A 144,179-nucleotide genomic window follows, 5' to 3' on the forward strand; every position below is an offset into this window, starting at 1 on the left:
GTTAGATCCCTCACAGATGGTGAAAAGCTTCAAAGTTGTAGTCTACAAACCCATGACAAAAGTACTGGGCCCTCTACAAACTCATACCTAGGCGTGAGTTAAAGTGGGCCAGAATGATCAGGAAAGGTGTTCTGGCACCTTCAGCTAAAGAGCAATTCAATCTGATAGGCAGGTTTAATACATTCTGTCAAATGAATTAATTTTTCATGTTCTTCCTGCTGACAGTTTGGAGATGCTTGCTCAGTAATAAGAAAGTAATGACATCCCATGGCCTGCTTAGACCTTCAACACATCCTTTTTCCTTCTCATCCCTGTGATGCGCTCAAGGTGCAGATGTAAAGTGGTCCTTCAGCATCTAGCTAGCGCTGCAGAAGAGGGGCAAGCATAAATGGAGAACCATTTTTTAAGTGGCGGGTAAATTCATAGAGGAAAAAAAAAACCTGCTATTGTGTGACACAGAGATGGAAAAAAGAGAGCACAGGAGAGGATAATGAGAGATTATGTTCAAAGGTAAGGACCAGAGGTGGGAAGTAACGAAGTACAAATACTTCGTTACTGTACTTAAGTACATTTTTCAGGTATCTGTACTTTACTTGAGTATTTATTTTTCTGAGTACTTTTTACTTTTACTCCCTACATTTTTACACAAGTATCTGTACTTTCTACTTCTTACATTTTCAAACAGACTCGTTACTTTAGGTTTAACACGTCTGAGAAAAGTCTGCATTTCCGTCAAACGATCTAAATGGAGGAATAATAACATAAAAGAGACAATCGTACTGGCGTATCCTCCATCACCGGACTTATCACGTACACAGGGATTAAATACACAAACCCATTTAATTAATGTATCATTTATAGCGCTATAATCAGGAGTTACAGCGGGCCGGACCGAGTCCGTAAGTTGCGCTCGCGGGACATGAACAGCTTAGCTAGCGCTACTGAAGAGGAGCGAGCATAAAGGGAGTAACGTGTGGCAGGTAAATGCAACGTTTCTAAATGCTCAACAAATATCTGCAAAGACACAAAGTGTGTGCAGTTTGTCACACAGTGTGTCTGCTAGCTAAAAGAAGAGCTGCTGTATTTCAGGGAGAACAAAGAGAGAGAAGTTCACTCAGAGATGGAGAAAGAGGACAGGAGAGGAAGAAGAGAGGCTAGAATTAAAGGGAAGGACTGCAAAACAAGTATGCTGACTTTGTGTTATTCAACGATTGTATGAAAATACTGCAGTTTAGTACCTAATACCTTTTATATTATTACAATAATATACAATATAATGAGGTTCAGTTAGCTTACAGAAAAATAGCAGGTAGAAACGTCCTCCAATAAGCTACTTTTACTTTCTTACTTTGAGTACATTTCAGAGCCTGTACTTTTTTACTTTTACTTAAGTAAAGAAGTTGAACCAGTACTTCAACTTTTACCAAAGTATTTTTTAACACAAGTACTTGTACTTCTACTTAAGTATAGAATGTCAGTACTTTTGCCACCTCTGGTAAGGACTGCTCAGCTATTCCTGCACCTGCTAAATCCCACGTTAACCCCTGACAATAGAGAGAATGAGAATTATGACATGCTTTGAGTATTCTCATTTATTTGCTAGCTTTATATCTTTTACATTTCAGAAACCTGATTTACCACTAAATGATAAATTGGTAGTAAATGGATTGGTTCTCATAAAAAGCTTTTCTACTCTACCTGAACATTCATCTGTTCACCCCCATTCACACAAACACTTTCTTCTACACCTAAGTGCTTTCTATCGAACATTCACACTCCAGTGAACACATCAGAGAACAACTTGCGGTTCAGCATCTTGCCCAAGGATACACTGGTATGCAGACGTTAGTAGATGTTTTTGCTGGTAAAAACAATGAAACAATACTTATTCATTTTTAGTAACTGTTTAATAATTGGTTTCTAAGCAATCTCCAAACATTATCTGGAGCGTTATTGTAACGTTGAAAGTGTAGCTGATAAACTGTAAATGGTTAATAAACACTGTGCATCCATAACCATTTTCATAAAGTCCTAAATAAAGTTGGACACTTAGCAGGCAGGTGGAGTGCTGTGAATCATAAACTGTGGACCTGGAAACCATGGCTTGTGTTACATTCACTTTTACTGGGTTAGGTTTAGCCCCCAGTATTACTTGTAAGGCTTAAGAGAAGAAAATAGCCTAGAGTGAGACCATTGTCATTTTTACTGGTGTGACATGTGCATCAGGGGACGCCTTGTGTTTACAGTATCTTGAGACACCTATGGCTTTGGAAAAATCTGGGCAATGAGGGCAACCTCACTGATCAGAAACATTTATTATAAAACAACAGTAACATTTGGTAATCATTAACAAATATAAGAAATACTGTAAAAATCTGTTCTGATGTCTTATTGTCTCTTATCAGCTCTAAATAATAGATAATACAAAATATTGCTTTAAAAATCATAAATAATAGAAATATAAACATAAATTGCAACATAATGGATAAAATACAAGACATTAATTATCAGTTTTCAATTGATTAGTGATGGGCATTATAAAGCATCACTAATTTAGCTACTGATGCACTACAAATCCCACTGCTAGAATTGCTTGTCTCTTTGTTATGATTGTGCATTATTTCTCAGTGCATGTGCAGTGAGCAGTGAAGATGAAAAGCTTTAATATCACAGCTGTATTATAACCGTCTGTAACAGAGAAATAATATATTCAGAGGAAAACATTGAGAAACATTTTTAAGGTGGCTGTGTGGGATTAACAGGCAGTGTACCAAGTGGTCGAGTGAAATGTTAATTTGTTTCTTGAATAATTTCCCCCATAGTCAGCTGCTACTCATAACCTCTGTTGTCCTCAGGGTGTGTCTTCCATCCCTATGGACACACACACACACACACACACACACACACACACACACACACACACACACACACACACACACACACACACACAAATTCCAGGCTCCATAAAACTCAGAGCCACGCCCCGCCTTTGTTTCAGCATTTGGCTTCAACTCCTGTCTTCTGATGTGACCCCCGCTGAGGTCATCACATAAATGCCAAGCAGGTTGACCCCTCCTTCTCCACACACACACACACACACACACACACACACACACACACACACACACACACACACACACACACACACACACACACTCCCCCCCGGTACACACCCATACCAATTGCAAGGTGACCTGGCCACATGCACATCAGACAAACTTTCACCCACGCACATCTGACTGTGAGCCAGCCCCATACATCGAGAGAGGTGAAGAAATGGTGGAGAGAGAAAGGAAGAAAAAGACAAGAAGAGGAATTGAGCTGTTTCAAAAAATAAAAAGAACTAAAAAATCCAGGAAACTGCACTGAGACCAGGATTAGTATTCACTTTGGTTAACCTTTAGCTCCTTTTAAGATTGTAATGAGGAAAGATAAGTTCAGCAGTGAGTCCGAAACAGCTGAAAGCAAAATCTAGATCAAAACCAAGAAGTGATCTCCTCTACCTGAGGACTTTCATTATATAATCTTCAGCCTTTTAAACACCATTCTCACTTTGTAATGCTTTCTCTACTATTTAATCTCTTTATAGTGATTTTGCTGTCCTCTGTAAAAGAGAGAAAGTAACATGGAGCATTGAGCATTATGATTCGGATCTATATTATGGTCTCAGTGTGGAAAGTATTTGGTTAGACTGGATTTAGGATACAATCAGGGGGGAGTCTGCTGAAATGCTAAATGAAGCTTTCTGGGAGTTCTGGGAGTTGCTCTGGTCTGCGGTTGGGTTTGGGGGGTGGGGTGGGGGGGGATTGTGTGGATGCAAAATCTATAATGAACATATGTGTGTGTTACTGCAGGGCTCAGGTGTTTGTGTGTGTAGAAAGGGAGGTGACTGGGGATAAACTGAGGTTGCCACTAGCATAATAAGGGCAGAAGTGTATGAGTGTGTGTGTTTTAATATGACCGGTCACTGTGTAATGAGCCAAGTAGGCTATATTGGTTTCAGCTTGCGCTGAAGTCCCTGTGGCAGCAGATGTTGCGTTACACAGCAACACAGCAGCAACAAAAGCTCATTAATCAATGTCTGTAAGGTGTGTGTGTGTGTGTGTGTGTTCTTGTTCTGCAGGATTGTTTTGCATTTATGCATTTTTTTTCTATACACCTCCTCAGTGTGCATGTGTGTATATGTTCTTATTTGCAAGCACAGCCACTTGTGGGTATGATTTGATTCCATAGTGAACTAAAGAATGTAAGTGTGAAGCAGTGTGCGAACTCCCCTGAGTGTCTGTGTGCCTCTTGGGACAGGATAGGATCCTCACAGTAGTCTAATTCAAAGCATAGTCGGGGGTCTATTACAGTATGTGACACTGACATCACAAAACAGCAGTAACAGCTATCACTACCCATTGATTCTGCTCACACACTACACACATATACACTTTCACATCATTCCTCATTTCACATCAAGCAAGCACACATCATCTTCAAAGCTGGGTGAAGGCCCTTTCTCTGGACCTTCAATTATGTGAGCTTTTTTATCAGGTCAGAGAGTGTTTAGTGCCCACACACACATTACACACACCACCTCACCGATGACTCAGACCCACACTGCCTGGACCCACCTACTACCTACACTCTACTTACTCCACAGCAGTGAATGGACATAACAATCATAACCATCCCCCACCCCTCTTCTTTATCTCCCACTCTTACTTTCTGCCTCTTCTTTTCACTTTTTTCTCTTTCCGTCCCAACTGAATGGCACATTTCCAGCTTCATCCACAGTTCTACTAACCGCATAGAATGTATATAAAAGATGGACACAGCCCATTGGTTAGTGAAGTCCCGTTGTGACTGAACTTTTTCAGCATTGTGGTTGTGGTGTTTTGAAATGAGACATGCAAGAGGTGGAACTGACTGAGAAACCGAAGGATACTAACATGGTAGTGACTTTCCGATCACAAGGTGGTCCCGGCCTAAAATATTCCCTACTTTATCAGCCTTTTCAATACTAATTTACAAAATGAAGATCAGGTTTTTTTTTCAATAAGCATTTGCTGAGGTCATTGATCAAGTCAACCAGATTCCCTAAAGACTTCCTTAAAACAGGAGTTTTTTTTTTTTTTTAAATGGCCCTGTGACAGGCTGGCGACCTGTACGGGGTGTACCCTGCCTCTCTCCCTATGACAGCTGGGATAGTCTCCAAGAGTTTGAAAGTGTTTCAGTAATCAAAATTTTGAGTGCACAGGAAGTCACATTTTGTTTTAAGATGTTGTATGTGTGCATCTGTTAGTTATGTTTTATTTTGTTAATAGTTCCTCTTGTGTCTGATTATCTGATTTTGTTCACCTGTGTCTTGTTCCCCAGCTGTTTTCACTCTCCCCTGATTGCCCTTTGTGTCTTCAGTCTTCCCTTTGTCCTTGTTGTGATGTCTGTTGTGCTCCCCATGTGTTCAGTTTGTTTGCTCTTCACTGGATTGTGCATTTTGAACTGTTCACTAACCACCATTAAAGGTGTGTTTTTGGTTTAATCCTGCCTGCCGTGTCTGCTTTTGCTTGCTTATTAAAACAGCAAAAAAGTAGCATGTGTGGGTAAGCCAAAAAACACAATATGTAATATTTTTCCAGGCATCTCTATTTTGAAGTTGACTGCATTAAGTCAAAGTAAATTAATCAAATACAAAGGGTGAAAGATAACATTGGTTTTTATATTTTGGGGGCTTGTTGTTCTGGACCTGGGTTTTTGTGTTGTCTTTGTTGTGTTTTGGTTTGAATTTGGTTCTGCTGTGCTTCTAGTTTACCTGTCCCTGACATTACACTTACCTGCCACTTTATTAGGTACATATTCAATCCAAATATCTAATCACATGGTAGCAACTCAATACATTTAGGCATGTAGACGTGGTTAAGATCACCTGCTGAGGTTCAAACTGAGCATCAGAATGGAGAAGAGAGGTGAACGCTGGTTGCTAGTTTTCATGTCTCTGTTATTCTTCTTTTGTTGCTGGCTGTTTTACTTTGAAGTTTAATGTCCTCATGTGTCTCATTCTAGTTTGATTGTCTTGCTGTTGTTAGTTTTACCTGTGTGATATTCGCTCATGTCTCTCATTCCCTGTTTTTATTTACAGTCCTGTGTCACCCTTTGTCCCTTCTCAGACTCTGTTTGCACTGCCTAAGCTGTTTTTTTTGCACCTTTCTCAACATTTTTTGTATTTTTATGGACTTTGTTATTCTTTAGAGTTTTGCAAGAGCCAAATAAACAATTTAATTTTTGTTACATTGTCTGTGTCAGTGGGTCCTCTTGGGTCGTCTCTCCAGCTGATTTCTGACTCTTGCTGCAGTACATCTGATCTTTAAATATCTTGGTCCTTGCAAATGCAATAAAAGGATTAATTGCTATCTAAGCACTGGGCAGACTATGCCTGAGTTGTTTTTTTTAGTAGCCATGTTGACTGCAGACTGATGCAGAAATAGAATTTTTTTGGTAGGACAAAACCCAGAAGAGCTTAGTCTGGACTCAAACCAAGACATTCAGAAATGTGGCAGCTTAGGGAGGTAACACTGCTAGTTTCATCGTGTCACATAATAGTATCACTAGAGATATCCAAGAGACCCAGGTGCCAACAAACACCTAAATCCTGCTGTGTGTTACCTTCATGGCTGATGCACATCACCCTCCACACCTGCTGTTCTCCAAACCCCCACTGTACACTCTTACACTGTGGCTGAAGCCTGAATGAACTTGCGCCCAGAGTAAATTACGCAGTCTCCAATCATCAGACACTCTGCACAACAGTGCACAAAGCAGACACTGCTTTCAGTCAACCAGTGTATCGGTTAAGCCTGTCGAATTTAGACCCAGTTAACTTGTGCACATGGGACAAGCAGCTTATTGGCTTGTCCTGACTGGCAGACCATTAGCGGCGACACTGGAGGGGAGTTACATAACACTACGTCACAGAGCTGGATGTGGCCTTTCTCTCAGCATCACAGCTGGGACACCAGTGTTTTTGGAGCCGCCGCATTTAGAGACATAATTCTTGTGTTATGGCAGTGTTCAGTCTGTGGACAAGTTAATCTGGAATTAAGATTGATGCTGTCCTCAAGGAACCTCTGTGAGCTTTGAGGGGGAAATGCAGCTGAACTCAGTTAGACCTGAGAAAAGCTGGTAAAGACAGGGTCATCAAATATTTAAGATTATTCCATGTTCGTTGCACTATTTTCACATTTCAAGCCCAAATCCAAACACTTTGCAGAGAACGCACTCACTCACTTTCATAAATAAGTTACACACATGCAGAGTTGTAGATTGGAAATGGTTAAAAGGGCATAAATTATTCCTGCTTCCTGAACGTATGGCGGTGGCTGTGTGAGTGTCTCCTCGAAGCCTTCAGAAAGTGATGACTGTGAATTAGCAAAGCAGCAGAGAGAAGCAGCAACACCTGCTCACGGTCATGATTCATGCCCGAAACAATCCTTTTAGACAAGGATGAAACTAGGACTGGATGCTGCCTCATATGGCTGCTGCACACCAGTCACCACAGTACATTAAAATTGGAGAATATGCATGTGTGCATGCGTATGTGGGCCCGTTGCTGCATCTCTGATCACGCTTGTGTGACTGCCAGCTCTACCTGTGTGACAAAATTACACGGGGAGGAAATTTATAATTGCCTTGTTGCTCCGGCTTCAGCCTCTTGAGTCTCACGGTAGACGGAGATTGGTGGGTGTGGGAGTGGGAATGGAGAGGAAGGGGGTTACATTCAAGTGCACGGTCGTGAGCAGGCCAAATTTAGATTGGCAGCCAACTGCTGACTTTCCTACAATGTCAGCACTTTGTGTGCTCAGAGCAGACACATGCAGAGAAATAAAGAACAGCGAGCAATGAGGTGGCGTAAGGAAGGTCCATGCGGGCAAAGCAGTTTTTAAAGAAAAAAACCCCATCAAACACTCTCATTAAATTGCTCTTCAAAGGAGAAAATAAAATTGACAGTCCACTAATTTTATACATAAAAATAAGATGATTGATAGTTAGCCTCTGGAAAACAGTTGTATAATGTCTGAAAACATTGCACAGTTCTCTTCTATCTTGGATTTAACAGATTGGGTGGCATGATGTTTCAAAAACTAATGCTAGAGTCACACTATGCAAAACAGTGGCTGTAGGCTACAACAGTCTGCTATCAGTCTGGAATTGAATGGGGTCAAGTTGGCAATTACATGCAATCTTTTTGTGATATTAAGGCAATTAACAGTGATAAATTAGCAAATATTGCAAATCTGTTGCCATCCACATATACAGAAATTCACACTAAACAGAAATTCACCATAAATACTTAATTCAGTCATGTAAAAACCTCATAGATTTGAAAATGAAATTTGGAAATTCTTTCACAAATGGTGACATAGTTGCTGCAGGATGGCCGTTTAATGACTGATTGTGACCACTGATTGTTTGGAGACAGGTTGCCTCCCACTAGGCTTCCTGTGCAATCACCCAGAGGTGGAGGGTTTTCCACGCTCCACCTCTGGATGACCACAACTACTTGCAATCAGTTGCCTGAAGTGAAAAAATTCAATCACCAAGCAAACCACTGATATTTACTGGTTGCAAGAAGGTTGCTGTTCTACATTTACAGTACAATCTACTCTATAGTGCCAAATGTGTTCACTCGTCTGCCTTCACATGCATATGAACTTGAGTGACGTCCCATTCTTAATCCATAGGGTTTAATATGATATCGGCCCACCCTTTGCAGCTATAACAGCTTCGACTCTTCTGGGAAGGCTTTCCACAAGGTTTAGGAGTGTTTATGGGAATTTTTGACCATTTTTCCAGAAGTATGTTTGTGAGGTCAGACACTGATGTTGGATGAGAAGGTCTGGCTCACAGTCTCCGCTCTAATTATTGTTCTGCCAGCTTGAGGTCAGGACTCTGTGCAGGCCAGTCAAGTTCTTCCACACCAAACTCACTCATCCATGTCTTTATGGTCCTTGCTTTGTGCACTGTTGTGCAGTCATGTTGGAACAGGAAGGGGCCATCCCCAAACTGTTCCCACAAAGTTGGGAGCATGAAATTATCCAAAATGTCTTGGTATGCTGAAGCATTAAGAGTTCCTTTCACTGGAACTAAGAGGCTGAGCCCAACTCCCGAAAAACAACCCCACACAATAATCCCCCCTCCACCAAACTTTATACTTGGCACAATGCGGTCAGACAAGTACCGTTCTCCTGGCAGCCACCAAACCCAGACTGATCCATCAGATTGCAGAAGGAGAAATGTGATCCATCACTCCAGAGAACACATCTCCACTGCTCTAGAGTCCAGTGGCAGCAAGCTTTACACCACTGCATCCAACGCTTTACATTGAGCTTGGTGATGTAAGGCTTGGATGCAGCTGCTCAGCCATGGAAACCCATTCCGTGAAGCTCTCTACACGCTGTTCTTGAGCTAAATTGAAGGCCACATAAAGTTTGGAGGTCTGCAACGATTGACTCTTCAGAAAGTTGGTGACCTCTGTGCACTATGCACCTTAGCATGTGCTGACCCTGCTCTGCTATTTTACATGGCCTACCTCTTCATGGCTGAGTTGCAGTCATTTCCAATCACTTCCACATTGTTATAATACTACTAACAATTGACTGTGGAATATTTAGTTGTGATGAAATTTCAAGACTGGACGTGTTGCACAGGTGGCATCCTATCACGGTACCACGCTGGAATTCACTGAGCTCCTGAGAGCGACCCATTCTTTCACAAATGTTTGTAGAAGCAGTCTGCATGGCTAGGTGCTTGGTTTATACACCTGTGGCCATGGAAGAGATTGGAACCCCTGAATTCAATGATTTGGAAGGGTGAGTGAATACTTTTGGCAATATAGTGTATGAGCTGGATTTTGAGAAATATAGTCTCTAGCATTTTTGGAGTCTGGCACATAGGAGCTAAAAGTCAGAATATTGGTCTTTGCTGTTTTATCGTGGTCTACAAGGACTAAAGGTCACTCTTTTGAGTGATGCAGTAATTTGGATCTAAATACAAAAATCTCAAAAATGTCTGGATTCATTTGAACTTGAATGTGAGGATGGAACCAATCATAATGTCTATAGCACCAAAAGCATGTTAAAGCTTTCTCTTGTTCTATAAACATCTTTTAATCTTCTTGATAAATTGACAGGAAGTTATTTGCAGGCAGTCATGGATTTGTTATCCATGGACTTTCATCGAGTACCATCATCACTCTCTTTACTGCTTATTCACAGCATGCTCGTGGTTTGGATGGTGCCTATCCCTGCTTACTTTGGGGAATTGTCACATGGCAGCATGGCAAAAAAACTGCTACTTTGTAAAGGTAAACCTGGCAAACATTACCTGCTTAAAGTAACTGTACTAACATCGTCATTGTGACCATGCTAATATGACTTTAGCTTTTAGCTCAAAAATCACAGTGCAGCCTCAAAGAGCTACTGCATGGCTGAATATTCTTCTAATTTCTCCCTTGTGAGTCTTTCAGCGTTATGAAAAGAGAAACTAAATCTCTGGTATGCCCCTGTAGGGCCTGAGTTGAGAGGAAAACTAGAAAAAGCTCCACACAACCAGCACATAAAAGTAAATTACAAAGACCAAAGCTAGTCTGGTAAAAAACAAAAGATAGGACCCTGAGGCAACAGCAAAAATGTTGTGAAGTGTTTGTACGATAATATATTCATCCTTATAATAATTTTCATACAGTATCTTTGACTTAAACTGGGTTCATGTGTGAGTTTGCAGGGAATATGGACTAATCCCTTCCCAAAGACTGAACAGCTTTGCATTAAATTTTTCAGACCTTCTCCCTTCATCTTACTTTCCCTTTAACCCACTTTCTCCCTCCTCATGCCTTCACACAATGAAAAGCCTGAGCAGAGCCATGGTAAGTGTGTCTTCAGCTTTTCTTATCCATGTCCATAAGCTTATTTAAGACAATAAATCCCCCCCCAGGTTTGTAGGTTTTAATGCTCCTGATAGAATAAAGAGTATGAAGACCTTGTGTTAAATACAGGTGATTTTCCAGGGATGTTCCTTTTGTTTGTGTTTTTTATGCCTTATTCATATCAGCCTCGCTGCCTTCTTTAGAGTCAAGACTACTGTAATCCTTTCTCACGCACGCTCACAACCTCACACACAGGCACAAAAGGGCTTTACACAAATATCTTATTATAAATATTCATGACTCAGAAACAAAAAAAAGTATTCCAAGCCAGCGTCCTTTATTAAAAGCGATCCTTTAATCTGACACCGCCGGCTGCTGCAGCTCCATCTTTGATCTGTCGGCCTCTGTTTCTTATCAAAATGTAAAAATCCTTCAATGAAATATCAGAAGAGTCAACTGTCTCTGCTGGGTGATGAAAGCAGCAACTGGAAATAGCTTTGACCCGTGTCGATTATTCCCAGAAAGTCCCAACAACCGTGCGGTCACGATGGCGTGGCTGGATGCAGAAGTCTATGTAAAGACTTGCCAGTGGTTCTTTATTTAGACACAGAGGTCATCCTTTACAGCGTGTTGTTCACCTGAGAGGAATAGAGTGGGATGAAAATGGATTAGGCAGTGATGTCATGAATTGCAGGAAAATGTTTGATAGACATCACTGAGCTTCCCGGAATAAGAAAGCTACTCTAACTGGGCGAAGGTGTGTCTGGGCCATGGCGTCAGTCTGGTTCGTAGAAAAGTAGGCTAATCTTTACTGAATAAATGAAACCCCATTTACCTCATCGCAGCATTAGACTCACTGGCATTGCTGGCGCTAGCCTCAGTGGGGGAGTTGTGCTAATTGTAACAAGCAGCACGCCAGTGTTGTTGTTGTGAAAATGAGATTTCAAAGCAATGATAGACAACCCTCCAGAGAGAAATAACGAGCATGTGCGCTGCTTCCCAGCAGCCTGCTTCACATTCACTTCCTTCCCTTTTCACATTAGCAGGCGCCATACTGCTCCAGAATAGATGAAGGTTAGTGTTTTACACTGGGGCACCCCATTCTGAGCTCTTAAACAGCGCAAAAGCAGATTTTTCTCTTACCTTCAGGCTAAAGCTGATGTAATTTACTTTCATGTAACATCGACATGTCAGCAGCGCGAGCAGAGGAACCCTTCAAATCCAGGTATCGTGTGCAGTCACACAATAATAAAGACTCGTTTTTTATTAAAGGCTCATATCTTTTATCCGAAACTGGCAAGTAATCTACAGTATGTGACACTGTAGTGAGATACAGATATTAAACTTATATGAAATGGGAACGCATTAGTCATGGGTGTCAAATGCACCGAGGGCCACTGAGGGAAGTGAAAATTACATACATACATGTAAACATACAGCCCTTTCACATACAAGTTAGTCCACAAAAAGTTTCTTAGCTCTTATAACATTAGTTAGCAAAGTAGTTAATTCTGATTCTTTAAGAAGGCTACCATAATGTCAGTTCATAACAACCATAAACAGGAAACACAAAGGATGCAGCCAGTGTGACATCACCCGTTGGTTTGGGATGGCCTGTGGGGAAGCCTTGAGGAATGAAGTTTCGCTGGTGTTTTAAACCTGATGTGATGAATGAAAGTGGATCTGACTGTAACCGCACACTCATCGACTACCCGGCGTACCCTGGATTATCCGTCTTTCTGACTCTTAGAATGACTGCAATTTACAAAATGGACTTAATGTTCTATTCAGTGTGACTGAGATTATAAAGTCATTTGGGAAGTGTTTACTGAGGTCAGGGCCAAGGACTGTTTTTCCAGCCGATTTCTATAGGACCCAAATTTTATTTGAAACCACAGGCATTATCCATGATAACCTGTTTCACACCTCAGCAGCTTAACCTGCTGTTTATTCTCTGCTGACTAAAATTAAAAAGCAGGTTTTAAATGAGTTCAGACTAAATGTACATTTAATTATAAACTGCAAATATTTTAGAACCAGTTTTGAAAAACACAATATATTATACACACCAAACATAATGTTTATTTGACTGATTGTGAATGAGAGCCCAAGAGGAGATAGTTTTAATGTTACAAACTGATACAGGTGCCGTTTACACGAAGCCGTTTTCACTGGAAACGGTGTCGTTTTGATGCGTTTCAGCCTTTCGTTTACACGATGGCATTTCAGAAACGATCCGCGTTTACACGAGGACATGTGAAACGATGAAAACGATGTAGTTCCCATGCCAGGCCACAAGTTGGCGTTGGTTTTCTCTTTGCAGTTTGTTTACGCAAGACGCGCATGCGTGGAGTGACACAGTAGGTAGTGCGGCAAATTGTTCATTACTTACAAAACGGCCAATGTGAGAGGTTTTGTGTGGACAGATGATGAGGTTGGATCGCTGCTGCACACAACGCTGAATTACAAAACGGTAAAAACACAGGAAAAGCATAAGAAGCACTCGTGAATCCGCGAGTACTGTTTATCAGTTTGCGCGTGCGCGAAAAACTGGCCGTCGCAACCATAGTGCGCATGTGCGAGTCGAGCGTTTTCAAATCACCCCGGTTTCAAGTGTTTACACGAAAACGCAAGCCGGTGCGTTTCTGAAACGCTCCACTCTGGACCCCGTTTCTGAAACACATCGTTTTCACTCTGTTGTCGTGTAAACAGAAGGGCGAAACGCATCAAAACGACACCGTTGTCGTGTAAACGCAAGGCCGAAACGCATCAAAACGACACCGTTTCAAAATGAAAACGGTCTCGTGTAAACGGCACCACAGACATCTAGTTGCACATGAGCATGGTGTGATGGTCCATGCCATCACTGCAATGGACCAGCTGCTGCATTTCTCTATGCGAGCCAGTTATTGGACACTGTGAGTTTGTGAATCATTTCACTTGCATACAATGAATCACACACACACACACACACACACACACACACACACACACACACACACACACACACACACGGCTTCGATTAGTTGGGTCAGCCTTTTCTTTGACTACGGATTCTTCATGATTAGTTAGTGCATGTGTGTGAACATGAAAATGGGTGCTGCACCACCTTTGCCAGTGTGTTGGTGGGCTCATTTGCATACTGACTGACGAACTCGTATGTACATGCCTGCTATATGTGTTAATTAATCTGTATTCACCAGTCACACTCTACACACACACACACACACACACACACACACACACACACACACACACACACACACACACACACCATTCCCCTATTTTCCACCACATGAGCATATGCATATAGGACGTCTGTGCGATGATGCATGCACGAGAGAGAGAGAGAGGCACAGATTGCATTCAGTGAAGTCAGTCTGTGTGGCGCATACACAGATGACGAAGAAGAGGTTCATAATAATAAGAGTGTCATCTTGCCTTCTGCTCTGTTTGAGTGTCACAATGTGAGGTCAGACTGACACATACACACTCACACTCAGTCAGTGTAATGGTCACTCACAGCAGTTCACCTCCTTAAGCTTATGTAAGCACCTGGGTGCTATAGTCGGCATTAACAAGAATAGCCCTAATAAGTGGCTTACACACACACACACACACACACACACACACACACACCACACACACACACACACACACACACACACAGATCTTTGAATGAGGCTAATCTTCTTTTTCCCATGATGGATTCATTAATGGAGTGTTTTTAGGAAGCGAGATCTTATTTTCTCTAAGTCAGGCAATGTTCTGTGACTTTATCTCCCTAAATGGACGGAGTAAAACTCTATGATGGGGTTAATTGGGTTTTCCCTTACAAAACAGAGAACAAACAATCCAACCTCATTAATAATTCCATAATCTAGCTGCTTGTGGCCAGTCATGGAAAGGTTAAAGTGACCTGTCTGTGCTCTGGAACAGTCCTGCCCTGGGCGGCTCTTATGTAATGGATTTTATTCAGCCTGATGAGTCGCTGGTGATTCTCCCCTTATTTGGCAACAGCTGAGGATGACACAGCAGAAAAAAAAAAAAAGAAGAAGAAGAAGAAAAGAAAAAAAAATTACATTTTCATGTCATCTATCGCTATTTTAAGGTTAAATCCTTACTTGGTTCAAAAGAGGCATGTTTTCCATAGCAGAAAGGCGGTTTAGTTTTCTTATCTGTTTATAGCTTGTTAATCTGTTCTGCTTTGCAGGGCCGGGGAGTAAATGGAAGACTCTGTTGTTGGCTGTGATGTTCTCCTGCTGACAAAATCTGTCCACAAACAAGCAATAGTTCCATTTGTTGTAGTTACAGCTACGGTAGGTGCCTCCAGGAACACAAAGGGAAGGCAATACTTACCACACTTCAGTAGATGATCATCTTTTTCTTTTTAAATCATGCATAGTTGGTGCAGGCTTCATTATGTAGGTTTTGGTGAGTGTACAGCTCTGTGGCACACTTGAAAGGTCAGGGAGGATGTAGGAATCTGAGGTGGAGCCACATGCTTTTTGGTAAATTACTATCATCACTAACTGTTCAACACAAGAGTTGGTGATATGATTTCATGTATCTCCTACTTTGTGGAGGTCCTTTTGCCTTCCTGAAGATGCACACGCACTGCACAGGACTTGATGTTCCAAGATAAGCAAACCTGACCACAGCTGTAGGCTTTTTATTCTTTTACAAAGATGATAGGCTCAGGTAGGGTTTCCCAGGACCAAGTTGGCCATCCCAGCTGTTGTAGGGTGAGAGGTGAGATACAGGCCTGAGTTGATCTAATTTGTGTTATTTTTAGGCGTAAGTTGCTGCAAACTAGGGATAAAGAGTCTAAGTAAGACTAAGTAGCGGAATAACCAGTGCGTTTCCAGATAACACCGTGTGAGACAGAGAAAATGTCCAAGAGTTCTTGCTCTTCCCTGATGATGGCTGTCATTATGGAGTTTGCACAATGTATCAATGGAAACCTGTATTTGGCCATGATTCTCCATAGGCCTTCCATGCTAACTGTGTCAGATGCTTTTGTTAGTTCAACAAATGCAAACATATTGATAAGCATTCCATTCTTGGCATTTCTCCTGTAGCTGCCAGGCAATATATTCCATATCAGTGATTTCAGATCTCAGCAGATGTTGCTGAACTGACTGTCAGAGGAAAAGTGGAAAATTTTCCACTAGGAAAACATGTGCATTCAGGAAAAGTGATGTTTCTGAGCATTGTGGACCGTAGCCCTGCTGCATGGCATCATCAGCACTTAATGCTGTCAGTGTAGGACTGAAATTCTTCCATCAGGTTTGCTTAATCAAAAGTTTTTCATAAAGGGGTGCTCAGACCTCCGCATCATTCTCATCAATATAACTTTAATGTTTGCATTTGGGAACAGTGTGTTATTCAAGATTTGTAGAATGCAGCATGTTCCTTGAGAGAAGTTCAGTTAGACTCAGCGTCTGTATACCCAAAGATACCAAAGAGATTTTGACAAACAGTTTGTATTTTACGCTGCACAACTTTCCTCATATTTACGATAGGGTTACTTTAATCTGCGCAGCCTTTTCCTTTGTCTTTATGGTAGTCAGTGTATGTACACAGGAAACACACAGACCAATCATGCGCGACCAGTGTCGGCGCCATAGTATATGAACTAGACGGGCAACTAACTTTGATGGGGGGGCATTTGGCTCAAGTTACTTTGCTATTCCATAAAAAATAAATAAAATGAAAAAATAAAAACAATAATAAAAAGGAACATACTGTCACTTATGTGCAATTCTGCTTGCACTCATGAGCAAGACCTGTTAAATTTGCATTTTAAAGAGGCCTGAAAGAGTCAGTCCTCTGAATATTAAACCTATACACCCGGTCACTTTACAGGATACACAACAAAGTTAAGGATAAACAAGGTACTTTAAACCACATCACGAAACTGTATGCATAATTACAACCATTCACAGATAGTACACTCATAGAAATGTAGCCAAAGTTATAGACGTGTGTAAATATCCATCTTTGCTTGCAGAGGCTACAGGAGACATACAGGAGAGGCATTATCTCAAGGTGCAACAGTGATGATCAATGAACTCACCACACCCTAGGAGAGTGGACTGAAAGCGCAGAATATCTTTGACACATTTCTATTTGCTTTACAATTTTTGAGTGAGGCCATGCTTTAAAACTACACTATATGGACAAAAGTACTGGGCCACCCACAGATTCCACCTACAGGAGCTGCACAGCCATGGAAAGTCATGCCATGAAGCTCCCGGCACACAGTTTTTTGTGCTGATGTTAACGCCAGAGGATGTTTAGACTTCTGCAGTTAGTGAGTCAACACTTTCACGCGCTACGTACCTCAGCACTCAGCAACAGAGCTACTATTACACAGCCTATATATGATCTGGCACTTTGTGGCTGAGCTGCTGTGTTTCCTAAACACTTCCACTTTGCAAAAAATACCACTTAACAGTTGATGGTGGAATATGTAGGAAGGAATAAACTTCATGAACTGACTTGTTGCAACAGTGGGATCCTGTTACAGTAACCCGTTTGAATTCAGAATGACCCATTCTTTCACAAATGTTTGCAAAGGCAGACTGCATGCCTAGGTGCTTGATTTTGTACACCTGTGACTGAAAACACCTGAATTTAAAGATTAGCAGATCATACTTCTATCCATAGTATAAAGTAGCTGTGTAAGCTGATGAATGACCTCTCTTTAGTGCCAAAGAAAAAAGAGGAGCACTTCCCAAAGTCTGACCTTCTTAGGCACGTCCATTCCAAACTCGATGTCCTCCTCAGTTGTACTGAGTAGATTTGTGTTGCAGAACCGCAAAACTACTGTTAACCAAATAATTAACTTGAGCTTGAGCTGCAGTAACTTTTTCATTACTTAATTTAACATACAGCTGAAGAAGAGTATCAGAAGAATTCAGCTGAGAGGGGCACAGTGACCACTTTATTTGAAGACAACTTTTTCAAAAGCTCCTTTTTTTTTTTGAATGTCATCCTTATTTTATTATTTCGAAATGAGAAAATAACACATATTTATTTTATTATTAGAGAACCCCCCAGTTCATTGCAAAAATTATTAATACATTTTATCTTAAGGCTAACTGGGAGGCTTGATCCAAAGATTTTAGACATAATGAGATGAATCCAACATTCAGCACCACACGTGGCCTTTTTTTCCCTGACAGTGTGCTAGTTGCTCATCCTTATACTGACCTGATTCATCAAGTGCCAGTGGTGTGAGAGTGGATGCATCCACATCAAAGTTTTCATGTAGAGCGATAGTTGGAATATCAGGTTGTTCGAACTCAGAGCATGTTTTTAGCAGGAGAAGGTCGCTGCTGTCATATTTTTTAGTGCCTCTGACTGGGTCATTGCCATAGAATTGAACTAAAAGAGGATCAGCAGTTTCTCAGGATTTGCTGTGCCAGCAATAATGTCTTCCATGTCAGCATAAATCTTAGTGTTGATTTTGGCTCAGTTGGTCATGGTAGGGCCTTTTTCTTCAATGGGCCTACACACAGCTAGAGACTGGCATGTTGCCAGAGAGCATGGAATATCAATGAAATTTAGCAACTTGCAGCAATCGTAAGTGAAATAACTATATTCCAGCTTTGTCCACACCTGAAGAACCTGCCAGTTTCACTCAGAAAAGGTATATCAAGTAGCTTTATCCATATTTGATCTTGGAATCTCTTCGCCATCAGGAGTAGTGTGTCTTTCACATGTTTTCCTCTGGATGTGTCGATCAGTAGTTGAACAGTCCCAGTCCCAATGGCGAATGGCATCACTTTGGGACCCTGACAGCTGTGATAAGAAGGGAGGCACCTTCTTGAACACTCTCCTCACTATATACTGTAGGTAAGCAGTGTGACCCTGTATTGTTCACACCTGCATAATTTGGTTTTTGCTTCCTGTGGCTGCAAAGAAATATTTCATCGCAGCAAATTTGCTGATTATCCTCCAGACACTCCTCTCCATCTGTGAAGGCAAATGGAACATTGTACTGAGATTTGTGACAAACACAACAGCAATGTGTTTTGATACTCCTGTTGTGCAGTGAAAATTTGTTTTCTTATTGCGGCGTGTCAGCAGCCAAATTCATATCCTAGCAGATAGAGCCCAGGTCTCAGGGGAGCAAAGCAACTCATCTAAAAAGGTTGCTTGGAGAATTAATGCATTCAGACTTTGTGTTTGCATTACATTTGTCCAAAAATTATTTAGAAATAATTAATCCCATTAAGTTCTTGTTGCATTCAAATCAAATGATAAAAAACAGAAGAAGAGTGTGAACTCTGGCCCGTGTTCTTTTTTTCACCTTCATTCACATTTACATTTTCCATTCTTTCCTGAGGAGTTAATTGTCTTTGTTTTTATGAGCAATACTGAGCGTACAATAGTCCTGACATCTTGACAGTGCTGAGGTATGCAGAAGGAAAAGGTTAAGATATTGGGGTTGGGGGGTGGGTTGTGTTGGGGGATGTGGTAACCCTGCTGAATATGAAATGCTATAAAATTACCATGCTTCACATGTCTTGAATTAGCATACATCAGATCAAACAGCCTCAGACTCCTCAGTGATTATGCATCCAGGCACATGTTCAGTTTCAACCCTATTTTACTCCCTATTATCATATCATTATCATAGCATCTCTCCTTGGCTGCTGTGCAGTCGATTTAGTCTACACTGCACTCAGGGGAGTGGTAGACATGGTTTAACCCGGCAGTCTGTCTGCCCGTCCATCCATTTAGACTTCAGCTTCAGTTCACTATTGCAGAAACTGTCATGGCTCTAAACTCTGAATCACCTTTTATTTTGTGCCATTTTGACCTTGGAGATTCACAACTGCTCTCCTCACATAACTGAGAGGACGCACACGCATGTTACAGGCACAGATCTCTACAGGCACAACAAGCTGAGAGTCCTGCTTTTGTGTACAAATGGTTCTCTCATTTGCAAGCATTTATTAAAGAAATGGGGGCACTTGCACTAATGTGTGCAAACAGACTATTTGACGTGCAGATCGTTTCTAGGACACTGTGTGTAAAATCTGCACAACAACGAAAGCCTGGGTTAAATGTGCAAAGAAAATTGCTCCAAAATGAAAAACATTTTGCGGTTAACAACTTTAACAAACTGAAAGCTGTGACTGAGTGGCATCTCAGAATGAACTTGCTTCTTTCGGCAAATCAAAAAAAAAAAAAAAAAAAAAAAAAAAAAAAAAAAAGGGAAGTTGTGAATTATTTCTGAATTATACTGGTGGGAGGAAATGCTTGTGCCGTCCTTGACAGTCAAAAGCCTCTCAGTCTGTTAGATTAAGGCCACGGCATCTATACCTACTTTGATGCACAGCATTAATATAAGTGAACAAAGAGAGTCTGAAAGCACACCCTTGGAGGAGAAGAAAAGAATGGTTTAATAAAAGGACAGACAGGGGGAGGAAATGGCGGGCTGGTGAGAGCCGTGTTCCTTGGAGACGGTGATTAACATTTGATTGGTTGTCATACGGTTAACTCCTTCTGTGCTGTCAAGAGTCCTGGGAGGAATTAAAGTCGCTAATTGTTTAGAAAATAAGAAAAGAATGTACGGGTTAAAAAAAAAGAGGTAGAAAGTGGGGGAAGGAGGAGAGAGAGCATGACAAGAAATACCAGTCAGGTATTTTAACTCTTAGCAGGCTTTATGGAGTGCTGCCACCTCACATCCAGTCCTCATTGTCCCTGATTACACTACATGATGCGAGACCTGTGCTGGGTTGTAGGGGAGAGAGTAGAAAGCTAGAGAAAGGGAAGCAATCTGAGGCAACAAAGAGAAAACTAAAAGACACAGGACAGGAAAGGCAGGGACCGGGAACAGGGTGACATGGAACAACACAGTAGAGGACCAGTTATATAACAGATCTGGGACAATCTGACACAAGGAGATCCTCTGTTAGCACAGATACATATTTTGTTTACATAGTTCCAACAAAACAAACAAACAAAAACAAAAAAAAACAATACTGGGGAAAGCTGACACCACAGGATTGAAGGCTGGTAGTTATTTTTCTTATCTTAATATATGTTTTAACAGAAAGAGCTGCACTGTGGTGGCAAACTAAACCAAACTCACAAGACAACCAGAGTAACCAAGAGTAGTGAGCTAGAACTAAAAACAGTGGCGAACTCAGGGAGATTCAGGGAACAGACACAGACTATAAATATGCACCAGGGAGAGATGTGTAATAACAATAATTCAGTAATAAAAAGTAAATTGGTAGGGAAAGAATAAATTATTAATGTAGAACAAAGCAGGGAAGTAAATACACAGTAAACCACATGAGGAACTAACCTTAAAAATAAAACAAGTAAACTGAAAGCGTGAATCCCCCCAAATCCAGGAATAACCAGGAAATTAAGGGAAATACCAAAAATGAATAATGAAAGCAAACAATCACAACAAAGATGGGAATTTTGTGTTTTCCAGGTTAAAAAAAGGCTTTGGTTTCTGTGGGTAGCTTTCACTTCATAACAACTTTACAGGGGGTCCACAGTGGGCTGTGACTGCTTTGACATAAGCAGCTGTAGCTAGGCCTCACCTCTGATAACAGGTAACTGGACCTTGATCGTTGTTGTGCTGTTGGTGCCTTTTAATGCATTTAAAAAAAAAAAAAGGAATTTGTATGGACTTGCTGAACGCTTTGACAGTCAGTCCAAGACATTTGTGCTCCAGCGGCAGGTGAAATTCTAGTATTTTATTACTCTGTTAAGCTTTGTGTGCTTCTGGAATGTGTTTCTGTGCTGTATATGCACACCATCTATGCATTCAACTTGCTAAGCAATCATGCTTAAGCTGATAGTACTTAAATAAGGTCACTTCTGTCTCCAAAAAAACAACATGGCAAAAAGCTACCAATGAGACCAGAAACTAGTGGGTGACATCATGGTGGCTGTTTGTATCTTTTGGGTCTATGGTCTTTTCTACTGATCATTAAAATAGAGTTTAATGGTTATCTTCAAACCAGGAGAGAATTTGTCCAGAAAATATTTCTCAAAATGTTGTATTCCAGTCTCATCTCATAGGGAATACATAAGGTCATGTTAAAGTGTTCACAGGACTTTATGCAGTCCAGTGAAAAACTAAATAAAACCCATGATTCAGTCACTTGTAGAAGCACCTTTTGCGACAATAACTTGAAGTTTTCAGTATGGCTTTATCAGTCTCTCACGTCATTGTGGAGGAATTTTGGCCCACTCTTCTTTACAATATGGCTTTAATTCATTGAGGTTTACGGGCACAGCGTTATGCACAGTTCTCACCACAGGCATTCAGTCAAGTTGAGGTCTGGACTTTGACCGGACCACTGCAGTTCCTTGATTCTTTTCTTTTTCAGCCATTGTGTGGTGGATTTGCTGCTGTGCTATCAATCATTGGCCTGTTGCATGGCCCAATTTAGGCCAAGCTTTAGCTGTCAGAGAGATTTGACAGTTCAGAGTTTATAGCTGACTCAGTGACTGCAAGGTGCCCAGATCCTGTGGCTGCAAAACAAGCCCAAATCATCATCATCCCTCCACCGCTGTGTTGGACTGCTGAGATGTTGGAGCTGGTATGCTGTGTTTGGTTTTTGTCAAATGTGGTACTGTGCATGATGGCCAAACATCTCCACTTTGGTCTTGTCTGTTTAAAGTCTGTTCCAGAAGTCTTGCGGTTACTTACTACACACCTGAATGCTCCAGACCTTCAAATTACCAAACTGTCTGCTTTTCTGATCAAATTATTCAAGTGCTTTTGATTATCAGCACTTGGCAACCACTTAATTTCTTAATTCCTATGAAAGCAGTGAAGTTATATTATTATAGTCCTGTGAAAACTTTTTTCACATTACACTACACAGCAGTCCACTCATAATGGTAATTTTCCCTCACCATGCAAGCCTTATTATGCACCTGCTGCACCTGAAGATAACAAAACTGCTGCTGTGAGATGGCTCATCACCACATCTGTTGTAATTCTTTTTGTCAGATGAAGCCAAGGTCAGATTCCCTTCTGTGAGTCTCCTACCACTGCTCTCTCTAAATCAATGGCACCTGTATGGCCCACTGTTAGAGTGTATGAACAAGTGAAGGCATGAAATGAGGAAAAAAGCTGCTCACTGGAGTGACTGACAGATGACTGGCAGGGTGTGTTAGAGGGAATGGGAAGCAAAGAGAGTCAGTAAGGCGATTTGAGGCCAACACCTTTATGTCCTCCAGCAAGGGTATTCTAATAAAGCAAAGCAGGCAACGTATGGTACATTTCACAGAAAACATGGCAAGAATACATGCAGCCGTGTCAGAATAAATCATCATTCATAAGAGACTGTATTCTTATAATTGTTTACTAAAAAAAATGCTATCTGTCCCTGAACAGAATGATTGCTTCTTCTGTCAGCAGTGTACATTATTAGATGCATGTCATTTATCATCCTGTTGTGACAATGGACTGAGAGGGAGTCAAAGTAGTGGAGCAGCGTATGAGTAAAAGAGTAATACTGGATATATTATTCATTTGATACGAAGTGAATATTTCATGACCTGCGTGGAGAAACTGTGCCGAGATTATTTCAGAGTCTGGGTCAAAACTCGGTGTAAATCAGCCGACTCTGAACCAACAAATCACATCTGCCAGCGTGTTCACTGTGTTACTGTAAATCTCATCTGTACAGACATTTTGGGGAATACCAATACACTCCTACTCATCACTGTAACAGAATAGAAGCTCCTATCCAGCAGGATTCACAGCGCTAGTGAATAAAATATACCTCATATTGGCATTTTATGATGTTGTGCTGATTTTGTTGCTGGTGAATCCGAGTATCTTGTCTCACTCTGGCCCTGGTAACAAACGCTGTCTCCACAGCACATCAGAAGTAGATGCACCGATTTGTTGTACTCTCTGTAACAGCGTGATTCATCGTCTCTGTTTGCCCACACCAAGGACCTTCAGGTCCAACAGAACAGACTGTGCTGCTTTTAAATAAAGCATTAATGCTGTCTCAATACTTTTTTCAAACGCCAAGCCAGCCAAAGCAACACCATCCCATTATTTGTTTCCATTTCTTCTTGCTGCTGCAGGATGTCTTGAACACCAGACTTCTGCATTCTTTTGAATATTCTTTAAGGTTGTGATGAAAGGAAAGGTTAATGAAAGATTCCTATCAGCTGAGGCTATTGACATTCCTGATAACCTCTGGGATAAGCCCGTAGTGATTTGGCAAAGCTGGAATGAAAGTGAAAATGTTCCATTTAGCAATAAAATGCGTTGGCTGCAGATGCCTGTGCAGCCTCGGTGCATTGTTTTTGGCTGAGTCAAAATGACGTGATGGGATTGAAGACGATAAAAGATTTATTTACCTCTGAAGGCCGGACCTCTCTGCCTGCAGTCTTCACCATTTGTGAGGGTGACTAAGAGTCAGCGTGCATCCTTTTCTACAGTAACATCAGGACTACAGTACAGAGTCACACTGAAGCATGGGCCAACACTCAAATAATATGATTTCATCTCAGCTTGTTTTACCTGTGGCTCCTGCAAGGATGATTCTGTCTCTGTCTCTGCTAGCTTCCATGGCAACTCTGAACAGTCTGCTTCAGGAGAAGCTAATGAGCACCACACACAGCAGAGGAGGACAAACGTGCAAGAGTGATGCCAACCCTTCTGTTTCCAGGTGGATGAGAAACAGCCAAAATAGTTTCAGGGAGAGGTAAACAGGGTGTTGAGGGTTAAACTGAAAAAGAAAAGAGTCAAAGGAAGCAGCAAAGGGAAGCAAACCAAACTTATCGAGTCAAACTTTCATGGCTGTGTAAAACAATGATGGCATTTGAGCTTTTGATTCATGTTTATGGGCATGAATTAGGCTTTTCCAATGTACATGGACTCTGAAGATGGCTGGCACACAGTAATAAAATAGTCAAAACAAAACAAAAAAATCTGCTTCTGTCTTATTTGTATAGTTAGATTGCATTTCATTTTCTTAGGTGTAGGTACCAAAACTCATATCCATGAACACAAAGATGATAGTTCAGCTCATTACACCATAAAAATGTAGCAGTGACAAACAGTTTTGGTTTTTAAAGAACAGCATAGAAAAAAAAAAAAATCTGGAGATCACCTAAACATGTTTTGGTCTTCCCCTAAAGGAAAATCACCGGGAATAATAGAAATATTTTTTCTTTTAAGTGGGATTTCATCTGCTCAAGCACGTAATGCACTTCTGCTTTTCAAATGACCTAAAACAACAGAAAAATTCTCAGATTTGTGTTAAAAATGGTAACACAGAGTCATTGTCTGAAGTATATGTAGAACAATCTTTTCTACAAGCTTAGTCACCTGAACCCAGAAACAGGAAAAACCCTGCAATGGTCACAAAACCCCTCCTTTGAACCAGAACATATTTTACATTCAAGCTCTTGCCAAATAAGGGAAAGTTAACTGCATTCCATTTTATACCAGAGTTTTGGTGCACTGTTAGTAATGTGTTATACATCAGCCTGTAACCAGCTGGTCTGCCTGAGCTGAAGAGAGGAGCAACCCTGGGGATGGCCATGGAGTATACTGCAGAAACTAGGAGCATGGCACAACACAACCAGTGTCCTAGAAAAGTTTTGAATGTTCCAGATAAAAAAAGAAACCAAACCAAAAGAAACCAAAAGAAACCAAAACAAAAAGCAATAACTTGGTGTTCAGAGGAAGAATTAAAACCTAAAAATGAAAGCAATCAAGTGACATAGACAAATTCTCAGTAGTTTTTTCTTGTTTAAATGAGGCAGATGCATGCATTGACAGTGTTTGTGTAATTATTCTTACTGCTAGAAGAGTACACAAAGGCTTAAAGCTCTATAATTATCATTGTGTCTCTTTTTCATTTCTTCTGCACAAAAACTGGTGTAAAAACATCAACTTTCAATATAATAGGAAGTTGGAGACTATTAGGGACTGTTTCTTGGAAGTAAATGTCTACGAGAACCCTGTTTCTAAACTATAGGCTTCAGGGTCGAGCTTCATATTCACCTGACAAAAAAGTGGTATTGATTTTCTCATCTAACACTGAATGAGAACATTTGAAAGACTGAATCCCAGTATGAATGCTCACCAGATAAAATAAGGAGAGTGAAAATTTACAGCAGGTGGCCTTATTATGTTTCCCCACTTCAGATTTTGTGCAGAATAAACTGAAACACAAGGTATTAATTAGTGAGATTGAGAGGTGCCAGTCTGAGGATTTTGTTACCTTGGGTCAGAGTCAGGTTTCCCTACCTCCATTCAATCTATGCTTATCTATCTATACACACACTGCTCAAATAAATTAAAGGAACACTTTGAAAACACATCAGATCCCAATAGGGAAAAAAAAAATCATGCTCATATCTACAGTACACTGACATGAACTGGATAATGTATTAGGAATGAAAGGATGCCACATCGTTTGATGAAAATTATCAACCTACAGAGGGCTGAATTCAAAGACACCCTGAAAATCAAAGGGAAAAACTGATGTGGCAGGCTAGTGCATTTTTCTGAAATTACATTTCAATATCAGCAACTCAAAATGGTACTCAGTAGTTTGTATGGCCCCCATGTGCTTGTATGCGTGAGGGCATGCTCCTAATGAGACGATGGATGGTGTCCTGGGGGGATCTCCTCTCAGATCTGGCCCAGGGCATCACTGAGCTGCTGGACAGTCTGAGGTGCAACATGGCAGAGTCAAATGTACAGAATCATAATGTCCCAGAGGTGCTCTCTTGGAGTCAGGACAGGTTAGCATGGGGGCGAGTCAATGGTATCAGTTCCTTCATTCTCCAGGAACTGCCTGCATACTCTCACCACATGTGATAAGGAGGAACCCAGGACCCACTGCATCAGTGTAGAGTTTGACAATGGCTCCAAGGATTTCATCCTGATACCTCATGGGAGTGAAGGTGCCACTGCCTGGCCTGTAGAGGTCTGTGGATATGCCACCTCAGACCATCACTGACCCACCACCAAACCAGTCATGCTGAATGATTTTACAGGCAGCATAACATTTTCCACAGCTTCTCCAGACCCTTTCATGTCTGTCACACATGCTCAGGGTGAAAGCACATGATGTCATTGGTAGACCTGCCAATTCTGGTATTCTATGGCAAATGCCAATCAGGAGCCTGTCTTCAATCAAAGAAGACAAGCTGTCTTGACACAGATATAGAAAAAGTTTTGTTATGTAATAGTTTGTTTTGGTTTTCATTATTCATCTTAGTTCTGGCTTTGTTATTAGTTATGGTTTACATTTTGATTTCCTAGTTCCCTTTGTCCCTGTCTCCCCTGTGTCTGTGTTCTTGTGTCTGTTTTGTCCTTTTGTCATGTCCCTGACCTCCTGTGGTTTCGTATTGAGTTTTATTCCCAGTGTTGTGACTAGTCTGCGTCTTGGTCCCATGTCTGTGTTTCTCTTTGTCTGTTTCCCTGTGCCTTGGTCCCTGTTTAGTTTCCTCTGTGTTGTCAAGTCTGTGTGGACCTTGTTACGTTACTTCCTGTTTTATTTTGACAGTCTTGTGTTCCCTGTACTTTGTGTTTAGTTTTGCTTCCCCTGTGTTATTAGTTTCATTTGTTTCACCTGTTGTGCCCTGTTGTTTCCTCTTGCCCTGATTGCCTAGTGTGTGTATTTAAGCCCTCAGTTTTTGTCTGTTCTTTGTTGCGTCGTTGTCGATGATCCTGGTTGTGTGTCTTCGTGTTCCCTTTTAGTTTTAGTTCTGGCTTCTGTTCCAGCCTAGTTTATTTGTACTTATTGTTTTCCCTTTTCAATAAACCTCATTTAAGTTCATCCGACCGTTTCAGAGTCCTGCATTTGGGGTCTGCCTTTTCCTGCCTGCCACAGCAACCGTGACAGAAACAGAGGCAGAACAGAACCAGAAAGTCCAAAACAGAAAACACTGGGTCCTAGACCCAGGACCAGGACAGAAATAATAGTAACAACAGTTTTTTCCTGGGGTAGAAAAACATCCTAGAAGAATGCAAGAAGACAATCACAGAAGCATTACTAACACACACCACCCTGTCCCACCCCCCAAACATGAAATCTTGACGTTACTTTACTGCTCAAAACTGGTTGCTGCACAATGACAAACACTGAACTGTAGAGGGACGGATGTTTGTGGTTTCCATGCAGAACAGAGGCCTGATCGGGCCGACTCTTAAAGAGCGAAACCACCAGCTGACAGTCATTCAACGCACAAATGTTTGCTGGGTAGTGGCTGTGACAAAAATGATGTTGAATGTGGTAATGATGCGTGAAACCGTTTATTTGTCTGCATTGCCATTTCAGTTGTGTGGTTGTGGATATGGCCATCACAGTTTACATCAACAACCCTTTTTCGTGGATTGATACACTTCTAACAAATGTCTCATTAAGATCAGACTTTGATACAGTCTTGTTCTTTAAAATAAATCAGGACACCCACACAATCATCCACCTTCACTTTCAAATGGACTTCATAATGCTATGAAGCCATGCTACTACCAGCAGACTCCAAACACAGCACCCACAGGCCCTCTTTCTGATCTCAGGGGACTTTAACCACGTCTCCCTGTCCTCCACTCTCCCCACCTTCACCCAGTATGTCACCTGCCACACCAGGAATACCAACACACTGGATCTACTGTATGCCAACATCAAGGAGGCATACAGCTCATCACCTCTGCCTCCCCTGGGGGGCTCAGATCACAACCTGGTTCATCTCCAGCCTGTGTACAAACCCTTGGTACACAGAGAACCAGTTGTGACACACACAGTGAAGAAATGGTCTGAGGAGACTGAAGAAGCTCTGAGAGACTGCTTTAGCTCCACTGTGTGGGAAGAGCTTTGTGCCCCTCATGGGGAGGACATCAACAGCATCACGGACTGCATCACTGATTACATCAATTTCTGCGTGGAAAACACTGTGCCCACCAGGAGGGTACGGTGTTTTTCAAACAACAAACCCTGGATCAACTCTGAAATAAAGGCTCTCCTGAAGGAGAAGAAGAGAGCCTTTAGATCAGGAAATAAGGAGGAGCTGAGAGCCGTGCAGAAGGATCTGAGAAGGAAAATCAGGGATGGAAAAAACATCTACAGGAAGAAGATGGAGGACCAGCTACAGCAGAGCAACATCAGTGGGGTTTGGAGGAGTTTGAACTCAATTTCAGGCCACAAACCAAGCCCTAGGGTTGTGGGAGACTTAGAGTGGGTTAACAACCTGAACCAGTTCTTTAACAGGTTTGACCAGCCACCCACCCCTCCCCCAGCCCAGTCCCCCCTGCTGTCAGCCCCACCATCTTTAATGACTGCCAACCTTTCTTCTTCTTGGGACCTCACACCTCTCAGCTCTCAGCCATCACCCACCCCCTTCACTTCTGCGGACTCCATCTCACACCCCCCATCCCCCACCTCCATCTTGTCCCTCTCAACTCATCATGTGAGGAAGGAGCTACGTAAGATCAAGGTGCGAAAGGCTGCTGGTCCAGACGGCATCAGCTCCAGGCTCCTGAGGTGCTGCGCAGATCAGCTGTGTGGCATCATGGGATACATGTTCAACCTGAGCTTGAAGCTGGGGAAAGTACCACAACTGTGGAAGACCTCCTGTGTGGTACCGGTACCAAAGACCAAACATCCAAAGGATCTTAGCAGCTACAGGCCGGTAGCCCTGACATCGCATCTAATGAAGACCCTCGAGAGGCTGGTCCTCAACCATCTACGCCTCATGGTGTCGTCTTCGTTGGACCCGCTGCAGTTCGCCTACCGGCCTGGCATCGGGGTGGATGACGCCATCATCTACCTCCTGCACCGAGCTCTGACCCACCTGGAGAAGCCTGGAAGCACTGTGAGGATCATGTTCTTTGATTTCTCCAGTGCTTTTAACACCATCCAGCCAGGACTTCTGAGAGACAAGCTGGAACTGTCAGGAGTGGACCACCACATCTCCGAGTGGATACTGGACTACCTCACTGACCGCCCACAGTACGTGAGGACACAGGGCTGTGTCTCTGACAGGCTGGTCTGCAGTACGGGGGCCCCACAGGGAACTGTGCTGGCACCGTTCCTCTTCACCCTCTACACTGCAGACTTCTCCATCAACTCCCCACGCTGCCATCTGCAGAAGTTCTCTGACGACTCTGCCATAGTTGGCCTCATCACAGGTGAGGATGACTCAGAGTACAGACAGTGGACTCAGGACTTTGTGGACTGGTGCCAGCGGAACCACCTCCTGATCAACGCAGCTAAAACCAAGGAGCTGGTGGTGGATTTCCGCAGGCGCAGACCCACCACACGGACACCGGTGAACATCCAGGGAGTGGACATTGAGATAGTGGACTCTTATAAGTACCTGGGTGTTCACCTAAACAATAAACTGGACTGGACTCATAACACTGATGCGCTCTACAGGAAGGGTCAGAGCAGACTCTACCTGCTGAGAAGGCTGAGGTCTTTTGGAGTGCAGGGGACACTCCTGAAGACCTTCTATGACTCTGTGGTGGCATCAGCCATCTTCTATGCAGCAGTATGTTGGAGCAGCAGCTTGTCTACAGCTGAGAGGAAGAGGATAGACAAGCTCATCAGGAAAGCCAGCTCTGTCCTAGGATGTCCTCTCGACTCAGTGCAGGTGGTGGGAGACAGAAGGACTCTGACCAAAATAACATCACTGATGGACAAAGTCTCCCACCCCATGCATGAAACTGTTGCTGAGCTGGAGAGCTCCTTCAGTGACAGACTGCTGCATCCTAAATGCACAGAGGAGCGTTACCGCAGATCCTTCCTCCCAGCAGCTGTAAGACTTTATAACCATCACTGCTCCCAACAAAAACCACAATAACCTACACAATGTAGGATAATATATAATATACTGTAAATAGTCCGGCCTGTTAAGGTTCAACACACGGGCACATCATGTACATTGTATATAGTGTCATTATTAGTAGTATTAAGGTTAATATTGTTTGTTGATTTTATATATATTCTTTTCTTAATAGTGTGAATTATTATATCTTTATTTATATTTATAATAACTGCGGCTGCTGTTACACCCAAATTTCCCCTCTGTGGGACAATAAAGGCTGTTTCTTCTTCTTCTTCTTCTTCTTCTAATATTTCCCCATCTCAGATAAAACTGGATTGTACTCCTCAATAAATCCTAAATAAATAACCAAGTCCAGTAGTTTCAGTTCTTTGGTTTAATTGGGTTCTCTTTGTCTACTTTTGGGACCAAATCTGATGATATTTTGGGTCATTTTATGCAGAAATAGTGTTAACATTTTTTTCTGCAACTGTACCCCATTAAATTTTTTATAAAATTGTAGTTTTCCTGTATTTGACTTTGTGCTTCCTTTAGTGTATGGTGATTTCAGTGGCCATGGAGGTTTCCTTCAGAAACTCTGAGTTTCAGATGATAAATAAACTGCATGAGAAAACAACAGAATCCACACCAAGCCTGAGTCGCCCGACTTCACGACTCCTCATCTCATGTAACTGTGACATAAATTCAAATTCTATTCACCGCCATTGTCAACACGGCGGGACAGGTTTTGTGTGGTGAACATCTTAAACTGTGTTAAATTAACTCAGGTCTCACTCTGTTTGCATCCCCGTCTGGGAGTTTGATTGCTCCTTTGTTTTGTTTATTTTGATTATCATTTTTATCGTTTCTTTCTATGTTCCTCGTGAGACGGGAATCTCAGTCTGAATGAAATTGCTTGATAATAAAAAATGCAAGAAAACAAAGAAAAAGGGAGCGGGAGGTGGGGGGGAGGTGGAAAGATATTGTGGAAGGCTGAGTCAGTCCCTCTCTTTGTGCCAGGTTTAGACTGCCTGGCTTATTGGGTTTAGTTTAAAAGAGGCCTGACTGGTGTATTAGAGTTTGATGGACAGATCATTGGTGCTATCAGCTGATTCTGTCCACAGGCCAAACTATTCTGGGTGGGTGGGCCTTATCTCAACAACTGGGAAATAGAGTGCAGTCAATATGCCTTACAGGAACAGCCATCCCCTCTGTTTGACTCACATCTAGATGTACGTCACACTGAGTGTGTGCATTGTATCTGTGGGATGGTTCTTTACACACTTGCAAATGAACATTGATTTGTTAAACTGTCTGCACCAGCAATGAGTTTCCAGCTTGAGAACAGCCAGATGAAGGACAGCCAGAGAGCACTGTGCCTGCAAATCAAAAGTCTGCACTTCCCCCAATCTTACCTGTGATTGACCATCAATAAATGTGTTTCTATTTCTAAATCACATACATTCCTCACTACTAAAGTAAGGTGAAGATTTGTGTACCAGCTGCACAGAGGTCTGTTTCACAAACTGGTTTCTAAAAGCGTTTGAACATTGGCTGAAAAAAAAACACACACACACACACACACACACACACACACACACACACACACACACACACACACACACACACACACACACACACACACACACACGAGAAAAGAAAAGAAAAAAAAAGAATTGAAGGGCTCTGCTTTCTACAAAGGGTGAGGTGGAGGCAGATGATGGGGCTGTGGCCACCTTTAAAGGTAGCAGCTGAAAGAAGAAGAAGAAGTCATGCTGAAAAATGAAACGGTTGCCAATCAGACTCTTTTGGGACGGTATTGCACGGTGCATCAAAATCTGATGGTGCTTTCTTTTTTATGGCAATCGAATTGTTATCTTTGTTTTTGCTGACAATTTTTAGATATAAGGACTGGACTGAAAATGAGGGAAAAAGCAGCCCCGAGAAAGCCTGGAAAACTGTTGCCTGTCTGGCTCCTTGAAAGCAAAATAGAAAGAAATGAGGGGTGGCTCAGTACTTTTGCACAGTATTGTAAATTGTACTTTATTTTATCAATTAGAAATTTAATCTGAAAATAACAAAATTATTCATTGTAATTGTTACAATGAACAATTTTAGTAATCCTGCCTGTCAATTTTCATAACTGGCTCCCGGGCATGCCATTCATTGTTTTACATAAAACCAGTCTATCCCATCTCAGTTACAGTAGCTCAGATGATGTAATTACACACTGATAACATAAACATAAAATCCTGTCTTAATGCACTAGTGCTGGTGAACTTGCCTCAAGAAATTAAAGATGGTTTACCACCCTAACAGTGGATTATGAGTAGACAACTTACCTTTCCTTTTGCTCTGATTTCTGTGGATATCCATTTTTTTATTTGCATTCATCGCCTTCTGCACTTCTGCCTCAACCCCATTATTTGGGAAACCTCCATCACTGTGGGGTGTATGGACATTACACAGCATGAGAGGAACTCTGTTCTCATCTCTGCCCCACAACCTCCCCATGCAGCGGACACCATATGCCCCACAGACACACACACACACGCACACACACATGCGCGCAAACACACACACACACACAAAACTCGGGCTGCACCCTGGGGTTCGGTGCTTAGGTGCAATTTTCTCAGCATCAAGATAAGCTTTCGATCTTGCTGTTTCCATGACAACGCAACGTGGTGATCATGCAGCCAGGAGAAGAGTAATGAGGTGTCACGACGCTGCTGTGGGTTACCGGTGACCCCTGACCTTTAGGGCCAGTGAGAACACAGGGACTACGGGAAACAAGGGTGCGCAGTAATAATCCCTGTGAACCTCATCTCACGCTTGGCTGTTTAAACCCCTCTAAGTGTATTTGGGAACAGCACAGGAGCCAGCAGGGCACTAGACAGGCCAGGCGGACATGCATGAAGGGATCTGACGTGCGAAAGGTTGCTACTCACCTCTGGGTTTTGACATTTCTTCTTGTATGATGGATTCTTCACCTGATCTGGAGAGATGACAACTGTAGCAGTGGGGATGTATTTTTAAGACTCATTCAAATCTGTAGATTTACTTGCACGAGTACCAGTCAGCAGGTTAGTCACCGTGTGTATTTTGGAGCACATTGCCACTCCGATGATGCCATATTCAGTATCTGTGAACCTGCAAATAGCTGTCTTGAAAGTGACCTTTAACCTAACCTTTGAAGAAATGGAGAGCCACAGACTTCAGAATGAACATCGGCTGCTGGATAGTTTGCTTATATTTTCTTATTCATATACTGCCTGAATCCAGACAGTTCATTTAGACAGTTTGGTTCTTGAGTCCCTTTCAGTTTCTGCAGACGTACCAACACCCAGTCGAGAGAAGTGTGTCACAGGAGCACCGAGCTCTCGCCAGTCTGACAGGCCCGGAGAGGACTGCTGCACGCACTGTACATACGTTACACAAGTGTTAAAACAGAAGAAACATTTGTGAGTCACCCAACTCATTCCATGTCAGACTGTTACCCTGACCCAGATACAGTAGCTGAAGGAGTGAGAGGGGGCAGGGAGCTTCTATAACACAAAAAAGGGCATGAATTATGGATGGTTGATGGCTTCAAACTCATACAGATAACTCTAGTTATTTAAAATGGTTAAATTACTAGTATATGAAAGAGACAAATAATCAGTATCACATGGCAATATATTTTATCCATCCATATTCTTCCGCTTATCCAATTCAGGGTCACAGTTGGGCTGGAGCCTATCCCAGCTATCATAGGGCTAGAGGCAGGGCAGGTAACCATTCACACTCACAATCACACCTATGGCCGATTTAGGATTGCCAGTTAACCTAACATACATGTTTCTGGACTGTGCAGAGAACCCACACAGACATGGGGAGAAAAACTCCAACAGAAAGACACCGGTCGGCCTGTAGAGTCAAACCCAGGACCTCTTTGTGGACCTCTTGTCCTAACCACTGCACCACCATGCTGCCCTACATTTATTTTACCAAACCTCATCTACCTTCTTGCAGTCCAAGAAGGTGGAATTATGGAACATTGCTAAACTCAACCCAAAATACAGTCAATATACAATCTTTATTAAACAGCAGATCAGTATTTGAAATAAAGATAAAAATCGATATGTAAGTGTGTTTTTTAAACACCAGCTGTTGCAGGCTTTTCTGACGTGAGTAGCATTTTTCAGGAGGTAGGGTTTCAGAAGGGTCTGCGGTTATCATACACCTATAGCACTGATTGTACACAGAACCACGACCAAGGCACATTATTTATTATGTTTCAGATAATTCCATTAAAAATGCTCCAAAAAGGCACCAGCAGCACAAACATGGTGGAGAGGTCCAGTTCAGTGACTCGAACACTATAACCACAGGACAAGTTACGTTAAAGGCCACCAGCAAATTAGTTGTTGTAGGGGGAAGGTGCTATAACAACTAATCTCACCAAAACAATTTTTTTGTACCAGACCGTAAACAGGCTTTTAAATGCTGTTTATTTGGACACTGTAACAAGTGAGCCAGTAGTGATTGTCTGCCTTTTGGAGCCAGCCTCAAGTGGCCATTTGTGGAACTGCATTTTTTGGCACTTAGGCTTTGGCTTAATCTTGCAGGCCCCAGATTTTGCAACTTGGGAAGAACTGCCAACATTTCAGGGGTAGCCTAGCCATCAGATATCTGGTTCTAGACTGTATGTGCTTTGCATTAATTGTAATCATACATTTTAAAAAGCTAATAAAAAGCTTATCCCTCATCAGACAACTTGAAACTGCATTATCAAAAATTTTCACCCGTCTCTTGGTTTCCTTAAGGACCGTTAACCTGTATGTAACCAAAGGCAGCTCAAATGTGATTGTTTGACATAAGTGAACTACTTGAACTTTAAGTGGAAAAATGGAAACCAGAAAGCTTTTGGTGTCAAAAATCACCTCCCTTGCCTACAGATTCGGCATATTCAGATGCAGAAACCTAATATAGAGATTATGGCTCCTTTGACAACAAAAGAAAAGAGATTACTTTAACTGTTATAGTGGTAGTCATTGTATTTAAAGATCTGCTAGGGGTTTTATAGCAGGCTCCAACCTTGTGTTTTGAATTTGTCTGGATTAGGATGATATCTTCAGACAGATCAGGTATAGACATGGATCAGGTAGCAGGAGATAAAGAGTTTAGAGAAAGAAAAGAAACTTATTCTTTGCCTATAGCTAATCTCCAAAGGATTCATTTTTACCACACAGCCATATTCTGGTTGTAATGCATGATGTGCAGGACTCACTTAGTGTTCACGTTTTATGTATCCCAGTCTTAACGATGCCATATGCTACCTGCCATCATGAGGTGCATCAAAGTGTGTCTCAATTAAAAATATTTTAGAATTGCAAGCATAAAAAAGATGAATATTAGAAGCAAAAATGTTAAATTATGTCGAGACGCAATTTTTTTCTCTGTTGTTTCAGTGATTCTTCGTCACTCGTTATCATGTCTGCTCTGTCCTTTGCTCGTTCTTTTTTCCCCCCCTTTTTCCTTCTCTTTATCTTCTTTTGTCTTTTGTTCCAATGTGAGTCATCCAAATTAGAGATGTTGCACTCTCTCTCTCTCTCTCTCTCTCTCTCTCTCACTACATTATTGATCTGAGCAATCTAAGCAGACTCAACCTTGTAACGGTAGTGCTCACACACACACACACACACACACACACACACACACACACACACACACACACACACACACACACACACACACACACACACACACACACAAAGAAGGTGGTTTGAATCACCTTCCCTCCTCCCAGTCTTGATTCCTGTTAGATAAGACTATTAACTGAACCAAGAACGGGGAAGAAAGTGTAAAAGGTTCTCGGTGCACAGTGTAACATTGCCCTACCATTTCATGTGTGAGAGTGTGTATTTGTGCAGCCTTCAGTGCGAACTGCACATGGTTGATGTCTATAATTCAGTTCTAGATTACATCCAGGTCTGCTTCAAACATTTTCGAAGGGGAGAAAATCAGTTTCATTCTCCTTGGCTGTAATGAAATGGTTAAAACTGTGTTTTAGTCCAGGGCACCCGAGAGCAGCACTTTACTGTGACACTGCTGGATATGGCCACTGTGTATTTTGTATTTTTTTCAGATGATAGGGTAATATTACTTTTTTGACAGCCTGTTTTTTCAGGTAGATGCTTCAACTGTATCTATAATATTTGGTGTTTGCAACTGAACTTATTGCACATTTTTAAGTGCTGTATTTAAGTTATACTTTCAGTTTTGTGCCTTTGTGCCAGTTTTGTGTTATAAATGTTATGCTTTGGACTTCAGATCAATTTGAAATTCAACAATTACAGTTACAGCTTCCAGTAATGCTCAATTAGACTGATGCTGTTTGAGGTTTTCTTTTTTTCTTATTTTTGATGGTTGATATCAGTTTGGCTCTTGCAGCTCAGGTGACAGGTTGGTGAAGTTTATTGCTTAATGCAACAAAAGTAAAAAAGATAAATGCAACTCTTGCCCACGGTTATCATATTTGTATGTTTATGTTTTTAGCTTGCTTGATTGATAACCTTAACCAGGGGTACATTCAGGGGTTAAAAGCAGGCTGACGTGAGCCGGCACTTAATTAATGAGTAATTAAATCTTAATGCATACTATTACTGAATCAGTTAATTTTTTGTGTGCTGCAGCCTGGCATTGCTTCCAGTGATGGCATGAAGGTAATTGGTCAGTAATAAGAATATAATAATATCCCGTCTGTTTTTCCTTCTCATCCCTGTGGTGCATTCATGGCGCAGACATGAAGTTGCGGTAGTGGCACTTAAGCATCTAGATAGCTACCAAAGAGGAGTGGCCATAAAGAGAGCAACAGTTTTTAAGTGCTGGGTAATTTCAAATGCAATTTATCAAATGGCTCAACAAAAATTAGCAAACACACACTGTTTCTATGCAGTTTGTCACAAAATGTGTCTGCTAACTGCTGTGTTTCCCAGGGAGAGAAACATAAAAAACTTTAATGTGCAACACTGAGAGAAAAATCTACAAAAGACAGAACAGGAGAGGAAGGTGAGTCATGCTCAGTAAGTGACATTTGCTAAACTGGAAATTAAGATTTTACTGGTTTTAAAGTTTTTAAATGAGATGTTGGATCAACAGTGATGTGTTGTGTTATTCAAACTTTGCATGAAAATACTGTAGGCCTACTAAGCAGTTTGGTTAAGTTTAGTGCAGGCTAAACTGGTTAGTTTGCAGTATTGTGATGAAGTTAACAGTAATGAACTTCATGTTGAACTGGTATAGGGCAGACATTGTGTTCATGGTCAATGTTAAGTTACATCAAAGGTAGCAGACATCTATATTATAAAAGAGAACATTCTTCTGGAGATTGGCCACGTGTACAGTATTAAAATCTGTGAGAAAGGAAGGTTTATGTATACGCACATGTTTATGGTGTGGATAATCAAATGAAATGCATTTTAATGTAAATAATAGAATAGAATAGAATGCCTTTATTGTCATTATTGTCATTTATTGTCATTATACAGTACAATGAGATTGGAGGGCTACTCCTGTTCAGTGCCATGCAATAGAAAGTCAAACTTTCTAAAATATAAATTAGAACTTCTAAAAATATACAGAAAATAAAATAAAAAAAATACATAAAATAAGAGAATATATAAAAATACATCCATTGCAAAAAAATAAAAGAAGTATATACAAATAATAATGAAGATGTATAATTGTGTATAACTTTGTTGTTTGCTGTATTTGTACATAAGGTTTTGAAATTTACATTCTATATTTGCATTTTAAATTTTAAAAATAGTTTGTTGAACATGTTTGTGGTTTTCACAGTAAAAAAAAAAATGTTTTTCTACTCGGATTTTATGTTTTTTGTGTGTTTTTAGGTCCAGTGTGTTTATACAGTATGTTAAAATGAAATAAAATAACTGCACAGTCACACATGTGAGGTTGTGCTGAAAAAAAAAATTATGAATATAAAGGTAAAATCAAAAGTAGTCAAAAATGGCCAATTATACTCCAGACTCCAGAGGGCTAAATATGGATTTGTTTAGGATTTCATTGTCACTGCTGGATCAGAGCCAGCAACAGTGGGTGAAACCTATAAAAATAAGTATTAATTAACAAAAATGGAGGGACCTGAGTATAATTACATGTTAGTTCCTTGAGTAATGTTTGGTGCCTAAGTATTGTCAGGTCTATATTTTTTATAGGGTGTATGCATTGTCGAATGTGCCAACTACCGTGACTCTACAACGATGCTTTCCCATTACAAACATGCACTGGGTACTTTGTTAGTCAATTTATATTTAATCAGAATCAGAATCAGAATCAGAATCTTTATTGTCATTGTACACAGAAGTTGCACAACGAAATTTAAAATGCATTCCTTTCTAGGTGCCTCAGACAATAAATAATAAAATAATAAAAATATGAGTGATAAAAATGATTACTAAAATACAGTGCACAATAGTAAATTAAGATGAATCTAGCCCCAATACACACACCAACGCACGCACACAGTCAGCACTACCACCCCACATCACTGTCCAAACCACACAGAGTTCAGTTCAATGATAGCCCTGGCATAAAAGCTGTTCCTCAGTCTGTGTGTTCTGGCCTTCATTGTCCTGAAACGTCTGCCTGATGGCAGTAGCTGAAACAAGGAGTGTCCAGGGTGTGAGGGGTCCTGGAGGATGTTCTGTGCCCTCCTCTGGCAGCGGGCATTGAACAGTTCCTGGAGGGAGGGCAGGGGACAGCCTATGATCTTTTGAGCCGTGTTGATGATTCGCTGGAGTGTTTTCCTGTCTGCTGCTGTGCAGCTGTTGAACCACACGCACAGACAGTAGGTCAGGATGCTCTCTACACAGCAACGGTAGAAGGACACCAGCAGATTCTGGGTCAGATAGTTGCTCCTAAGAACCCTCAGGAAATGCAGTCTCTGTTGGGCCTTCCTGTAAATGCTGGTCGTATTGATACTCCAGGTCAAATCATCCTGCAGATGTACTCCCAGGAACCTAAAATCTGAAACCAGCTCCACTTCATCCCCCTCGATGAACAGAGGTTGAATGACATGTGTTGTCCTCCTAAAGTCTACTACCATCTCCTTTGTCTTAGTGGTGTTCAGGATCAAGTTATTCTCACTGCACCACCTTGACAGCCGCTGCACCTCGTCCCGGTATGCTGACTCATCCCCGCCTGATATGAGCCCCACCACAGTGGTGTCATCCGCAAACTTAATGATGCAGTTACTGGCATGTATGGAGGTGCAGTCATGTGTGTAGAGGGTGAAGAGTAGGGGACTCAGCACACAGCCCTGTGGAGAGCCGGTGCTGAGGCTGATGGCTGAAGAGAGGTGGGGACCTACTCTTACCCTCTGGGAACGGTCTGTCAGGAAGTCCTTGATCCAAAGACAGGTGGAGCGTGGTATCCCCAGATCTGACAGTTTAGTCACCAGTCTGCCAGGAAGGATGGTGTTAAACGCCGAGCTGAAGTCCACAAAGAGCAGCCGAGTGTAGTTCCCCCCCTGCTCCAGGTGAGAGAAGGCAGAGTGGAGGGCCGTGGCAATGGCGTCCTCTGTGGACCGGTTGGCTCTGTAGGCAAACTGGTGGGGGTCTAGTCTGGGAGAGAGACTGGAGATGACGTGAGCCCGGACAAGCTTTTCAAAGCACTTCATAACAATTGGTGTTAGTGCTACTGGCCTGTAGTCATTCAAACCTCTGATAGTGTTCTTCTTGGGGATGGGGACGATAATGGAGGACTTCAGGCAGGAAGGGACAGCAGCCTGGCTCAGGGACTGGTTAAAAATGCTGGTAAAAATACCAGCCAACTGAGCCGCACAGACCTTCAGTATCCGTCCAGAGACACCATCGGGCCCCACAGCTTTCCTGGGGTTCACAGTTTCCAGCATACGCCTCACCTCTTGCTCTTGCAGCCTGAGGATGCTGCTGCTGCCTGCTGAGGGATGTTGGATGGCTGTCTCTGATTGCTGTACCTCAAAGCATGCAAAGAAGCTGTTCAGCTCCTCTGCCAGATTGATGTTACGCTGATCAACTAACAGGCTGGGTTTGTAGTTCAAAATATGCCGAACCCCTTGCCACACCTGCCTGAAGTCGTGGCTCTGGAAACAGTCCTCAATCCTCCTCTTATACACAGCCTTGGCCTCCCTGATGCCTCTCTTCAGGTTGGCTCTGGCAGCGCTGTAAAGCGCCCCATCACCAGCTCTGAAGGCGATGTTCCTTTCTCTGAGTAAGCTCTGCACCTTTCCATTCATCCATGGCTTTCTATTTGGAAAAACCCGGATATTCTTGTCCACAGTTACAGTGTCGGTGCAGAACTTGATGTAGTCCAGAACAGCCGAGGTATACTGCTCCAGGTCCTGGTGCTTGAATACGTCCCAGTCAGTTGTTTCAAAGCAGTCCTGCAGCTGTTGAGAGGCACCTTCAGGCCAGGTCTGAACAGTCTTAGATGTAGAAAGAGCAGTTTTGCTGAGGGGGGTGTATGCTGGAATCATAAGCAGGGACAGATGGTCTGACTGGCCCAGATGTGGCAGTGGCACAGCCCTGAAACCCAGCTTGATGTTAGAGTAGACTTTATCCAGTGTGTTGTTCCCTCTTGTAGGGCATTTAACATGCTGATGGAACTTGGGGAGAACAGTCTTTAAATCGACATGGTTAAAGTCTCCTGCAATGATGTGTACAGCCTCAGGATATCTGCTCTGTTGACTGCAAACCGTGTCATGTAAGAGACTAACAGCCGAGTTAGCATTAGCATCAGGGGGAAGATAAACAACAGTGATCAAAACAGCTGTAAACTCACGGGGCAGATAGATGGGCCTGCATTTAACAGTCATGTACTCCAGGTCCGGAGAGCAGTGGCTGTTCACAGTCATACTGTCTGTACCCCAGCTGTTGTTTACATACAAGCACGCACCCCCTCCTCTGCTCTTACTGGAGGTCCGCATTCTGTCATGCCGGTGCGTTGTCCTGCCGGCTAGCTCGATGGCTGCATCAGGAATGGATGAATGAAGCCAGGTCTCAGTGAAGAGCAAAACGCAGCAGTCCTTCACGGTCCTGTTTGTAGCCACCAGCAGTCTCAACTCATCCATTTTATTCGGGAGTGATCTTACATTGGCGAGGAAAACACTGGGTAACGGAGGTCTATGAGGCCGTTTAGGTAGCCTCTCCAAAACGCCAGCTCTGCCGCCTCTTTTCTGCCTCCTTTCTCTGCGCCGCCTCCGTCTGCGACCCCCCCTCACAGGGATGATGAACCACAAAGAGCCAGGTGGTCTGGCGATGTCCACCGGGATGTTGTGAGAGTGGAGGAAGTCAGCCATAACCGCCTGCTCACTTTGTGCTCCTATATGTAGGAGTTCGTGCCGTCTGTATGTTATAATGTCCGCCCGACATAATGGTGATGTGTTGAGCCACAGTTGAAGCACACATAACAACATACACAATTTCACAGAGCACCGAAAAGGAGAGCACTGAGCCGCTGCGACTATGCGCGCCGCCATCTTGAAAGACGGCGGCGATAAGGTGATGATATTGATTAGATTCACTCACTGAATTTTATACTAGCTTTATAGTGTCTAGGGGGTGAAAATCAGCCATATAGCTCACATTAAATCTGCTTATATCTTGTTGAATTTGGTTGGCTAAATCCCCAAAGTAAACCTGAGATAGCTAACACGAAATGGAATTGTAATGAAAAACAGCAAGTATACCAACGATTGTGCTAACTGGGACTACACAAAGGTAGCTTGAGTTTGAGAAACAAACTGCGTTTCCTGTTAAGTACTGTTAGCATAAAAAAACAAAACAAAACAATAACATTAACTTGAAAGGCCTGCTATTTTCTCCTAACATGTTTATTTATAATTTCAATCATCATATCTGTGCCAATTATAGCCTTTCTTTTTCACTGCCACTTCTTTTTAGTTAATTGGTCATAGAGGACTCAGAAAATAGAGAAGCTTCTTTGTGGTTGTAAAAAATTTTAACCCACATCCACGATCTTTTCCTGAACCAAGTAGTTTTTGGTGCCTTAACCTAATCAGCCGCATCCAAAAACTTAAAGTCAGACAAAAATACTAACAGAACAAGCAGTGGTCCCACACTGGAGTTGAACCCTAATCTCCTACGTTAAAGTTTTAGAAAGTAAGGGAAGTGTTAATGCCTTGATACTACTGTGTATCTGCACTGCACTACATGGCACTGTTGATTCACTGCAACTAATTGTTGTTGACCTGAATCACCTGTCTATTTGCTCCTCTCTTGTGATGCAAGGGGCAACTGACAAGTTCCAAACAGCCCCCCTTTTTTTATGTTAACAGTAAAATGCCAGATTTTCTGCAGTTTCACTAAATATAACATATCAAATTAACATTCTGTACTGGATCATTTTTTGTATTGTAACATTTTATATCTTCCTCTTAAAAAAAACTTTTTAAAAGTAAAGAATGAAGCTTCCAGCTTTGTTGGAAACCAACAGCGACTTTACAAGAGAAACAGTTGGCAGCGCTGACTGAGAAAACAGGCAAACTTCACTGATATCTGGGCCATTGCCAAGCTCGTCAGCTGTTGTTTCTTAACTGTTCCTGGTCACCAGCCATCGACAAATTCTGATTGTGTCAGTGATGGTTTGGCATGGCAGGATGAGAATCTGATTACTGGCTGTCAAAGCTTGTTTGCCTTTCAGCAGTGCAACCTAGTTAAAAATTATAAAAAAAAACCCACTAGTTTTACTGACCTTGTGGAGGTGTCTTAATCACTGAGATTTCCTTATCATCTCTGGATCACACTAGATGTACAGTGTCTTAGGCAGAGGTGGCAAAAGTACAGACATGCTCTACTTAAGTAGAAGTACAAATACTTGTGTTAAATAATACTTTGGTAAAAGTTGAAGTACAGGTTCAACTTCTTTACTCAAGTAAAAATAAAAAAGTACAGGCTCTGAAATGTACTCAAAGTAAGAAAGTAAAAGTAGCTCTTTGGAGGATGTTTCTACCAGCTGTTGTTTTCTGTGTAAAGCTAACTGAACCTCATTATAACTTATTGTAATAATATAAAATAATAATTGAAAATGCAAACATTATTCCAATGAATGTACTCAGCTTGAATCTGTTATGTAGGACACAAGCTGTGTCCTACATTGTAGAGGGTGACTGTGCCTCCACACCTAAACACAAACATGAGGATACTCAGGGGTTACAGTGGGATTCAGAAGGTGGAGGAACCCTAAGATCAGTTGTAGTGATGTTGGTCTGCAGGCTGTGATCAGCTGAGCTGCTGCTGCTGCTCTGAGGTTTACAGCTCTGTGTGGATGAACTGAATTTAAAAAGATGTAACCCAGTATTTCATGAGCTATCTTAGCTGATTTCCATCCCCTACATTGACAGCATACAGGCTGTATAAATGTTGAATTCAGTGAATGAATCTCAGCATCAACAGCTTTGATTCAAACTCAGTCTCTGCGACACTGATGTAACCTGTAACTCTGACCATCAACACAGCCTCTGTGCAAAGTCCAACACAGAGCTTTACTGTAAATACAGTACAACAAGCTAGCCTGTTTATTACATACTAAACTGCAGTATTTTCATACAGTCTTTGAATTACACAGAGTTAGCATACTTCAGTTTGTTTTTCAGTCCTTACCTTTAAATCTAACCTCTCTTCTTCCTCTCCTGTCCTCTTTCTTACATCTTTCTCCATCTCTGAGTGAACTTCTCTCTCATTGCTCCCTTATTTCCCTGAAATACAGCAGCTCATCTTTTAGCTAGCAGACACACTGTGTGACAAACTGCAGATACTTTTTGTGTGTTTGCTGATATTTGTTGAACATTTAGAAACATTGCATTTAAAATGACCTGCCACAAGTTACTCCGTTTATGCTAGCTAGCTAAGATGCTGGAAGTACCTCAAGCACAACTTATGGACTCAGTCCGGCGCACTGTAACCCCTGATTATAGCGCTATAAATGATACATAAATTATATGGTTTTGCCTCTTTAATCTCTTTGTACACGATAAGCTCTGGTGATGGAGGATATGCCAGTAGGATTGTCTCTTATATGTTATTGTTCCTCCATTTAGGTTCAGATCGTTTGATGTTCGACGCCGCAGTGGCTGGAAATGCAAATTTCTCTCAGACCTGTTAAACCTAAAGTAACGAGTCTGTTTTGAAAATGTAAGAAGTAGAAAGTACAGATGCTTGTGTAAAAATGTAGGAAGTAAAAGTAAAAAGTAGTCAGAAAAATAAATCAAGTAACGTACAGATACCTGAAAAATCAACTTAAGTACAGTAACAAAGTATTTGTACTTCATTACTTCCCATCTCTGGTGTTAGGCCCCAGTCTAGAGACCTATCAGCGAAAGCCTGGCAACCTCTGGTTTCTATGGAAAAATGTGTATTCCACAACCAGTTGGTGAGTGGTTGCTAGAGGCTGCTGGCTGTGGCCAGGTAAAAGCAGTTGCAAAGAAGCTGCCACATCAAAAACCTCATTACGAGTGCTTTGGTTGGTAGAAGATTGGCGTGGTCATTTGTATGTAGTAGTGTGCATGGAAGATGCCAGCTCGTGTTCAAACACATTTACTCTTTGAGCTGTGGTGAAACTTGCAAAAAGTGAAAAACCGCAACGCAAACTGGAAACAGAGAATATTCACTTTCAAAAGTAAAAGCTGAGCCTTAATGCTGCAACCAACACATTTCATAAGGCTCAACTTTTACTTTGAAGACGGTCATTCTCAGTTTCCGATTTGCATCACACTCTTCACAGTTTCACAGTTTTGGTGAATAGTTTGTGAGTGTTTGCAGACAAGTTGGCGTCTTCCACTACAGGCAGCTGTGGCAACCTGCTAGGGACAAAAGCAACGAGCTTTCGGTGCAGCACCATATACTGATCGATTTTATCCTAGCAACTGCCAGCAACCACTCGCAACCAGTTGGGGAATACACATTTTCCCTAGCAACCAATGGTTGCCAGATGGTTGCTGACTGGTCTTTGGGCCTGTGTGACAAAGGGCCTAAGTGAATAATATTACCCAACCAAACCTGACGTATGCCTGGGTCTTTGGTTATGAACTAACTCCATGATAAATGGTTAAACTCTATCTTATGGTAAAGGGTTAAAGAGGGGGATAAAGTCTAAGCATTTAGATTTATACTCAAACTACTAAGGTCAATGAACCTCTAAGTTCAATATTTTGATTCATTTGAATTGATTTGCTACTTTCTTTTGGTATTATCAAAATAATAACATTGTGTCTTCACAATGACAAATACATTGCATGTGTCTTCTGCATTTGCAATCAAAGCCTTTCACACTGTCCATAATTGGTCAGAGCAGAGCAAAGCATGAACAAGGCTGTTCGCAGTGGGAACTCAGCATTGCTGTGTTTTTAATTGCTTCAATGGTTCCTCATTACAAGCTACAGTGGAAGGACTCCTGCCAGTGTGGTAGGAGGTGGCTGGCTTCAAGAACAATTCAATCACAGATGCTGTGCTCGCTTTGCTTGTTAATCACTACCAATCAAAAATACATTAGTCGTGCATAAACTCTCGTGATCGTGCAAAACCAGTTCCACATATTACAAATAACCCCTTGTAACCCTTATACTTAAAAGCAAAAACAAATGAAAGAGTAATTTTTTGGGGAAAAAAAATAGAATAAATAGATTTTGATGTTTGTCCCTAAGACTTTTTATCTCCTGATTGCCAAGACTTGGGAGAACATTTTTCAAAAGACAAAAGTCGCATATTCTTACAGGGTTAGGATAGGAATAATTTGATGTGTGTGTGTATTTGATATGAGATAGCTATGATAATAAATCTCTGACTCAACACTGACATAAACTAATAATGCAAACGTGGGCTCTGAAGGTCAGAGCAGCGGAACAAAACACACATAGGAAGCAAGAAAAATGGCATTTGGCTGCAAAGGCTATCTGGACCTAACGTGTGTGTGTGATATGAGGATAATGCCTTTTGTCTCCTCTCAGCTTTTTCAGGTCAGCACTGGGTGCGTGTGTTGACATCCAGCCTATTCATGGCACAAAACAGAAAAACCTTTCATGGCATGTTGCAAAGCGCCTTCTTAAAAGACCGAAATCCTGCTTCTGTTCCTGTGTGTGAAGTGTATAATTGAAATAATCAGTGATTCACATAAGCCCTAAAAGGTGGGTAAACTGACTTTGTGCGCACTCTTTGCAGTTATCAGGCTGTATCATTCAGAATTCTTCAGGTCTTTTCAAAAACTAAACCTAGCCTTCACACAGCCATGCTTTCACCCCCCCCCCCCAGCTTTTTTCTCTATTGCATTATCCTTATAGTACAGCATCTCTTTCATCTTCCTTTCTCTCACTTCAATATTTTGTTGTCCGCTGCTTCTTTCCCACCTCAGCCCCTGCTTCATTGCTAGGCTTGTCCCTCCTCCATCATCATCCTTCAGTATCATCCTCCCTCCATCCATCTCTCCTCCTCTCTAGGTGGACCGTTTTAGCCCCTCACCCACTCCTCCTCAGCCCTCTGCATCTTTCTTCCTCATCTGCAGGGGGCTGCAGACTGCCCGTCTGTCACGCATGCACATAGTTGAACACACACGCCTCCCCAGGGTGCATTGGACATGAGTCTGTCTGTCCTGCTGTGGTACCGATCTGTTCACCAAGGTGAGGGGGCTTCTGTCCATATTTCATCATGTTGCCTGCTCATCTGAGAGGTTGAAGTTATGGCTCTTTGGCAACCAGCAGTGGACCTGGTTTGCATGTTGGTGCAGTCATTGATGTTTGGTATAGATTATATTTTGTTAAATGCAAAAAAAAAAAAAAAAAAGAAAAAAAAAACCCTTAGTGCAAAATCTCAGAGATCTTACTTGTTTATGGTACAAAGATATTTTGACTTATGCCAGAATAAGTACATACGAGAGCTTTTCTATTTCACAATATTTGTATTTGTACTGTAGGAGTGTTGGTAGACAGCACTGAGTTTGGTTTATTTACCTCTATTTATACTCCTGATGTATGGTTATTTGTATTTGAACCCCACCTCTGCAAAAGGTCATAGTGTTCAAAAAATGATTTTAAAGCCGAATACGCTTGGAGGCCACTCATCTGCTCTCTGTGTTGGACTTGAACGTGACAGAGGTGCTTTAAATTCACTGCACAGATGTTGGTGGCATTGTCAGAAATGTGCTTATTAGTGATGTCATACTTTGAAAACAATGTTGGTGTTGTGAATATAAGAAAGACACCACAATCTATAACAACACCACTACATATCATTTAAATAAGTTCATCCAGGGTTAGGGTAAATTTTTCTTTTCAGAATTACAGCATTTTAGTTTTGGGTTTTTTTTTTGTATTTTTTTGTGCAAGGTTCCACCACAGACTGTATACAAAGGATTAAACCAGGTCTGAAAAATGAAGCCAGTGTGAAAGTACCTTAAACCTTCATTCAGTTTTTAATCTGAGTCATGTTCTTGGCATCTCACAATTAAATGAGTATGATTGTGCAATATTAAAATGCATGTGCCACCAATTCAAATGCAAAGCAAATCAAGCGCTCCCTAAATGGGTGCCTGACCATGTGCTAGTCACAAGCTGTTCCTGTCGCTGTGCAGCTTAAAGTTTCCTGGAGTCTGGATGAGTAACAGTACATTAAAAGGCACATGTACAATAAAAAACAAAGTGTCTGGAGCTTGTCCCTCAAAGCGGATCATGATCCGTTGGAACTACTGTGGATTTAGCACAGCTGATGCTAACCAAGAAGAAATCATACTGTATTCAAAGACTTCTTTCTGCACAATTAAGCAACATAACTAACTTATTCATTCCCCTGAAAAGACACTATTTTTTATTTTCTTCTAAGAGATGCAAAGAATTTAGGAAAATAAGGAGGACCAATTTTATTTTGATGCAAAGATTTGTACAGATGTAGAAGCGGTGTTTGGTTTACATGATCAAAGTTTCTAAGAATATGACCCAACTTCTCACTTGATTTGTGACGTCAGTAAAACATTTTCTTAATGACTTTATTGTCTTTGAAGTCTTCCTCAATACACCATGATATTAATTTTGTAAATTATGGTCACACTTAGCATAGCATAGATAATAAAGCCAAATATTATGACCGTTTATGTGGCAGGTTTCATATGTGACAGCTAAAATGCTCAAGTTGAGGCTTCAAAGCAAGAGATTACATACAAATGGGTGATGTGAAGGTGGCTAAATTCATTTTTTTATATACACGTCGGGGATGGAAAGACTCTACGTGACATTCACACAGAGAGTTTCAAAGTTAAAGGTGAATGAAAAACAAATGATGTGTTCCTGAATTCTTTGAGGTGTAAAAAGTAACAAACTAGCCTCAGATCAAGACCACTAACTAGCAATGAAGCTTCTTTTAGTACTGACTTTCTTAGAATTCCTATGTTAGAATTCCCATGTCACATAAAGGCATAATAATCCCTAATATTCTAATATCACAGTAAAACTTGATATGTTCTTAAAACACCCTTCTCTTTACTCTGCTTGATGTGCAGCCAGCATTCCCTGTGCTGAGAGGTGCAAGTGTGGCTCCTTTAAATATGTGTGTAAATGTTAGTTTTTTTGTTTTTTGTTTTTTGTTTTCTTTTTTTTTTTTTTTTTAGAGCACTCAATGCACTGTAAATTTTGTACACAAAGCAACACCGGCTCTGCTGAAATTATCCCAGTCAATGAAAAGTGATTCAAGTCTTTGCAAAGCCGCTTTAGCCTTTATTCACCGAAGTGGTCCCAATCACATCCTCATTAAGAATGACTGATTGCCTCGTATTTATCGTCTCCAGGATAATAACTCCAAAATGATCAAGGATCCTAAATTGCACTTAAATCCACAACTTAATTTATCTAGTCTTTCACTTTGAACAAAGTAAAATCATTACTTGTGTTCTTTTTTTCTTTAATACCCCATCTTTCACTAAAGTCAACAGCGTGTTTCTAGCCTTTACTTTAATTATTATCTTTTTGTTCAGGCCCCATTTAGGACATCACTCTCTGATTATGGCCTCTCAGTTTCCATAGTGATGCTGAAATGAATTACGGTCATAAATGGGCCAAAAGAGAAAAGAAAGCAAGTGCAGCACTCCAGTCCCACTCTGCCCTCTTCTTCTAAATATTCACTTCAGTCCCATCAGCGCCACACTTCACCACCCCTCACTGAATTAAACTGCTGAACCTTTTCCAAACGTGCCGTCTGTGGCAGCTGGGAGGTGGTGTGGGGTGGGGAGGGTTCAAGGAGAATATGGGTCTGCTTGCTGCATCCACCACCGGTGCCTTCATTTGTGTGTCATGTTGCCTTGATGTACCCATTGTACCCTTGTTGTTTTGAGTGGGTGTAGAGAAAATCAGGCAAGCCTAACTAAGACATCTGAGAATCAGAATACTTTATTAATCCCGGGGGGAAATTATTTAGTTACAGATGCTCACGTAAAATATAAATATGAAAGGCAGAAAATTGAACTCTAACGCTAAATGAGTGTTTTGCTGACCATGTTCCTGTGGCCGTCCAGCATGAGATGGAGCGAGTGTGAAGGATTGTCCAATACTGACTGTAACTTTTATTTATTGAGTGTTTTTACACATCACTGGTCCATCCGTTCATCATTAGGTGAGGGGCAAGATACACCCTGTACAGGTTGCCAGTCTGTCTCAGTGCTAAGACTAGTTAATAGTTACTATAGTTAAATCACAAATTCAAGCACCAGTATGAATTTGCAGTTAGAGAGGATTGCAAAGAGCAGTGTTGGGCCACAGCACGTTCCTATAATCTTATTACATTTTCCTGTAACACACAACTGTACTAAATTGAGTACATTACACCTACAATTATGGTATTCTGTGCATTGCAAAGGTTCTTCAGCTGATCTCAGTTCATGTGCGGGGAGGAGGAAAACGGTGGAGCTTTGAAATGCATTGCACAAAAGGACAAGAACACAATGGTAAAGCAAATTAATGATCACTTTATATAACATGTTGTGTTGGCTAAATCTTTGCTTTGTGAAAAATCAATACTGTTTGATATTATACTGTATCTGTACTGTATCATGGAAAAACATCTGTGATGCACTGGGGACTGTCTGGGTCTGAAAGGTTAAGCCTTACATTAACCTTATACAAACCCACTTTATTTTTGAAGGCCATCAGACGGCCTGCAGTAGAAGTCGATGGTGCTAAGCTGCTCCCTTGCTCTGTGACCTTAGTAAACAGGTTCCTTATGACTTTATGGTCCTAATCAGGGAATGTTTATTTTGTGAATTTTGTTCTTTATTAGAGTCAGAAAGGAAGATTATCAGCTGATCATGCAGTCAGGTCCACCCCTCGCTCATCGTCATCTAGTTTCAAAACACCGGTATGGCAACAAAATAGTTTGAAAATCAAATTGTTAGGTTGGCTAATTCATCCTAGAAGAAAGGGAGCTCTGGGCTGGATCTGCCCTGCTGATTCTGACTAGTTTTCCCCTAATGGGCAAATTCTTATCCAGAGTGGCTTCATTAATAAAATGGCCTAACATCTGGCTAATATTAGCTAACATGAATTTACCTCCTATCATGGTAAAATTACACCCAGCTATCCTTATGAGGAGGTGGAACCTGGCCTTTGCTGACATAGTGATTAGTGTATTATTATTATTATTATTTTACTATTCAGTATGACCTGAAAGTAGCCTGAGATGAAAAAACTTAACAGAAGTGTTTGCTTTGGTCACAGAGGAATGGATCCGAAGACCATCCTCCCATGGACTTCTGTATAACCAGAAGTGTTCTTGCAGTGGCTTCTGTTGGCCATTAAAAATAATCCAGGTTAAAGTACCTCCACATTGGAATCTTTTTTTTTAGACCCAGAAGCTACACCTAACTTTTATAACAGAAAACAAAAAAACCAGCATTTTGGAAAACTCATGATTTCACTTTGCGTAAATGGGAAGTGCAACGTCTCTTTGTTTGTGAATAGACAGAACCCAATGTCCTAAAGACAAATCAATATAATCTCTTCTTTTAATACTATTCTCAGCACTGCACTTGACTGAATTTTAACAGTTCTGTAGGGAGCTATTCCAAAGCCAGCCAAGATGTCTTAGATCTGCTCCAGCATATTCATCCAGATGGATGTACCCAAAACACCTCACCTAAGAGGTGCCCACCTCAGCTGGCTTCAAGGAGCACCAGCTCTACTCGAAGCCATGAATGACTGAGCTCCTCACCCTTTCTCCAAGGTTAAGTCCAGACACCTTTTCAGTTCCAGTTCTTGTATCCATTATTCTTTCAGTCACTACCCACAGCTTGTAGCCACGTGAGTGTGGAACTCTACAAATTCTCCTTCACTCTTAGCTGTTTGTTCATCACAACAGACCCGTACAGAGTGTCCATCAAAGTTCTTCACTCACTCATAAGCAAGACACCAAGGTACTTGAACTCCTCCACTTAAGGCAGCAACTTATCTCTCACACCAAAAATAAGCAACTGACCCTTTTCTGACTAGAAACCACAGACTTGGATTTGTGGTGCAAATTCACATCCCAGCCACTTGGCAGAATCAGAATCAGAATCAGAAGGTTTTTATTGCCATATGGGTGAACAGGTTCACAGCATTAGGAAATTGCTGCGGTACTTCGTGCTTACAGAAAAAAAACAAATAAGTATAAAAACTATAAGACAATATACAAGTATACAATTGCAAATATACAGAGATATTAGAGCTATAACTATAGCACAATATTACAAAATTACAAAATATACAGTGCAGAGACTAATTAAAAGATAAAAGAATGTAGACTATATTCCACTAATATGTACATCAGTGCAATCAGACAGGTGCATAGACATAGGGTCATCAGCGTTTGTGGAGGGTGGTGGTAACAGTCTTAGGGTAATTGTTCATGAGTCCAACAGCAGAGGGGAAGAAACTGTTCTTATGGCGGGAGGTTCTGGTCCGTATGGACCGTAGCCTCCTGCCTGAGGGGAGAGGGTCAAAAAGTCTGTGCCCAGGGTGAGAGTGGTCGGCTGTGATCCGACCTGCACGCCCCAGTGTCCTGGAGGTGTACAGGTCCTGGAGAGATGGGAGGTTACAGCCAATCACCTTCTCAGCAGAGTGCACAACGCGCTGTAGTCTCTGTTTGTCCCTAGTGGTGGCTCCAGCGTACCACACAGTGATGGAGGAGGTGAGGATGGACTCAATGATGGCAGTATAGAACTGCACCATGGTCCTTGCTGGCAAGTTGCTGGCAAGTCCTTGCTGGCAGTGCATTTCTCTGAAGTGTTGTTGTGTTGTTGTGTTTTGGACCTCAGGGCTTTGTAAAACAAACAAAAAACCCCTCACCAAATGGAAAAGTACAACACCTTGAAACAGTGCCAACCTAAGCACATATTATCACACACTTACAGAGGGTCTTCAGGCTCACAGAAATACCAGGATAAAATACATGTACAATAAACTAAAGCAGGTAACACACCATGCACAAACACATACACTGTAAATACATTGATACATGATTTGCTATATCTGAGGGTGCAGTCATATAGTTTTGTCATATCTAGGGGTGCAGAAGGTCTCAAGAAGGCCAAAGAAGCGAGGTCTGAGGTCCAGCAATAGGTAAGTCCACAACTCCTTTTCCACTCCACAGAAATCGTCTCCAAACAAGAATGCTGGGGTTAGCTCACCAATCAGGATCAGCGATCAGGATCTTCTCCAACTTAAATAATAACCAGAGACAACTGATCTATCTGGAATGCAAGAGACAAGGTGGGATGATTGCCATCAGGTGCGTGGAACCAGAGGGCCAGAGTACAGAAGCAGACTCCACTCCTGATTAACCCACATCCACATCCACACACACATATTCACACAGACAGAGGAGAGGTAAAGAGAGGAATATTGTAGGTCAGAGGACAAGAGGACCAAATATAGTGAGTTTCCTTTCAGAGTGTCACTGCTGTGATGTCAGGTTTCCTTGACCGTCAACTGAAAAGACTGATATCACTGTACAATATGACGTGTAGAGTGAAAACCATTCATCCTGAGAAAGAGTGTAGTTGCTAAGCTTTAACTTTATCTCCAGTAAACCTTGTTGGAAGAGCTGGCAGGTTGATTTCAGTCCAAATTACCTTCCACATCCATTGACTTACTGACGGGAACAATAGCCCGGGTCACGGCTGGGAACTTTTCCCTTTCTCCAGACTTTGTCATATGACAAATTGCTCTGTGGGTTACAGGTCAGTTATCCACTGGCCAGCTGACTAAAAGGCATAACGAGTGTAATGTCTTATTCTATTATACAAACACACGTGGTGGGCTATAAAGCCCCAAAGTGGAGTTGCTGTTTTATCTTAACATTCATGTATGGGAAGTGGGTCACAAGAGAGAACAGGTATCAGCAACAGCAGATATGGGTTTGTACTAATTTGTAGCAGCTATTAGATATTTTGTCTATGTATCCACTGTTGTTATCTCAAAAGCCTCAGGGAATTTTTTTAAATTAATTTTTACCAGGACGTTAATGCAATAGCAAGATGCATATAGTTATTTTATTTTTTAATTTGTATTTTTTCTGGTCTTCTCTCCACCAACAATGAGTAAACTGGAACTTGAATCATAGATTGACTTCAGTTTTGGGTATAAGTCCTGTAGACAGTCATCCTCTTGGGTTACTTATTCAGCGAGTAGTCATGCTGCAGTGCAGTGTCAGGTTGCACTGGGATGATGTCATCACTGTAGTGAATGGGAATAGTTTTGCAAAGCAGAGCGCAAGCGATGCGATGGATGTGTCGGCCAATGAGGGGTGAGGACAGTTTGGTTTTGAGGACCTAGTGGCTGAGAGAGAGAGAGAGAGAGAAAGGCTGGGTGACTAATGAGGATTGGGGCTTGGGTGTGTGGGTGACATATGGTGGCGGGGTGACTTCCTCGGCTGGATGTATTTGACCAGCAGCTCTCCTACAGAGCGCAAACCCAGTCTGTGTGTGTGTGTTTGGTTTGTGTGTTCATGCACTGTGAAAAATGTCCCCATCTGTAATCCACACTTCTATTGTAGGGGCAAATAAAGGTTACACTGGGACTGCTGCCATTATACATGCATGTTTCCCACCCCCCCCCCCCACGCCTTTGTCTCCATTTTGAGGGAACAGGTAAAAGAGCTAAAGCACTCACTCGCTCATCATTACAGCCTCTATGAAAACACCTCATACAGCTAGACCTTCAAAATCAGCCAAATGGTAACAGGGCAGAGTGATTCTGATGTCTGTTTCTTTCTATTTTTCAGCACAGTGGAGCGCAACAGACAAGGGAAAAAAGCTTTGGAAGTGTCTATTTTGTCTGCTTTCAGCATGGACGAATAATCTGAGAGCAGGGAAAAATGGGAGGTCAGCAGTAAAGAAATGATAGAACAAGGACAAAAAAAAAAAAGAAGCCCAACAGGGGAAGAAAGAAATGGAAAAACTGTGAGCATATTTGTGCACCTGCTGTGTGGAGCAAGCTGGGAGAGATAAAAAAAAAAAAAAAAAGAAGCTTTGGGCAGGATGAGAAAATTGCTCTCACAAAGATATTTCTGCCGTCACACCTCGATCTGTGTCATCTTCTTTCCTTCATTTTCATTTTGTCCCTCTGCGTCCATGTCATCCCCCCGTGATGATTACGACACATAGCAGTACGAGGACCAGATGGAGCACCATCGCTCAACCCGTGTGTGGGTGGAGGAGCATGTGTGTGCCTTTATGGCTTTATCCATATGTGTAGGCAATCTTTGTGTGGCTATATGAATGCTGATGGGTTGAGATGATAATAATTCTAACTAGGATAATCTGCCACCTCGGACATCTCATTCATAATAGCATAATCATATTTATGCTATTATGTCTGTCACATAGCATATTACTATATCAACAGAATAGAATAGAATACATTTATTGTCATTATACAGGATGTACAATGAGATTGGAGGGCCACTGTTCAGTGCCATGCAATAGAAAGTCAAACTTTCTAAATAAAAATATAATAATCTAATATAATCTAAAAATATACAGAAAATAAAACAGTATGTATAATATATACAGAAAATAAAATGTATTAAAAATACAGAAAATAAGAGAACGTATAAAAATATATGTGTTGTAAAAAAACTAGTAACAGTTTCCTCATCTTACGTATAAGTACGCTGTGCTTTTAGGGATTTAGAACATTTTATTATTAATTCTGTTGTGTTCAATATTGCACAGTTAGAGTGGGGGTGTGTGTGAGTTCAAGGTGGTGATTGCTCTGGCGAAGAAACTGTTCTTGAGTCTGTTCACCTTATTCATTAATCACCTTGAGTGCCAAAAACGAGTAAACTAAAACATGCTTTAAGCTTAGTGGGAAAGTTCTTTGACTGTATCTATAGGTTTAGGGTTAAAATGAACATTTTACAACCTGCTCTACCTCCTGAGCTACAGCAACATCATCCACTGACACGACACACGAAGCCACATGTAGGAGCGCTCATTTTGGAAACGCTCATATAGTTTTGGAACAAAGGACTGATAATGTTGTTTGGATCGGAGGACACGTTGTCCAGAAGACACCGACTTAGGGTCCAGTTCAGTGACTCACATCACCCTGCAAAAATTTAGTTTTTACTGCCTATTCCCCCACGCACCTGTAACTCAAAGTGGCCGCATCCCTAACCTTACAAATGAAATTTTAAACTAGTGATTTTTATACGTATTCATCCTGATACAGTTTTCATTAAAGGGGAAATTAGTGAGAACAGAACAGGTTTTTGGCACCAGGTTGTAAACATTTAGTTACTATTCCACTCTAAAGTTGGCCATTTTAGCGAGAGATGGGAGCTGACTTGATGTTAGAGGCTGTCCTCAGCCCTGGAGGTTGCCCTTGATTTCAACACAGTTCTTGTTTTCAAAACCAAAACATGGAACAAGTGTGAAACTAGACTCTAGCTGTTCATTTTAATAACTGCTGCTTTAGTTCAGGATCAAAATATTGGTCTGTCAGGCACAACACCTCACCATCATGAGACTGTGCAAAAAGAAGTGACTCAGTTCTCTTGACGGCCCCTTTTGTGTATCAGATAATGTTTGACCCATTTCAAGTCTTACAGTTGAATAAGCAAACACAGGGATGGCTACTTTACTGAATGGGACCATAGCTCTGTACCGCTGATTGGCTCTGTTTGGTTAATGTGCTGTCTTTGTACAGAAAGAAATCCAAGAAATCCCAGCCACCCTCAGTTCAGCTGACTCAAACATTTGTGATATTTGGCTGGCAGGGATCGGCGGGAGCTGGGCAATCTTTTTTTTTTGTGTGTTGCTGCCTTAGAGTTAAACCACTGTGTTAGAATAACTAAACACTGTTTATTGGTGGGGAAAAAAAGCAGTTCCAATTGCAGAAGTTGATAAAACTGAAAAATCCTGAAGGTGCATGGAGAGAGGACCTGAAATGAAGTCTTCATCATTGGTGATGTGGAAGAGTTTGAACAAGAGAAGAGGAAGATCAGAGGGTGAGAAAATGAAACATGTAAAGTGAAGACCAGCTCTCTGATTCACCTCGCTCTCCTCTCTTTCTCTCTTTACTTTGCCAGTTCAAAGCAAATCTTTAGAACCCCACCTCACCGGTGTTTGTCTAGGTTTGTTTGATCTCCCTCTCTGTCTTTCTCTCTCTCGCACACACACATACACACATATTTAAACACATAACCAAATATGCATCAATGCACACACACACACACACACAGGCGTGCACGCATCCACTCACAGACACACACTCGAACCGTGAATTATTCATAGAAAACAGTAAACAGAGACTTTACATTATTCATAGTTTGAGGTGTCGTTATGTAAGCCTCTCTGTTTGTCTTCCTCCCTCTCCCCCTTTGTGTTTGAATATCTCCTTGAATATTTGCTCTGTCTCGTCTCGGAAAAGTTGATGCTTCACAGGATCGATTTGAGGATCCCTGATTCGACTCACACTTTTTCAAGTCGAACATTCAGTTATCTGCATGACAACATCATCGGCACTCATTGTTAACTGAGATGTTACCAGCCCGGGCTTGTGGGTAACCCGTGTGTGATGCAAGTCCAGTGCTGGTGAGCTGGAAGTGACCTCAGTGAGGACACATAGCTGCAACTGCTGTGAAGTGCACGCTGAAAGGTTTTATTTAAGGTAGACACACTAGAATAAGTGGGTAATAAGTTGAATTAGGATACAAAAAAAAAATAATACTGTAAGTAATTTTAAGTAATACATCATGTATTTTACAGGAAAGAATAAATGATTACATTGTAAGTCATTTTAAATACTGGGTAATTTCTTTTTAATTTTGCAGAAAAACAGTTTGTGTGGCTATATGAATGCTGATGGTTGAGATGATAATAATTCTAACTAGGATAATCTGCCACCTTGGACATCTGAATCATATTTATGCTATTATGTCTGTCACATACCATATTACTATATCAACAGAATAGAATAGAATAGAATAGAATGCCTTTATTGTCATTATACAGGATGTACAATGAGATTGGAGGGCCACTCCTGTTCAGTGCCATGCAATAGAAAGTCAAACTTTCTAAATAAAAATATAATAATCTAATATAATCTAAAAATATACAGAAAATAAAACAGTATGTATAATATATACAGAAAATAAAATGTATTAAAAATACAGAAAATAAGAGAATGTATAAAAATATATGCATTGTAAAAAAACTAGAAACAGTTTTTCCTCATCTTACGTGTAAGTACGCTGTGCTTTTAGGGATTTAGAACATTTTATTATTAATTCTGTTGTGTTCGATTGTAGTTTTGATTATAAATGAAACAAGATTAATTTACATACTACTTAGAATTACTAACTTAAACTTAGAGTAATTTGTGTCTCCTTTCCTGTAAAATACCTGGTAGTTATTAAGTTATGCATTACTACTTAAATTTGCCAGCAGTATAATTATTTCTTTGTTTCTTGTAAAAACACAATTGCCCCCTTATTTTAGTATACCTACCGTATTTTTCGGACTATAAGTCGCACTTTTTTTGGGGGGGGGGGGGGGGGGGGGGGGTTATTTGATAGAATCCGAGACCCAGAGCAGAAATTCCATCTTGAAAGGCAATTTAAAATAATAATGGATTAAAGAACAGGGCGAACATGGTTACGCCTACGTTATGCTAACGTAACACATTCAGCTACATGACGCACAATGAACAGAGTACGTGTCTGGTATGTTAACGTAACATTAACAGTTATTCAGATAACCATAGCATAAAGAACATGCTAACAAGTTAACCAAACCATCAATCCATTGAATTCTTCATCCTCGGTGTCACTTCTAAACAACTCCGCACACTCCGTACGTAGAAGAAGCGCCGCTTCCTCTTCTGTGTCGCTTTCGTCAGACTTGTCGTCAGCTGCAGTTCCAATTAATCCAGCCTTTCTGAATCCCAACAGGATGGTTTGGTTGTCACTGAAACCCATGTTTTCTTGATCCATCCAATGACTTCCAGGAAAGTTGGGTGGTGCATTCTCCCAGTTGCCGTTAAGCTGTGCTCTCCATCCATCATCCACTGCGCCCACAGGTTACGCAAGACTGCCTTAAAGCTGCAGTTCACGGAGATATCAAGTGGCTGGAGTATTTTGGTTCATGTGTTATAAATTTCACATATAAGTCGCTCCGGAGTATAGGTCGCACCCCCGGCCAAACTATGAAAAAAAGTGCGACTTATACTCCGGAAAATACGGTACCTTTAAGTAGTTGTAGATAAATGTAATTACATTGTAATTTCAAATAAAATACATTGAAATTCCATTTAATTACAGGGAAATGTTTTATATACAGGTTTTATACCCCCCCCGTCTCATTGTCTCTGATTATCTTCACTTGCATCTTGTTATTCTCCTGTGTCTAATTCCTTATGTGTATCAATAGTGCCAACTTCCCCCCCCAGTCTTGGCCATCCCTGTGCGATTCCTGTCTGTTTATAGAATATCATGGGTTTAGTTTGGCTTTGTATTTCTGGATGGTTGAATAAAGGTCTGTTTTTTGGTGTGAGGACAATTCATGACAGCAGCCAACCATGAAAAGTAGACATATCCCAAAGTTTCAGTGTAACAGATTTTCAAAAGCTCAGTAACTTTGTCTCTACCCTAAAAGAAATAATCATACAATAATTGGGAGTGTGTTTTGGTGTGTGTGTGTGTATGTGGGCGCGTCTCTCTCTTCCTTTTATCACTGAAGACTTGGTTTGAGAGGTAAAGGTCACCGTCCAAAGTGCATCACATAGTACAGTGTTGCTTGTCTATAGGCGCTACACAGAGCTTTGAAGACCCACATCTGTGTTGCAGCTGTGCATTATCACCTGCTGTTGGTTTCTTCAGTCTAACCCCCTTGTACACATAAGACAGAAGTCGTTTGATTTTATGATCTTTGACATTTTTATTTCCACACTTCTGCCTCTTCTTCACCTTTTGTTCACTTTCCTCTTCAAGGCAGCTTTTCAACCAATCACATTTTCACAATTTCTTGAGGGCTGCGCCCCAATAAATCCTGGTTTGCCATTTTACTTGAGACTTTCCCTTTATGTAAAATAGCTTTTAGGTTATTTGGAATAGGAGCTTATTCCAACTCCTAGTTATAAATTTTCATAAAACATCTGTTATAAAAGAGCAAAAACCCCCAACACAGACAATACCCTCTAGTGGCAATAATATGTTGGAAACAATGGTTAAAGACCCAGAAAGTCAGTGTAGGAGGAGGATGTATAGGTCACAAAATCACTGGACTTTTTTCCCCGTTAAACTGATCAGTAACAACACTCAGTCCTTTATAGCAGGTTTACTACAGCAACCCTGACAGTAGACCCTTAACAAACTACTTATTTGCACTCTAAAGACGATCTTTCCCTTAACCCAGTTGGTTGTAAAATAGTCATAACACTTATACCAAGCACACAGACTCCAGTCATGATTTTGTCCCCTTCTTTCTGGTTATAACGCATGTGTATTTGTGTGTCTGTTGATTCATTAAACAGGAAGTTGGCTTCATAATTAATTTCCTGTCTTAACGTCAGGAAGATGGATGAGGACGATTACGTCTTACAGAGACAAATGCAACAAAGCAGATAGCAGAGGATTTGGCTTTCTCTTGCGAAATTACTTTCAGTAGATGGATCACTGTGGGGACCTTGGACTTCTTCAGCTGATAAAAAAGTCATTTTCTACATAAACTGCATCAGCGGGCAGAAAAGACAGGAAGAAGAACAAAAACACTGTCTGCATCATGAAATCATGCAAATGCTAAAATAATACAAATTTCCCTGTGTGATGCTGTGATCTATCTTCTGAGGGCTCCAACAAACTATTGCATAACATGTGACTCATATGACCACATGAACAATGTAACACCACGCGGTCACAGTAAACATGACTGCATGTGCGTCATTTTGCATAAAACAAAAACGTCCACACGTCCCCACACTAAAGCTCAGTGTGCTTTGATCGTCTTTGAATTGCTGACTCTCATGTTATCTCACGTTATGTCCGCCACATATTGCAGGTCAGGAACGCAAACAATTTGCGTATGCATGTGCTGCAAGTCTTCTTGAGTTTATTTGGACACACAATTAATCAGTCAGCTCAGATTTAGATTTTGCACTTGTGAAGAAGTTGCCATGACACAGAATGGGCCCAAATATGTAAGAAAAAGTCCTTCGTGTAAAGTTTCTGTTAATCCTCAGGCCACTTTGGGGCAGCAAAAACAAGAGAACAAGAGGAAATCAGAACAGCTACAGCACTGGCTGACAGACACTGAGCAACAACATTCAGAGTCTTGATTCTGGAGAACTTTTCCCCTTTCCAGCTCCATTTTGCTCTCTATCAACCCCAGAGGAAATTTAGACCCGATAAAGTTTCATTTCTACGGTGCCAAAACACAGCATTACTAATCTCACCCCCTTATGGCATGTTCATGCTTTTGTGTCAGTTCTATTGAGAGCCTACGGGCCGTTAGCTGCAGTGTTCATTGTTTATTTTTTCTTGTAAGTAGGAAAGTGAGAACAGTCCTGATCACATTTATACATGTAACATGAGAGTACAATTAAATACAAACCATGGAAGTTACTCACTACTTAAAATTATTTAGAGTATAATTAGTTTTTTCTTTCCTGTAAAAACTTGTAATTGTTACTCCTTTATTCCAGTGTACCTACAGTACCAATAAATATTTTTACAAGTGTAGTAAAAAATATTTATTGGTAGGTAACAAATCTGGGAGAGTTACACCCTTAGTCGCAGACCATATTATGAAGTGCTGCTCCCTAAAATAACCCTTTCAGTGTTAGGATGGCTGTGACTCAGGTGGTTAGGTAACGCATGTTCTTAATTAACAGGGTTGATGGTTCAATCCCCAGCCTCTCTACATTACCTTGTCCACATATAAAATTATTTACTTGTTGTGTATCTTTTTTTTTTTAATTGATGGTTGGTCACTAGTGGACGATCTGGGCACTGGTACTGTATTTACCAGCCTGTCATATGTCCCATTGGGAGCCAATTTCAGTCACTCACATAAAAGCTGAGATTACTTTAACTGAATTAGCTTAACTACCAGTGTGATGTGTGTCCTTGGGTCCACTGCTCCATGCCACTGATGTGTAGGTTAACAGAACCAATTATATTAAAAGGCCCTTTGTACAAGTGCAGATCCTTTAGACCCGTTGATTCCCTGTAAGCAAGTATGCAAAGTTTGTGGTGACAGAATGGAGGGAAAAAAATTAGCAGAAAGAAACCTCCAACAGAACCGGAAAAAAAATAGCTGGTTATCCACTTAAGGCCTTATAAAGTTCAGTAGCTAACTTATAACTTTTCCTGGGATATTTGAAGCTGTAAACTGCAAAGTGTGTGTTTAGTGTGGTTTTCAGCCCTGGAAATTTCACATATCTAGCTCATGTACTTCAAGTTACCCATTTCTACCCCTCCTCATGTACTGTAACTCAGACAGTTTTCATAGTATGAAGCTAAAAATTTTGCATGGCTTCATTAAATGCATTAAAGTTCATCCATCCATTTTCTTCCGCGCTTATTGATTTCAGCGCCATGTCAGGGCTGGAGCCCATCCCTGTTATCAAAGTGTGAGCGGTAAGGTACAGACAGGTCACCGGTTCATGGCAGCGCCTATAGTTACTAAAGTTACTGTATGAAAAACAACACAAAGGAAAACAAAAAACAAACAAACAAACAACAACAAAAAAATGAGAAAACAAAACCAGCTGATTCTGAGGGGGTCAGATGAGAGACACTGATTTTTTTTTTTAACATTCATATTTTGTAAGCCGAGTGATGGGAGAAGGGAACGGGAGATCGACAGGCGGATCGGGGCTGCTTCTGCAGTGATGCGGACGCTGCACCGGTCCGTCGTGGTGAAGAGGGAGCTTAGCGTAAAGCGAGGCTCTCGATTTACCGGTCGATCTACGTTCCTACCCTCACCTATGGTCACGAGCTTTGGGTAGTGACCGAAAGAATAAGATCGCGAATACAAGCGGCAGAAATGAGTTTCCTTCGAAGTGGCTGGCCTCTCCCTTAGAGATAAGGTGAGGAGTGCAGCCATCCGGGAGGGGCTCAGAGTAGAGCCGCTGCTCCTCCACATCGAAAGGAGCCAGTTGAGGTGGCTCGGGCATCTGATTAGGATGCCTCCTGGCCGCCTCCTGGGTGAGGTGTTCCGGGCATGTCCCACCGGGAAGAGGCCCCGTGGTAGACCCAGGACACGCTGGAGAGATTATGTATCTCGGCTGGCCTGGGAACGCCTTGGGGTCCCTCCGGATGAGCTGGAGGAGGTGGCTGGGGAGAGGGAAGCCTGGGCTTCTCTGCTTAGGCTTCTGCCCCCGCGACCCGGCCCCGGATAAGCGGAAGAAAATGGATGGATGGATGGATGGATATTTTGTAAGCAACTTTCAGCTGCTCACTTATTCAATAGAACAATCACAGCTCCTCATGTTTGATTTGACAGATTTTGTTTTTCACAGATGTCCTTCCTGAAACAACCACAAAGGGATTTGTGGCTTCTCCAAGGATCAAACCAGGTGTATAAACCACTACACTATGGAATGTTAGTATTTTCTAAGGGTCATCTAATAAATGTTTGTATAATATGAATATAGCATGACATTTTAGGGGTCTATATTTACTATATGATACTTGGCACAGGTGCCCAGCAACACAGCAAATGGGTGCTCTGGTATGGCGTCTCACAGCGTGCAGTGAGGGTACTAGCCTCTCTTGAATGACTCACTGACTCAGCTTTGCTCAGGAACATACACACAGTGAATCATGTAGGTTAAAGAATGAGCTGGATGACTGAGCTGAGTCAAGCACACGCTCGACACACCAATTTAAATAAACTGCACTGAGCATATAATGTGTATCGTAACAACTTGCGCCCTCAGTCTGTGCAAATGTTCTTTTCCACCTTATGTAGACACTGTGAGCCAGCACATCTGATTATGATAGATACTCATTTTAACACAAAACAACGAGTGCAAATTGAACTCTGGAGCTGCTAATGAGAGGAATACAAACACACTGATGCTAACCTCCTGTCCTAGCATCCAGAGGACACAGTGGCTGCAAAAAGAGAGCACCGATCACAGTATGCCACCTTTTCCTCTTCACCCCCCGATCCTCATACCTCTCTTTCCTCTTGTTTGTCCTATTACACATGTCGCCATGCAGATCTGTCTGTTTGTGCAGGCAGAGCTGCAGAGGCTCACTTCTTCCCGCTCCTGTTTCAGTTCTTTCGATTCATCTTCATGTGTCATGTGGAGCTGAGCTGCTCTCTGCTGAACTTGAAACGCCTGCTGCAGGACGTAACATTTCTTAGGGCCTGGATTTTGACTCTGCTGACTGTGTGTATATGGCTGTGCTCACATGTACAGTATATGTGTGTGTTGTCTAATCTCAGCACCTCACTCGCTGTCTTTCTTCTTTTTTCACCGTCATTCACTCACTCACTCTGACTTTGCAGATGCCTTGAAGGTTACAGATACAGTGAACACCATCACTCCTGCAGGATTTTAACAACACTGGCACCCACACATGAACATATGCAGTTGAAAAATATCCAGACAATTGAAGGACATATTGCAGTTGTGGGCATTTATCAGGGTGGGCATATACATCAAATTTGCAATAGATATGTTATACCTATTAATGTCTGGATATCTTCACTGGCAGAAGTACTCCAGAAACAGACAATCACCAACCAAAAGAGGGTTATTTTTTTAAATGCAAAGGTGCATTCCCATCTGTGTGTGCAATAAAAAATAAAAGCATATTTCATATCTTCAAATGTTGCATGCCAGGGCACCTAGGTGGTTTAGTGGTGAAGCCTAACACATACATGTGCAGGTGGTGCGGGTTCAAGTCCCGGCCTGTCGCCAGTTTCCCGCGTGCCTTCCCCTGTATCTTTCCCCCATTTTCTGTCTTCCTCCACTGCTGATAAATGCCACTGTGGCCAAAAATGCCAAAAAAAAAAAAAGTTGTATGCCACACAAAAAAGTGTAGCCCGGATGGAAAAATGGGGATTAAATAAGCTTAATTCCTTTGGTCATAAAAGCAAAGTTAACAGGAGTGTAATGTACTTTGCATATAATGTGTATTGTGTAATTGAAGAGGAATAATGTTATGTAAATATAATGTTTTCTTACAAAGTTGCTGAATGTAACAGAGCTAACACTCTTAGTTCGTATTTTCTGAGTGGTCAGTGAAGGTGGTCTGTGCATGTCTACCTGTTGTATTTGGCTGGGGGTGTGAGAGAGGAAGGGGAGGAGAAGAGAGAAAAACGGAGAACAGACGCAGCAGTGTTGGCTCGGAGCGCGCTAGCACACGATAAACTAACAAAAGAGAACTGACTAGTAAATACTATCCAGTGACTGTTAGTAGGAGGCGTTGGGAAACCGCCTGCCCGACAGCTGTGCAGCCGCAGACGACGGTGATTCAGAGCGAGGCATCAGCATCGGCGGCTAGCAGCTAACGGCTAGCAGGAGCTCGTCGTGGTGACGAGCGCCATCTTCTTTGCCCTGTCGGTGGCGAGTGGTGAGCGGAAACAGACTGCAGACGAGAACTGGTTGACTGTCGTCCGGAGGGGACGAGAGGGTGAGCTGGTTCGCAACGCGGAACTGTAAGTCAGACGTTTCTGGTGCAGCTATCGGTGAGTGAAGAGGAGTTTCGCCACTGTGCTGCAGCACACAACAATCAGGCCTGCAACGTTTGTGTGAATGCGAGCGTGTGTGTGGGGCCCATGTATGAGTACTGTTAAGTGACTGTGTATATTTGAATGACGGAGTAGTTAGAATTAACCCTTATAAGCCTAATCCATTCGGACTGATTGGGAAAAGCTAAGGTTGAGTTCAATATTTTTACTGGTATTATAAGAATACAAGTGTTTTAGTGTTTCATTTGTGTCTTACATTTTGCATTTAAAAGTGTGGTTTTCTATCTTGCGTTCACGTTCAGTAAATGTTCAGTTTTGGAGTTAAAGAGTCATCTGAGTCAGTGTTATTTTAAATAGTGTGTGATTTAAGTTTCTTAATAGTCATCACATCATTGTCCACAAGTGAACCTTCGTGGTATCCACTTTGCATCGGACCCACACCCCACCTAGTTTGGTCAATCCTGGGGTTCCCGGTCAGAACACAATATAAAGCGGTGGGGTGCTACATAAAATGGAGGCACCGCTGGGATAAATGCTAATATTAGTCTACCCTTGTTACTGGCTCAGACAACTCTTTAAGTAGAGATAATCTGAAATGAAAATAAGCTATAGGTAAACTCGGAGGAAACCAGTAAGCAGACTCTGTGTAATAGAAGGGAAATTGGTACACCAGAGGGATGGCACAGTTACGGCATTGGTGTAAAGGAGAGGGCATTAACCCTACCCATGCCATTCTGCTCAAAGATGTTCCCGAAGACACTGAGATTGAACGCATAGAAGGAACTCTGCAATCCATTAAAGTTCTTCGACGTGTTAAAGTCAGAGGACGCATGTACGATCCTCAGAGTCAATGTTTGACTGTACTGTGTGAATGCAGAGAGAAAGTAAATCCCAAAGCTATTCCCTTAGACATCCTGCCGGAAGGTAGTAATGCACCATGGAGAATTGTTGGATATTCAGAGGAGGAGGAAGGGTCAGCTGACCAAGTGCTCGCAGAGGACTTGCAGGTGCCACCAACAGAGTTAGGCTCTGTTCCACCACTTCAGGCCTCTACTCCAGAAGCTATCATCAGAGCTGTGGGAGACCTTCTGCAAAGCACAGCCAAGCCGGTAAGTGATAATAGCAACTACCGGAGGCTACGAACCTTCTCAGGGATTGTACCTACTCCCCCAGGAGAGGAGCCATTGGAGAACTGGATATTGCAAGCTCGGTTGATGATAGAGGAATATGATCGGCCTGACAAAGAAAAGAAAATGAGAATAATGGAAAGTGTAAAAGGTCCTGCTCTGGAAATATTGCAGGCCGTCCGCTTTAATAACCCAGAGGCCACACCCCAAGGGTACGTGGATGTGATTGAGAACACATTTGACACACCAGAGACAGGAGAAGAACTGTACTTCTCATTCAGAATGCTATGCCAGCATCCCGGTGAAAAACTTTCTGAGTTTCTGCGAAGGATGGAAAGATCCCTGAACAAAGTAGTGAAAAAAGGAGGTCTGTCCCCGACTTCCATAGACAAAGCCCGCCTTGATCAACTCATTAAAGGAGCCACAAGGTCTGACATGATGTTATTAAGTTTGCGTTTGAGGGAGCGAAGAGATAATCCACCTACTTTCTTGCAGCTGCTGAATGAGGTGCGCATTGAAGAAGAGTATGAAGCCTCCCGCCGTAGACTTAACCCCACAAAAGCTGTGCATGTCAAAAGTGCTACTGTACCCACAGGGGCATATGTCCAGGATCTTAGAGCTGAGCTCCAAGACCTCAAAACCCAAGTCAGTGGGCTCACGGCTGCGTCAGGGGCTCCATGTGTCCTTTCCCTTGAGTTTCCACCCACGGATGAGGCAGAGCCCAACAGCTTGGAAGAGAACAACAACATTCAAGCTTTAAAGAAAGAAGTGGTGAAACTAAGAAAGCAAATCTCAGTTATGTCTGTTAAATCCAGCAAAGAGCCCGTAGTGTCACCGCTCCGTAACCAGACTTCTCCCGTGCGCATGCATCAGAGAGCTACGGCACTCAGAGATCCCAGTGACTTTTTCTGTTATCGCTGTGGCGAAGATGGGCACATTTCCACCAAATGTAAATCCCCAGAGAACTACCCAAAAGTGATACAGAAACTCCTTCATGCCCAACGGAAACTGAAAGCAAGCCAGAAAGCTCCTGGTAGTGCAAAAGAACAAACTACCACAAATGTAGGGGTCAACCGGAGCGCTGTGAGTGTACACACAGCTGGTGTCCCAGAAGGACTCGTAGGGCCACCCTCCACTGCCTGTGTGAAGGTGGATGGCATAACCTGCACTGCCCTATTAGACAGCGGGTCTCAGGTAACGATAGTTTTCGACAGTTGGTATTCAAGGTACTTGCCTCATGTGCCTCTCCAACCTGTCACTGGTTTAGATATTTGGGGCCTAAGTGAGTCAGAGACCAGCTACCCCTACCGAGGCTACATCCAAATTGAGTTGGAGTTGCCTGGAAAGACCCAAGGGAACGTGAAGGCTGTCCCAGTTCTTGCTTTAGTGTGCCCAGATCCTCGTTGCTCAGATACCATACCTGTTCTAGTTGGCACCAATGTTCACAAAATTAGACCTCTGTCTTCAAGTCAGAAAGAGGGGAGCCCAAAAACTGTTCGCACCAGCAAGGTGAGCGTTTCGCAGTCTCAGCCCTTACCTACCATTAAGTCCGAGTTGCCTACAGATGATGACTTTCCTGTAGCCGAAGTAAAGTGGACGGGTCCTGGACCACTGGTTATTCCGGCTGGGAAAAACCATATAGCCATCTGTAAAGTCAAAGAAACACACACGATCGGAGACAGTATCCTGATCACAGAACGTGCACCTTCACATGCTCTTCCCCCAAGTGTGTTAGTGCAGCCAACGGTGTTGTTCTCCAAGACCCTTGACAAAGACAAGTTCTTGGTTCTTATGCGCAATGAGTCCCTCAAAGCCACTGCCATTCCAATGGGTACTGTGGTTGCACACTTGCATGTGGTGGATATAGTGACTGACATCCCTGGCACACACACAAGAGCTTCATCTCAGCTGGACCCATCACTGTTCGACTTTGGGGATTCCCCTATACCAGCTGAATGGAAAGAGAGGCTGAAACAGAAACTTGCAGAGAGAAGTAATGTGTTTTCAACCGACGAGTGGGACGTTGGATTGGCTAAAGGAGTGCACCATCATATACGACTAAATGACGACACCCCCTTCAGAGAACGGTCTCGCCGTGTGGCCCCTGCTGATCTGGATGATTTGCGCCGTCACCTTCAAGGACTACTGGCTGCAGGAGTAATAAAGGAATCAAGGAGTTCCTATGCTTCACCCATCGTATTGGCACGAAAGAAAACGGGGAAGTTGCGGATGTGCGTGGACTATCGAACACTGAACCGCAGAACTATTCCTGATCAGTACACCATTCCTCGAATTGACGAGGCCTTGGACTGTTTGTCTGGAAGCAGATGGTTTTCAGTCCTGGATCTGCGCAGCGGGTATTATCAAATCCCAATGGCAGAAGACGACAAGGAAAAAACCGCTTTCATATGCCCTTTGGGATTTTACCAATACGAAAGGATGCCCCAAGGGATAACAGGAGCCCCAGCAACCTTCCAGAGAGTAATGGAAAAAGCGGTTGGGGACATGCACATGCTTGAGGTCATAGTGTATTTGGATGATTTAATAGTGTTTGGAAAAACCTTAGAAGAACATGAACAAAGACTGTTCAAGGTCCTTGACAGACTGGAAGAGACTGGACTGAAGTTGGCAATAGACAAATGTCAGTTCTGCAGACCTCAAGTGACATATGTGGGACACATAGTGTCTGAAAATGGTATTGCCACCGACCCAAGCAAAGTGGAAGCAGTAACTCGCTGGAAGCAACCCACTGACCTTCCATCACTGCAGTCATTCTTGGGGTTCTGTGGGTACTACCGTCGCTTTATAAAAAACTACTCTATTCAAGTCAGACCACTCACCGAGCTCTGCAAAGGTTACCCACCCACTCAGAGAAAGAAGAAAACTGCTAAAGTCCCAGAAAAGACCTATTACAGTGTAAATCAACCCTTTGGAGATAGGTGGGGTCCTGCTTGCACAGAGGCTTTTCAAAAGATTAAACACTGTCTCACAAATGCACCCGTTCTGGCATTCGCCGATCCATCCAAGCCCTATGTGTTACACATCGATGCCAGCCTTCATGGTTTGGGCGCAGTACTCAATCAAGAACATCCTGAAGGTTTGCGACCTGTGGCGTTTGCTAGCCGAAAGCTCAGTTCCTCGGAAAAGAACTACCCGGTGCACCAACTTGAATTCCTGGCGTTGAAATGGGCAGTAGTGGACAAGTTTCACGATTACTTGTATGGTGCTCAGTTCACAGTGAGGACCGATAATAATCCCCTCACGTATATTCTGACCACAGCCAAGCTCAATGCCACTGGTCATCGTTGGCTGGCTGCCCTCTCAACTTACGATTTCACTTTACAGTACCGACCTGGAAGCACTAATATTGATGCTGACTCACTGTCACGCAATCCTCTGCCATCGGAGAGCCCCGAGTGGAAAGCAATGCCCCTCGACAGTGTCAAAGCCCTCTGCAAGCAAATCTCCTGCAGAAAGTCGGCAGGAGGGAACATGGGATATGCCGAGTCATTAGGGGTTTCCCCTGAGGCACTCCCAGAGTGTTTTGTTTTCCCCACTCGATTGGACCACAGTGCTTTGACCCAGATAAGTAAGGCAGAACTTATTAAAGCGCAAGATAATGATCCAGTGATTGCTCCAGTCAAGAAATCTGTGAATGGAGAATTCCTGTTTTCACCAGACAAGGAGGCCAACTCAGAAGCCGTACTGCTTCAGAGAGAAGCCAATAAGTTGGTGATCCGAGATGATCTGCTTTACAGAAAGGTGCAGAGGCAATCTGGTAATGAGGTATATCAGCTAGTGTTACCAAGGGAGCTGGTTGCCATGGTTCTGAAGTCGCTGCACGATGAGTCCGGTCATCTAGGATTGGACAAGACTGTTAAACTCATACGGGATCGATTCTACTGGCCCAAAATGTGTGCGGAAGTAGAGCAGTACATAAGAAACTGTGGTAGATGTATCACGCGTAAAGCTCAGCCCCAAAGAGCTGCACCATTAAACCAGATTACCAGTAGCGGACCACTTGATCTGGTATGCATAGACTTTCTGTCCTTGGAACCAGATTCCCAGGCGTATGCCAACATCCTTGTAGTAACCGATCATTTTACCAGATATGCCCAAGCTTTTCCGGCCAAAGATCAACGGGCGTCCACAGTTGCCAAGATTCTCTGTGAGAAATACTTTGTGCACTATGGACTTCCGGCACGGATACATTCTGATCAAGGTCGGGATTTTGAGAGCAAACTCATTCAAGATCTTCTCAAAATGTTGGGGATTCGGAAGTCTAGGACAACGCCCTACCATCCTCAAGGAGATCCGCAACCAGAGAGATTTAACCGTACGCTGCTGTCTATGCTCGGAACCCTAGATCCGAAGCAAAAGCAGAAATGGGGTCAGAGTCTCAGTCATTTGGTGCATGCTTACAATTGCACTCAAAACGAAGCAACAGGGTACTCGCCCTACCTGCTCATGTTTGGCAGGGAGGCGCGTCTACCTGTGGACATCTGTTTTGATGCACTGGATGAGGATCAAAAGAGTTTGTCACATCACAAGTACGTGGCTAAGCTGAAAGCTGATCTGCGTCAAGCATACCACCTTGCAACACAAGCATCTGACAAGAGTCATCAGAGAAACAAGAAAGCTCATGATAAACATGTGAAAGAGCAGACTCTGGGAAAAGGAGACCGAGTACTACTGAGAAACTTGGGGGTTACCGGCAAACACAAGTTGAAAAGTAAGTGGCGACCTACACCATATGTCGTGGTGGAGAAATTTCCCAACCTACCAGTCTACTGAGTAAAACCTGAGAAGGGACTGGGGGTAGAAAAGACAGTACACCGCAACCACTTACTACCGATTGGCTATCTAGTGAGACTGCCAAACGACACTGAGCCCGAGTCATTTCAGACACCGGTCACAAGATCCCAAAGGAGACTCGCAGCGACCAAACAAACTGTAGATCAGGAAGATGCCATGTTCTCATCAGAGTCTGAATGTGAATATGCAGGCCCATCACGATCATTACATATGGACTGTGAGAAACTTCTGACACGGCCAGGTCTGTTGTTGAGAGACCGAGGCCAAGGTCAAGCCCCAAGCGTAGTTCCTCTAGAAGTTTCATCTCCTGAACTGGAGGAGGGTGACTCAACTCCAGAAGCTCTCGACTCCCCAAATCTGCTTCACAACTCTGAGGAAGGTACAGTTACTGACTTACAGGCAGTAGCAGTGGAGAGGGAGGTGCTACTGGAAGACAGGGACCCTCCAACGGAACGCACAAAGAGAGTCAAGAAGCCAGTTGTCAGACTGAGTTATGATGAACTGGGAAGACCATCTGATCAGCCCTTAACTGTATTGAGCCAGGGAGTGCTGGTTGGAAGCGGCACGTACAGAGATTCACGATGCCACCCCTGCCAGACCCTCTGGTGTCACCCTATGGCCTTATGCCCTTCCTGCGTTAAATTGAATCTCACTAGACAGTGCATGGAGATTCAAATTAGCTAAGCTGTTGGTTTGATGGGGACATCAAAACATTCTAGAAGGGGGAGGGTGTAGCCCGGATGGAAAAATGGGGATTAAATAAGCTTAATTCCTTTGGTCATAAAAGCAAAGTTAACAGGAGTGTAATGTACTTTGCATATAATGTGTATTGTGTAATTGAAGAGGAATAATGTTATGTAAATATAATGTTTTCTTACAAAGTTGCTGAATGTAACAGAGCTAACACTCTTAGTTCGTATTTTCTGAGTGGTCAGTGAAGGTGGTCTGTGCATGTCTACCTGTTGTATTTGGCTGGGGGTGTGAGAGAGGAAGGGGAGGAGAAGAGAGAAAAACGGAGAACAGACGCAGCAGTGTTGGCTCGGAGCGCGCTAGCACACGATAAACTAACAAAAGAGAACTGACTAGTAAATACTATCCAGTGACTGTTAGTAGGAGGCGTTGGGAAACCGCCTGCCCGACAGCTGTGCAGCCGCAGACGACGGTGATTCAGAGCGAGGCATCAGCATCGGCGGCTAGCAGCTAACGGCTAGCAGGAGCTCGTCGTGGTGACGAGCGCCATCTTCTTTGCCCTGTCGGTGGCGAGTGGTGAGCGGAAACAGACTGCAGACGAGAACTGGTTGACTGTCGTCCGGAGGGGACGAGAGGGTGAGCTGGTTCGCAACGCGGAACTGTAAGTCAGACGTTTCTGGTGCAGCTATCGGTGAGTGAAGAGGAGTTTCGCCACTGTGCTGCAGCACACAACAATCAGGCCTGCAACGTTTGTGTGAATGCGAGCGTGTGTGTGGGGCCCATGTATGAGTACTGTTAAGTGACTGTGTATATTTGAATGACGGAGTAGTTAGAATTAACCCTTATAAGCCTAATCCATTCGGACTGATTGGGAAAAGCTAAGGTTGAGTTCAATATTTTTACTGGTATTATAAGAATACAAGTGTTTTAGTGTTTCATTTGTGTCTTACATTTTGCATTTAAAAGTGTGGTTTTCTATCTTGCGTTCACGTTCAGTAAATGTTCAGTTTTGGAGTTAAAGAGTCATCTGAGTCAGTGTTATTTTAAATAGTGTGTGATTTAAGTTTCTTAATAGTCATCACATCATTGTCCACAAGTGAACCTTCGTGGTATCCACTTTGCATCGGACCCACACCCCACCTAGTTTGGTCAATCCTGGGGTTCCCGGTCAGAACACAATATAAAGCGGTGGGGTGCTACAAAAGGCAAGTGAGTTTTTTATATTAGAGGTAATTCTTTCATTGTTTTGGCCATCTATGTGTTGTCTTTTTGATTTTGCAAACATTTGTAGTCGCACTTTGCCTCTGCTTGCACTACCTACACCTCACCCTCATCACCCTTCAGTGCAGATCCTTGTCTTATTCAAGCCCAGACTTGCACACTTGGGGGGGGTCGTCTTATCCTCTGAAGACAGAGGATAGAGCAAGCCCCAACTCCACTACCAGGGTCACCCTCTGCTTCTGTGTCATGAGAAAATGAAATGAGGTGGGAATAGGATGAGTGGATTAAAAAAGTGGATTATAGATTAAAAGAGAGAGAGAGAGAGACAGGGAAAAAAAAATGCAAAACACAGATTTAAATATACCTTTTTGATGGATGATGATGGCTTCCATGACAAGAGATATTTTTCTGTATTCTATTCCTCTTTTTTGTGAACCAGATACCACTGAATAAAAGAACCAATGCTTCTTGGATGTCCTTTGATTTGTGTGTCAGACAGGTATAAAGTTTCTATGTATGTGTTTGTGTGGCTGTTCAGCAGTTATTGCTAAAAGCTACATCACAAAAAAGGCAGTGATAATGCAAGAGTGCCTGCAGGGATGGGAGATGGATAGATTTGGCAGGATCTAAATGGACGGAGATAGAGAGATATTCTGGCTCTTGAGAATAGAAGGGAGGAGACAAAAGACAGCAAGGAATGTAAAGCTTTATCCTTTTTCTTGCACTGCTGACAGCCAGGCCTGGGTAAAGAGCACTGAAATGAATGGCTGATTGAAGAAGAAGGAAGGAGGAGGGAGAAGGACTAGACATGGGGGGGATGAGAAGACAGGAGGAGGGTTCATGATCCATCTTTTGGGACCTGACACCAGATCAATACTCACTGAACCAGGGCAAAGCGCTCACATCTCTCTGTATCTCTCACCTTTGCTTTCCTTCTTGCTCTCAATCTGAAGACCTCAGCTTCATTCATCTCCTCCCTCTATCCTCATCTTTTCTCTGGTGGCTGTATCTGTGACCTCGCTCACATTGTTCCTTACAAACGGACCAGCCGGATGCCATCCCACAGTGTACACAGGTTGCCAGTATTTGTACTGATACTAACACTGGGAAATCTTCAAATATCCATCCACCCATTTTCTTCCGCTTGTCCAATTTAGGGTTGCAGGGAAATCTTCAAATATAAACATTTTAATGTTAAATACTCAGTGTCTAAACCAAAATTTAAGACTGGAAAATATTCAGCGAGGGACTTAAGCCATACTTACTCTTGCCATTTTAGACCTTCCACTCATCCCACCTGCCCTCTAACCTGCCAGGAAACACGTAGTCACACTCTGAGGCATTGTCTTTGTACATTTTACCAGTGTTTGAGCTTGTTGCTTGCACAGTTCTTGTACCTGACCGTTTTCAGAGGAAGTCACTTAACCCTGACCAATAATCATTCAAGCATAAAAAAGGCTCCTAACTTAAGGGATGAGCCAGTTTTGTGTCTACACATAACAGACAACTTGGCAAAGAACCAATTATAAATTGGATCTTTGTTACTAGTTTGCAGCCTGTTGCATAAACACGATTTGTTTCCACTTCTTTAGATGAATCTATGAAAAATGCCAAAGATAATACAGTGTGACAGGCATAAAATGGTATTTGCCAAGAACTGTTAGCTGTAAACTTTGCATATCTCACCACAGTGTGCAGTGTGTCCATAAAAAAAATTGAGGAAACTGGACAAGTGAAGGACAAAAGAAGAATTGCCAGGCCTGAACCATCCACAGTAGACAAAGTGAAAATGAAAGTCATGCCCTTAAAAAAAATCGGAAAAATCTGGCAAAGACTGGACACAGGACCTGGGAGATGCATCCAGACCTTCACTTGATCCACTACTCAATCTACTGTTCACTGAAGCCTCATCAGAAATGGTCTCAGTGGAAGGGCGGCTGTCAAGAAGTCATTCTAAAGGAAGGGAAACAGTGAGAAAAGCCTGAAGTACAATATGCCAAATTACGCAATTTGGCATGGACCAAAACAGGTCTGATGGAGTGATGAATCCACTTTTTGGTTCAAGTCATCGCCAGGAGAGCGGTCCAGCAGTGAGTGTCTACAGCCCTCTGTAAAACACAGTGCAGGCTCTGTCATGGTTTGGACCTGGTGGTGTTGGAGATCTTGTCAAAACTAATGGAATTATAAACACTTTAGAAGGATTGTCAGATTTTGATCCACCACGTAGTGCCATCAGAAGAGTGTCAGCGGCTTCATTTTTCAGCATGACAGTGATCCCAAATGCACTGTTAGTGAAAGAATAACTGGATACACGATGGAACACTGTCAGTCATGGATTGGCGTCCCCAGAGCCGGGATTTCAGCATTACTGAAGCAGCGTGGGATCGTTTTGACAGAAAACAGGACAAAAGCTAGCCAACATCCAAAGAAGAGCTTTGAATGTCCTTCAAGAAGCCTGGAGAACTATTCCCAAAGACTAGTTAAAGAAATGACAGAAAGCTGCCTCAGAGAGTCCAGGCTTTGTTGAAGAATAAAGGTGGTTACACAGAATATTGACAAAATATATAGAAATGAGGAGTGGCCCAAGACTTTTGCACAGTACTGTATATTCTGCTCTACTTATTCCACAAAGTAATGCAGATCTAGTATGGATACAACTAAAATTCACCATCAGATAATGTGCAGACAGAGAACAATAAGCGAGCACTTCATGACCAGAGAAAAGGAATGATTTCACTGAATCTATATTCACATTTGACAGACCGTGTTGTCCTCTTCATGATTCCACATGTAGCTAGTGGATGATTTCTAAAATAGCATGTGTCTTTGTAAATCTGAAAACGTAACCAGCTGTTCACCGTAACAGTTAGCCAAGACCCGAGGACCTCCAATACGGCTGTCAGGGTACGCATTGCATCACATCTAAGAGTATGTGAGTAAAACTGGTGTGTATGATTGTCTGTTCTGCAATCCTTCAAGCCATATGCTTGCACGCTCTGACAGAGTGACAGACAGAGAGAACAGAGATGAGGTTAAAGCAGACGAGGCACAGATAAAGTATGGAAGCACGAGGCAGTAGGCTGTGGCGTCTTATGTCATCGCATAAGGCAGCAGATGCGCCATCAAATTCAATTAACAGCTTAGCCCCCACCGAGTGATGCTGGCTTAGCCTGACCAAGATGACATCAGGGAATATGGAAGCTTTTTTTTTTTTTTCCCCTGGAAATCCCTGTAATGTTTTCACTCATCTCAAACTGACACGGGCTTCCGTTCCCTGCCACTCACATCTTACAGATGACTCCTGTAATGGACTGGCAAGAATTGATTATGTAAGCCAGGAGGAACAGATCATTTGATTACTAGTGGCAACCCCACAGAAAACACAATTATTTCAAACACATTAGGAGGCACACCAGCCAACCTGCTAACCTAATGAAATATAATGAGTTAATAATCAGTAGCTTAGAAATTGTACTGAAGCGGGTGAATCTAATTTTAATTCCATCAACCAAACTGAAATCAATGGGGTGTCTCTGCTGTGAGACACCGACCAATCACCTCCTTACTTTTTTAATCTTCCTTCTAAAGCAGAATGTAAAGGTCAGCATTTCAAAGAGTTGCTATAAATCTATAAAGCATCTGCCTCTTGATGACTGTATACATCATTTAAAAAAAAAAAGTTAGCCATATGTTCACAGAAATGAGAGTCAGGGTTGCCTAAGTAACTGAAATCTGCCACAATTTACTGTGGACATCACTCACCCTGCAAATATACACATACATATATATTTATGTAGAGACTACTGCTTGTTTTTTTTGTTTTTTTAATCTGTAGGAAGCATCTTATTCAGGACAATAAAAATTATGGCATGTAATAATGTTTTCATCTGTCCATCTAGAACATATATACAAATATGGTGTGGTATCTGCAGATTATTCTGTCAGAGGAAACTGAGGCGTAACCAGGCAGATTACTAAGAAAGAGATGGCAGCAGACCTGATCGTCCCCTCAGAGAAATCACAAAAGCATGCCCACACGCTATTGTTTTGCTCTTTTATTTTTTTTCTAATCTCTGTGTTTTAACTCCAGAGAGCAGGAAAGAGAGAGAAATCCATTCTGAATTTAGACAACAAAGAAATAAACTATACATTCAAAGAATATCTATAATCCCTGTGGTGAAAAGCAGCAAAGTGAAAAAAATTGAGTAGAAAAATAGAACAAAATCAGGCTGGAGAGACACAATGAGAGTATCGATCAGTGAGGAAAAACATTTTATAGTTATTTAGTTATTATCGCATATTCAGTCAACTTCTCTGTTCACTTTTGTTAAATTATGGCAGTTAAAAATATGCACTTAATTTGCAGACATTAAGTTCCCAGTGAAAGAAAAAAAGAAACGCATTACAGGAAAGATTTAATTGGACCGTGGCAGGAAGCGGCACTCCTGAGGCACTAATGGAAGGTCGAAGGGATGAAAAGTGGGGGATGGAGTCATATGTAGAAAAGAGGGGCTATGGGAGACCGAAGAAGGGGAGATGTGCTCAGTGACAGGACGAGGTCAGGGGTCGGTGTGACAATGTCACCACGACCCCCCACCCCGACACGATGTCTGAGGAATGCTGAGGAGGGGGCCGTGAAAGATGGTTATAGGCAAGCATAGATGTCACCTGTTAGCATCAAAGTGCACTGAAGGGGGCAATAAGCTTACAAGCAGGTTACAGGAAGAATAAAACTTTGAAATCAAATTTCCTTCAAGTAAAAAAAATCTTACAAAGTCATCCCACCTCCTACATTTCATACCATTCATGCTACTTCTGACTTAATTAATGACATATGTCAGTGATGGCTGCTCTCAGTGCTCTCCCTGCCTTATGGCTTTTCATATTTGAAACGGCCAAAGAGTCAGAGATGTAGCCGTTACTGCAGATGGAATAGCAATCCTATTTTGACTAAAGTGGTCTTAATAGAACCTCTTATTTGCTTTTATTTGCTTTCATCAAGAAAATCATTTCCCTATCATCCCTAGCTAGGACTGGCATTTGCTTACTTGACAAATATGTCATCTCATTTATTGATCATTTGGTCATATTTCCATTTGACCACAAGCTGTGAAAAACAAGCATAACTTGCACAGGGACACACTCGTGTTTGTATGCACATGCCTCCCGCCTGTATTATTCCTTCATTTACTGAATAATGTATGAGTTGGCTGCCAGTGTGTCTTCCCTGACAGATGCTCCCCTCTGTCACTCATCCAGCATTACCCCCCCCCCCCCCCCCCCCCCCCCCCCCCCCCACACACACACACACACACACACACACACACACACACTCACACTCACACTCACACATCCTGGATATGTCCAGAGGTCACACAAGGGCATGACAGAGACAGTATGCTACTGCACAAAACAAATGGTCTCCCAGTTCCTCCCAGCAGTGTCGTGGCTGCTTTACAGCTCATACTCATGCTTCATTCTCATTAGCTCAGGGCAAGAGCAAAAGCTTTATTAAGTGGGTATTGTTCACACAAAGCACAGGAGAGAATGAGGGAGAGAGTGATGCCATCATAGTACCAGCCAGGCTCTCCTTTTAAGTTTGCATCAGTGGAACTTATCAGAGCTCTGGAAATCAAGATGAGAAGGTGGAATGAGAGGCTTTTGGAAATAAGAAATCTGCTGGCGGTGAGCGCAGCCGTATAATTTCCTCTCCTCGCTCTCAGATGCTCTTCCTATCAACGCCATTGATCTAGTGTGTCTGGGGGATCTCTCTGCGTCTCTGGTCTGTCTGGGAAGAGAAACCAAAGAAGACGAGTGGGGTGGGAGGGGAAAGAGAAGGAGAAGAGCAGGAGGAGGGAGGAGACAGAGGAGGACGGCAAGATGAAAGCGGCTGGTGGAAATGTGACGATAAACACAGCAGTTAAAGAAAGGGGATGGAACAGAAATTCTTGTTTTAAACCTGAGCCTTGATCCTCTCCTTCCAACCTTGCTGATGCACCCTGAAGCATGCACACAATGAATGTTGCTCTGCTCTCCATGGACTACAGTACATTGCAAGGCCATTTATTCCCGGTGAGGACAAGGGCATAAGAGTCACACAACCAATGTGCAGCAAACCCACTGGATGAACCTGGGTCTCACTATCCCATTAAGTGTGCACCTATCCAATATATTCTCACCCATCAGCAATAAAACATTAGCACTAACAAGTGTAGCGGGCAAAAATGAAGGGCTAATTCAGGCATGCTTTTGCCTTCTCAGTCTCCTTCTGCCATTCCCATATCTTAACAGGCCAGCTGAATTAGCAAGGAACTGAAGGTGATTTTCACAGGTAGGATCAATGACTAGAGGGAGATAATTGGAATAAAACCATTGTAATATTTATATATTGCTGTGAGCTGTGCAAGCTGGCTAAAAATACCCAACCAATAACTTCAATTAAACACACTCACTCTCACTGTTCAGCAAAGTCGGTGCCTTCCTGAATATATCATAATATATTTGCTGACTTTGGGCTCCAATTAACTGCACACACAACAATTTTGCAGCAGTTAAACCAGGTAATGACCATCTGATGATCACTGCTCTGAACAGGAAAACTGTAAGCCACCGCAGTGCTGTATCTGACATATTATCCTCTCACAAAGTTGATCTGGCTAACATACTGGCAACACTCAAAGATGAATGTACGTCCAATATTACTACCCCTTTTACTTTTTTATTGATTAGCTTGACATGCCACTATTATAACAAATATACTATGACACTATGGAACAGGCATTGCAGTCTTTGTGCGTCTGCTCTTTAGTGCTGGGCAGGTAGTGTGCTAGAATGATAGCATGTTCATGGGCTGCAAAACCAAACTGAATATTTAAAAAATACTGAAATGTAGAATTGTGCTGCAACCACTGTGAATAAACATATATGGTTACGTTTTTGACTAGGGGCAGCTTTAATGGCTTAATCACTGAATCCTTTTCAGTTGAGACATTTTTGCAGGTTGAAACTTTGAGCGCTTCTGTTCTCACTACAATCAGTGATGTCACAGCAGGTGCTTTGCCTTTGACAGCTGATGGAAAGCGCCTGCTGTGACATCACTGATTAGGAACGTGGTGAAAAGTGCAACATGCCTGAAACCAAAGAAAGACTGCTAGAGATTTTGCATCTCTGTGTGAGTCTTTCTCGGGTGATTATATATATATATATATATATATATATATATATATATATATATATATACATATATATATATATATATATATATATATATATATATATATATATATATATATATATATATATATATATATATATATATATATATATATATATCCCTCCCGCTCTTCCTATGTCCTCCCCTCTCCCAGTGTCCTTCTTTATCTCCCTCCTTCTCCCCATTTCCCCCTTTCCCTCCCTCCCTCCCTCCCTCTTCATGTCCCTCCTTTTTACTGTGTATATGACCACACTATGACCTCACACACTGGTTTATGAAGTCCTATTTCTGAAGCTTACTTTTGCAGTCTTACTTTTTGCTGAAACTGGATAAGTGACGAGAGCCTGAGGACACTGCAAATTATCAAGCAAAGCCTGTTTTATTGTCTAATTTACTCTAAATGGGAATATAAAGGAATGAACATCAGGTTGTATTAAATAAGATTGGAAATTAGCAGTTGAGGCCATAAATGTGGGAGGCTGTGGATCAGGAAGTAGAGTTGGGTTCCCGGCTCTTCCAGTCTGCATGTCAAAGTATTCTTGATAGATACCGAATCCCAAGTTGACCCTGATGCATCCATCAGTGTGCGTGTGGCAATGTTAGGCAAGGTGCTTAGGTATAGAAAAAAATGCTTCTATGAATGTGTGTGTGATTGGGTGAATGAGGCTCAGTTAGTGTAGAAAAGTCCATTTACCATGAATAGGGAAATATTAAAATGAGGGACTTCATCATCGACTTCTATACAGTCAGTTCATTTTGGTTTAGCTTCACTTATCAGTCTTGGAGGCAGCATCCTTCTTTTCAATACAGACTGCGGGTGGTCGCTGCTTAATTCCTTAAGAGGCAATACTGTAATCAAAGCTATTGATAAAAGTACTTATTTTATATAGAAAAGGGATAAATGCAAAGAGGAAGAAGCTTTCAGAGCAGATGAGTCAGGACTGAGGATCAGCTTTGTGCTCGAAAAGACACACACTTGATAAAATCCTCATACAGGAATTGTTTTGGTGTGCAGATCGGTTTGTTCTTGTATCTCAGAGTACCATTACCTCATATACAACACTGTTGAGATAGATGGATAGTATGTAAATAACCATAAAGAAGACTAATTCCAGGCAGGCTCCTAAGCCAAAATTTTATTGGATTGTTCTTGTTTAATCTGACTGGTTGTTGTGTTCAAATCATTTCTCTTGATGCATGAAATAAACAGATAAATAACACATTTTTATGATTTATTCATCATATACAGTAGCACTATGGGACTCTATGGGATTATGGTTCCTAATTGCATCCTTTCAATGACCAGGATAGGAGGAGGAAGATGGATGAGAGACCAAAAAAAAAAACTACTGGAGATGTGAAGAAGAGGAGAAGCTCAGACACAAACTCAACATCATTACTTAAGCTCCACTTAGACTGAGAGTGATATTGACCTATCCTTTCTGTGTTTGTAGTTGGTTTCTGGTTAAATACAGGTTAAACAAGTAGAGCACAATCGTGTTGCATGTGATTTTCAGACAGATGAAGGAAGCTGTGTGGATGCCAGGCTGATGCTGGCATGGTAATCAATCAGACGGGCGCGGAAAATCATTGTGAAATGTTATTATTAGAACAAAATAGCCAATTTGTCAATCCATTATGCAGACACACACACACACACACATACGCAGCCTCCAAAGCTTCCTGTGGGCCTCAGAGTACATGCGCTGTTTGCACAGCAGAAATTAGATCACTCATGAAGTCCCCAGGGTCACAATTCCTAAAGAGAAGGGAGAGAGGAAACTGTGGATGAGAAGAGCTTCGGCTTCTCCAGCATGGAGACAATAGAGTGCTTGAGTTGTGTGTGCATATGTGTGTGTGTGTGTGCGTACTGGAGGGGGTATCTGGCTGATAAGAGAGGAGGGAGGGTGAGTGCGTGTTTGGAGAGTAAAGCATGACGACAGATAAGAACGAGGAGCAATGTGGCACACAAGTAAGAGAGGGGAGGACCAGGAGACAGGCTGCTGCCCCGCTGCATTTTTATCAGGTCTGCGTTCGAGTCGCCGTGAGGATGGATGCAGGGTGCAGACACAGTTCACCATTCAAGGACAACTTGTCATCTCATCGTGCCATCTCCCCCTTTGTGCTCTTTCTTTATCCCTCTAGCTTTCGTGTCCCTTTATTCCCTCTTTTCCTTTAATTCTTTCACCTCTGTGCAGCCAGTGTGGAACTCCTGCTGCTCATCTTGCCTTGATTAAAAGAAATCACTCTGCATACATTTTTAGAGTAAATTTTCCTAATAATACAAAGGGTTTCATTAAATGTCAGGGCACCTTAATTTTGAATTCTGCTGCACAGCTAATGAGATGCCCTGCACCGGCGAAAATATAGCTTGTTTGTACATCAAGCTCAAATGTTCTTAATGATCATTTTTGCCATTTATTGAAATCCTCTTGAAGAAAAAAAAACAAAACAAAACATCAATTCCTTCTGAGTCCTGATCCAACCTTGAAAATCCTGGCACAGTAGAAAACAGGTTGGGTGTAACATGATTGCCCCCTTGTGGTCACACTCAGCAGCTGGACTAACGATCACCTTCATAGCTTTAAGGAGTGCTCCTCAATCTTTCCCATGTGGACTGGACTTCATCTCCATATTCATTTGGCTACAATCAGCTGCACCAGCCTACCCAGAGGTGACAGAGGCATGCTATAACGGTAACTTTCTGATTAAAGTCCTTCTCTGGATCCTGCTTTGAAGTCAGTAATAATATTCTGCAGACCTGGATCACACAGAACGAGAATTATTATGAAAGTGAGATTCAAGATTTGTTAGGGGATTAAAAGGGGATGCGTACCACTATGATACAAAAGATAAAGTTTACTTGGATATATATACAGCACCGTTTGGAGATTTACAAAGTTTACGTGTACTGGTGAAAATATGAACTTACAAAACATGTCTTTAAATGAAGTTTTGTGGTGATATGTGAAAATGTGGTTAACGAAGAGGAAGTGAACACATATAGCACTTTTCATTTTTAAAGCTGATGTGAAGCACTTCTGGGTTTGAACATGGTGTAGCTACTTTCAGCAGCTCCCTTGCTGCAAGGGGTCATTGCAGCAGGTGGCTCTGCATATTTGATTTAGCTGAATTTTACACCACATGCAACCCCATTTGTGTCTCTGGCTGGAATCAGACCAGCAACTTTTAACTTCCCAGCTGACTGCATTACCCATTACTGCATTACTGCATCACCGTTGGAGTAACATGTCTGTACTTGCAATTCAGTTATTTAATGCTATTTAATGATGCTTCACTGGGAAGTGTTTTACTCTTTATCACATCTACATTTATATGTACTTTGTAAATCAGTATTTTACTGACAAATCATATGATTAATCACATGTGATGCACAGACAGTAAATGACAGCAAACCAAGCAGATTCATTTGCTCCCCATGAGTCACTTACAGCATGCAAAAACAAAATCTGATAAGTGGTTAAAAGCAACAACAACAACAACAACTACAAATAGATAGTGCATGTAATGTTTTACAGTCCAAAAAGAACAATCTGTGAGCTCTTCGTGTGTTGCCTCCATCCAGGCAACCTGTGCAACTGCCTTGCGAATGTAAGGGGTCGACCAGAAGTTGAGGGTGTTACATGCTCAATGTCTGAGCAAGCAGTTGGTCACCGCAACTACTTGCAATTGGTCACCAAAAGTGAAAAGAATTCAGTATAATCCGTGGGAAGCCACCAATTTTTCCTTATCGCAAGGAGCTTGCCTGACTATTTTTACTCCAGTGTGACTGAACCATGAGGTGGTTAAGATGAGGATGTGTGTGATGTGAGGTGTTTCTTTGTAATGCCGTAGTTGATCTCAGGGGTGAACTGAGACAATCTAGAGCGTTAACTGTCTCTGGCCAGAGTTATTGCAATACCTAAAGAAATTTGGGGGAAAAAAAGGATAGCAGTACATCAGTCAAATGCATCTTTAACTTTATCATGTGTTTCGTCTCAACTTTTTTGGCAAACCAGTGAAGGGAGGTGGAGAGAGTGTCTGTAACCATGACTGTACAAAAATATGTTGTTTTCTGCTGAGATTGAGACATGTTGTTAAAACTCAGTTCAATTCAATTCAGTTTTATTTATATAGCACCAAATCACCACAACATTTCCATCAAGGTGCTTTATATTGTAAGATAAAGACCCTACAATACAGACAAAACCCAAAAATAAGTGGACCCCCTATGAGCAAGCACTTGGCAACAGTGGGAAGGAAAAAAACTCCCTTTTAACAGGAAGAAACCTCCGGCAGAACCAGGCTCAGGGAGGGGCAGCCATCTGCCACAACCGGCTGGGGGTCCAGCTGGGTCCATCCATCCAATTTCTCCCGCTTATGTAATTCAGGATTGCAGGGGGGCTGCAGCCTATCCCAACAGTCATAGGGTGAGAGGTGGTGTAAACCCTGGTCTGGTCACCAGTCTGCTAACATGGAGAGACTGACAACTAGTCACACCTACTGGCAAGTTAGAATGCATTTAATCTATCACACGTCTTTGGACCATAAGAGGAAGTTGCAGCACCTTGAGGGAACCCACGCAGGTACAGGAAGAACATACAAACTCTACACAGAAAGGCTGCAGCCGGCCTTTCTGTGTAGAGTCTGTAGGGCCTTTCTGCTATGAGCCAACAGTGCTGACTACAGCATCACCGTGCTGCCTGGTGTTGAAACTGCACTTCTTTTTTTTTCTGTTTGTAAATGGAAAGTTAATTATAATGTGGGCTTTCTTTAAACTGAAATGAAAGATTTTTAATATTTTTTCCTATATTTTTTTTAATAATGTATGGGTACTTATGGGTTGGCAAAGTGATGCAGTGATCAGCTCACATCAAAGATGGTTCTGGGTTTAAAATGTCCTTTCTGCGTCTAGTTTGGATGCACTGCAGGTGCTCCAGTATCTTCCCCCCACACTCCAAAGACTGGCATTTAGATTAGCTGGTGATTGGGTGTGGATGTAAAACAAATAAAGCTCTTAAGCATGTATAGAATAATGTGGTTTGCAGTGTAAAGTCAGTAAGCTTAAAATGTGCCCTTCTGTTTCTACTGGTCTGCCCTATTTGAGATCAAAATGGGCCATATCCGGCTGAGGAGCTAAAATTGGTTTGACTGCCCTTATCAGAGTTCCTCTTCCATCGATGCCACATTCAGGATTCAGTATTGCCATCTGCTGTGTGTAAGATTAAATTAAGTCTTAATTTTGTCACTTTTCACTCTGACTTGTAGGTGGCAGCAGATACCAACATCTGACTGTAACCCAGAGACTGATTTCCACTGCTGTTTATGTTAGTAATTACAGAGTCATTAAAGCTCACAGATCCTCCTCAGCTGTCGCCACTGACTATTATCTGTAGATCAATGACACTGTGCGTGTGTGTGTTGCAGAGTGGATGTGCTTGTGGTGAGAATGAGGGTGGAACGAATACTTGGGGTTGAGTGCGAGTAATGGGGCATAATTAGGGGTGAATGTTGACACAGTCGCACACACACCAGGCGAGCACACATGCGATAGCCTGAGGTAATTTGGCGGCACTAAATGAGATTATCAGTAGCGAGGTGATTAATGAGCATCCCTACTGCAGAGCCTTATAATCAACAGCCACCGCTCTGCTGTGATACGCACTAGCTGGAGCTCTGCTCAGGTACATGATACCCAGCACCTGCTGCTAACATCAGCTTCTCCGCAGCACATCACCGCACCGGGATACACAATCAGCTCAAATCTGAAGTGATCACTGGGGTGCCAGGGAAACTTTTAATTGCATTATTGGGTACTGATTGAATATATTCACATGCTGCAGCAGAGGATTTAATTAAGTTTGTCTTTTTAGTAGGATTAGGTTAACTGAAAGTGATCACTGTGTTGAAATTAGGTGAGTGGCTGAAATTTGACCAGTCAAAATGCGCATTGTATTATCATTTGGCCCGCACCTGCTATATGCAAATATTATAATCGGTGTAAATATTAGGTGATAGTTAAATTTGCAAATAAATAAATAAAGGAATAACAATAATACATGTTGTAAATATTGCATATTAAGAAGATGGTGGATTTTGTGCAAAGCAGAAATTGTACTACAGTAAAAAATAAGAATAAATAAAAGGATTTATAGTAAATGTGGTCATTTTGAGACACAAACACTACCCTCACTGCCCTCCTTTTAGCTTCCCTGTACAGTACTGTGCAGTATGATAACATGAATGAACTGTAGTATACATTTTGAAATGTTGAAGTTAAAAAAAAATCTATAAATTTGTGGCTCTACATTATCTGTCTCCCATGGTCTAAAATTGAAATAATTTCATCTTTAAACTACATCAACCTAACTTTCCTCAGTCAAAAATAATCATGAGAAACTTGCAATTATAGCTGTGACTGGCTGGCACACAAGATTTTATCATGGCTGCAACACTGAGGGCAGTTATAACCTGATGTTACAGCTGCCCCAGAGTCGCACGTGCCAGGGTGAGCAGCTTGTTTGTCTGTGCTGCCTCTTATAAAATGAACAGCGTTTGCTAAATGACATTTAGAAGGGCGTATTCTAATATAATAAATTCTAATATAGAAGCTCATCAGCAAAGATAATTTTTCACAGGATGTGTGAATTACAGATATGTAGGCAAAAAGCGCAGTTTATTTAATCGTCAGTGGCTTTGTTGAGGATTGGGGATTCACTTGCACAGATTGTACAAACAAAGGTCTAATTAGGTATCCCAAAATGTTTCTTTAAAAAGTCACATTAGATATTAGGTAGTTGATAGATGTATAGCAGTAATGTCATAACTTTAAAGTGGGCTTTAAAAAAAAAAAAGATAAAAATATGACTTATTTTTTTGTGTTACAAGAGCCCAAACCCTAAAGGGTTTGTGTTAAATTTGATATCACTGAATTTAGTAATTTCCTTATTAGGGGAAATGTGTCACATTTATTAGTAAGTAATGCACATAAATTTCTTCAATCAAAAGAGTGCTGTTGTATTTTAAGTAGTCTGAGTTATGAAAATGTAAAAAAAATACATTGTTACAGTTGTCTGTGATCTCCCCTACAATGCATCAAATAAAACTCTTTTTAACTCTTTACTTTACTTTGGTGCAAATGTTCCATTTTTGTCTCTGATTGAAAATCATAAGAAAGCACTGAACACCTGAATTCATTTGAAGGGAAGCACATCTAAAATAAAAATAAATATAGTAAAAAAAAAAAAAAAAAATAAGAAGAAAAAACTCTCTCATCTACTTCTGTAATATTTGTTCATTTCCTATTTTTTTTAATGCTTGATATCATGAACTTCGCCCGTCTCTCAGAGCAGCAAATGTTGGGAAAAAATGAAAAGCCAGCCACTTAGAAAATCAAAGTGTGCCAAAGAGAAACAACTGCCATCGAGCGGGATAAAACTGGGGTGTCATGGGAAATGTGGTCTTTATTTTGAAGAGCAAACATTGACCAAAACAATCCTGCAAAAAGATGAACAATGTTGGCAAAATCTGCTTCTACAAAACTCGATCATCTACTGATCATCACTGGTGTGTTAACTGGTGCCGATTAATTTCAGGATTGATATTTTCAAAAGCGTAATGTGGCATCAGCAGCCATCTATTTTGTTCTCACCTCCTACTCAGCAGTGGTCTAAGCTGCTTCAGCACCTCTGTGTGCAGACACCTCAATCAGATAATGCTCTCTAGGTCTCTATAGCTAGCTGTTTGAAGTAGCTCCAGTGAACTGCAGCCCTCCCCCAGCATTTGCCTCTTGTTCTGCGAGAGCTGTGCAGTGTGTGCGGGGTGATGGGGTCAGGGTGACTGGGTCCCCTCCATCTCCATATAGGCTGTAGGCTACAGCTGTTCCTATGAGATTGGCACCTCAAACGCATGGACTGAGCCTTAGATGTCGCTGCATGTGTGTGTTTTGTGTGTGTGATAAGGGCCAGAGGATAGAGACATCTTTATGGTGTAGAAGTGGGTGGATTATCTCATCATCGCTGCATTAAATACAAAGATGGAGGGAGTTAACCAGGTGCTGCAGTACCCACCCTGACTGCAACCTTTCACCTTTACTACAGCAGACCTGGATCTTCATTCCCTTTCAAACCCTCTCATCATGTAGGGTTTCACTCCGGCACTACGTACATTATGATTTACTGTCACTGTACCCTTTTCCTACCACTTTTTAATAAGGCATAAACTAACAAACGATTTCAGTGATATATGATGAATAATGTACATGAATGTGGTCATATCCTGCTGCATTATGCCTGTCACCCCCCCCCCCCCCCCCCCCCCCCCCCAAAAAAAAAGGATGAATGATGCTGCTAATGAGTATTTGTATGTAAATCAAAAACAAAACCTGATACTGTACAGCTCAGTCTTCTGGACCATGTGACAAATATAGACCCAGGTGATGTGTATTAATCCACAGCTGAAAGCAGTTCAGTTTGAGTAATAAGTACTAAAACCTACAATTCCTGTGTATTGTAAGAGATTAATATACTTTGTTTTTAAATGACACTATGCACATAATATAGATACAGTGCATTGCAATGCTTTAGTCTGCAGTAGGAATGAGTGGATAATATAAAATATCCCAAGCTGCTTCTTTAAATGCCTTACTTCAAACATTGCTAGTAATTTTTTTTTTTTTTGCATTATTCTTAATAAAACCACAATATATAATTAGTTACGAGCTTTTGACAAAACCTCTCATGCGGCACACAGTATTCAGATTATGATATAATGTAATGCTGTTAGAGGAACATGATCACAGATGCGTCTGAGTACCTCCACCAAAGAGCTTGTGTGATTGGTTCGGTTTGTCCGACTGGTTATGTGTTTGCCAGTTTGCTAGCAGGATTACTGAAAAAGTTATGGATGGATTTGAATGACTTAGAAGTGATTAACTTCCAGATCTGGAACTGGATTCAGAAATCTTTGGAAGGACTGGATATTTTGCATCAGATCATCACAAAAAAGCCCAGGGTGCACCTGCCTCTCGCCCAGTGAGAGCCGGGATTAACACCCCCAGGAAAACAATGGATGGATGGAGGGATCTTTATGAATACATACCGCACTGAAATAAGAATATTTCCTATTCTCAAGAAACCTTCACAAACTAATCTGGACCCAGATATCCTTCTGGATCCAGCTTTGTGTGGAGGGACTTTTCAGCCTTGCTGCATTTGTGCGGTCTCTGCTTTTATTGTTATTGTGTAAACCAACAGTTATTGTGAGCATTTTATTCTTGACAGTCTTGAAAATTCTGATCAACAACATCACATTTGTTACAATGTGTGTACTTTAAATAAAGGTGAATTAGGAATGAAGGCACTAAGGAGGGAATATCAAGCCAACCGTGTGCTCAAAACTGATTATTTCAGTGTTCACAAAACACTGCTGACACCACTGCCACACTTTCCAAGTTGCGCTGGCCCAAAGCAGAGCCACTAAGTGATCCCAGCTACAGAGCAATGTGTGTGTGTGTGTGTGTGTCTGTATTCCCTGCATTTATCATCCTAGCGATCAGCACATGACTAATATTTACTCTGACCTCATCACTATTCATCTGTTGATGGCTCAGCATCGCCGGGATTGATTGTTTATCATCCCAGGCAAACATACGGTGTCGAACAAAGAATGCATACGGTAGGAATATGAAGCGCTCTCGTGCTGCTTTCTGAATCAGTACCATGTGAGGCTGAGTGCTGTGCACTCAGGAAATCTGCTGATATCCGTGTCTTCCTAAATCTATTCAATATGCTTCCTTAAATCACAAAGTGACAAGCTAATGACACGACACGTTAGTGGTGTCGTCACTGCACAAATATGTGCTGCTGCATGTTGTTTACGGCCGTGCGTTGGTTCTTTGATCTTTTGCTTTTTCAAATCAAATCAGTCTGTAAAAAGACCGCAGTACACTTTGTGTAACAGATCCGTGTATTTATGCATTATATTAGTGCTCTTGCTCTTTCCTCCTTCAGCTCTGCTCGTGTAGGTTGCCATTTAAAGTGGTTGAATAATTGAGGAGTAACATTTGCGTCAGCCGTCCTGGGGTGTGTGTGTGTGTGTGTGTGTGTGTGTGTGTGTAAAAGAGAGAGAGGACGGAGAGACACTTCTTCGAAACAGGTCACATGCACCCACTGTATTGGCTGCAGCTGAGCAGCCATTATTAGCTGTGCCATTATCACATCACACAGTGCAGAAATGACACCTTTGTATGCTGAGTTAATTTAATACACACTGAGGCTTTTTGTGGTGTATTGTGCCTTATATTGACTGGATATTCTCAGGTAATGACCAACAGTAGGAAAAAATTCAGTATTCTCACATGTAGTTTTTTTTTCTTCGTTAATAATCCAAAACAAACACACATTAAAGGATCGGGCTTTCTTCGTTCTATAGTTTTGTTATTGTCAAAGAAAAGTTTAAAAAAAAACAAAAACAAAAACAAAGAAAAAGGAAAAAAATGACACATCAATACTACTAACTGCTAATACTTTTTAACTTCCACACCCTGTGTTTATAACTAGTTACAAATTAGTTTATAACTATTAACACCTTTCTATTCTTGGAGTAGAGCAGCTTTGCATGACTCACAGTTTAAATGAATCAGTTCATTCACTATCTAAAACAAGCTGTTTTAACTACTCTCTCATTGAGGTCACTTCAAGCCCACTTTCTTCTGATTGGCTGCCCTTCTAAAAGTAAATATTGGAAGAGCAGGTGAGAGGGGGCTTCTGTGCCTGAGATGCCCATATTAGGAATATCTTCTCTCACTGACATCACACAGAACCAGGAGTTAAGAAAAATGTCAGAAAGTGGGCATTTAGAGCAGTCTGAAGCCTGAGCCTTTGACTTACTTACTTGTACATAAGCCTCTATTGTTATTTGACCATGTTTTTCATGAGCTTCCACAACCGTTCACTTTATATGACAGAAAATGAGGAAAAGCATAAAAGCAGGGCACAAACGTGACTCAAATGGAAGTAAACTGTGAGTCCATTTGGGATTTTTTTCAGCTGTGGATGAATCACATTGATTCATAGAAGCAGGAAGGTATGCTGCTTTTAATAACTTTGGGATATCAGTGGCAGTCTTGCAGCACTGAGGAACCAGATATATTAGTATTATTAATACTTTGCCACAGACAAAAAGACTGTCCAGTGTTTGTTAAGAAAACTCTAGAAATCTATCACTTTATCAACATCAATTTACCTGGATTCTAGGTGACCACTTCCCTGTGTGCAGTATTTTGTTGGTGGTTATTAAGTCAGTAATTCAGAAATGATTCATTTCCTCATGGGATTACCTGAAATGTACACAATTATAAATAATTTAAATGTTCGCTCAGTTTTCTGGATCCCCTTCAGTGACCTTCCTTCATGGCTGAAAACGTAATAACTTAAATCCACAAGACTTTCAGTTTGTTAGTCAGCGCGCGTACCGGCGTTTTGCATTTCTCTTGTAATAGTTCATAACCCTAACCTCTGAACCACGGTGTCTCAGAGGTAACCGAGACCAACCAGAGGATTAATCCTCAAAATGGCCGCCTCACTGAGGTGACCTTTTCTAAGAGAGGTTCCCTAACCTGAATGAATACTGTTTCACTGGCAAACACAGGCTGACCCAACTAATCAAAGCCTCGTGTGTGTGTGTGTGTGTGTGTGTGTGCTGCACACCTCATGAGTGTGTCTTCACACTGCACACTGTTTCTCTAACCTCTCCCAGACTCCTCCAGGCCTCACCAGGAAAGGAATCACAACAGACTTAGGTTACACATGTCTTACAGGGTGTGTGCCTGTGCACGTATATATACGTGTGTGTGTTTATGCGTGTGCATGTGTGCGCTTGCATGCTTGTGGGTGTGTGTGCGTGCACTGCAGGAACTTTAATTTTAACAAGGATTAGCTCTATATTTTCCTTTCATCAGTTTTCTGACGGATCCTCAAATATGTCCAAAATCAAATCGGGACAAGTGGCGCCCTGTGCGGATGTTTGCCTGGTAAAGCCCCCCCTTCTACCTGAATGGGTTTGAAGCTGTTGAACCTTCTCTCAACAAGGGACAACACCCTTGCCCACACACACTTGCGCACACACAAACATTCTCTTAAGTCATTACAATAATCCCTCTCAGTCCGGATCTGGGAGCAGCGCTGGGACTCTACGAACTTTCGATTAAACCAGACGCTGGCTAACTGCAGCTCAAACAAGAGGCCGTGGCCGACAGCGGACCACCAATGATGGCGTAGAAAAGAAAAGAAAAAAAACGCATAGAAGAAGAAAAAAAAAACACGTGGGACTGTGCACAAGTTTGCACACGCGCACACACTGATGGTTACGTAGTTATTCTTCATGAGATGTACAGTTGAAAGCTGCAGCAGAAGCTAGAGCTGAACAGTGAGCGTGCATAATGGCATTTCCATACTGTGTCACACTAAAGTATAGTGACAATACACAAGCGCACACATGCTCACAGATGCAGTGGCACTATAAACAGCTCTTTATATCTCTCCCATTCAAATCGATTTGTTTACGGTTGGCTGCCAAAGGGAACAAATCTAACTCTTTCCCCTTGAATGCATTAGACTGTGAGTGAGGTTAGGAAGTGATAATGACTTCCCCTGCTGCTCCTCCACTACTCGCCCCACCCCCCCCCCATCTCTCCATCTCGGCTCTCTGCATCTGTGTCTCAGATGGGGATTTTGACTCGGACTCGTGTGATTGAAGGCGGACAGACTCGATCTTTCTCCCCGTCTCTTCTGTCTCTCTTTGGTCCCGGGCACAAAACTGCTAAGTCAAAGTGGTGCTGTCTTCACTGCCTCTCTTTCACTCTCTGAAGGAAAAAGGCCTTTATCCTTCAGGCCAGGACGCTATGGCTGCACACATCAGGGCTGCACACTGAATTACTGAAGGCCAGAAACCCTGAGCACATAATACCATCTGTCTGTGTCAGTATGTTCAAGTTAAACCATACCCCTATATACACCTTCCTTTTGCTTCCTTTTTCTGATACTAATCAAAGTATTGTAAATCAAGTCAGTTAGATTTGTATCCTCGTTAGATCAACTGTCTGAAAGGATCATTACTGTAACCAGAAAAGTGATATGAATAATCAGGATATTTTCTCCATCCTGAATTTCATTGAAACCAGTTTGATAACTTCTGTTTGTGTCAAGACACTGACAGGTGACGACACAGAAGTCGCATAAAGTTACATTGGAATTCAAATCACTTTATTACAAACAAAGTATTCTAATGAAAAATTCAGACCCCTCAGGCGCCAGTGGATGTCTCGCCTAGGGCACCAAAGTGTCCAGAAATGGCCCTGGACACTTACATCAAGAAAATGACATTTATAGCAAATGTTTTTCCAGTTTGATTTGGCAGAAAATACTTCGTTCTTTGAGGGTATCTGAGCAGCGAGCAGGATTGTGATGAGAGCTTTTGAAACAAGCAACATGAATCTTATATCGTACTCCAGATTTAAGCTGCAGGTGTTTGGGCAGTGAAGCGTACTAATGGTGTTAACACGGTGTGTGCAATAAGTGGTGGGGTTACTTTACACCTGCATATTATTTTATCCACTGGCTTACTATGACTGATTGATGACTGACATCACTGTCACAATATTTTCACGTCGTAAACATACGATCACAACATGGATATGGACAGATGATGCTGATGGTGTGACACAACCATTGAAGTTACATTTGTTTCTAATCAAGTGTCTTATTCAGACCCCACAGATGCCAGAATGTATTTTATCCAGGTATATGCTTATATGGTAAACAAACTCGGACCAGTTCAAGGTTGCTCGGGGTGGGGTGGGGGTGGGGGGTGAGCCTATCCCAGCTGTCACTGGGCAACAAGCAGGGTACACCCTGGACAGGCTGCCAATCTGTCGCAGGGCTGTTATGCTACCTGGGGATTTTAAATTTTAAATGAACATTGTTATGTATAAGACTTGAAATTTGACTTGATGAGACCTAAACTAAACAGCCTCTAAACTAATTTAGAGAGTGTCCAATGAGACAATAGATCAAGTCAGAAACTGATTTATTTTCTTGTTGCCTTCTATTTGCAACCAGAGGAGTTGCCCCCTGCTGGCTGTTAGAAAAAATGCAGGATGAAGCCACTTTCACATTGGCTTTACTTAACAGACTCAGAGGCTACATCCATCTTTTCAATACAGTCTATGGCTGAAACCTACCCCACCCCCGGAGAGTCACTACAACAGTGTGCAGCTGAGTATTTTAATAGTTTTCAGACAGAACAAAAGATTATGCTGTATCATGCTATGATCACAGAGATTTTCTTTTTGTTAGGTTCAATGCAATTTCAAGCTCTTCATTGGATATGTTGAATATAGTGCAATATCTGGGATTACTGAACTGTTGGTGGAACACCAGATACTTTATAGTGAGTACCATAACACATGCGTTTAGCTGTTTAAGTTCATTCTGAGGATTTACATCTTGGGCAGAGAAGGCCCAGTATCTTCAGTCTGCAAGCAAAACAACAGAGGCAATGAGAGAAGATTGAAAGAGACAGAGAGGACTTATTGTACCAGTGTTAGCAGATGTACAGCAGTGGGATGTGTGACCAAAGCTCTGTCAAGCCTGCGGGTATCAACACAATGGGGACAGACTGTCATCCCCCCTGGCTATTAATATTACATTACTGTCACTTCAGACCAATCTCTCAGTTAAAGAGTTCTATGTGTGCGTGCGCGTGTGTGCATCTGTGTGTGTGTGCGTAGGAGCAGTGGTGTGTGAGCGAGTAGAAAAATAGTTAAATTTGCACCTAAACCCAGAATATTCTTTGATCCATTATGCAAGAAGGTAGGAGCCAGGCCCCAATAAATGAATGTTGAATTATGTACAGCCGCATGTGCGTGAGAGGGGAGATCTTCGTGGGGAGGTGACTATCAGAAGTGGAGATCAGGTAGGACATGATGGTGATGATGACATACATTGGCCGGTGAGGTCATGTCTGGCTCTCAAGGAAGCGCAAAAATACCCGAAAGTATCATCTGGCTAACATGTGGATCTGGTTTAACACTGGATTACTGCCTGTCGCAGAGCTTGTACGCAGTGTTTGTGTTTCTTTGTTCTGTCTTTTATGTGGAGTACAGCCTGAATGTTTTTGCTATATTCTTTATTAAAGTTAGGAATGCACACTTCTGATACCAACCAACCCATTCAACCTTTTCATTGTCATATTTTCAAGTATTTTTCTGAGAGGCTTGTTTTTGTTTTTGTGAAGAATAAACTCTCAACTAATGACTCCCTCTGACTTTGTTAAGCAGCTTTCAGGTTTTGTAGACTCCCACTGCTGAAACTCATTCCAAGATTACTTAAAAATTAATTACCAAAATGAATTCATATTTATGTAGAGTTTGTTCAAAATGCCTTGTTAAAATTTCATTTAAACTGATTTAACAGTTTAGACAAGCTGTCAGGAGGCAACTTCAGTCACATGGTACTGCAGAGGACATCATTACTTAAAATCTCAACATTTCATTTAAAAAAGCAACTTGTATACGATTTTGTTGATAAATTAACAGTGATAAGTATTTAATTATATTTACACAAACAACAACTATGCTATTATTAGACTGCATGAACATTGGATTTTAATTTACCTAAAAATATGTGTGTTTGAACCAAAAAGTTCAAGGGACTCCCTGAGGGTATGTGCCCAAAGGGGAGCTGCCCTATGAACACATACACACATACCTTCAATGGCTTTTTTTTTCCCGTTTACTTTTGGACCCTTAATAGACCGCTGCAGGAATAAACACTAACATTTTCTCAACTTGAAGTTAGATGAACAAAGGTCTGTCGTTAACACACATCTTCACTGAGAATGTCACCCGAACAGATACTTCTGGTACTTTCTGATACCGAAATGATGAAAATGCAACAGCACTTTTTATTTAGTACCACAGGTACCGTAGGCAGCATATGTACTGAGTAGGGTTGTCAAAAAAAAAATGATACTCAGATACTAATTGATACTAAAAATCACTGTTGGATTAGATACTTCTTTGCAACAGTGGCAACTTTGCCTCTTCCACCTGTAGTAGGGCAACAAACTTGACGTAGCACCTTAAAGACTGACACCCCAGTCTTTATGTGGAATTTTGTAGGGTCAATAATGCTCCTATTTAAGGATTAAACAACTGTGTCTGTAGCTCAGGAGGTAGAAGAGGTCACCTACTAATTGGAAGGTTGGCGGTTCGATCCCTGGCTGCTCCAGTCTGCATACCAAAGTATCCTTGTCCAAGGATGGATACCCCAAGTTGCTCTCCAATGCACCCATTAGAGTGTGAGTGCTAGATAGAAAGTGCTTGGGTGAATGAGGCATGCTGTATAAAGTACTTTGAGTAGAACAGAAAAGCGCTATATAAGAACCAGTCCATTTACCATGTTAGCCTGGCCAGTGCACACATTAGCTGTTTTAACTATCAGTAATTAGCCACATTAGTCATCTCTTATTATTAAGGTAGAGGCTAGCGACTATGGCTAATAAAATGATAACGTTAATGTAGGTGCAAAAGTTAGCAGTTCTGCTCATCTGTTAATTTAACTGGATAATAATTAGTGCATCTAAAAAGAGTTACGATTCTCTCAAAGATTGCAGCTGAGAAAGGTCTGCCAGTAACGAGGCAGAAACAGTGGTAGCCTCCATTACCAACTGATCAGCACCAAAAATATGGAGCCAGGTCACCAGAAGCACAGGACATAAACAGAGCATTTTCCTTGGTATCTGTATCGAGTGTGAAATTCTACAATCGCGACACCCCTAATCTTCAGTTTTTACTCTGCAGCATGTAATTTTGAATATTTTATGTGCCCCAGTGAAGGTATTTGCTAAGAAGTGGCTCATTGAGTTGTCAGGGAGATCTAATGTCAACGCAGAAGCTTAGTCGTTGATGGTGATGTTAAAGTCCTCTTCTAACACAAGTGCTTTCACAGTAATGCGATGCTAATGTGACGTAACAGCCATCTGATCAACTACTGCCGCAACAAAAAGATAGAGTATGTTATCACCGAGAGCTTTTTGTTTGTTGTGTCGTGTGTTTCATGATGACAACAGTTGAAAAGACCAGCAGCTGTGACCGGCCACATGGGGAGGTGGCGGTGGCATTGCTTTGCGTGGTTTCTGGTGCTGCAACAGTGTCTCTTATGTCTGAACACCAGCAGTTCCTAAGCTGATAACTGGGGTATGGAAGACCAGGAGAAAATATGAAGTGAAACTAAGTTAAATATGACTGCGGGGTATGGGACAATACCATATCCTTGCATCATTCAAAGGTTCCTCTTGTGCCGGAGAGTACCTAACATGAAATATGACCTAAAGTGAGCCCAGTTTCTATTCAGTTTCTAGTTCCTGCAGCATGGGCTCACAGAGAAGGGGGAACTTCCTCCAGGAGTTCAGTGAACTACAAAAAGGAAAACTAAGAATATAGTTTTTGGCTTGTCACACTTGTTTCAGCTTGGCTTTGCTCTGTAAAACAATTAAGTCAGTTTCACAGAAATTTGACCTGACCTGATCTGTCACACAGTGAAACAGTCAACGCACTTTAGTGTTGTGATTGTTCTTGGCTCAGGTGCTTCGCCTGAGGAGGACGACGGGTCACTGCCACCCGTGTGCACATTTTTTCTTCTGTCTGTAGGTGTTGTAGCAATCATAGTCAGAAAAACTTTTCATTTTATTAAATACTATTCTGAAATAATCCTGGCCTTTCCTGAACTCCATTCCTGGCTATGCAACTGCTGTGAAATATTGCGCGAAGGCTGCCAACTTTTTCACTTCTGATGGTCTTGATTGTTTGTTGTAATGTTACTGATGTCTCAACACTTGAAAAAAAAAAATACTTGTTGAAGTTACATAGCCACTCAAGGTGTTTTAAAAATTAGCCAGACTCCCCAAAGAAATCTCCCGGATCTTTTAAAAATGGCATTGCAGCATACGCAATATTTCAAGAAAACTTGCAATACAGATAAGCAAACAGACTGATACACGCGCACACACACTCGCTCTGAGCTTTGTGGGGAATATGGCTGGAATGTGAGATCGTCAACAGGGCATGTGGAAGGGAAGAGGAGGCAGCAGCCTGCCAGAGTGTTGTTATTCAGGTCCACACGCCTCGGCATCTGTGTCAGCTAATGAGAGAAACTCAGCTCTGTTTCATCTAGTCTCCCCGGACCAGGAATTAGCATCTCCAAAGACAGACGCAGCAAGGGGGACGGAGGGAGGGAGGAGAGAAAGAGAGCGAGGGAGAGGGAGAGTCACAGAGAAATAGGATAGGAGTCATAGAGAGAGAAAAAAAAATGAGAGCGAAAGAGAGGGGGGAAAAAAATGTGGCAGAAAATAAGTGATCGACAGAAAAGGGGGTGGGGGTGGGAGTGGGGAGGGGGGCTGGCTTCCTAGACAGGGAGGTGAATATAAACACAAACTCTCTGTCTCTCTGTCCCTCACACACATGCTGTAGCATATTGACAAGGCAGAGTTAAGTGAGGTGGCGGAGTGTGAGACAGCCCTTAATAGGTCCCTGATGGACCCCCGAGATGAGAGAGGCCAGCGGCACAACACAAAGCGAGAGAGGTGGGGAGGCGGGGGTCGAGGGGTGCAGGTCAAAGGTCGGGCAATCATTACCCCCTCCCCAATCCAGCCTATCACCGCCACCACCACCACCATCACCACCATCACCACCTCTCCCACTTGACTGAACAGTGCCTAATGATTATTAACACGTTAAAACACTTAAGGAGCACTGGGAGTGAACGCACCCCAGAGAGAGAGACTGAGATGAGAGGAGAGGAGGGAGAGGAAAAGGGTAGACGGAAGTATGGTAATGATGTGCTTGTGCATGATTTGCCGGCCAGATATCACTAATCACTTTGTCCCTGTGGTGCCACCATCGGGACACATACGCACACTTTCACTAATGCAGACCGCACTTTTGCACAGAAACAGTGATATCAACCTAATAAATATTTCTCTTTTGCATTTAACTCATTTCAAAGACATGGTGCATATTTAAATGGCTGCTCATTAGTATGTGTTCGCATGTGTGATCTAATTGTGTGTGTGTGCGCATGCATGCGCTGGCCTGTGCATGTCCATGTGTACAAGACCATTTTTCGAAACCAATTATTCTCTTTTGTGTGAGTATTTGCACAGCAGGTTTGTGTGTACACAAGTGTGTGTGTGTGTGTGTGTGTGTGTGTGTGTGTGTGTAGCAATGGGGAGCCCTCTCAACTGTGCTTAGCCCAGTAAATGGTGGGTGATTGAAGGGTTTGATGTGGAGTGATTCAGCTGGGAGCTCGTCTGTCTGCGTTGAGCCTCACAGCTCATAATCTCATGTAGCGAGGCTCTTCCCCGCTCCGAAAGTGAAGCCAGCAGTATTATTTTTCAGCCGCCTAAGATGAACCCAAACCAAAGAAACCACCCACAAAAGTTTCCCAGAAGGGACTGGTACCCTTCAGCAAAGCAAAATGGGCTAATGAGATGAGAGCGAGAGGAAAGAAAGAGATAAACACAGAAAATGGTGAGGAACTGTGGGTCCATATTGAATTTGTTGCACTTACAAAACAAAGATAGAACAGAAACCTGTGGGGAGCATTTAAATATTTTCAGCGCTTTCTTTCCGTGGCTACAGTGTTTTAAAAGCCCACCCAATAGGCATTATAATGTATTTTTACAGTTCTATAAAACTAGCAAATAACAAGCTTTATTAGGTATTAAAAGAGGTGAACATCATATATTATAAGATTAACATTCAAAGTCTTTTACGATGCATTTCCATGCCATAGTGACAACCGTGAGAGATGAATTTGAAGCCTGGGTGCACATCAGCTCATAACTTTTATAATAGCATCTAACTAAAAATAGCATCAGCATCTACCCTGAAGTGTTTATGTAGAAAAACCTTCTAATTTCTTACTCTTTTATTATATTAATTCAGTTTCACCATTCACTGTTTACATGGACCTTAAATAAGGTGCTTCGATCATGACGTGCGCTCAGATGTATTGGGCATTTGAACAGGATGAATCATTTTGACACGCGCAGATGTCTCTGTGTGGAAATAGAAGTTTTCGATGGAAAAAATAAACGCGGCTGTTTGGATTTCTCCTTTTATTGTCACCTTGCTGTGTGCCACAGATTTCAGTTTCTCCCCTCTTTCGCATTTGTGACTTCAAGTAAAATATTTGTGTTGGATAGAGACTGATTTTGTTTCACTCCACTATCACTAGCTGCTGTAAAGGTGTAAATACATCGACATATGGCTGACGTAAAGACATGCGCAGTAGTAAGGATAATTTCACCTCGAACATTGGAAGAAGTGTTTACATGAGCCCTTCTTCCGATGTTCGGGGTGAATTCTTGCATTCTATCTGAAGGCCACCAGATGGCGATAGCTGTGGTTGCAAAAAGGCCTATAGAAGTCTATGGGAAAATGGCTCTCTAACCTGACCTCTGTAAACACTTAAAATGAAAGCTTTATTTACTGGAGTTGAACACAGGGCTGGTCAGGAGCCAGCAGCACCAGAAACACTCAGCTCAACTTGACTTGACAAACATGAACCACGGCAAAAAAAACAAGAATCCTGAACGGGAAGCACACAGCGGTAATGGAAGGCAACACAGACCAAAACAATGACGAGGACGCAACAATAAACTAGGGGAAAACAAGGACAATGAATACACAGAGACACAATCAGGAAACAGGTAACAGGTGGGGAATACACCTGAACATGATTATTGTGACAAGGGGAAGCAAAACAGAACACAACACACAGGGATAAGAAGACTATCAAAATAAAACAGGAAGTAACACGAACATGATACCCACACAGACTTGACACACGGAGGGAACCTAAACATGACAAAATGCAAACACAACACAAGACACCAGGAAAAGAAACTAAACACAACACATGAGACGAGGGACTAGACTCTACACACGTGAAACACTGGGGAACTAGAAATCAAAACGTAACCAAAAATACAACCAGGAACAGAAACAAAGGAAGCTCTAAGGAAAACATGATACAAATGCAAATCATAAACAATAATGCTGTGTTAGAGGACCCAGGACCATGACATATATTGAATAAAAAAAGTCTATTTGATAAATCTTAGCTATACTTTGTTTTAAAATACAGGATTGTATGTGGTGTGCTCATTGGCTAACAACTTGTGATTAACGAGTTAGCTTATGATCATACACACTAAGAAATAGAGGGACAAGAATGGACCTAAGAAGGTACAAAGGCTTTGTCGCTCCAGCTGTACCTTATTAGGTACATAATTTGTACCTTTTTAATGGGTACAGTTTTGTACCTGTATATAAAGGTACATATTTGTCACTACAGGTACAGAAATGTTCCTTTAAAGATACAGACAATAAGGTACAAAATTATTCCGAGGTTCAGAGGTACAATGTTGTACTCCACTAGGGTACAGCTGGAGCGACAAAGCCTTTGTACCTTTTTAGGTCAATTCTTGTCCCTCTATTTCTTAGTGTGTATGGTTTCACAGTCAGATCTACCCCTGCTTATCACACCAAGTATTTTGAAACCAAGATGGTGTCATGGTCCTGGGTCCGTTGACCTAGCATTTTGGTTTATAATGTGTTTTTTGAATCATGTTTTCCTTTGAGTTTCTTTTGTTTCTGTTCGTAGTTGTGTTTTGATTTCTAGATTCCCAGTGTTCTGTGTCAGGTGTCTTTGTTCCCCATCTGAGTTCCTGTTTTATTTTGATAGTCATCTGGTCCCTGTGTATTGTGTTCAGTTTTGCTTCCCCTTGTCTCATCAAGGTAATTTGGTTCACCTGTGTTCTAAGCTGTTTCCACTCCCCTCATTATCGCCTGGTATATTTAAGTCCTGTGTTTTCTTGGTGTTGCCATGGTGGTGTGTCTTGTCTGGTCTCATTGTGGATTATGCTCCTTGCCTGGCTACCATGAGGATTTTTGTATTTTGTTTTTTTGTGCTACTCAATAAACACTTTTAAAGTTATGTCTGTCTCTGGAGTCCTGCGATTGGGTCCGTCTCTGCCTGTCACACTGCCCGCTATGACAGATGGCAACGATGAAAACACTAATCTCAAGGTTCACAGGTTCTTCGTTTACTGCGTTATTTACTCCATCTTTTTTTTCATCCAGTAGACGCTTTGTTGCTAACAGGACAATGGCTTTAGAGTGTATTAAAAGCACATATTTCTACCCCAAGTGCTTTGTATCAATAGACCAAATCAGTGCTTTTTTGAAGCAGGCCTGGTTTCTCTCTGAAGGCATGTTTGCCTGTCAAGTTCCTCTTTAGCTTGCTTGGCACTGTGTTAGAATTAGCCAGTATCTCCAAACAGGTGATGCCCTTAGACTGAGGACTGTTGATGTCCCTAGTACAACTAAAGCTATTTAACAAATTCAGATCATAAATATTAGCTAAACACTTTTAAATTTCAGCTCCTTAACAGTTGGTCTTGTCTGCATTAACAGTAATCTAAGCTAAGTTAATGTGACTGCATTTTTTTTTTCCTAAAGAGGATGAATTATATCAAATGCACAGAAATCAAGCACAGTATCTGATTGATTATCACAAATATTTGTCTGAGTATGGCCTCCTGGGAAACTTTTTTTATACAAGAAAGAAGGAAGAAGAAGACCCAGAAAAGCGGATATATTTGAAAACCAACTTATAGCATATTTGGACAAAACTAGATGGTGACATACAGCTACTAAGCAGCAAAAGCTTGCTATTGTTCACAAAAGTGAATTTGATGGAAGAATTGCAGAGTTTAACCTGCCAAACAAACAGAAAAAAAAAGAAAATGCAGGTTTTGTAGTAGGTTTACTAGTCTGGGAATGAACAGACTAATCCGTCGGAACTAATTGACGAGACCAATGTGCTTTGCCCCCTGAAGTGACACCTTACTCTGCTGCTGTTAAACTCCATACTGCTTGCACACAAACTGACAGTTTAGCTAACTTGGGTTAAAATTGAAACTAGATCCTCAGTAGCTCTAAGCTCTTACAGCCGAAACCCACTGAGTGCTTCACCTTCAGCTGATGCAATTTATCCATATCATCACATATTCTTTCAGTGGGAGTAAGCGTGACTACTATACTTTTTATTCAAATTTCATTATCATACAACGCCAGTTAACTGTTGGTCCTAAGAAAACCGCCTGCCACTGCAGCAGCACCTCTCTATCTGTAAGCAAACAAGGTAGAGAAAAAAAAGATGCATAACAGCCATGCTAACCAGTGCGGTTTGGCACCACTTTGATATGTAGGCTGTGTCAGAGAAAACTGGCACGTAACCACTCAACCAGAGCAATGTGGAACTTGATTCTGTTTGCACAGGCATTGGCATGTTAACCTGCAATGAAGGAAGACTGATGGTGCTAGCGCTGCTAATATTAGCCACACTAATCTGCCATTGTGTGTGGGCACTGGTATACACAGCTCCTGGCAGTTAAATACAAATGTATTCTTTTTAAATTTGAAAAAGTTTAACGTCATCCATTAGACCCCGGTGCTCAAGTTGAACAGGTTTCTGAATGTTTTCTTACTTTCCTATACCAGTCAGCTCATTTATTTTTCCTCTCCCGTTTGATCAAGTAGTAAATGAGTCACCAGGAGCTTCCTTAATGATGAGCTAATGCTCTCTTAGTCCACATGCCCAAATGCAATTTGTGCCCCAACAATCCCCTACATTTGAGCTATATGTGACTCAGGGGTCACCTCTCCATCTGTCCCAGATAAAAACATGCACAATTTCAGGACTGACACGAGCATTTCAGAGAGGGTGTGTGTGTGTGTGTGTGTGTGTGTATCATTGTGAGTGTCCCAGGAGTGTATTGTGTCAGTAGGGGTCAGGTGAGCGGCTGCTGGGGGAGGATCTGACACTGAAGTGGTCAAGCAGCCCCAGATGGGTTTCTAATAGTCTTAATCCAACAGGTCACTGTGTTGGGCTCAGTAAACCTGGCTTTTCTATCTTTCTGCCTCCTCTCACTCCCTTTCAACACTGCTCTGCTTATCTACCCCCCCCCCCCCCCCCCCCCCCCCCCCCCCCCCCCCCCCCCCCCCCCCCCCCCCCCCCCCCCCCCCTGTCTCGCTTGTGCCTGTCTTTCCAGAGAGGCAGCTAGAAGCTAATGAGGCTTGGCTGGCATTCATCCAGCACTCTATCCTCCACGTGTGTACACTCGCTTGTGAGGAAGCAAACTAAGTACCTCTAGGCTAAATTTAATGTATTTATCTGCCACAAAAATAAATATTAACATAAATAGCTGTTTTTTTTTTTTTCTTTCATTGTAAGTGTAGATTGACTGTAGTAATAAGGATATCAGATGGACCTGGAAAGACAGGCAGTCACAGGTTATTGAAACCAAAATTCCAAGTTGGACTTTGAGGGGCGGAAGGCGGATTTTCTGCCCCATTCACACTGCAAGGAGATGCGCTCCACCTCATATAATATAAGGTCCTCTTATTTCTCTATGGAACAGACAGATGGGAAATCATTCCCACTTCCCCCCTATGTCCGTGAAAGCACCTGTCTGTTTCCATACTGAGTGACTCTTCCCGAGAAACAAACACTAAACAGCCTCCTGGCGCACGCTTTGATGCTGAAACCTACTGTTTCCCACCCTGAGAATATTCACAGTACATCATTAACTCCCATTGCTGGAATATGTAGACAGATCGAGGTAATGAGACACATTTCAGAGAGTAGATTTCAAAACCGGTTCGCAGTTTGACAGACCACCACGACAGTGGTACACATTTGATATAATTTACAGAGAGCAGCAACAGATAGGAAGCGAGACGTTGCGGAATCGCATGTGATGCCGCTGCAAGGATAGAGACGGAGAGGAGCCCTGTCATACACACCATTGTTGCAGTCATTAGTGCTAAGTGACAGTTTCTGGTGGCCTTTCAGTCAGCTGGGGAAGCAGAGGAGAGACTGCGTGTGTGTGTGTGTGTGTGTGTGTGTGTGTGTGTGTGTGTGTGTGTGTGTGTGTGTGTGTTGTGTCAGGAAGGCGAGACAGCAGGATGTAATGTATTATATCAACAACAGGTTCACTCCAGCACCCCAGCCAACGTGACAGTGTTAATATTGCAGGATTATTATTCAGCCGAGCCGAGCTGAAGGTGTGATGACCTGAGCAGGTGACGGGACTAATTAACCACCGTTTGACCCTGCCTGCCTCAGACAGCTGCTCTGTGTCTGTGGGTAGTGTGTGTGTGTGTGTGTGTGTGTGTGTGTGTGTGAGAGAGAGAGAGAGAGAGAGAGAGAGAGAGAGAGAGACTGCTAAGTTTTTTTTTTTATTCCTCTGCCAGTGAGGGTGAAGTAATTGTGTGTGTGTGTGTGTGCATCCACCCGTCCGTCAAATGTTTCAGATTTCAGGTGGTATCCCACACATGACTTGATTTGCATAGGAAACAAATTAAATGATCTCGCAGCTGTTGGCAAAAAATAATACATTTTGAACACTCTGGGTTTAAGATGATGGACTGAATCAAGTGTTAAGAGGCAAGGCTGCAGTGTGCAGTCAATCAGTCAGAGGGCTGTATGTATGAAAAGAGTTCCTTAATGCACTGGAGTCTATGTGTGGGATGCTGATGCTGTTTATGTGCTGTAAATATTGCAGTGTGAATGACAGTTAATAATCAGCAGGCAGGTGTCCATCAGCAGCAGAACACAATATTGGCAGAAGGACATATATGAATAGATTTTAAACACAAACAAGCAGCTGGGATATGTTTTCTTTACTTACCAATACATAACATAACCAGCTTGAGCCTGAAGGAACTGCTGACATTAAAGATACGTCAGACGCAGTCAAAAAGTTCTGAAAATCGGCTCCGAAAAATCTGAGATCTTGCTTAATATAAATTTGACTGTTTTCTAGTTGAAGAATGTCTAATCGTACACCCTGGCACTCAACGCAGTGAACATCAGAAACATCAGGTCTCACTCATTACCTGATGTGGTGGAGACTCTTCAGCCAAAAAACAGCTGGAACTGCTCAGTTGTGGCCATAGACTGGCTCTCATCACAGTGATGATCCTCTCCATGAAACTCTGAAGCAAAAGTAGATGCTAAAATTTTCTGGACATGCCTGAGAAGATGATCTCGAATGGCAGACTGTAAGTCTTTAAAAGCATTGTGCGATTGCACGCAAGTCATCATGTTGTGTTCGCACGGTTGCAATAAGTGAGAAAGAAAATTAAATGGAAATAATTCAGGAACCAAAGTGGACATATATCTGTGAAGTGTGTTAATGTATTTATAGAATAATTATGACTTTAAACAAAATAAGTTTGGATCGTAAATGTAACCACTGCATTTACAAGAATATTTACATTTTTAAAATTAAATAATAAAAATTAAAAAGGTAATACATCCATGTTTTGTTTAAAATGCAAACTCTGAAATGCTCTTTTTAATTCCAGAAATAAATCCCAGTTTTGGATAACACCATCAGTGAGGCGTGCCACTTAACTTAAATATTTAATATGAAATCATCTCAAAATGCAACATCACAAAACGCTGTCAACCAAATCCATGAATAAATAAATAGGCAGCTACAGTATATTTCTACTTGTCAAGCTAAGTAAACAGTCTGTGTTGATGATGGACTTCTGCCTTCTTTATATGCTTTCCTGTGGAGGGTTCATCATCTGTGTGTCACCACTCTTTACTTACATCTCTGCAAATCTTTGTGAACAACAGAGATTTGAGCTTCGAGAGGAAACTGAATAGAGAGTCAATAAATATCTGAAAACATCTCACCTTTCTGATATGTTTCACAGCATCCTTGACTGCATGTTTTAACTTCTGATTCATGCAATAAGCAGCAGTCAAGTTAGGAGTGACCTTTTCACCTAGGAGTATCAGCCAATCATGGCAGCTGCACCATCAATTGCAAAGCCAACATGGCACGAGCGTAACATTTCTTCAGAGATGCCCCGCATAGCAGGCTTTCTAGCAGGATGTTGGGCTTTTTAGGCCCCGTGCATGACTGCAATTCAATGAGTTGAAAGAAGTTTCAGATCTCACCTTTGTGGGGAATTCTGATGTACAAGATCAGGGTTTTTGTGTGTCCTGTTTAATACGACAATGAAAAACCTTTTTTTCTTTTAATTAGCTTTAGTTTTCATGCTGAAACAACAATGTTTGGTGGCAGACTGAAAATACAGGTATGCATTAAGGTAGATTTGGAATGGGATAGGAATTGCCTCCCCACACCATCCATCCATCCATCCATCCATCCATGGCTTATCCAAAGTCAGGTTACACTGGCAGCAGTAGGTTATTCCAGATGTCCTTCATCAACACTTTCCAGTTCCTCCTGGGCAATCCTGAGGTGTTTCCAAGCCAGACAGGATGGGTTCACCCCAGTGTCATCTCTGAGTTGGGAGTGCCCAGAAAACCTTCAAGAGGAGAGGCCCAGGAGGCATCCATACCAGATGCCCGAACCACTTCAACTGGCTTCTTTCAACAGAAAGAAGCAGTGGCTCTACTCCGAGATCCCTCCAGATGTCCAACCTGCTCATCCTATCTCTAAGGCTGAGATACGATGAGACAGCCACCTTACAGAGGAAACTCATTTCAGCCGCTTGTACTCACAACCTCTCTCTTTTGGTTGCTACCCAGATCTCATAGGTGAACATAAATACAAGTTAATGACAGTAAATTGAAATATAATCAGTTATGCTGACATTTAAATGTACAATCACAGGCAAAGCTACACAAGAAAAAGTCATCTTATCCTTGTACCCCGCGCTCAGCCCATTACACCTCTGAACGGTTCCCTTCTGCTCTCTGTCGTCTGCCATGTTTTAATTGAGCTAAATTCACAGTACTGTTGTTCATGTTGACAGATTTTTCCCGACTCAGGTGACTAAAAACTGAATGAATAGTGAAGGATTTTTAAATCTCAGTCAGTAAACACTGCACGGTCCTCAGCAGTTTCCTTTTCTTTGTTAAAAAAAAATCTGACATTATTTGACAAAATTACCTAAAATCTCTGTTTAATGACAACTTCTCTGCAGCGTGTTTGGCTAACTTGGCATTTAAACTGAACAATAACAGTAAAAGGTAGCGATGATTAAAGGTTGTATTCTTTGCTTAACTGGCAATGTGGCATTACAGCCCCAATCCTGAGTGATTTGGCTTACATCATCATTTTGGAAAAGCTCTGTTTACCCCGTACACACTGAAAACCACATGCAGGCATTTTCAGCTTTGGAAAAGCTCCATTTTTAGAAGAGAAGGGGAAAAAAAAACTGTTGTTTTAGTGAGGACTGCGAGCTGAAACTGAGAGGAAAAGATCTGTTTTTGGAAATGCAACCAGCAAAACTCTAAATATTAACAGTGATACCTTTATGTATATAACATTTTAAAAACAGAGTTCACAAGCAAACAGACAAGCAAAAACAGAGTACTACATTAAAACATAAAGCCAGACATTAGTGCCAAAAACAAAACAGGGAAAATGAAAGAAAAGCTAAAACAGACAAAAGAGAACATTGGATAAAAAAAAATGCAAAGTGTCAAAAATAATTAATGGATACTAACAGAAGAATAAAGGCAATAAAGCAAGTATAACAGAAAAAAATCAACAAGAAATTGACAAAAATACAGGAATAAGTAAGATAACAAAAGGGCAAATAACAAAACATAAAGCATAAAAACATAGATGTGATTTCAAGGAAGTCAGAGATTCTGCCTGATGCCCTGATGGCAACAGGATCACCTTTAAATTTAAGTCTTGAGTTTGAAACAGCCAGAACGGCCCCCACCTGAGGGTCTAACACTGCAAAGTGTCTCACAACTTTTTGTTGTGTAGCATAAGGCATAAAATCTTAAAATCAAATGAAAACCAGAGAGGGAAGTAATGAAGAGATGCCAGGATTGTGGTTATTTGATGCTGTCTGCTAAAACGGGAAGGAGCCGAGATGCTGGTTTCTGAGCTGCAGCAGATGGAGGCGAACTTTTGGTGGTATGAACTTTTCGTTCATACCGCAAAGGAAGGAATTGCAATAATCTAGCCCAGAGAAGATAAAAACATGAACTAGATTTTCCAGTTGCAGGGGTTTAATTTTTGGTGATGGTTCTTATCGGAAAAAACAGGACTGGACAATTTCTTGGATGTGTGATTGAAAGACTGGTGCTGAATCAAATTTCACTCAAGCTGAGGGCTTCACATTAGGGTACTTTTAATATGACTGATGTGATTTGCATGATTGAACAATATGATTTCTGATTTTAAGTTATTTAGTTGAAGAAAATTTTGTGCCAGTTGGCATCACTAAGACAGCTGAATATAGCAGCTAGAATTACAACTGGTGTTTCTCTTGTATACTTACCAACAGAGTAAGCTCCTGTATAGAACTGATGGTATGGCCATACTGGATATAAAACTTAAACAGGACTGGATCCTTTGGTAATTTGCATAGTACTTAAAGGTACAGTCAGCTGTTTTTGAGGTTATTTAATAGAGAAAAAAAATGCATTCTCATAAACTGATGCATTCTCTATTAAAAACACATAGGAGTGAGCACCAGTTAGAGAAAACCGGCATGTTGCCCTGTCATCTTGAATACAGTGGCTGAGATGGACATTGCTGTCCCATTAATTGTGTTTTATGTATATGGCTAAAGACCGACAACATATGTAGCACACCAAAGGTAGAGGATCAGAGAACGCATAGGCATGGTGGCAAATTTTATTTAGTGTCTGCGCCTAGGATCATACCTATGTTTTTTCATGCTTTTGTCATCTGAGAAGAAGCAAAAATGCAAAGCAACACGACTGGCATCTGGATAAAACATCATCCTCTTCCTCCTCACCTCAAGCCTCATCTTCGGAGGAAAAGGTTAGACCCACTTTAAAAAAAAAAAAAAAAAAAAAGTTTCACGCTGGCTAACAGCAGCAAAAACATCAGAAAACGTCAGGATATCCTCAACAACTCATCTCAACGCAACAGATTGGACTCCTTCCTCAAAGTTTTACAGCCTCCTCCAGAGTAAATAGACGTGAATACCGGGTATATTGCTGTGGTAAATAGTGGACGGACTACAGATGAACTGCAGCCAGAGTTGAATGTCCAACAGTGGCCACTGTAACCAGGATTATGCACTTGAATTTGGAGGGGTAAGAAATCAGAATTCAGTTGACTGCAATGTGCAATAAATGTGCATGAAAATTTAGTGTCATTCAACAGTTGGCATCACTGAAACAGCCGAAAACAGCAGCCAGAATTAAAACTGGTGTTTCTGTTAGCATCAGAGTCTCTTGTGTGCTCACCAAGAGAAATAGGTCCTGTATAGAACTGATGGTATGGTCCCATACAACCATAATGGAATTTTTTTTTAAATAAAATGATAATGTATAAAATAAAAATGCATAGATTTCTTTAAATAATGTAAAACAGACTCTATCCCTTTACTGTACACAATCCAGTCAACCCCAAGGCCCATTCTGAACTCTGATCTAGGCATCCAATCAACCCCCTGTCTGCAATTTCAATCCATCTGTCACTGCAAACTGGCAACTGACAGTCCAATAGCTGCTCTCTGGGCTGGATGGCCACTTCAGCAGTTCAGCAGTTTGTCCAGTGTTCCACTGGACAAAACAAATTCACAGGGTCACATGCAAAGTTAACTTTATGCTGCTTCACTTGGTTGACAGCTGATTGGCTGCTCAGATTTGTAGCTGTATTACTACAGATCATTTACATGTTAGTAAATAGACAATGTGGTTACTGATTGGCCCGAACAGGAGCTGACTCATTCATGGGGTTTTCTTTGGATTGTTTCAGTCCAATGTTTGAGCAGCTACATGTAAGAGAAACCTCAGCAGACACACACACACACACACACACACACAGAGACGCACTGAGGCCACGGAATTCTTGAGGGCCCGGTGCGCTGCACACTTTAATCTTTAATGACTCGGTGATGATGGAGTACTCGACCTTCAGGTTTGCACACCGGCAACACACACAACTTAAATCTTTGCGGCTCATCTCCTCAAATCGTACGTTGCGTCTTTTGGCTTGTCAGCGTTCCTACAGATTGGTGACTTCCCCAGTTCAACTCCTCAACAATGCGCAGGTCCTACCCAGAGCTGGGGAAAGCTGGCATGCCATTGTCCCAGCTGAAAGCCCGGTTATTCATTGCCCGCGAGTTAAAGAGCTGACCCCGGTGTAACACTGACGGAGCTGACTAACAACACTAAAGGCCTTTGTCTGGCCCTGCCTCGTCTCTGATCACCCTGTAATGAACTGAGAGCTCTGTCGAAAATTTACAGCCTTTCGCCTCTCTTCTCCCTTTCATCCCTCTCTCTGCCTTGTCTTGATTTTTAGTGCTCTTTTTTCTCAGCAGACATCATTTTAAAGCATTCTCCTCCCTCCAGAGCCCCTTAAACAATAACAATGCTGACAGTCTGAGATGGCCCATTAATTTCTTCTCAATAGTTCCCAGTTGTTTTCCCCTCTTCTTCTGTCTTCCGTCCTTTCTTTTTCCATTCTGCGTTTTGTTCACCTTCTCCTCTATGGGTGATGTGGTTTCTTCATCCAAATGGGGTCCATTTAAAACACACACAGAAGCACACACACTCGCACGACAAGGCGAGCGTCCTAAATGAATCACCTCCTACTGTTCTGATAATGGGGAGTTAAACGCTCTAAATGCTTTACGACATTTAATCATTACCTCGCAGTACCCCACACATGAACTGCTGCCTGGAACCCTTATCTGTAAAAAAAAAGAAAGTAAATAATAATAATAATACATTCTGGACATATGCAAAAAGTATCTCTGGATCCTTGCAATGCCCCAAACATTTTTTTTTGGTCTGGCTAATGTGTTATTTTTTCCCTCCCCGAAATGTTTCCTCAATCTGGGATTGGTGATAGATTTCTGTGAACTGCGGATGGACCTGCTGTAATAAATCCTCTCCTTGAAGTGTGCATGTGTGTGTGTGTGCGCGCGTGCGCATGTATGTGTGATATCCTAGGGTAAATTGTTTCCTCCAGGCTTTGAGAGGTGGGCATTCAACAGCCTGCCAAAAGAGCTATAGGCGATAATTAAATGATTCCACGCTTGAAAGGAGAAAGAAACAGAGGCAGAGCGAGGGTTAGAGAAAGAGAGAGAGAGGGAGAGAGCGATTGAGACAGAAAGGGATGGGGGAGGAGAAGAGTGAGCGAAAGAGCTGCATGGAGTGTGAGGAAGGGAAATAGAAACAGAGAGAGATAGATTTAGAAAGAGGCTGGGTTTTTTTTTTTTTTTTGCCACAGTGTGGGACAGTATTACACTCTGTTGGCCAACACACAACAGATCCAAACCGGTGTATGAAGCCAGCATGGAGATAAAGAAACCACATTAATCAGGCATGCTGGAGGAGTCTAAACCTCCTGTCAAACACCAAACTAACATGTTTAATTCCAGTTACTCTTACATTTATTTCTGTCTGTCTTGTTCAGCCCCTGCAATGGACCAGCAACCTGGCCAAAGTCTTCAGTGTCTTGCTCGAGGATAGCACAGCGACCGAAATCTCGTCAAAAAAAATAAATAAAAAATTGTTGGATTCAAATTTACCCAGTGAAATGGCTTATTAGTGTTTCTTCTGCCTGGTCATTGCCATTCTAGAAGCAACTATCCTGGGAATGCCCCCTGCCAGTTATTTGGAAACCTTATATAAAGCAGGTTTAACTTCACTGGTCACCAGGACATGACACCATGTATTAAAGCACCTGTCAAATCTAATAAAAACTGCTTACAAAGTTACCTTATTTCCCCCCTGGAAGTTTTACTAATACCTTTCCTGCCGAGGAATCCTCGTATAGGTTTAAATTCAGGATTCTTTGAGTGCTATTTCTCTCTCTCTGTCTCAAAATATCTCTGGCTCAAAGATTGTTCACATGGTATTGCGTGATTAAAAACTCTCCGAGCTCAAGCTGAGACATCATCAGTGCCATTGTCGCTTAGATTTTAGCTTTATTTCCCTAAAGGGTTACAGAAGGCATAGAAAACCACACCAACAGCTTCCTGTGACATATAAACCTTTAATTGATTTTTTGTATTAACTTTCTTAAGTTAGTCATTGCAGAGTCTCTCTTTTCCACTTTTTTACCATTATACCCCACATTTTTTTCTCTGCTTTACATCTAGATTATCATACACACGTGGAGTGGAATGACAGTTCACATGTGCACAAAATCTCATGTTTTTTTCCCAATATTTTTTTCTAACCTTCAAACTCAGAGGTGGGCAACATTTTTTTTCTAGAGGCCTGACAAGCTGACCTGAATTATGTTAAAATCCGTGTCGAGCCATGGTAGATATGACAGTTTGGTGTACTCTGAGGTTATAGTGTAATTATTATGTATATAAAACAATCCACTTGAATGCTACTACCTTTAATTTAGTCTACATCTTGCCAGTGTGCACCAATGCATTTCAGTGCATTGTACACTCACTTGCCAGGTACACCTTGCTAATACCAGGTTGGGCTCCTTCTGCCTTCAGAACTGCCGTAATTCCTCAGAGATGTTGGTCCTTTGAGACATGGCATGTTACCCTGCTGGAAGCAGCCATCAGTGGGTACACTGTGTTCATAAAGGAACAGATATGGTCAGCAACAATACTCAGTAGGTTGGCATTTGGTACTAAGGGGCCCAAAGAAAATATCCCTCACACTGTTACACCACCAGCCTGAACCAAGGCAGGATGGATTCATGGTTTCATGTTGTTTACACCAAATTCTGACACTACCATCTGAATGTTGCAGCAGAAATCCCAACTCACCAGACCGGGCAACAATTTTCCAATCTTCTATTGTTTAATTTCAATGAGCCTGTGCAAATTTTAACCTCAGTTTCCTGTTCTTAGCTAACTGGAGGAACACTCGATGTGGTCTTCTGGTACTGGAGCCCATCTGTCTCAGGGTTGTGCATTAGTATTGCACATTCAGAGATGCTCTTCTGCATACCTTGGTTACAACAAGTGCTTATTTGAATTAGTGCTGCCTTCCTATCAGCTCAAGGCAGTATTGCCATTCTCCCCTGACCTCTGGCATCAACAAGGCATTTTTGTCCAGAGAACTGCTGCTCTCTGGATATTTTCTTTTTTTCAGACCACTCTCTGTAAACCTTACAGATGGTTGTGTGAGAAAATCCCAGCATATCAGCAGTTTCTAACTGAGCCCAGCCCATCTAGCACACATTCAAAGACAGTTAAATCACCTTTCTTCCCCATTCTGATACTCAGATTGAACTTCAGCAGGTTGTCTTGAATATGTCTGCATGTCTATTTGCTGCCATGTGATTGGCTGATTAGCTATTTGCATTAACATGCAGATGAAGTGCCTAATGAAGAGGCCATGAGTGTATTTTAAATATGGACTTAAGGCACCTGCTTTTACAGTGCCTAAGTTATTGGCCTTAAGATTTGCTGATATAACTTTTTTTTTCTTTTTTCCTTGAACGTGTTCTAATGGTAAATTAAATTTGAGGTATGAACCACAGTCTCTGGCAATGAAATTTGTCATGTTTGTAATCATATCACACATAAAACAAAATTTCACTTTTGCCCCTCATCCATGACCTATATTAAACAGTGCCTCTTACTGTCACTTCTCTCACCTCTTCTCTACCTTCCAGACAATCCAGCGGTTAAGTACACGCTCATTTACATTCCTCTAACTGCCACTCACAAGCAGACACGTACGGTGAAATTGTTGCTGTATGTGCCAATTTTTCAAGACTGGGAGCATTCAGTTCTCCTCACTTGACACTCCGAGTTGCTCAGGTTTCAATTCTAAAACAGAAAAAAAAAAAAACTCTGTCTCTTCTCTCTTATTCTCTGGCTCACTCTGACAGTAGGTGTTGCATACTAATGTAGTGTGTGTGTCTCAGGGGGGTGAGATGAGGAAGTCCTCTCCCATTACTCAGTGCCCACCAGCTGGGCAGGGGCAAGGGCTACAGCAGCCAGACAGATGGTACTGTCACCCCCTGCTCACACACACACATACACACACAATGGTGTAACAGTGAGGAGGAAGTCATTAGCTGGGAAAGCCACAAGATTCCTTATTGAACAGGGGGAGAAGAGGGGTGAGGGAGATATAAAGGGAGAGAGGGAGAGGTTTTATCCTAAACTCAGTTCTGCTGAGGCAATCTGTCATGGTTGAAGTAATTGCCCTCGTCTTGCGTGAATGAAGTGATCTGTCATCGGACACTGCATTACTGCTTTAAGATCTGCTCCAAAACACACACACACACACACACACACACACACACACACACACACACACACACACACACACACACACACACACACACACGGGCAGAAAGCCGTGACCCTCCTGAACGCTCCAACTAAGACGCAGGCAGCTGTGACATCTTGAATAAACTACCCTTCAAAAAATTTCAGGGGGAAGGGGGGGAAGAGAAGAGGACGTATTCCAAGTCTTTCTTCTTCTCCTTCATCATCCATAATCGGTCTTTGTCTGCACAGAGAGCAGCGCTGTGGTGAGAAAAGTGAATGATTCTCACTCTGTTTTATCAGTAAGAGTAGAGTGCGCTTGAGTCTCATTAGGTCAACATCCTCTGGTCTTATATAGTAGCTTATTTGATTTGGTTGGTACACTGTGTTGAATGAGAAAACAAAGGGGGAGGGAAGGTATAATTGCACTTTAACTGCTGCTATTGGGCTAATATTTATCCAAGTGGTGAAAAGAGGCATTAGTCACATTGATTAGGAGTCATTATTGGACTGTGTGGTTGGGAGCTGAACAAAAAGGCTGTACATGCTGGATGAAGGTTGGGCACAGAATGATAAAAACTTCAAAAATATCAATTCAGATTTATTATTAATAATTAAGAATATTTGGCTGCATTTAGCAGTGATGTACAGCCAACAAATTCATCATCATCATTTCTTTCTTGTTCTTTGGGTAATGACCGAAAGAATAAGATCGCGAATACAAGCGCCAGAAATGTGCTTCCTCCGAAGTGTGACTGGCCTCTCCCTTAGAGATAGGGTGAGGAGTGCAGACATTCAGGAGGGGCTCAAAGTAGAGTCACTGCTCCTCCACATTGAGAGGAGCCAGTTGAGGTGGCTCGGGCATCTGACTAGGATGCCTCCTGGCCGCCTCTTGGGTGAGGTGTTCCGGGCACGTCCTACCGGGAGGAGGTCCCGGGGTAGACCCAGGACACACTGGAGAGATTATATCTCTCGGCTGGCCTGGGAACACCTTGGGGTCCCTCCGGATGAGCTGGTGGAGGTGGCTGGGGAGAGGGAAGTCTGGGCTTTTCTTCTTAGGCTGCTGCTCCCGCGACCCGGCCCCCAATAAGCGGAAGAAAATGGATGGATGGCACTTCTTTTCAGAAAATTATTTGGACATCTGACTCTAGGTGCTTTAACACTAAGTGACACCCCATTTGAACGCTTTGTCACAATATCAGAGCCTCTCAAAGAAATGTTGTGTAAGCTGTATGATAGCAGTTTGTCCAGAGACTCCCATATTAAAGTGGGCAAGTTTATAGCTGCAATAAGCATGTATGTAGCCCAGTATAAAAACATTTCTCTCAAATCTAATTTACACCTTACTGACAATAGTATGGGAATATTAGGGGGATGGGTATTTTGAGTGGATTTTTTAGTGGCTCAGTCACACTAGTGTAAAAATAAGATGGCAACCTGTTTATGACTTGGAAAAACTGATGGTTTGCTGGTGGTTGCATTGATTTTTTTTTTTTTTTTTTTTGCTGGTGAAGACCGCAATTGCAACTCCTTCAACCTCTGGACAATCAATTTTAAACACAAGCCTGGCGGGAGGCAACCTGTCTCCAAACAGTCATGTTCCCACTCGGAATGACTGCAACCACTCAGACAGACTGGTGAAGATTTGAAAACTGCAAATTGCTGTCTAATTTATAAATGCAGACAGATTGCCAACATATTGCAATCAATCTGCGTCAGTCTGCACCAATCAGTGCAACTTGTCTGTTAAATGTTTCTTTGAAATAGAGGACTTGAATCAGCTGGCTGCCAGGTAGTTGTATTCTGGTTGTATGCCTACATTAAAGCAAGTATGCTGAGTCATTCTGCAATTAAATCCTCGTCATGGAATTTCTGAATTTCTGTTTCAAATCTATGAGGTTCTGGCTGGTTTTTGAATGTAAGTAGTTAATGTGAATTTCTCTTTGATTGTTTCCAATTGCCAAATTGACCCCATTAATTGCAAACTTATAGCAGGCTGACACCATCTTATCACTGTCTTGATGCACCAAAGTTGCTCTGAAGACTGAAACTGACTGCGAGTGGTTGCAGACCTGGTCCCTGTCTTTGAAACAACCATTTCAATAGCAACAAGATTGCAAGTTACAAGATCCAAATTATCTCGTCTGTGCCACGGTCTCAGGTTACCATTAGTTTGACAGAAACATAACTTGCATTAATGCTTAGAGTTATGCATTATTAAGTGTGATTCTATTTTGAGAAAAAAATTGTATTGTACTTGTTCTATGCTCAGTTTTTTGCTAGCTAAGATTAGCACCCTGTTTGATATCAGAGTGAATTACTGACCATGCTAATCAAGCTAGCAAGCTAGCATTCATTCGCAAATGAATGGGTGGCTCTGGACCACTCTGTGGAGAAATAAGTGAGCCTTTCTCTGTTTTTTTTTTTTTTTAACCTACCATCAAAATCAAATCCTGTGACCTTGAGCTTACAAACTTTACAAAGGCAATTCCTCCCAAGTAATCAGAGACATGAAACTTTTATTAAGGCTAGTGTCAATATTTAAAGGGTGAACATTATTTTCAAAGCAGTGTTAAAGCCATAACAACTTGTATCCCAGTTGCTCTTGGCCAAAGTAGCTAACCTGTGACAGTTGAGGCTTCTCTCAAGCTATCAGTCATGATTTTGTTTGACAACATTTTCGAAGCGTACAGAAAGCAAACTGCCCACTAAGTACTGAAATGAAGTGAATATGCAACACACTATGGCAGCAACCTCTAGCGCTGTGCCGACAGATGCCTTCATTGCAAACATGTACCTTTTTTCTGCTTATAAAAAGGATGTGCCCAATGTTACCTGAAGGGCAAGGTGATCTACACTAATCCTTTTTGTACAACCTGACACGTTAACATGTATCAACATGAAATTAGAACCACTTAGACGGTGCCTGTCTGTTGGCTTATGTACACAGAAAACAATAGATGGGGAGCTTTTAATTTTGGTAGTGTGTGTTGCCCTTATGGGTGTGGAGGCCTGGGAGGTGGATGGGCATGTAACATATCTTACTTTAATGTGCAACACAGAGTTTTTTGTTCTATCACATGCCATTTCCTTTTTTAAGTGCAGAAGGTCTTTTAGTTAACCACACCTTAAAGTGAAGTTAAGTCTGTGAGAATGATTCTGCATTCAAACGGCTCTTTTTAATCTGAACTGGCGCCTGATATACAGGTGCTGGTCATAAAATTAGAATATCAGTCTGTGTGTAATGAATGAATATAATATACAAGTTTCTCTTCTTGAATGGAATTACTGAAATAAATAAACTTTTTCATGATACTCTAATTTTACGACCAGCACCTGTAGGTTAGCTTAGCTTAAAAGTACTTGGACAATTGACTGATAAGTAGTTTCATGGTCAGGTGAGGCCCACTGCTTAAAATTTATTTCCTTGATTAAGAAAAACGAGAACACTCATGAAGATGGAGGCTCATCAATGTAGAAGTCTACAATCGAGAGATGCCTTCATAAATGGAAACACAAAAAGTTACATCAAGATGAAAAAGACTGGTTTTAGACTCAAGAGGAAGAGGGCCAGATTAGACTTTGCCAGAAAACATCTAAAGAGTCTGTTCTGGAAAAAAAAATTCCCTGGATAGATGAAACCAAGATTAACTTTTACCAGAATTATGGGGAGAGAACAGTATGGCGGAAGAAACTAAGAGCTCACGATCCGAAGTATCCCACATTACATGTCAAACAAGGTGTGGGCAATGTTATGGCCTGAGCATGTATGATGACATGACTGCTGATTTAAGTAAAATAATGAATTGCAAAGTGTACAGGGCTATACTCTGCTCAGATTCAGCTAAATGCTGCAAAACTGATCAGATGGATGGATAATGACCCACGGAGTGCTGCAAAAGCAACCCCAAAAAATGTCCAAGTCAGTCATCTGATCTCAACACAGCAGAGCAGTTTTTCAGTTATTAAATACAAAACTGAAAACAGAAAGACCACAAAATGAGCAGCAACTGAAGGTGGCTGCAGTAAAGGCCTGGCAGAGCATGTCAAAGAGGAAACATAGTGTTTGGTGATGTCCATGGGTTCTAGACTTCAGGCAGTTGTTGACTGTTGTGGCGTATAGAGGCAAAATTCCAAAAACTGTGTCACTGTCCAAATATTTATGAACCCAATGGAATATATTTGTCAATCAGCCTAGAAAAGATTCTGCATCAATCTACTCATCCGGCTCTTGGAATGACTGGAAGAAGTGTATTTCCCTACGTTAGAGAAAGTTAAAATGTTAATGTTTCTTGACACTGTCACACAAGTGTTGGTTAAACTTTTGGGTAATGTCTGAGGTGTTCGCAGAGTTTTTATATTGAATTGAATTGCATATATTGTACAAGTGTCCACCTCCTGTACAGTGCCTTAAATCGCAGATGCACCCCCACATGCGCACACACACGCAAACTCACCACCTCCTCCATCACCTCCACACATGCACATTCGCACAAACAGACGGTCAAATAGACATACAGTCTGTCATATTTGCGACTGGTAAACAAGCACTGAGAGGCTGTTAAAGCCGGCAAGCTGAGTAAACCAGAGACAACGGTGTGCTTAATGAACTGGGCTGCCTCCCAGCACAACATCTCATCATCACTTGGACTTAAACAAACCATTCAGCTGCTAATTGGCCGAGCTGCATGGAGCCGCTGTGAGGAATGTATGCTCCCCACCTCCACTGTTGCTTCTTAAAGGCTTGACAGACAGCAGCAAGACAGACTCTCTGTTATTGAGTATTTGCGCAGATATGTGACAGTCTGGCCCTGTAGCGGGCTTGACTGTGCACATCCCCACAGTGACTGTATGGTCCCGTGCTTCGTTTATTTTCCACCATAATTGATATTGATGTTTCTTTTTTTGTCACTCTCACAACATATTTCAGATTAAAATCGTCACTACACTATCCAGAGTGCGCTTGCCAATCATCCTTCTTTTGAAAATTCATGAAGGTGCTCGCGCAGGTGTGCTACTCTCGCCATCACTTTAGATGTGGCGGCTAGCACCACCGGTGCAAACTACCCAATTCTTCTTCTGTTGATTCTGGACAAACAGATAAAGCCCATCACTTCCTGTGTGCCAGAGGATTTCGCCCAGGAAAGCCTACCAGACGCCAGGTGTTTAGATTAGCAAGTGCAAAGATTCATAAAGTGGGTATAAGCTGAATTATATTATTTGCAAACAAACATTTATTCACATGAAATGTTGCAGATTGAGCCTTCATTCTCATCTGTGTTAGGGCCAGTCAATCTTGCTATATCAACATCATGGGAAAGTGCATCTATATGGATATGTTGGAGGAATAATATTACTTATGTGTTGAACTATTCAGAGGGTTGTGTCTACAAAATGCATGAGCAACTTCTTATTAAATATCTGAAAAAGATCACTTGTGCTGCAAACTATTCACTATATAGCATTTTTTAAAGTTAGTAGAGTCAGACTAACCTCACTGTAGGGTGGAGATGTTTCGCAGGGTGTGGGGTTTAGAAGGAAGTTGATAGAGCTTAAAAGAAGGAAGCACACCCAGCAGCACATCTCTGCAGTTAGTTCAAGATCATGTATCTGTTTACTTTACTGTACGTTTGGTTTATTCAGGGAGTGTGCAGATATTTGTGACAAGGATATAAATTATGTGTCTACTGAAGGTAGATTTTTCATTCTAATAAGACCCAAAGTGGACGAAGAGCATGTTTCTGCTGAAACCGCTCCTAAAACATGACTGCTTTCTGACAGAATCTCTCTTTTTTATAGCTAGCTGGGCTTAAAACTAGATCTCACCTAAATTAATCATACTTATTTCCATTGCACATAATAATAAGGGGTCAGTAACACTCCTGTTAACCAGAAACTTCATCATAAGTGAGTATCAGTTTGGCCAAAATGTACATTTATTTATTTTTATTAGGTTGTAAACATGCTTTGGATCAATTTGCCTCAAGTGGCCCATGCAGAAAATGCTGTTTTTGGCACTTCATTTTTCATTACTGTCAGTTAGGTTGAGCATTTGTCCATCACCATTCAAATGTGATGCAAGGGGTGGATCTGATAGAGAGATTAGGCAATAATTTACAAAACTGACATTACTCTGTATTGATGGAGACTGCAAACTAGAGCCAGAGCCCATAAGAAAAACGTTAACTTAGACCAAGCAAGCAGTAAGCTCGGCAGGTGAAGTCACCTGCTGCTGGCCATTAGAAAGTGTGCAAGTTTAGGTTACTTTCACACTGGTGTTACTTTTCAGACCCTGAGGATACATTCATTTTTTCTTTACTCTTTTGGTATTTGGTGTCTTCCAAGTCCAGCTGAGTAACTAGTTAAGTCTACAAAAGAAAATCCCAACCTGCAGCTTCACTTGCAGGAAAGCTTTCAGAGCACATCTTTTTAAACTTGCTGAATACAGAAGCTGGGGCATGGAGGTACAGGATTTGGAGCTGGTTAAAGGTAAGTTTAAGCACATTGGACTCATGGAAAAAGTAATGGTAAATGGGCTGTGCCAATTTATTTTTTCTTTGTTCTCCTTTCTTTTCTTTTTTTTTTTTAGCAGTTACAAAGAATTAAAAGTGTGCACCGGGTCACAAACCAATGACAGAGCTACCATGCAAGGTTTGGGCCCCACTATCAAGAACTACTTTGCATTCATCGTCTTGCCCAGGGACATTCTGGCATGAGGAGGAGCTGGGGGATCAAAGTGCCAAACATACAATGAGTGGACCACTCACTTCTACCATCTGAAGGGCCCATTATGGCTGCCTTATTAGTCATGTCGCTCACAAGCAGTGACATCACTACAGCCCTGTCACCATTTATACCAGCACTTAGGGTGTGGGCACCCGCTGCAGTATTCGCCTAAACAACAGGTGTCACCACTCACACAGACCCTCCGGAACCTCCCAGATAAGCAAAAGAAAATGGATGGATGGATGGATGGATCTTTGGATTACAAATTTGAAAAGTAAAAGATTTATAAAACACAAGGTAATATAAAAGAGAAGTACATATACTTCTCGTACATCCCTTTTTGGACACTCAAGAAATCTTTGAGCATGTTTAGCAGTCCTAACCTGTACTAATAAGCCTGTATTAGCATGTGTCAGGCAAATTCTACTGTAATTACACTAATAAGTCTAACACATTGCTATACTATATCTGCAAACTGACTTTAACACAATGTCTGACATGTGATGTGTTTAAAACACACAATACTACAATATTATGTAAGTCAAAATCTTTGAAATCAAATGGATTAGACCAACATCTTTCCTTCTTTGCTGGCAGTTAATAGGTGATTAAGCTCTATTGCAGACAGTGGGCCATAGGGAGCCAATTGATCTGATCTTTGACCCCTCACTCTGATGGAGGGGGTGGCTGGAGGTCAGGCCTGTAAGGGATACCCTCTTTATCCTTCCCCCAGAACAGCAGCTCAAAGCTTGGGGAGGTACCCAGCCAGGATCCGAGGGTCTCTAGCCCCCACCCCCCCAAACTCATAACCTCACATTCATATGGTCAATATGAACCAAAGAGCAAACACCTCTGTGGCCTTGTGATGCTTTGACCTCAACTGAGTAGCTTTGATTTTCCCAAGGGTGGCTTGTTTTTGCCATTAATAGATCTGTATTGGATGAGCAGAAAACAAATATTGCATAGAAAAAAAAAAAACTTGGATAAACAATATCTGCCGTGGGTGCTTTGAGTTGATCCAAACTCCTCCAGCTCGGTGATTTCTGTCAGTTCTTAAATGAAGACTGGGCTTATCCTTCTTTCACTCAAGGACTTGTAGGGGATTTTCTGCAGAGAGGACTGTGTAATACCACTTCTCTTTGAGGTATCCATTGAAGTCAGCACTATTGCATTAAGCTTACTTGTCTTCCTAAGGGCACCTTTTCATCATAACCCACACACATACACATCCCTTCCCTCACACACCCCCTTTTAAGTTGAGGTATTGTCTTTAACAGCATTATAACTGTATCATTCCTCTCCCACCGTGAACAACAAAGACAAGAAACGCCAAATCCTAGAACACAGCAATCTGTGTGTGTGTGTGTGTGTGTGTGTGTGTGTGTGTGTGTGTGTGTGTGTGTGTGTGTGTGTGTGTGTGTGTGTGTGTGCGCGTGCGCATGCGTGCACTCTTTAAAGCAATGCTAATGGGGCCTAAGAAGCATTAAAGTGACCCCTACTGTAACAAAAGAGTTAATAATCCGTTTAGAAAACAATCAGATCCCTGGCCATGAGAAAAGCCCCCCACTAAGTCTTTCTATAAAGAGGAGGAGGAGGGAATTCACCTTTTTTTCAGTCAGCAATCTTGTTGAACATGGCTTGTTTTTATCGCTCTCTCTACGGGGAATGATGGAACACTTTTTAACGGCAGTTCTCAGCGAATAAAAAGACCACACGGTTGAGTTTCCCAAGCACGTGACAGTTTTGACAGATTCAAAGTGACCCGGCCTGCTCTAGGTCAGGGTTTGTTATCAGCACCATCCACTGTAAATGAGCCCCATTGGACTTCTAAAGGAGTTGTTAACAAACAAACAAACGCTGGCTCACCCATTAATTGCTAATGATAGGCTTTTTGTCGTGTCTTTCCCCTCTGGGTCAAAATGTTCAATCACCAGGCAAGCGGCTGTCAGGTCAAATCACCACTGATATAATAAATGATATGAGCCATTAAGAAATCACATCTCCTGTGCTGTATGTCAAATATCAGAGTTATGGCAAAAAAAAAAAGTGTTACAGAATAAAAATAAGTATGAGCTCAGTGTGAGGGATCATTTGACTGGGTAGCTGATGTATTACCCGAGGCTGGCAGGCTTATCTGCTATGCATCAGAGTGATCCATCTGTTTTAACATCAGGTCAGAGCTGAATCTATCACTGCTTATCTTTGCTGTCAAGTAGGTGAGGACAGGTTTTTTTCTTTATCTTCCTGCAGCTTGTCCTTCCCTCTACCCTCTCTGCAATCTGTGACATCCTGGAAACTGATTACAAAGCTGCAAGAGATCAGTTAATTAACCAAAATAACAAGCATGAAGAAACGAAGAAATGTGACAATAACGTGACATAAGTTTTACTTCTTTGCAAAGCATGTCGGCTCTTATTGTGTAATTTTCTTAATGACGCTGGAGAGTTTACCCTGCCTCATTATTTTTCAAGGAATAAGTGTGTTTTAAGGAAAATAACCACTGACGTTTGGTGCAAATTGGAGAATGTGGCTTTTAGTCACACTAATTTAATGTTTCGTGGCGATGCATCGACATTCGCCATGCTGAAAACACTGTAACACCATCTATTTAAGGCTTCCCTGGCCAAATTTGAGATGGCTCTGCTCAACCACCATGAATCTGTACCTCAAACTATAAAACATAACTTTTCCTGTTCCCACTAGGTGGCGCTGCGACGTACATTCAATAATGTCATATGGATATGTTCAGGGGTGGATCCTGATCACAAGTTTGAGCCAGATTGTATAATGTATGTGTGAATGACAGCCAATCCAAAATTAATGGCGAATGATCAAAATTTGTCGTTGTGCCACGACCACACCCTCCAACAAAAACCAGTGTAAGAATTTACATTTACCCATGCCTGTAGTTTAGACTGACCAAATATGAAGTTGATCCCATTAATACCCTAGGAGGAGTTAGAAAAAGTACAACAGCTGGAAATCGTAATAAATTGCCTAGTTAATTCAAAATGGTGGATTTCCTGTTGGGTGTAGGGCATCGCCACAGAGTTTTTGTGCATCTTGACATGTTACATATGTGTACCAAAGATCATACCTGTACATGAAACAGCGGTGGAACTCGACATTAGGTGGTACTGTAGAGACATTTTGGAAGGGCAATATTAAAATACGTAAATTTTCACCAGACCTGACGTGTACAAAATTTCACGAGTTTTGGAATTTTTGAATTGCCTTAAAAAGGCGATTCATCTGATAGAAAAATAATAATAAAGGGAATGATTACAATAGGGCCTTCCTTCTCTCAGTGCTCGGGCCCCCCAAAAAAACACTTCTCGGGCCGTTAAGGCCACGGGGCGTGACCTGGAGAGAGAGGCCAGTGGTAGAGGCAACGCAACTCAGGGGGCTGCCCGTGTGGCCAGCAGCGGAGGCAAAGCAGTTCCAGTGGCTTGGCAGGGGGGCGCTGATGGCTGAGGAGATGGGTCTCCCCAGGGAACACTGGAAGAAGCCAGCAGTGGAGCCTTAGGCCTGATTTAGAGTCCTGCGCTCCTTGTAAAGCCTACAACGTAACCTACGTAAGTGGCCGACATTGTTACCGCCGCTTATGCTTTGCGAGGTGCATTGTGTGTGTTAATTGCCATGTGGTTGTGTCCCGGTGTTTCACATGTGGTGGCGGCCGACAGAAACAAATAAAATGCTTGGACTTTTTTCCCTCCTGGGTCCCCACTCTTTGTTGTGATCATTTTTTTTTTCACATGCAAACAGATTTGTCCCTCTAATTTTTTCACTTCTTTGTACATTCCCTCAGGTCCATTCCAACAGTTTGCTGCAGAGCTCACAAAAGGCTCAAAAACAGAAATCAAATCATCCTTTATTTTTACATCAGCCAGCTCAGAAACAGAACCCACAGTCTTTTCCACAAAAGACTCAGAAACACAAAAGTTATTTAAACCAAACGGTTCAGAAACACAAAATTCAATGTTAGCATTGGGAGGTTTGTCAAAGTACAGTTTCATCTGGGTCAATGATGGTCACAGCATATTGTCATGTTATGTGGAGATGAGGACGTAAATGCAGACTCTCAGGTGAGGTGAACTTAAAGTAAGTCATTTATTGACTGTTAAAAAATCCAAAAGGTAAAATATAAGATGTAAAAGGGGAAACTGAAAACTAACATACAGAAAAACACTGGGGAAAGTGAACAGACACTGACGAAGGACAAGGGGAGACTGCGATTATAAATCCACAGAAGTTTAATTAGGGGAAATAGAGACAGCTGGGGAGAACAAGACATAGCTGAGCTAAATCACAGAAGCTGAGACAAGGAAGCAAAACTAAAAGCAAAGCACAGGGAACAACTTACTCACAAAATAAGGCAAGAAGTGCAAAAACTAAATGGGGAAAATACACAAACACATAAATATAAACATTAAATAAACCAGCAATTAGATAGAATACTTTAACACTTCAATTCATTTTAATTTACATAGAGCCAAATAACAACAAATAATCACTTCAAGGCAAAACAACAAAACTAGAAAGTCCTAAAACTCAAAAACACTTGGTAAAGTGACCCAGGACCATGACAACAAGTGTCTTTATAATTTGCACCCGATTTTTAAAAATACAGTAAACTTATCAGTGGCAGGTGCACAGATTCATGGCATTATTAATGCTGAACCCTAAATCCTTAATTTTGTTGGGGTTATTATTACCCTGCCCTTGGAGGGGGAATGGGGTATTGTTTTTGATATGTTTATTTGTTAATTTATATTACAGGAAAACTACAGACTGGTAGTTTGATTGAATTTTTGCCAAATGACAACATTTTTGCCAAATTTGCCAATTGAATGTTTTCCAAATGACATGGTTGATTTAAGATGATGTAGCAGCAGGACACAGCCTCAGTGTGTCTCCATTTCAACAGGATTCAAACGTGCAGACTTCAAACTACATGCCTGTTTTTAAATTGTGTTGATAGACCAAGTAAAGCCAGAGTTATGATCAATAATTTACACCATGCTTTTTTCTGAATATTGTCCTCACATGTGTGCCTTACATGTGATGTGCACACGCAGGTGCAGTAAAAACTGGATCTTTGCTAGCAGAAGGTGCTTGTGAGCAAAAATGAATAAAAAAATCACATCACATAGAGCAGGAGAGCTGAACTGCTACTTTCCCATAGACTTCCACTGTTTAGAACTGGAGTAGTTGCCCTCTGCTGGCCATCAGAAAGAGTTAGTCTCTTCACTTTTGAAGCCAGGAAGCTACCCCCATCTTTTACATACAGTCTTTATAAAATGCAGAGTGTTGCATTCTGGATATTTAACAGATTTAAGGTCGATACTGATTTAAGACACACATATGGAAAAATCTGGAATTACTGTGAGATGCATGTCTTTTCTTTTTTTTGATAGATCTTCAGCTTTTGTGCTAAGACAACATTTTCCAGCACCACAATTACCAACCATCAAACATCAGTAATGACGACATACAGTCGTGGCCAGAAGTTTAAACTCTCGTGACTGTTCTTCATTATATTATAGAAACATGTAAAAAAAAATGTGAATAAAAACTGAAGGAGCAAAGTGCATGAAAAACAAACTTCATGGCACTGCCAAAACTTTTGGCCACGACTATACAAATCAACCCTCAGAGTGTAAAATATAATGTAATTACTGATATTACACTCAGTTGCTGCATAATTGTTTTTGCTGTAATGCCACTCCCCCACACTTTTAGAGAGAGAGGTTTTGGAGATTATTTTCCTTTAATTTTCTGTCACTTTTCCAAATCTAGGACTCTGTGAACAGAAAAACTGGGGTCAAATAGTATCTGTGAATGCCAAACAAGTTAATAATTCAAACATTTTTGCATCACTGTTGCCACCTCTTCTTTGTTGAAGTGTTAGCAAACACACACAAAAACAAAATCAGCTTTGTGATGTTCGGAGGCTTCTTCATTTTCCCCGCTGCAAATTACCCAAGAGGAAATGGCCAGTGTGAGTGGATTGTGGGACTTTATTCGTCTGTTTCCTGCTGTAAGTTATTCCTTTGTCTGGGCCGAGCTAATAGCAGGGAATGGGATTCAAATAGAGTCAAGCTGCCTCCTGAGATCCCTCAATCCACCGTCGCCATAAAAAGAGGTCTGAGGCCAGTCTAAATATTTGGTAGTCTTAGCAGGTTCATGTTAAAAGACACACACACGCACATGCACGGCACACACAAATGCACGGGGTGAATGCACAAGCAGGCCGAGGCTGTGAAGTTGAATGGCATAGCTCAAAGCCTTCCTCCCCCTATCCCTGCCTCTTTCTCTCTCTAAACCGCCAAACCATTCTCCCCCTTTCTCCAGCTCAGAGGAATTCATTAACTGCCTCTCCACAGAGACACTATGGAAATCAGGCAGCTACAAAGGCAGAGAGGGAGAGAGAGAAAGAGAGAGAGAGGGAGGGGGGGAGAGAGGGGTGGCAGTGGTGGTGATGGTGGTGAATGGGGCTATATTATCCTATTAGATGGTGGATATGTCTCGTTTCCCTCCCCTGTCATGAGAAAAACATTAATTTTAAGTGAGGAAGGGAGGGAGAGAGATCGGGAGAGAGAGAGCAAGAGAAGGGGGAGGAGGGGGGTGGTGAGGGTCTTTAACATTGCTCTTTTATCGAGCTGAAATGGAGAGTCCCCTGGCTCCATTTACCTTGGCAATGAGGATAGAGCCGCTCTCCATGAATGCCATTTAAAATGCCATGGAGATTAAGCATCCTCTCTCCCTCTCTCTCTCTCTCTCTGTTTCTCACACACATATGCAGCAGCTCCAGTGGCGGCGGCGGGGCTCGTCATAATATGTGTTTAGGAAAAACAGCTTTGAGATTCATGAGTAAAGCCCTTTAGGTGCCAGTGCTGAGGAGGGAAAAGAACGGAGAAGGAGACAGAGAGGACCATCACTTAGGCAGAGTGGGCTTTAAGCACTGTAATTAAATCATTAGACCCTCTTCCCTCCCCTCTCCCTCCCCCCTCTCTCTCTCTCCCTCCCTCGTTCTCGCTCTCTCTGAGCTCAGCCAAGCTCATCAGGCGCTCAGAGTGTGAAATGATGAATCTGTATTTATGGGGATGGAGTAATTACAGCTCTAACCTCTGAGGGGACCCAGGAGGGCCACAGGGCCACAGAGCAGGGTGCAGGGTGCTCAACCTCATTAGCACTGCCCAAGTGTGTGTGACAGAGTGCACAAAAAGAGGTAGGTGTGTGTGTGTGTGTGTGTGTGTGTGTGTGTGTGTGTGTGTGTGTGTGTGTGTGTGTGTGTGTGTGTGTGTGTTTTCAAAGAAGCACAGTTACTGGATGTTTTGATAGTTAAACCTGTCAATAAGGACACCTCAGTCTGCCTCCTCTCATATGAGGGTCCATTTTTTCACTTTCTCCCACATAATTTTTCCCAACTTTCATCTCATACCTCAAATAGGAGCTTTTACCTCTTTACGACATCTGCGACTGATACCAAGGCCTAGCAGAGTACAGTAGTCTATTCTTCTCAGCAAACATCTGTCATTTTCCACTCCACAGCTCCCGTGTGTTCCATATCTCTGCTATCGCTTATCATCTTCGATCTCTGTCATTACCTCCAGTCTCCTTTATCTCCATAGCTCTGAAAAATATGCTCCACTGACTTCCGCCGATAATCACGGACATTCCTCGCGGATCTGGCCGACCATATCGATGCCTCCCGGCCCATCTGCTGGGCCAGGAATGTCCCTGTATACCCTACGAGTCAGCAGTCAAAAAAAAAAAAACAGAAAAATTACACCAAAATATGGAGAGAGTATTGTTATTATTATTGTTGTTGTTGTAGGATCGAATAATTAATTAATTAATTAATGATGCATTTGTTAAATAATGACATACTGCTCACAGAAAGACACACGTTCACTGTTCACGCATGCGCGCACACAGGTTACCTTTTCTGTGGACACAGTGAAGACTGTCGAAATTAAATCACACACATCAATACACACGCACACACATCCCAACACACACACATACAGACGACCTAGGCTAACCAATGCACTAATCGCCTGCCCCGGGCATAGGAGGAGCTTGGTGCTTAAGTAGGCTGCCAATCAGTCAGTCAGCTCCACATCCAGAAGCTCCTGCGGCCAGACACACGTATCAACTCCGCACTCGAAGTGCCAAACTGCTCCTCTGACAGAACTCGGTGGAAGTGAAGGCTGACAGTTTCTTTCTTTTTTTTTTTTTTAAGTGGGGGTTATCCTGTTTTTTTTTCAAATAGTCCCGCTTTTTCTCTTCTTTTGGGGGATTCCTTTTTTTTTTTTTTTTTTGTTTGTTTTTTTTTCACTGCATCGTTTTTCTTTTCTTTTTTTTCTTTCTTTCTTTCTTTTTTTCCTTTTTGCTCTCGTGTGACTCTGGGAGAGATTTACTGCACACGTACTCCGGACATGTCTTTCCCTCAGCTGGGGTATCCCCAGTTCCTCAGTGCCTCCCATGAGGTGTACGGAGGCGAGCGGCCGGGCTCTGCCCGGGAAGGAACCACCGAGGGCGGCATGAGCTCATCAGCAACCGCCGCGGCTGTCGGCTCCATGCTGGGTATGTACGGGAACCCATGGGCGGCTCATAACTACAGTGCCTTTCTGCCGTACAGCGGAGCCACAGACCTGGCCCTCATATCCCAGATGGTGAGAGCTGATACATGTTTCAGGTGTTCATAAGAAAGTAGCCTACCTTTTGTTGTAGTCTTTTGTTTGTTTTATTGTAATGCGCAATTACCAAATAAATAATTTAAATGCACGGATCATTCTTTTTGAGTATTTGTATTAATTTTACTGGAGTAAATCATTAATTAATATCTAATTGTCTTCATGTTTGAATTATGAATATTTAGGCGGTTGATTTGCAAAGTACCGAATGGCCACATATAACAGACATCAACGATCTCTGGAAGCATGACACTAAACTTTACAATTTCACCTTTAGATAAAGGGCATGGTTTGGGGAATTTTTAATAAAATAATTTGTACATATGTAGACTTTTCTGTGGTGCATGTTTTAGCAATAAATAAATAAAAGAAAAAAAAGGCATTTATTAATAAGGAATTAAATAAAGAGCAAAACAAAATAATATATAGGCCTAGTTTATAGAAATTTATAAGCCGCTTTTTAAAAAAAATTATATTTTTTACATTTAGGATATGTCTACTTCCTGATTTTTCTGACACCCTATTTGGTGTCAAACATCTATTCAAATTTCAAAAACTTTTTGCTGCGCAAGTATTCGTGTGGATTTTGTTGTTTACGTATTTTCTGAACTTGAAGGGCAAATAACTTTCAAGTTGCTCAACAAGTTGCCCCCTCTTTCTCCAATAACATTCCAGGGCTCTCAGTATGAACTGAAGGACAGCCCGGGGTCTCACCCAGCTTCTCTACCTGTCCACACTGCCCAAGGCTTCTACCCCTACGGCCAGTATCCATACGGGGACCCGTCAAGGGCCAAGACGGCCACAAGGGAGACCACCAGCACCCTAAAGGCCTGGCTGCAGGAACACCAGAAGAACCCTTACCCCACCAAAGGAGAAAAGATCATGCTTGCTATCATTACAAGAATGACACTCACACAGGTGGGCAGCGTGGAATGTGTCAGTGTCCAATGTGTATGAAGTGTTTATAAAAAGAAAACGAAAAATTTGATAGGACGCACTCAAGCGCAGCCGAAATGCAATCTTTGCTGGGCGTCAGCCTGCAGGCCTGATTATAATAAATCACTAATAATTATTTTAAAGCTTATATGCTTAATTTTAATACAATACTTCTCTACATTATTTGTTATGATAGCAGACATTTCACTGTTTTAAATAAAGTCGGAATTCCACCTGCAGAGTTAAAAAAAAATCTTCATTGACGTTCTTCTCTAAGCTCAGTTATGATAAATTATGGAGTTGTTTTAAATCCAAATGTTTTTGTATTTAATAATTTCTCATGTACTGATTTCAAGTTAAACCATCTGCATGATAAAACATAAAAATATGCTTTTCTTTTCTAGGTATCGACGTGGTTCGCAAACGCCCGCAGACGCCTGAAGAAGGAGAACAAGGTAACCTGGGGCCGCAGCGCCGAGGACCGGGACGGTCGCATCTTCAGCAGCGACAACGAGGACGAGCACGGAAAGAATGGCAGCGACGACGAAGATGAAGAGGAGGAAATTGATTTGGAAACTGTCGATATCGAGAGACCCGAGGAGCAGCGAGGAGGGGAGCATGGTTCAGTGAAGGGGGAGGAGGGAGAGGCAGGCCTGTCCTCCACAGAGCAGGCCTCAGAGTCGAAGAGCTCGGAGAGCAGCAGGACGCTTTCTGTGGAGGGCCTGAGAGGAGTGGAGGCGGGAGTTTCTCTCAGTAAATCGCCTGCTGTCAAGCTTGCTGTGGATCATTCGCCCAGCAGGCAGGAGTGCCAGAGACCACCACAAAACAAACCTAAAATCTGGTCTCTGGCCGAGACCGCCACGGCCCCCGACAGCTCTCACAAATCTTCCCCCGCGGCCCACGCGCACCATCCGTCTTTGGCCTCCGCCGGTCACCCGGCCTTACTCCCGGGTCATGGAATATATACATGTCAGATTGGCAAGCTGCACAACTGGGCCAACGCGGCTTTTCTGAATGCCAACTCTCTTTTGAACATGAGATCACTCCTGGCAGGGGCGCCAGCCGGACACCTGCCTGTCCACGGAGCAGTGCCCGTTGCGCGTCGTGACGCGCGACCAGCAGCGGCTGGCACGGGAACGTCGGGGACGGAAGACGACAGCGATATAGAGTCGTCAGGAAGCTTCAGTCCAAAAAGAGATGGTATGGCCCTTATTTGAATGCCTACAAAAAAAAAAACCAAAAAAAAAAAAAATTCACTCAAGACTGGGTTTCATTTGAGTTACCCAAATAGCAACCAGAAATGACGCAACAAATCTCCTTTCTACAGAACAATTTAAGTTTCATTTGAAAGTTAATTTTCACGAACAAATTGTTACTCACTTGCCCTTATTTTTCCTTCTACAGATGAAGAGAGCGATCACAGGCCCGATTCCCTCAAGTCTCCCTTTCAGATGATCACTGACAGGTGATTTGAAATCAATTTGGCATTATAACACCATCAACCCCAGTTTCTTTCCACGTGTCCTCTGTTAAATGAACCTGAAAGCAGAGGTAAACATTGTCACACCTGACTGGGCCGGGAGGCAGAACTCGGCACATAAATCATATGATTGAGTCCCCACTTTAACGCCTCGTCAGGCAGGAGTCTGATATATTCTGCGCCTCTCCCTCCCTCCCCCCTTCATCCTCCAACAAAGACTTATCGCCACCTATGTCATTTAAATAATCTGCCGCCGTTTATTCACGCCCCCTGAGTGAATGAAGCTAATGTATGTCAAAGAAAGCCCTGATGGCAACATCATGAATGAAGCAGAGCGTGAAAAGACATAAAACAATTTACCTATAGAGGTTTTTAATTTGCATAAATACAGCTTAGCACTGTTTGAGGGAAACAAACTCAAAGTGTTAAAAGTTGCCTTATTAATTTAAAATGGCCATGAATTAAGGCATGGAAATGATATTTTTTTCTGATAACATAGCTATAATGTATCTTATCATTAATATGTTATTCACCACTGAGCAATATTTCCTCTTGATCTCTTTCCTCAGACCTCACCATGGGACAGCAGCACAGCGAGTTCTGACAACAATATGAGAAGACAAAATTAAGAGGAAAAAAGAAAAGAAAGGGAAAGAAATAATTTTATTTAATGGAGAACAGTTTAATGAAGGTTATTTTTTTGGACTGGGTGACCTGTTGTAGTATTACTGTTTAGCTTCCACACGAAAAAGAGATGGTTGTTTTTTCGGTCTCTGAATCTCTTGTATCTCTTTTATGTCTTCTGTTTTTTTTCTTTCCTTCTGTTCCTCTGTTGTGAATGGAAACCTTGAAAATTGTAAATACAGGATATGAATTTGTCTTTAAAGAATATATTTTTGGGGAACTAAATAAATGTCATTATAGCAGTTTATTATTGAAGGATTCCCACCATCTGTATTCAATAAGACGCTGCTCATTTTCTGCCAAGGAAAATCGAGGGGAAAAGGTGCAATGCAGATGAAGAAGTGACATAAACTTCATAAACTAAGCACCCAGTATTATCTTTTTTTCCAAGTGGCTGATTGAAAATCTTTACAATATTAATTTACGATAAGTAACCAGTACGAGAAGAGTGTGATTTATGTAAGCAAAGAAATTCTCCTTTAGTCGTTCTTCCCTCCAAGAATTGAAGTGAATCAGAGAAGATTAGGTATTTTAAGGGTAATTATGTATCTATATTAATATACATAATACATATATTACATTTAATCTCCAATTGACCTCTTTGTTCCTGTGTCTAGTTTGTTTCACACAAACCATGCTGTGTCAGCCCTTTTTTTCCTTTTTTTTTTTTTTTAAACAAGGAAAGTCAGTTTTATTGAAACCTGCACTCTCGCCAACAAAACTGGAAGACTTATGCCAGCGCCTTGGAAGCCACTGCAAACGCTGCGGAAATTGAAAATTGAAGATTTCCAGGACCTTGTGAACCTGCGCCTGTGCTTTCAGCCCAGGCCTCCTTGCTTTAATGTTGGATTATACCCCTCAGTGCCACCACTGCCGCCTCTGAAATATGGATCAGACGGAGAGGAAAGGCCAGCAAGCCAGTATGGGGGCAGCAGCTCAGGGGGAGGCGGGTGGGTGGGTGGAAAGGAGGCAAGAGAGGAGGGGTGGTGGTGGTGGTGGGTTGTGTGTCACTTTGTGGCATCCTTGACGTTCACAGGCCCAAAGACGGGGGGTTGGGGGGCATACAGAGAAAGAGACAGAGGGGATGGTGGGGGGTCTGAGGGCTGCTAATAGTGAGTGTTTTCAAAGCCGTGGTCCGATGCTTGGTTTAGCAGCACAGTTTGGGGCCTCTCAAGGGGCCCAGACAGCTTCAGGTTTATGTGCAGACAAAATTTAGATTTAACGGGCATAGGTGTTTGCTGGAGTCGGTACAATAAATCTTTGAAGGTTTGATATTTAAAGCTTTAACCTGATAGTCCAATGGTAGCAGTGAAGTGAATATGGAAAGCTGTCCATAAAATGTGGCCTGTAAAGTGTATGCTGAATTTTAATTGGTGAAGTACAGCTGAAGTCTACAGAGCTCTGAAATGACAAGAATTTTGGTAAATTTGGTTTTTAAAAAAATGCGTTTTTTTCAATGGTGGAAAGATCTGTGAGATAGATACTTCCTGCCATCTAATAACTTTATATCAACAGTTGATAACTGAAAAGCTGCATGTGTGTTTACCCTTTCTTTGTTAAGCTGTCTCACACAGGGGAAATGAATCTAAATGAGGTCCAGATTGGGCATCAAATAAAATACAGTTAGATGGTGATCTGAGCATAAATCATGCTCTGGAAGAGAAAAGAAATCAGACCCACCAGGTTTGTGGACCCGGAGAGTGACTCAATGCTGCCACCTGACTCTCAGAAAAAGTAAGGCACAGCTGCCCCACGGTGGTGTCTACACCACCTCTCAGGCGCAATACGCAAACCTTTGCAGGTCAGTTTTCAGAAGCCGGCTAACTATTGGAACCGTTCTTTGCAAAGATATCATTTGAGTTGAAAGATTCTGACATCCATGCAATCAGAAGGGAAAAGAGCATAATCCCAAATTTGGTCATTTTGATTTTATTTGGATAAACTGGAAAGGTTTTATCTGGGAAAATTAAATCTCTATCACAAGTATGACAATTTTTCATCATTATGATCATAAACCAAACAAAGACCAAAAATGCACTCCTCATAGTATACATATCTTTTTTCTAAGTCAGAGTGTGTGTCTGGAAAAAAACCCCCAAAGTAAAACAGTTCAGCACGTCACTTATGGTCATATTATAATTTTAAAACCTTTTATCTGATAAATCATGCTCTGACATCACAGTTTGTCTTTTATTTGATAATCCTTTGCAGAAAATTTGATCCACTTTTATATATGAATATAGGTAATGAAATACAGGTATTTCATTTTTAAACTGACATGTAACAAATTCATCACTCTCCTCATAAGGAACCTTAAAGGAACATTTTAGGACGTTTGCATTTGCTTTCTTGTTGAGAGTTCAGTGACTCAAAAGCTCCCAGAAAAATTTGCTTTTGCATGAACAAAATATAAAGTGCTTATTAGTGATCTTTAGAGGTGTTGGCAGGCACATTTTGTTATAGCTGGATAAATGTAAACCATTTTTTCACCTGTTTTTTTAAGGTAAGCTGACAGGCACCTGACTGTAGACTTATTTATGTTGAAAATTTACTGTAAACCTGACGTATGTAAGAGGTCTGGGGGAAAACGGGAGCGTCGTGACTGGTGGTGCTTTCGTGTCGTTCATCTGCCCGTCCATTCTCCCACCCACATATTGAAAGAGTCAGCAAACAAGGGATGGAAAGAGCAAATTTGAGTCTAAAGAAAGCAAATGAGAGAGGGAGAGATAATGCAGCGAGGGCTGTCATTGATGTGAGAGCAGCGTGGAAAGGAGCCAGACACTTGAGGCCATTTTCATTTCCTCTGCCAGCTCTGACCGACTGCCATCAGCACCGCTGAGGAGAATATCAGCCACTCTTCTCGCCTGCACACCCTTCACTTCTTCTGCACTTCATCCCAGTTCGAACAATATGTTATTCTTTCGAAGTTGGAAATCAGTGAGCTTAGCATGATGGAGCTGAAAATGACATCAAATGGCTGTTTTATCAGTCACACAGCGTGTCCAAAACATGTTGTGCTATGAAAGGAGTGGAAAATGCAGAACAGATCCAAAATATGATTTTTTTTTTCTTTTTTCTTTTTGGCAAGTGCCAAAGCAAAGTTCTTCAGAGTTTAGGGCCCAAATTGTCCCAAAACTTTTCAAATGTAGAACTGGTAGAGAACTGGTAGGTAAAGAATCCAAAAGTTAAAAAAAGAAACACAACACAAGACTCTCTGTGCAGAGTTTTTAGAGTCATATCAGCTCCTCAAACTCTCAGTGTGAACAGAGTCTTTATTGGTGCTTGGTATTCTGATATAGGCTCTTTGGTGAGTTCTAATCCCCATTAATAAGGCAGATTATGGAAGGATTTGGCTTTGATTTGCGTGTCCCACTGCTCTTTTCTGTTAGCGTCTCACTCTCTCTATATATATCCTCGCGTTTCCTTTCTCTCTGCTCCTCTGTCGTCTTGATGGGATGTTCAGGGATTGAACAATGATCGCCTCCATGTGTCATCCCCCTCACACCTCCCCACCATTTAGCCATCCTCCTGCGATTATGCCCACATGTGTGAGGGCTCCCGGCCGCCTGAATAGAGTTGTTAAAGGCCCCCAGTGGATGAGAGAGGTCCAAGCCTCGAAGCCTGGTCCTCGTGTGCAGGTCTATCCCCTTTCGAGGCACTCTGCATGGGGGTGAAATCCCTGCCGGTCTCCCCTTCCTCCTACAGCGGTTAGCCCTCCGCTCCTCCGCCACGCAGAGATAATCAGGCTTATGTAAAGACGACGTGCTCTTTTGACAGTCATCAGCTCATCAGTGATCCAATCAAGCCCAAATCTGCCATTGTTCGCCCCTCAAAGTGTCTCAAATCCGCTTGTGCAGGAGAGAGGGCCTGCACTCTTTATCCTGCCAATCACTCCTGACATTCCTGCCACTGTTGCCATGGCCTGGGGTCAGAGGTCGTGAAAACAGAGAGCATGAGCTGACTTTGGGAGAATGGCAAAGCACTGAAGGAGGGACTCTTCTCTCAACGGCCCCATTGGTCAGCCAATGCAGGGGGTAAATGTAGACAAGTTAGCACTCTATAGCCCCGCTGAGAGGGCCAGCCGGACAGAAAGGGACATGGGCAGGGGAGGAGAAAGAAAGGGGGATGATGAGGCAGAGAAAAAGGCCATGGGAAGAAAAAGAGGGCATGTGTGTGTGTGTGTGTGTGTGTGTGCGCGTGTGTGTGTGTGTGGCTGTGGGGTGGGGGGTAGGGAGGTCAGTGTTTGATTGCCAAATAGGCTTTACGGAGCTTGACCTCGAGGGGCTTGGAGAAGAAAAGGCCTGACACGCGGTTAAAGTCTCTAAAGAAGTAATAATTAACATGGTAGTTAATATTTGTGGAATTTTTAATGGACTTTCTCCATGTAAAACTCTTTACCGCTGGTGCTCAAGACCACACTGCAAAAAAAACAAAACCAAAAAAAAAGAAAAGAAAAAAAAAAACAAAAAGAAAAAATAATCATGCTTGATCAGTGTGCGCGTGTGTGTGTCTCTGTGTGTGTGTGGATGCTAACTGCTGAGCTGTAATTTGAAATGGAAATGTACCTCCCAATGCAATGAAGCTAATGCATGTCATCGCTGGATAAGCGGGGCACTGGGTTAAATCTGTTGTAATGTCGTCAAAAGAATAATTTTCTGTACCCAATGTATACGTAAGTGAGCAAATGTTTAGCCTAGACGAAATATCATAGGGAATTTACGCCATTCACTGTTCTTCCGTAGGGATTAGTGGAATTAAGCATTTACACAAAAGCAAAGTATCAAAACTCATGGGTAATTCAACAAGCTCCACAATACTGAGTTTACAGAGTGCTGCTGCTTAGCCTCCTTTATTGTCGTGTTGCAGCTGCGAGTACCGTACAGACAAATAGCAAACATTGTCACTGCCTTTAAAAGCAGACAAATTTAATATACAGGGAAAATACACACAACAAATGCTATGAAAGGGTGGGAGTGATAAGTCTTTTCTCTTGTTGTCTGCCCATTCATGGCAATAATCTGAGGGAAGAAGCAGATTAGGAGCGAGGGGAGGTTTGTGGCTGGGTGTTCGCATCGATGGCTCCTTTCAGCCATTTTGAAACAATGTTTATCCACTGGTTTGTTATAGCGTAGAAACTTAGCTTAGTTTACTGCTGGGAGAGTCCTAAAGGGGGCTGAGGACTCACTGCGTCTTTGTTCAGCATCCATTGAGGTACACTGGCGTGTTAGAGAGGGGCGGAGAAGCTGCACAAAATATCAGATCTTGGGGATTTCTGTAATTTGTGCCTCCGTTTGCAGAATATGTGGGAAATGTTGCAAGGATTGTAGGGCGCAAAGTGTCGTTGAGGGTTTATACACATTAACCCGTGATTTGACTTTTTGTAACAAAAATAACTGACTTCTCTATTATGTAAACTGCTAGAAAACTCTGCCAATCATTTTTTGTCTTTTAAGCCATGATAAGAGACAAGAAAGGAAGAGCTTCAAATACAAACAACTTGTGTCATTGACTTTCTAGAAACAGCAGCAATGTTAATGGCAACAAAAATACACTACATAACATAAACAAAATAATCTGAACAATTTCTTAAAGCAAACCTATTAGGCTCATCTTCAGCATCACATTATTATGCTTGAGCTCTACTAACTACAAACGTGCTCCTGTGAAGCCCTCAAAAAATTTTAATTGCAGAAGTGGACTGGAACAGGGAACTGATCAGGAAAGGGAGAACCCCCCCCCCCCCCCCCCCAAAAAAAAAAAAAAAAAAGCAGTATTAAAATGTGTAGACAGTGGCTGCAGTACACAGTATTCATTGTTTTCAACACTCAGTTCCACTTAAACTCTTTGTATGTTATAACTTATAGCTCCTCTCTGCAGCTGGCTTACGTACTATCAACTAATGATGTGCGGATTAATACTGAAATATCGATACTTCTGATACCAGACCTTCATGTTTTGAAATCGATTCTCAAATCCAAGTATCAATTCTTTCAATACTTAAGTAATTTGAGATAATGCATCTTAACAAGAACACGTTAGAAAGTAACTAAATTATTGAGATGTTGCCTAAATGGGTTGATGGGAACTACTTTTTCTTCCACCTGGTAAGTGTGTAATGCATAAGAATGTAATGCCTAAGTGCAGCGTGCTGCTGCTGCTCACTCACTCACTCACTCAAATATAGACACGATGGTAAAACATAAAAGAAGTCACTATTTCAGCTCCACAAATATCCAAGACGCAATCTGTGATGTTTGTGGGAAATGAGTAATAAATGAGGGTGCTACTTCAGTGTACTTCTGAATTTAAATTAAATAAGTCAGAGTGATGTATTTTGTTTTTTATGAACCGAAGATTTGAACTTTTTTTTTAGATTTACCAGACACATTAGGTGTTTTTTAGTATTGGTGTCAGATCGGTATCACTGATACCAGCTTGAATTTTACTCACTATTGGATCAGAAAGGAAATCTGAACATCAAACATCACTACTACCAACAAAACAAGCAAGAGTAGCCCACGGGCAAGTTGCACCACATATTTTTGACACTGCCCTCATCTGACAACAGACGCTCTCTGCAGGTAGACGGGCACTCCGAAGCGATACCACCGCAGAACCATAATTTCCACTTTAGATGGATTTTGCTAAATGAAAATGATAAGCGTGGTGGTGCTCTCACCTGTTTGTGAAATAAGCGAATCCTGGAGACTCTCAGTTTGCCAGACATTGATTTTTACTTTACTAATTGTGAATTAAATGTTGTTTTTCATGTCAACCAACCTTGGGCTGATTTTGTCATACCCGTCTACTGCTGCACATTTATAGAAGACAAAACTAATATGGGCTGCATTTTTATATATTATTCTTATGCATCTTTCCCAATGGAACTCTTGCTAACAAAAACAATCAAAAACTCAGTTAAGATACTGACATACTAAACTGTGAAATATTTACCTGCTAAACATTAGCAGTAGCAGTACTGTGATGTATGATTACCATGGTAATTAAAAATTAAACACCAGTATTAATATCATCTGTTGTGACTTTCATCCCTTTCAATAACTTCTACACTGCAGCCTCAGCTTATTAACACACTTTCTGGCTAATTAAGGTAAGCTAACTAATGCTAAGAGCATTTGCTTTTCTGCGACACAACTAACCCTCCAAGAAAGATATTTTGGGCTGTTCCTTTGCCACAAGGGGTTGCTAGGCTATTGCGAACCCACAGAATTACTGCGTTTGTTTCTTTGTGAGTTAATGCCCTTTTAAACTGCACTACAGGGCCCTGCTCCCCACTCAGCGGTTTCTACATTTTGTGGCTGGCCTGACTGAGTCGCTTGGTTTTGGTGCTCTATTTTAGCTTGAGGATATTTTGTGCACAAACTGAGCACAGCATATATCAGTAGTATTTGTTTATACTGATTTAAGACAGGTTGCATTTTTGTGAGTTAATAAACTTAACAAAATGACCCAAAAAATTTTCAATAGAATAATACGTTTTACAACATATTGAAAGAAAAATACACACACACACACACACACACACACACACACACACACACATATATATATATATATATATATATATATATATATATATATATATATATATATATATATATATATATATATATATATATATATATATATATAAAAGCTTGAAAAAATTTATTTAAATTAGTCATAGAATGAGCTCATGGTATTTGGCAAGATACAGTAAGACAGGGTGACACCCCCCTCTCCCTTGCTGTCTTTCCCTTTGGGAATATTGATAGATGGCTATTGGGTCACATATCTTTGCAGATTAATTACACTTGAGATGCGTGCATGTACACATACATACACTGTATCATTCTACCACACACATATGCACACAAACAGTTGCAGAGTAATGTGAGTCCTCATTCATTTACCCAAGTCGTTCAGGGTAATAGAGCTTAATGGAGTGTATTAACCCTGTCCAGCTTGCATTTCCCCCCCTCAGATGTGTGCGCGTGTTCACGCACATGCACAGGGAAAGGGGAGACCTGCCAACTGTTTATCTGCAAGGGACACACACACACACACACACACACTGGGGGAGTAGAGATCTGGTTTCCCACTGTCACAGATGCTTACCCGCCTCTCCATTAGAGATGTGATTGGAGTGGACATAGAAAACCAGCAGCCTTGTTCCCAAAGGGGCAATCTGAGGAAATTATTGCCCAGCTCCTCTCCCGGGAGTGTCAGCGCTCCAGAAAGAAGCACTTAATCGACTGCTATCACATGCAGCTTCTCTGTTGGCTGTATTGCATGGGTTTTTGAGGCATTTGGTGTGGATTTATACTAGTGAAATGCGATTGATGACACGTGATCAGTCATGGCACACAGTAAGGCTCCCACGGGAGCTGCAGAGCTCTTTAGATGTGGAATGCAGAGATCAGACAATTAGCAGCATTTGCTGGGAAATAGACAATCACTGGAAAATGAAGATTGATGCCATAGTTAATATCTTTTGTCTGCCTATACCCACATTTCTGTTTGATATGGGGAGAAAAACCTGTGATGGTCTAATATCTGAAGAAGACCTTTTTTTTTTAATTGAATTTTTGCTGTATTTATTGTTTGGCCTGGTGCAAATACTCTGACACTGTGATATGCTGATTGGAAAAACAAGTGGTATAAGCTCAGTTGGGGTAGACGTTGCTGGTGGCCAAATTTTCCTGGGAGGTCCAGTCGTGGATGTAACATGAAATCTGCAACCACACCCAAGTGGACAGCATGCAGACAAGCAGACCTACTGTGTCATCTTTAGTCAGTCACAAAATTGTGGCTGACCTCCTCACCCTGGTCAATAACAACTGCAAACTGAGCCTGCTGCACCCTCGGGCTTACACCACCACACACAAGCAAATACACACAGACATCACTGCCATCGTGAGGTTGTAGTTCTGCAGACTGCCAGAGGATGGCACCTGAGGTCTAAGCAGTGGAACTGGAGCTGCTGAAACACCAGGGAAAATGTGAGACAGTGAATCACTATTTGGTATTCCCAACTCATCTAGGAATCTAAAGTAGGCACACTGGAACAAGACTGATAATTCTGGGATGTTCTGATTATTCATTTAGAAATGTAACCTTGTTTATCATTGGAATCATAACCCTGATCTGAACCCAGATCCCAGGTCTTGTCTAGCAGCTCAAAGATATTTTTATCACACTTTGTCCATAAAAGTTTTAACCAACCTCACAGCCAACATGTATAGCCTGCATAGAATAGAAAAATATGAAATATCTTGCCTTCAAAAGAAAGATTGGAAGAGAACAAAAACGTTTAAATGGAAAACGTCTGATTTTTGC

The 144,179-nt window shown here is 41.9% G+C and overlaps 1 protein-coding gene across 1 annotated transcript; it reads left to right on the top strand.

Moving 5' to 3' along the window:
* Positions 1-131,181: 131,181 nt before the first annotated feature.
* irx1b (iroquois homeobox 1b) lies at positions 131,182-135,277 on the top strand. The gene is made up of 5 exons (XM_030741439.1): positions 131,182-131,719; positions 132,416-132,658; positions 133,081-133,876; positions 134,081-134,141; positions 134,726-135,277. The coding sequence occupies exons 1-5, from the start codon at positions 131,483-131,485 to the stop codon at positions 134,769-134,771; spliced, it is 1,383 nt and encodes a 460-aa protein (XP_030597299.1). The 5' UTR covers positions 131,182-131,482; the 3' UTR covers positions 134,772-135,277.
* The last annotated feature ends 8,902 nt before the right edge of the window (positions 135,278-144,179 follow it).

The sequence above is a fragment of the Archocentrus centrarchus genome, chromosome 11 (assembly GCF_007364275.1).
Source record: "Archocentrus centrarchus isolate MPI-CPG fArcCen1 chromosome 11, fArcCen1, whole genome shotgun sequence".
Taxonomy (NCBI): Eukaryota; Metazoa; Chordata; class Actinopteri; order Cichliformes; family Cichlidae; genus Archocentrus; species Archocentrus centrarchus.

What these genes read in the sequence shown, in the direction of transcription:
- irx1b (XM_030741439.1), top strand. Translation starts at nt 131,483, where the DNA reads ATGTCTTTCCCTCAGCTGGGGTATCCCCAGTTCCTCAGTGCCTCCCAT. An exon ending in TGGCCCTCATATCCCAGATG is followed by an intron (nt 131,720 to 132,415) that starts GTGAGAGCTGAT and finishes ATAACATTCCAG; the next exon opens with GGCTCTCAGTATGAACTGAA. An exon ending in CAAGAATGACACTCACACAG is followed by an intron (nt 132,659 to 133,080) that starts GTGGGCAGCGTG and finishes TTTCTTTTCTAG; the next exon opens with GTATCGACGTGGTTCGCAAA.